The sequence below is a fragment of the Barbus barbus genome (genome assembly GCF_936440315.1).
Source record: "Barbus barbus genome assembly, chromosome: 8".
Classification (NCBI taxonomy): domain Eukaryota; kingdom Metazoa; phylum Chordata; class Actinopteri; order Cypriniformes; family Cyprinidae; genus Barbus; species Barbus barbus.
Genome location: NC_136736.1, coordinates 602,780 through 746,958, shown reverse-complemented (window position 1 = coordinate 746,958; position 144,179 = coordinate 602,780). Strand labels below are relative to the sequence as shown.

Here is a 144,179-nt window from a genome sequence, read left to right as displayed (position 1 = left end):
CTGCATTGTTGGGTCTGGTGTCTCTCATCTTCCTCTTGACAAGAGATTCTCTATGGGGTTCAGGTCAGGCGAGTTTGCTGACCAATCAAGCACACTAACACCATGGTCACTGATCCAGCTTTTGGTAGCTTTGGCAGTGTGGGCAGGTGCCAAGTCCTGCTGGAAAATGAAATCAGCTTCTCCATAAAGCTTGTCAGCAGAAGGAAGCATGAAGTGCTCTAAAATCTCCTGGTAGATGGCTGTGTTGACTGTGGACTTCAGAAAACACAATGGACCAACACCAGCAGATGACATGCAGCCCAAATCATCTCTGACTGTGGAAACTTCACACTGGACTTCAAGCAACATGGATTCTGTGCCTCTCCACTCTTCCTCCAGACTCCAGACCTTGATTTCCAGTTCTTTTTCTCCACAGCCCAGGTAAGACGCTTCTGACGTTGTCTCTGGTTCAGATGTGGCTTGGTAGCTCTTTTCCTGAAGACGTCTGAGCGTGGAGACTCTTGATGCACTGACTCCAGCTTCAGTCCACTCCTTCTGAAGCTCTCCCAAGTGTTTGAATCAGCTTTGCTTGACAGTATTCTCAAGCTTGCGGTCATCCCTGTTGCTTGTGCACCTTTTCCTACCCAAATTCTTCCTTCCAGTCAACTTTGCATTTAATATGCTTTGATACAGCACTCTGTAAACAGCCACAGCTTTCAGTAATGACCCTCTGTGACTTACCCTCTTTGTGGAGGACGTCAATGTTCATCTTCTGGATCATTGCCAAGTCAGCAGTCTTCTCCATTATTGTGGTTTCAAAGAACAAGAGATACCCAGAATTTATACTGTAGAGATGGTCATTAATTGAAACTCAAATGTAAATATTCTAATATTTTGAGATACTGATTTTTGACTTTCGTGAGCTGTAAGCTCTAATCATCAAAATTAAAACAACTTTTGAAATGTTTTACTTTACATGTAATGAATCTAAAATATGAAAGTTTCACTTTTTGAAATAAGTTACAAGAAAAAAATTGAACTTTTTCCCGACATTCAAAATTATTGAGATGTACCTGTATATGAGCCGTGAAAGTCTGATGGATCAAATATGATACTCAAGAAAAAAACAACTTTAAAGAAAAAGACTTGAGCTCAGCCTGGACAGATCATGTGTGGAACAACCATGACAGCTTATTGGCTACTCAAGAGTCAGGTGGTATCAGAGGGCGGGGCTTTCACACTTAAAGGACATTTGATTGGACAAGAATGTATAATAAGTATGTTTATGTTACTGTAAGAGAAAGTGCATAGATTCAAACGTGTGCCACTGCTAGACATGAACCAAACACCACAAACTACAATAGCATAGGGTGGACTATATTAGGTGTCCTTAACTATAAACTCTGTATACTGAGCTGAAAGTAAACAGCTGTAGTGTAATGTGTCTCCAGCTCAGAGGAGATTAATCGAACAATAGAGCAGCAGAATGGACACGGCAGCCATTTTACAACAAAACGACTCCATTTTACTCCATTTATTCCAACATTAAACGCTCATTGAAGGCAAACGTGGAAATAAACTAACGTAATTCTTCCTTTCGACTCACTGACACGTTTTAGACGCCGAATGATCGTAATAAATTCACAGCACACGCTATCATTCACACGCGCTCGCTGGAGAATAAAGATTATTAGTTTGATATGTGGTAAAATAACCGATATGAGACTGCTTAATAGTTTGCGTTGTTCGGTAAGCGCGTTCATGTGCGCGCGTCCGCCGGCAGACAATAACAATGGGTTTTACATCGAGTTCACCAGCAATCGATGAACCATCGCTTTAAATTAAAATATACGTCTACTAAAGGAACCTAACTAACCGATGAACTCTGTTTTAGTGGATTGAGCCGTGCTTAATAGATCTACGCCTGGTTTCGACCTGCGCCATTTTAAGCGCTTCACTAACGAGAACCGCGGAAGAATCACAGTCAGGTTCATTTACAGGGCTTAAATACAGAGCACCACACGCTCCCAGCAAACAAACAGACTCTTAATGACATAAATCCAGAGTAAAACACTAACCTGAAGAATATCCTCGATCCATGCTGCAGCGGGTTTCAGTGTCGCTGTGAGTGTGTGCGAGGCGCTCAGGCCACTATCAGCCCGCTCTGACTCCGCCCACAGAGAGACTGACGCTTGAGCGAACCAATCATCGACGGCCGGAAGAACGCTGTTTCCGTAAACTATTTCAAAATAAAAGTGTGTCAACAAACTAAAAAATATACTCATAAACCAGTTTAGGTCCATTAGGAAATTGGCTAGTTAAAATGTAACTTCCTTTGTGTAAATCTGCAAATACATTCAGTCAAGATCTGATCATTTTTATTAAAATTCCACAAAAAGACAGATTTTAACAAAGCGAGTACAAAAGACTAGCTCACAGAGCACTGCAGTATGACATTATACAATAGATTTAAGAATATTTAAACAAGCAATTCAGAGAATACAAGAAAAAGATTGTTTTTTGGTCCCCACATTTATGAAACTTACATTTGTCATATGATAAATAAAGAACATTAGTGTAACCACACTTTTTAAATACTAAACTGCAGCTCAAAATCCCAAAACAGATACATCAAATATTGTGGCCTTATAAAATGACATGTACATATCTCTGTGGAGAAGGCCCTTTGATTCGCCTGTTAGTGTTTCGTAGAAACACGCGAAACTGTAACATCTAGAAACATACGCACATGTTGGGATGCAGAAAATCCTTCATGTTCAACCAACCCAGAGAAGAAAAGAGAGAATGAGACCAAGCAGAACCAGCCCTGCAGACCAGTAGTGTGAGCTCGGGTCGAACTTTACCATTCATGATCATAAACCAGAAATAAGTGTGTGATTTCACGGACCAGAGCCAGGAATCTGATTCTGATCCGAGGAGAGGAATGGTTTCAGCCGCTCACTGACGGACAGATCCTCCTCGCTGCCAGTTCCTCCACCGCAAACGTGTAGTTATACTGCAGAGAAACAATCTGTCATTAAAACCTGCTCAACTACACAGAAATCAACAAATAATCACCACAAACAAAGCCAGATTCAAAATAAAAGTCCTCCAGAACAATAAGAAAAACTTTGACGTCTCTAAATGACAATGATTTCTTATAATGGTAATTATGAAAGCAATAAAGCTTGGTACAGATGCAGATCTCCTCACCTCATTCTCAATGTCCCGCACTGATTTGATACGGATGTCACTCAGCGTGCTCACAGGCCCCTGACAGACACAACAACACCTCTGTTATGGGTCACTGTGATTGTGATTGCTTAATGACAGCATTCTGTGGTCGAAGACTTTCGTACAATAATCATTTTTTAAGATCCCTCCAATTCTCACATCTTACTTCAGAATCTTCACTCTAGTCAATAAATCAACAAAAGCCCTGTTTGTCTTTATTGAGCCATAATGACCAGATGAATGTATGTGATTTCCTACATATATCCACATGTTAATGAGTGATGAAGTGACCTCTGACCTTTGAGTTTGACTGAGACTCAAACTTCGGGTGTAGAGAGAAAGGAACTCCATCCATCGCTGAGAACACGTGAGAAATTCACACAATTTTACTCGTATCACATGTGAAGACTGTTAAATGCATGATGCATATGATGATACGTATATAGGACACAGCTTGTGTGTGCTCCTGTTATATGAAGGGGTGATGTGATTGGTTTGTCTGTAGCTGTACCTGTGATACCGTAGATGCTGCTGTGGTTACCGCTGTCATACACAGCCTCCATCGGGTTGTTTGTGTCCAGCTTACTACGCCGACGGCTGACTTTCGCTGGGGCTTCGGGAGGGTTGCTATGGAAACAGACAGTCAGAACACCCTAGCAATACCCCTGAACACCCATGCAGCCACATAGTAATACCCTAGCAACCACTCTTAACACTCTAGCAACCACCCTGAACACCTACACTCTAGGGTTTTGTGTCAGCACTAGGCTACATCACTGTGGTTTAAAGCCAACACCGAATCACTAAAGATGCTTTAAAGCTGTGAATCCAGTAATGGAGAGGTATATAATGTGACACTGGTCGAACACTTTGCTCTGAATAGATATTTCTACCTGTGTGGATACTGCACAGCCAAACAGCTCATTTGCTTCGGTCTAATTTAACAGTCAAATCATCCAAACACTGGAGTCTGTTTGTGAATCTTGTGTCACTGTGAACACCATAACGCTAACATTCTCCCTAGTGACGGCTGTGAAAGGATGTACCTGGGCTTGAGAGGCTGCGGGGGTCCGGTTCCTTCCAGTGAGAGACTGCGCATGTCCAGACTGACACTGCGAGGCTTGGCTTGAGGAGTTGGAGTGGAGAACTGGCCCTTTAAACACCACACCACGAAGCCATTCATGTCCCTGAAACACAAACACACACAATAATACATTTATTGTATTATTATTTTTCACTTACATGTCACTGCTGGTTATACTCTGAAAAATCTTGAATCTTGAATAAACAACAAGAATGGCAGCCCAGAGCATCTGAATCCAGAACCGGAGTACAGAGCGTCTGATTCTAGAACCAGAGTAGAGAGCGTCTGATTCCAGAACCGGAGTACAGAGCGTCTGATTCTAGAACCGGAGTACAGAGCGTCTGATTCTAGAACCAGAGTACAGAGCGTCTGATTCTAGAACCAGAGTACAGAGCGTCTGATTCTAGAACCAGAGTACAGAGCGTCTGATTCCAGAACCGGAGTACAGAGCGTCTGATTCTAGAACCAGAGTACAGAGCGTCTGATTCTAGAACCAGAGTACAGAGCGTCTGAATCCAGAACCGGAGTACAGAGCGTCTGATTCCAGAACCGGAGTACAGAGCGTCTGATTCTAGAACCGGAGTACAGAGCGTCTGATTCTAGAACCAGAGTACAGAGCGTCTGATTCTAGAACCAGAGTACAGAGCGTCTGATTCCAGAACCGGAGTACAGAGCGTCTGATTCTAGAACCGGAGTACAGAGCGTCTGATTCTAGAACCAGAGTACAGAGCGTCTGATTCTAGAACCAGAGTACAGAGCGTCTGAATCCAGAACCGGAGTACAGAGCGTCTGATTCTAGAACCGGAGTACAGAGCGTCTGATTCTAGAACCGGAGTACAGAGCGTCTGATTCCAGAACCGGAGTACAGAGCGTCTGATTCTAGAACCGGAGTACAGAGCGTCTGATTTCCAGAACCGGAGTACAGTGTCAAATAGGAGAACCGTTGAACAGACATGCATAGTGCCTGATATGAGAACCGTTGAATAGAGCATGTGATTCTAGAGCAGGTGCGTGGCGTGGCGTCTCTCACCCCAGGCAGGTGTACTGCTGCACCATGGTCTTATTCTTGGCTGTCAGTTTGAGATCTAGAACAGCCGTCGTAACGTAGCTCTCAGGAACAAACCGCACACAAATGCGCTTCTTCTTCCCGACGGACGCCTCTGTACAAACACACGCACACAGTGATTACACTTCCACAGCTCGTCAGGAGAGACAGACAAGCAGATCTGTGGAGGCTCTAAGGCCCACATCTGTCAATGAAACATCTTACTGGGCTCCAGGTATTCTGGGATGTAGCAGTAACCGTGAGGAATCGTCTCTTTATCCGTAATCACCTGCACATCCGCCACAACCATCCCGCTGGACAGATCCTACAAGAGAGAGACAGGAATGAGTCTTAAGAGCATGTTAGTATATGGAGACATCACATGTGTGGTGAGATGGAAGTTAAAACAACACTTTGTCAGAGTTTGTGTGTGTTATTCTTGTCTAACAACTGCACGTTCTTTTGTGTTTCACTGAAGAAAGAATGTCATACAGGTTTAGAATGATATGAGGGTGAGTAAATGATGACAGAACGATCATTCACCAGTGAATCAACCCTTTACTGCATCTTACCTTACTGTAGCACAGGTAGTATCCTGACTTGATTGCAAACCCTCGGATGAAGTTAGCGGAGGCTCCATCTTCAGTCTGAGTGATCTAAACACACACGGAGTTAATGACACCGTCTGAACTCCAGAGGCAGATGACCATGTGACCGCAGGTGTGTGTGTGTGTATTGTTTACCAGGATGAATTGACCGGGGCAGGTGGTGGCGTTTGACGCCCAGGCCACTGCAGTGATGGGCCTGCTGAAGGCGCCAGACGACTCGAACACAGACATCTACAGACAGATCATGAGGATTCAATACTGATGACACAAGGCTCACTGTCACAGGAGCATCAGCAGATATAACATGATTAGACAGACACGCACAGACTGATATAGACAGTTATTATTCTTCCTACTGTAAATATATCAAAACTTCATTTTTGATTAGTAATATGCATTGCTAAGAACTTCATTTGAACAACTTTAAAGGAGATTTTCTCAATATTTAGATTTTTTTGCACCCTCAGATTCCAGATTTCCAAATAGTTGTGTCTCTGCCAAATATTGTCCTATCATAACAAACCATACATCAATGGAAAGATTATTTATTCAGATGATGATGTATAAATCTCAATTTCGAAAAAAAAATACACTTATGACTGGTTTTGTGGTCCAGGGTCACATATAGACAGACAGAAAGAAAAACAGTCAGATAAGCTGGTAGATAGATAATGATTTCTCTAGTGAACTTCTCTCAGTTAATCACACTCTTAATAATCATTAAATTATGTTTATCAGCTGTTATCATCTCGAAGCAGCACTTATTAGTTTCAAACACACGCTATAATCAGCATTTACACTTTAACTGATTATAATCAGCTTTAATGAAGACGTGAGACTGAATTCAGGACTTACAGGCTGTTGGTTATGAAGTTTTTTCTCGTTTCCAAACACGAAACTGACCTGAACTCAATGCCGCAGTCAGAGAACAGGAAGAAGCGGGAGACTACAACTCCCGTCATGCACCGCGGTGGCGTCACCGCGGAACGCGCATGCTCAGTGCGATTTTTCCGTTTAACCAGATTGGACAGGTGGTAAGCCAATTCTTTTTTTAAATCAACGAATTTAAACAATACTGTAATATGGTATATAGATGTAAAACAAAAAAAGCTCTCAGAAATTCTAACATTATCTGCAAATTTGAAATAGACAAGTAAACTGTACCATCTTCATTATTTTATTTGTTTTATTTATTTATTTTATGTTTTCTTTCTTCCTCTGGCTAATTTTTATTTTACTTGTAATCTTGTGTACTGATGACATTTATATGCAAAGTTGTATTTCTCTTGTTGTTATATATGTTCAAATGCAATTAAAAAAATAAAATAAATAAAATAACAGGCGGAAAAAACTTCTAAGATGACTTAAAATTACAAATCAAGCATTTAAATAAGCTCTAAGAACTAAACATCAATATATTCCTTAGTTTATTCAACCCTCAACACCCGTTTTCTTTGAAAAATTATAAAAGTGTGATATCTAGACATTTAATACATGTAATGCATCTATATTCATGCTGAAACGTTTTGAAATATTTAATATTTTGTGAATACAAATATATGTTTTAATCATCCTCTTTAATAGTTCAATCTTAAATGACAAACATAGGAAACAGTCATGCCACCATCAGATGTTGTTGAGAAGAGTATGATCCTGAAGAGTAATGTGTGCAACAGCAGGACTGCACTGAACGCATCACTGCCGCAGATACAGCCGCTTACATTCACAGGAACAACACTTCATGTGCTTTCATACGGATAGAGTCTTGCTTTACATGTTGGCAATTTATTTATTTACCTTAATTCTGTACAAATACTGTATTTAAAAAATCATGACAAGTGATATTTATTTATTTTTATTTGTGTGATTCTATTGACATGAACAAACAGAAGTACATTTCACAAAGCACCTTTTCAAAAACCGAACTAGCATTTACTTCCACTTCACTCTTTCTAGCAAAGAAAAATATGAAGAAAAGTGAAAAGTTGAGCAGGGCTGGGCATGCGTGGCTCATGCAGGTTCAGGGTGAAAGAGGGAGTCAGTCGGTGGAGTTTGCGTGGCGTGTCCGGATGAAGTGCAGGAGCGTGATGTCGTACAGCACCTGGTGTCCGTTGTTCCAGGTGTAGAGCGCCCTGACGCGCGGGTTGTAGTCCAGCATGGAGATGTGCGAGTACTGGTTGTGGAAGGCGATGTCGGTGTACTCGTACGAGGCCGAGGCCGTGTGGAAGGTGAAGTGCACTTTGGCTCCGGCCAGGTGTGAGTTGGTGACGTAGAGCGAGCCGCAGATGAGGAAGGCCTCTCCGGCGCTGCGCTTGGGGAAGCCCGTGTCCCAGGAGCGCAGCACCTCCAGCGAGTCGGGGTGCAGCCGGCTCAGCAGCATGTTCCCGCCGCGGCCGATGCTGGAGTACACGGCCCACAGCCCCGTCTCGTCAGCCATCAGGTCGATGTCGGACGAGCCGCCCCACGAGTACGGGAAGGTGTTGTTGAACCCGGCCTGGGCGAGCGGGCGCTGCTGCAGAACGCCGCCGGACGCCAGGTCGTAGCGCACCAGCACGTTACTGTGGTGTTTGTTATAGTACAGAGAGCCGTTATACACCACGTGACCCGTCCCTGAGAGACACAAGCACACTCACGTCACAAAGCACGGACAGTCACTTCTGACAGCTGTAAGGATATTAAAGTGCCCCTATATAACACAGCTCTAAGAATGAAAACATCCTGCTAATTTTTAACCTGAAAGTGCACTGTGTATAAAGTTATTGTCTCTCAAAAGAAAGAGTCGACTCTGAATCATTGAAACGAGTCGTTTTTAAAACAAATCCCAAGCCGTTTGACATCAACATGAAACATTAGCATATTGCCCATTTATTGGTCTTTTAATCGGACCAATCACCGCAGATTAGCGTCACGCAAAGGAGAGTTTTGGAAAAATAAATAGTTGAAGAATCGTTTGGGAGTCGCTGAGCAAATAAGGTAAAAATAAATGCATATTATAAGACGATGAAAGTGTTTTTGGCCTTGCTCTTCATTACCCATAGGGGCACTTTAAAAACATGCAACATTTCATCTCACAATTCTGACTTTTCTCCCTGAATTGAGTTTACGTCTCACTGACTTTTTTCGTAATTCTGACCTTAAAAGATGTTGTTGGTATATTATTATTCATAATAGTTTACATCTCAGTTTATAACTCAGAAGAGTTTATATCTCAGAATTCCAACTTTTTCGTAGTTCTGTTTTTCCATTTTGTATTTAAATCTTGCAATTATGACTTTATTATTATTTATTATTATTATGACTATATCTGGGAATTGTCAGAATTTCGAGTTTACATCTCACAGTTGTAATATTTTTTGTAGTTCTGAGTTAAATCCCCCAATTCTGATTTTTCATAAAGTTTACACATCACAATTTAGATTATTTTCTGGTAGTTCTGAGTTTACATCTCATAATTCTGACTTTATTCTTATAATTCTGAGTTTGCATCTAACAATTCAGAATTTTTATTCATAATTCTTAGTTCACAACTTGTAATTCAGTTTTTTTTTTTTGTATTTCTGAGATCACGTGTTGTAGTTCTGACTTCTTCCTCAGATTTCTGAGTTGACATGAAAAAAGTACAGAATTATGATACGTCACATTGACCTTTTTCATTTTTTTTTTTTTCGTAGCGGAAACAAAGTCCCTTAACAAGCAGACAGGAGTTTTTTGGGTTTAATGCTGAATCAGTAGTTGTACTGTTGGAGATGAAGACAGACAGTGTTTGTTGTTAGCGGATCATGTGATTCTCTGTATGAACATCACTGAAGGTGTTTGATAGACTAGCATTCACACCTGCCCACGGGTGAGGAAGATGATGGACGATGAAGTTCTGTCCAGTAGCGAAGTCACCGAGAGACTGATACTCCACCAGACGCCTGCCCTTAAAATAACCATCCATCACCCACACCTACACACACACACACACACACACACACACACAATAAAAATAAAAATTATGAACCACGTTACCCAGGCAACATTTATCATTATCATTTAGTTTAACCTTTTGTACTTAAACAACAAAAACAAATAAACTAAAACTATATATTCTCAATAAAACTAAATAAACTATAATTTATGATTATTATATACTTCTATTTTCATTGCTGTTCTGTTTTAAATTCTAAATTCAAAGGGTCTGTTGTGGAGTGACAAGAACTTAACTACATGTTTATAGTGTTTATAATGTTTGTAAATGTTTTGTTTTGTTCACAGATATTTCAGATTATTTCTGAATGTAATAAATTGTGACTTACACAACATCTTAACTCTCTTTCTCTCAGCAATGCAATTTTGACAACTTATTTTACAGAAAATACCATTTAAGAGCCACAGCAGCGGTTCTCAAACAGGGAAACTTCAAAATCAGCAAGAGATCTTAAATGACTAGCTAAAACAACTAAATATCAAAATCTGTCTTTTGTCTTTGAAGAATCAAGATTTTTGTGGTCTTGGAAAACCTGGATATATAAGGAAAGCTCGTTTTAAAGTGATGGAAATTAATAAAATTGGAAAATTCCTGAAAAATCTGAAAATAAATTAGCATTTTTATAATGATTATACATTTATTTTGGGTTGCCAGCCTCTGTTTTATAAGGTAGAAATTGTGAATAAAAATACTTCTAAAAATCCTTACAGTAAGTCATGTATAACTGAAACATCATGGGTTCTTCAAATATTGTTATGATGGGCCTTGGGAGTCAAAAAGGTCAAGAAGGGCAGCCGTGCGTGTGTGTGTGCGTGTGTGTGTGATGAGATCTCCTACATACACGGTTGTCTGAGCTGTCGATCACACTGTCCATCATCCATGATCCGAAGCGTGAGCCTGAAGATCTGACAGTGAGCGGAGCGCTGATGCCCGTCAGCCGGCCACAACCTGACAACACAAAGAGCAGCATGAGCATCTGTGCTGTGAGGATGATGATGATGATGATTCTGATGATGCAGCTGCTGCTGATGCTGATGATTTTAATGATGATGGAAATGATAGTGATGATGAGGATGATGATGATAATGCTGATGATGATGATGATGATGAGGAGGATGATGATTCTGATGATGGTAATGATGATGAGGATGACGATGATGCTGATGATGGTAATGATGATGAGGATGACGATGATGCTGATGATGGTAATGATGATGCTGATGGTAATGATGATGATGATTCTGATGATGATGATGCTGATGATGGTAATGGTGATGATGCTGACGGTAATGATGCTGATGATGGTAATGGTGATGATGCTGACGGTGATGATGATAATGATGATGATGCTGATGATGGTAATGATGATGCTGATGGTAATGATGATTCTGATGATGATGATGCTGATGATGGTAATGATGATGCTGATGGTAATGATGATTCTGATGATGGTGATGCTGATGATGGTAATGATGATGCTGATGGTAATGATGATGATGATTCTGATGATGATGATGCCGATGATGGTAATGGTGATGATGCTGACGGTAATGATGATGATGATGCTGATGATGGTAATGGTGATGATGCTGACGGTAATGATGCTGATGATGGTAATGATGATGACGATGATGCTGATGATGGTAATGATGATGAGGATGACGATGATGGTAATGATGATGCTGATGGTAATGATGATGATGATTCTGATGATGATGATGCTGATGATGGTAATGGTGATGATGCTGACGATGCTGATGATGGTGATGCTGATGGTAATGATAATGATGATGCTGATGATGCTGATGATGGTAATGATGATGATGATGATGGTAATGATGATGATTCTGATGATGCTGATGATGGTAATGATAATGATGATGGTAATGATGATGATGCCGATGAGGATGATGATTTTGATGATGCTGATGCTGATGATGAGGACCATGATGGTAATGATGATGATGATGAGGATGATTCTGATGCTGATGATGGTAATGATGATGAGGATGATTCTGATGCTGATGATGGTAATGATGATGATGATGAGGATGATTCTGATGCTGATGATGGTAATGATGATGATGATGATGATGCTGATGATGAGAGCAAGATTTAAAAGCTTGTTTTGACCTCACTGATTGGAGTGTTTTTGAAGCCGCTGCCACCGATCTGGATGAGCTCACAGAGACTGTAACATCTTATATCCGTTTCTGTGAGGATATATGCATCCCCACCAGGACATTCTTATCATTCAATAATGATAAACTGTGGTTTACTGGGAAACTCAAACAGCTTCGTCAGGCCAAAGAGGACGCTTACAGAAGTGGGGATAAAATCTTGCATAACCAGGCCAGGAACAGACTAACAAAGGAGATCAGAGTGGCTAAAAAGAACTACTCTGAGAAGTTGAAAAAAGAAATTTCAGCCAACGATCCGGCGTCGGTATGGACTGGTCTGAGGAACATCACCATGTACAAGTCACCACCCCCACAGTCTGTGGAGAATCAACAACTGGCTGACGATCTCAAAGTGTTTTACTGCAGATTTGAAAAGGCCAGACTGACACCCAGCACCCGCTCTGATCTGCACTTCACACATTTACTTTCCCCCCCTGCAACCCCCCTTACTCCCTCCCCCACCATTCTACCTGCGTTTAAAGTCTGTGTAGAGGATGTGAACCGGGTCTTCAGAAAACAGAAATCTAGGAAAGCTTCAGGACCAGACGGTATTTCACCTGCCTGTCTAAAAGTCTGTGCTGACCAATTGGCCCCCATCTTTACACAAATCTTCAACAGATCTCTGGAGCTGTGTGAAGTTCCCTGCTGCTTCAAACGCTCCACCATCATTCCTGTCCCCAAAAAGCCCAAAATCACTGGACTTAATGACTACAGACCTGTCGCACTCACGTCTGTGGTCATGAAGTCACTTGAGAGACTGGTCCTGGCCTACCTGAAGGACATCACTAGACCCTTGCTGAATCCTCTTCAGTTTGCCTGCAGAGCAAACAGGTCTGTGGATGACGCTGTCAATATGGGACTGCATTACATCCTGCAACACCTCGACAAACCTGGGAATTATGCAAGGATCTTATTTGTGGACTTCAGCTCGGCCTTCAATACCATCATACCTGACCTTCTCTCAGACAAACTGAGACAGCTCTCTGTGCCCTCCTCCATCTGTCAGTGGATCACCAGCTTCCTGACAGACAGGCAGCAGCTAGTGAGGCTGGGCAAACTCACATCCAGGACTCTCACCATCAGCACTGGTGCCCCTCAGGGTTGCGTTCTCTCCCCACTGCTCTTCTCCCTCTACACGAATGACTGCACATCAAAGGACCCCTCTGTCAAGCTCCTGAAGTTTGCGGACGACACTACAGTCATAGGCCTCATCAAGGACGGTGACGAGTCTGCTTACAGACAGGAAGTTAAGCAGCTGGCTGTCTGGTGCAGTCTTAACAACCTGGAGCTGAACACGCTCAAAACTGTGGAGATGATAGTGGACTTCAGGAGAAACCCCCCTGCTCTCCCCCCACTCACCATCATGAACAGCACTGTGACTGCAGTGGAGTCATTCAGATTCCTGGGCACCACCATCTCCCAGGACCTGAAGTGGGACAATCACATTGACTCTATTGCGAAAAAGGCCCAGCAGAGGCTGTATTTCCTCCACCAGCTAAGGAAGTTCAACCTGCCACAGGAGCTGCTGAAACAGTTCTACTCTGCCATCATCGAGTCTGTCCTATGTTCTTCTATAACTGTTTGGTTTGGTTCAGCTACCAAAACAGACATCAGAAGACTACAACTTGGTACCCAGCTGACTGGAGCAGGATTGCAGGTGCTGCTGCAGGATGAACTGGCGCTGCTGCAGCTGCTGATAGTGATGGAGAGTGAAGCGCTCCTGCAGGATGGACAGAGAGTCGTTCAGCCTCTGCAGCTCCTTCTTTAGAGCCTCCAGCTGCCCCACATCGGCCCGCAGATGCCCCACCAGCGCCCGCAGGGGGCGACACTGAGACACGCTCCCGCGCAGCTCCTGCAAACACACGAGCACTGACCACATGCCATATATATACTGTAAACATTTAAGTGAAAGTGAAAGTGACGTGACATACGGCCAAGTATGGTGATCCATACTCGGAATTCGTGCTCTGCATTTAACCCATCCAACGTGCACACACACAGCAGTGAACACACACACACACACAGCAGTGAACACACACACAGCAGTGAACACACACACACACACAGCAGTGAACACACACACAGCAGTGAACACACACACACACACAGCAGTGAACACACACACAGCAGTGAACACACACACACCGTGAACACACACACACAGCAGTGAACACACACACACACCGTGAACACACACACACACCGTGAACACACACCCGGAGCAGTGGGCAGCATTTATGCTGCGGCGCCCGGGGAGCAGTTGGGGGTTCGGCACCTCAGTCATGGTATTGAGGGTGCTATTAAAGGGGTCATGACATGGATATTTTATAATTATTTTAATATTTTACTTGAGGTTGACTTTAAACTAAGTCAACCTCAAGTAAAATATTAAAATAATAATAAAATATCCATGTCATGACCCCTTTAGGTTAAACTAATAATCTAGATATATAAATAAATTTAAAGTGTGAGTTGTAGTCCTTAATCAAAACTTTTCAAGTCAAGTTCTAAAATATGTTATTAGCTAGAAAGTATCATTAAAAAAATGTGTGTGTGTGTGTTCGTGTTCGTGTGTGTGAGTGTTGTGTGTGTAGTGTTACCTGCAGGCTCTTGCTGGTCAGGCTGTGAGCCTCCTCGTGGGCTGTGTTCAATCTTCTCTCCAGCGTCTCCAGCAGCGTCTCAGAGTCTTTCAGCTGCTGCAGATCTTGAGTGGTCCGCTGGCTCAGGATCTCCATGTGCTGAGAGATGTTCAGCAGCTGTCACACACACACAGATGATGATGATGGTGAGGTGTGTGAGTGCGTGAGGTGCTCTGAAGCTGCGTGATGCTCACCTGATCAGAGATCTGCTGCAGACGAGTGTGTCGAGGGTCTCCGCCGCAGACGCCGTGAGCCGGAGTCATGATGGAGCAGACGCACTTCCCCTGAACAGATCCGTACACCTGCCAGCCCTCATCCTCACCGGGGTACGACACCTGCTGATCACACACACCACACAAAACACATAAACAACACAACATCTTCACCCACCGTCAACAGGTTTAACCTTCAGGATAAAAGCTTACACTTCAATAAGAGTTATATGAGAGAGAGAGAGAGAAAAAAACACTTTCTAATAAAGAAAACACTGTAAACACTGTGTCACAGAACATCTTAAACTGGCCTTAAACTGTTTGTTTGGGGTTTTTTCCCCCAGCATTTGTTTTGGGGCACATTTCATATAATCAGACTAGGATAATATTTTAAACCATCAATAATCAGCCAACCAGTCAACACTTTTTTTTCAGCAGGCGAGATGGTTTTTTAATTTGTGACACTAACAGTGTTATTTTAGTATTATTGATATACTATTATCATTTTTGTTAAAGAAATTTAATTGAATTGAATTTTCTTTATATTTTCCCTTTTCATTTTAATTTGAGCATTCCTTTATTTTAAAGTATTTAAATTGATTTTTTTTGTGTGTTTTGTCATATTTTATTCATTTTTAAAAAATATTTCTATATCATTTTTTTGTAGTTAATTTAGTTTTAGTTATTTTAATAGTTCTAGTGAAACTAAAAAATAAGAAATGTTGCTGAAATTCCTTTTTTGTATTTTATTTTATACCAATTAATGTTTATTTTATTTATAAGTAGTGTTAGTTTAAGTTTTATTAATAACATCAAAATAAAAAATTTAAATTGTTCATTTAATTTAAACAATAATAAACATAGGCACTAGTCAGTGTAATAAAATAATTTGCTTTTAATTCAGAGGTTGTATGAGAACTAATAGTAAACTAGTAATAGTAACTAAAAATAAAACAACTCGTGTACAAAACACACCCATACACACACACACACACACTGAACCCATGTCTCTCTCTCTCACTGCTGGGCTCTTTAATTAGACGAGCCGTTTCCATCTGTTCTGATCCGGTTACTGTGAGTCTCCATGTGTGTGTCACAGCAGCGTATGAAACACAAACACACTCACACACAGAGATAGCCAACATCCCGTGGACACACACACACACACACACACACACACATGCTGTACAGTTAGTGAAGGAGAGCCAGAGTGTTTGAACTTCAGTATAAAAGCTGATCATTAGACTGACCCCCCTCTAATTCATTATTACATTCATTCAAAATAAAGAGTCAGTCAGTATTGTTGCTGATGTTTATTTTCTGGTGAAATCTGTGCTGCTGTTCAGACAGTGTGTGGTGTGTGTGTTTAATATTCAGACTCACAGTCACTGGTCGTTTAATTACTGAACAGTGATGCTTTCACTACGCCGATGTCTTTGTTTGAACGGCCCGACATGTGAACATCTGACTCAACCAATCATGTGAGTTTGAGGCGGGACTATCAGTCTGACTGACCATTGACAGACGGGGAAGTGTTCAGGGAAACCTGTCTGAAAGCACTCACTATTTATGTTCAGCAAATGGACTGGAGTCAATATATCTCACTGCTAACTTTTGAGGTCAATGTGTGTCTCTGATTGGCTGGCTGGTGCTGAGTGTGTTTTCTGATTGGTTGGCTGGTGCTGGGCGTATGTTTTCTGATTGGCTGGCTGGTGCTGAGTGTGTGTTTTCTGATTGGCTGGCTGGTGCTGAGTGTGTGTTTTCTGATTGGCTGGCTGGTGCTGAGTGTGTTTTCTGATTGGCTGGCTGGTGCTGAGTGTGTGTTTTCTGATTGGCTGGCTGGTGCTGAGTGTGTGTTTTCTGATTGGTTGGCTGGTGCTGGGCGTGTGTCTCTGATTGGCTGGCTGGTGCTGGGCGTGTGTCTCTGATTGGCTGGCTGGTGCTGAGCATGTGTTTCTGATTGGCTGGCTGGTGCTGAGCGTATGTGTCTGATTGGCTGGCTGGTGCTGTGAGGTTGCCGTGGCGATGCCAGGTCCTGGCCGGCCGTGAGTGGCAGATCTCCAGTTCTTGGAGGAAGTGCCACACTGTGTGTGTGGGAGTGTTTGTGTGTGTCAGTGAGTTTGTTTGTTCCCGGTTCAGAATTACACCTCATGTTAAGAGACGGACACAAACACACAAGCTAAAGCAAAAACACACATTTGTCTCACACATACAGAGTAATGTTTGTACTTACGCTGATGATCTTCTCAGAGGTTCCGGGCCGTGCGATGTGCGGATCGAGTCCCACCAGCCCCGGCAGTGTCTGGGACATCCAGTTAGTGACCATGATCATGGTGCTCAGAACCGCACCGACCTTCAGCAGAGGAGCGCTCATGTCCCGCCGGTACACCAGACCGACACTCAGTCCTGACGTCAAAGAGGAAAGTTTGTTAATTCAACTCAGAAACCACAGGTGGATCCCAGACAAACTCAAACCCAGATCATAAGTCAATCTGATGAAGATGAGTGGAGTCCAAACGTCTCGATTCACTGCTGACCGGAACAGAGAACAGCCGCAGATGAACGTCTCACGATACTAAACCTACAGAGAGAGAGAGAGCGAGAGAGAGAGAGAGAGAGAGAGAGAGAGAGAGAGAGCGAGAGAGAGAGAGAGAGAGAGCGAGAGAGGGAGAGAGAGAGAGAGAGAGACACAGAGAGAGAGACACAGAGAGAGAGACCGGCGGGGTGGGAGAGATGGGAAGGTGTGTCTCTCAGGGAAGACAGGAATTCCCATAAGCGTACCAGTAATGCAAAAAATTTAAATAAAAAAAATTAAATAAACAAAACACAAATAAATACTGAAAATTAAGGATTAAAGTGAAGTGACATACTGCCAAGTATGGTGACCCATACTCGGAATTCATGCTCTGCATTTAACCCATCCAACGTGCACACGCACACACACACACACACACACACACACACACACACACACACACACACACACACACACACACACACACACACACCCACACACAGCAGTGAGCAGCCATTTATGCTGCAGCGCCCGGGGAGCAGTTGGGGGTTCGGTGTCTTGCTCAAGGGCACCTCAGTCGTGGTATTGAGGGTGGAGAGAGCGCTGGACATTCACTCCCCCCACCTACAATCCCTGCCGGCCCGAGACTCGAACCCACAACCTTTGGATTTCAAGTCCGACTCTCTAACCATTAGGCCACGACTTCCCCACGGCGAAGTCGTGGCCTAATGGTTTGAGGATTAAATTAGATAAAACTGGCATGAAAATAATGTGAAAATAAGACTTTAAATTATTTTTTGATAAAATAAGTGTTTTTTTTTTTTTACATAAAATTCGACCTGGATGTGTTTTCATGAGAAACTCACATAAAAAGCATATTTAATAAAAGTAAATATATTGAATTGCTCTTTCTATCAGATGAATCACACATGCTGATTCATTTGTTAAAATCTTGAGCTGGTCTGTGAATCAGTGTAAATCACGCCTTCTAAACCGGTTGGTCTTATTAAGTAAGAGTTTTATTTATAAATCTCTCCTCTCAAACAGTACTTATCAAAACCACAGTCAGAGAATCTCCATCCATATTAAACACTAAAACAATCATCCTGACGTCCGTTTGACTCCCGACCCACTGGATGGAGCTGCAGCCATGTCTTTTCCCAGAATGCACTGTCAGCTTGACATAGAGCTCATTACATCATGTAAACAAGTTAAAATACAGCCTCATGTAGCACCAAGATTACGAAACATTCATACAAACAAATACAAAAATACACTGACATCTTTCAAACAATAATACAAAATAACTGAATCTCTGTGAGGTCTGATCTCTGTAAACATCCAAACACAAGAGCGTCCAGATGTGTGTCATCATGTCACATGACCGCCCTTCAAGCACCACTTCCTGTTCTCAGACAAACGCAAGCAGCTGAAGGACTGATGTATAAATATATACAGTCAAAGTCTGTTCTTGACTAGCCGTTGAAGCAAACCTTCCCCACGCTGAAGCCAAACTTCTGTTTTGCGCTCCCGAAATCTGTCACGGCCACGTCCAGGAGCGGCAGAGCGTCCGACTGCGCAGAGTCCACCTCCAGAACGGTGCGGTCCTGCCCCGAGCGTGACTGCACACAGAGAAAACACAGGAGCCACTTATGTGATCTGATTCAGGATATGCGGAGTCATTTATTTTAACTGATTCAGCATGCAGTTGTCCATAGGAACTGATTCAGGATTCACTAAGTCATTTATTTGAACCAATTCAGGACTCACCAAATCATTTATGCGAACTGATTCAAAATTCACTGAGTCGTTTGTGTGAACTGGTCCAGGATTGTTTGTGTGAACTGGTCCAGGATTCACTGAGTCGTTCGAGTGAACTGAAGGTATGGAGTGAGGTGAGCGTTTACCTGACAGCCGTCGAGCGTGGGCTGGATGTAATGTGCGTTCTGCTGCGTCATCTCCTCTCCGTTGCTGCCTCTGAAGCGCAGCGCGTGTCTGTAGCTGAAGGAGGTGCTGTCGAACCAGCCGGCCGAGTTCTGACACACGTACGTGAAGCTCTGGCGAGCCGTGGCGCTCAAGAGCTTCAGGAAGCCCAGCTGCACGATGTGAACAGGGTTTCCATCCACATCCACATAAGAGAACTACACAACACATACAGACAGAGTGTGAATGAGAGCACAGAGTATAAAGACACACACACACACACACACACACACACACCTGTGAGCCCTTCTTAAACTGGCTGAACCAGGTTCCTGGTTTCTCTCTGCTCCATGAAGCCATTTTGACCTGTGCAGAGTAAACGTCAAAACACATTTCTTAACTCACAGGCATTTATAAAAGTTTGTCTAATTCAGTATTTCTCAACATTTTTGGTTCCCCCCCTCCATAAATTCAAATGTATAAAAGAGAATTCATGTCCGCAGTCAATGTGATTTGAATCTCTCACCGTCTGAACGCTGCTGTGCGGCTGGAGACATGTTTCACCTTCTGCTGTAAAGTTGCAGGACACTTTGAACGCATCTCTATGACATCCCTGGTTAGGGTCAATCCAGTAAACTCCTAAAAGGTCAAAGGTCACACAGACAGTGATGATTCCTCCAGTGCTGCAGGCTAAGAAAGCACTTGAACAAGTGGAAATGATTGTTTGAATGTGTGTCGTGTCTGTACCATCGGGATACTCGGGGTGGCACATCCACAGCTCTTTGCAGGTGCGGGCAGGACTGTGGTAGGTGCCCAGTGGAGTTCGGAGTCCCTCCACGTCCGTCCTCATGGAGGCCAGAGACGCAAACACCTCCTCCCCCGGTGCCTCCTCGTCCTGCATCTGTCCGTCGTCCATCGCCGCTCCATCCACATCCGAATGTCTCCTCCTCTTCCCTCGGCCATCCAACGCTGGAGGAGCCTCCATTCCCACCGCAGGAAGACCCTAGATAGAGAACCAGTTCCATCACTCCTTCAGTTAATCCTTCTGCCATTTGTTATCATCTAATAATGAGTTTATGGGTGACTGGAGACTCACCGGGGGACCAGGGAGTCCAGCAGGACCAGGATCTCCTCTGGGTCCAATAGGGCCCTTAAATAAACCACATCATTAACACAGATCATATGAGTTATTCAGCATCTGCTGGTGCTGATGCTGATGGGTACTGACTGATGGGAACACTTGGGCTGCAGATCTGATCTTTTGACCATATACAATTTTTTGGCCCGCCTTCTTCCATTCACTTTGACATGACTGGTATCTGATATCTGTGTTTAAATTAATTCCTGCCCATCAGTGATCTTTTTACTATGCACATGGTAGTAGGCCCTCAGGTTTTGAATGGCCATGATATTAAAATGGTTTATATAATTCACGTCGAATGGACATCATTATTTGCCTGCATGGACAACAGCTATCATGGATGTTTTGCAGCACCAAATCTGACTGAAATGATAAAGATATATCATAGCTCATTACCATAAAGTTGACATGACTTCAACTCTCCTCGACGCCCTCACCGTCCAACACGCGCCACTCTCGCCACCGGCTCACATTGAAAATGAATGACTTCCGGACACTTTGACGCTCTCGCCGGCGGCAGTGTGAACGCACGGTAATAGTGAAATTTGTTGGTTTAATTACAAAAACAGCTAAGTTATCACCTCATTGCTGAGAAATATGATTGTTGCCATTGTGGCGGCTCACAGTTCTGCAGGGAATCGGATATGCATGTTTAGACGTAGGTTGAATGTCCACATATCGGATATGTATCCAATTAAAATTCACATTTGGAAGTTTGGAAGCAAAAAAATCGGATCCCGTGCAGATTTTTGTGTTTACACACGTGTCTGATGTGAGCAAAAAAAAAACACCCTCTCTGCTCCTCTGATGTGAAATGAGCTGCCGATCTCCATGTGAAGCACTGACTGAGATCACTGCGACTTTCAAGAAGCAGCCGAAGACACCCTCAAGCACTTAACCTTTACAGTTCCCCTTTTCCCTAGCTTGTTTTCTTATCTAGCTCTCTATTAAAACTGGCATTGTGCACTGTCAATATTTGTCTCAGTGACAAATTGTTCATGTTCCTCTTTTCTAAGTCACTGTGAATAAAAGTATCTGCTAAATGCATGTATGGGAACACACTCAGCTAACACATCTCATCTCAAATGGTCTGCAGATCACTATGAATTCAAGTAAAAATCAGTGTGTGTTTCACCTGGTTTCCTTTAGATCCTTTCTGTCCCATGGATCCCTGAAACACAGTGTTACAGACAGAAGCTGTGAGACCAGAACAAGCCCAAACATACCCAGAAGACCATGATGGGTCTGATGTTTGTGAAGATTAAAGAGTCACGAGACTCACAGACAGTCCTGTTAATCCTGGTGGTCCACTGAGTCCTGGAGGTCCGTCTGGACCCTGTCAGCAGAAACACGATTAAATCAGCTTCCTAACGTGTGAATGTGTGTCTATATGAGTGTGTGTGTGTTCACCTCGTCTCCTTTGACTCCCTGCGGCCCCTGGTTTCCTGGCAGTCCTCGATCACCTTTCTCTCCGAACTCACCTGGCGGCCCAATCAAACCGATCAGACCGCCATGACCCTGACACACACACACACACACAGAAATATAATGAAATCATGAGCATTTACTCTGTGTGTGTGTGTGTGTGTGTGTGTGTGTGTGTGTGTGAGAGACGTACCTTCTCTCCTTTCTTGCCCGGATCTCCCTTCAGTCCTGCCAGTCCAGCCGGACCCTGCACACACATATAATGAGAACATCAGCCTGATGTCATAGTAAAGATCAGTGCATAAGGAGTGTTACTGAGCCTTACCATCGGCCCCGGGGGTCCCGTTTGACCTGGGGGTCCATTCAGCCCTTGTTCTCCCTACAGCAGAGAGAGAATGTGACATTCATCTTTATTAAATCAACATTCACAAGTATCTGACAGGAGACGCCAGCTCCAGGCCAGCAGGGGGCATCAGTCCGTGTTTAATTCAGCTGAGCACACTGTTCCTACAGTATCTCTGACTCGTCTGCTTTCGTGTTTTTACTCTTGTGTTCAGCAATTAGAACTTTATTGTGTGTTTTTAGATTTGTGTGACTGGATGTTGATGTGGGTGTAGCAATCAAACGTGTTTGCATACAGTCAAATCAAAAATGATTCAGACACCAGATATCATTTTTGATAATTTTTTACTACTGGGTGCATGATACTATAGTTCATTTATGTAAGTGAGGATAGCAAAATAAAGTGAACTGTGACATATTATACCCAAATATTCTTCATACAGTGAACTACCAGTAAAATTTGGGACCAAAAATGACCCAGACACTCTGAGCTGAGCATGTTTTGCTTCAGTGTTTTTTCTTTAATTGCTAATGTGATGTTTTTCCACCACAGACTGAACTAAATGAAGCATTGCTTGGTAATTGGTTTTATCTAATTGTGTTCTTAAATTTATCAGCTGACAGCTATTCAACCCAATTCATTACATACCTTTCTATCAAAGTTATCTGACATTATCAAGATCAGTTTGATCTGACAGTTTATCTCTGAGCTCTTCTCATATTTTATTACCATCTTCTAAACTATAGCCAATAAACTGTAATAATGGGAGAAATTTTGAAGGTGTCTGAATAAATGTTGGTTTGACTGTATGTTGGTAAGTTTGTAGGGACAGAGTTTAAAAGAACTTAATGACTGGAGAAGAAAGTGGAGCAGTTTCTATTTCACGCCAACTTTAAAGATTTTAATAGATAAGGCTGAATGTAAACTCACATGTCCAGGGCTCTTGTTCATTTGTTCAGATTCTACATTATATGGTCCTCATGTTACTGTTGAGCAGACTCACGTAGGTTTGAGCAGAGAAAAATGATCAACAGTAAGAGGAACAGAGCTCACCGCTGGTCCAGGGATTCCTGGAAGCCCCTGAAGTCCTGCTTTCCCTGGGTTCCCCTGACCGCCCACCGGCCCTGTCTTTCCTATGATGCCTTCATATCCTGGAGCTCCCTGAACACAGACCCAGTGGCAGCATAATGTATTAGAAGGACAACCGACAATTAGTAATCTAGGCCATCCTTTCAAATCTCATTCAGGAGTTTGCTGGAACTGAGCTTTCACTCCTATGATGCTGTCACAGCATAACTCATCCTGCGTGACAGAATGTGAATAAAGACTCATTGATTTATCGTCTACTGAAAGTCTCACCTTGTTGCCCTTCAGCCCCGGCCGCCCCTCTTTTCCAGGAGGACCTAAGTGACCCTAAACAAAAACCCGGAGAGACAAAAGCAGATAGGAGCTCAACACGTACACAAAGAAAGCTGAGTCATATAGTACTTAACCTGATTCCTCACAAACACACACTCACCCTGCGTCCTGGTCTTCCTGGTGGTCCTGGTTCTCCAGAGGGTCCTGGAGGGCCCTAATCACCAGAGTAACGAGAAGGAGAGGGTCGAAACATGAAGAAAGTTCATCATCTCAACAGTCAACACCACTGATATCTCAAATACACCTGCTTCTACACATGCCATAACACTCTCACTGCCCTACACAGATCCAGAGCCATCAGGAGCCTCACACAGAAGAAAATGAGCTTACATGAATAACATAAACATAAGAGAGACTCACCGATTTGCCTGGATCGCCATTATCTCCTTTAGATCCAGGACTCCCGTCGATCCCCTGAGAGAACAGACAAGATCTTTCAGCATCAGCACATCACTTAACAAAGCCTCTTTGACTGACATTAGTGAAGATACTCACGTTAACACCTGGCTCTCCAGGAGCGCCCATATCTCCAGGAAAACCAATAGGACCCTGTAGAGCGAGATAGACAGAGAATACATCAGCTAACACACTAGATTATCACACTGAGATCACACACACACACATACTGACCGCGTTCCCCTTCGCTCCGTCTTCTCCAGATGCTCCTCTGGCTCCCGGTGAACCTGCAGCTCCGGGTGGTCCTGTGTCTCCTTTCTCACCCTGCTCACCTTTCTCGCCCTGAAAACACACACACACACACACACACACACACACAGAAGTATCAAGTGTTGCTGTGGTAATACAGGAAGTGTTGCTGTGGAATAAAGATCAGAGAAGGAGAGATGGACTCACAGCACTGCCAGGAACACCAACAGGTCCAGGATCACCAGACTCTCCATCTTCACCCTGTCATTTAAAATCATATATAACATGATGTGTGTGTTTCACCAGATCATGTGATCACCAGCAGGAACATCTGGATGATTTACCTTCTCACCGACTCCACCAGGCTGACCACGTACTCCAGGACGGCCAGGAGGACCCTGAATGACAAATATGTTTTAGAAAATCAAATGAAAAACGAAATGGAAAAAAAAAATCACATTTTAGAACTAGTTTACAAAATTATGGGGGATGGTGTGTTTACCTGTCCACCAGAGGGTCCCTGAGCTCCTCTGGGCCCAAACTGACCAGGAGGACCCTGAAAACACACAAACAAACATTGAATTTACATAGAGCTCAATAAACATTATCATGAATGACAGATGAATTAATAAGCTCACCAGCAGACCAGAGTTCCCGCTCTCTCCTTTTTCTCCTGGAGTACCGGGCATCCCCTACACACACACACACACACACACACACACACACACACACACATCTGCATTATATGACAGGCCTCTGTCACACTGACATCTGCAGCTCATGATTTTTCATTGAAATAGAGGAGAGATGGTTGATGATCATCAGGTACCTGTAGCCCCCCGGGGCCCCTGGAGCCCTTGAATCCTCTGAGGCCCTCATCTCCCTTCTGTCCATACATGCCCTGCTGTCCTGGAGGACCGGGCTCACCGTCCACACCCTGACACACATACACACTCAATCACACACACACAATCTCAGAACACAGCGAGAACATGAAGATGCCGTTTCTCCTCAAACACTCACCGGTGCTCCCGGCTGCCCCTCTGGCCCCTGAGTGCCGGCTGGTCCTGGAGGCCCCTGAGAGCAGATTTAATCATTGGTAACACTGACACGTGAAAGTGATATGTGTTTTATTTCAGTCACTCACTGATTCTCCTTTGTCTCCTTTGCTGCCTTTCTGCCCTGGAGCCCCTGTTTCTCCCTAACGATCAGAAACACACAGAGGACTTTAACTATCAAGCAATAAACAGATTTTGTCATTTTCGCTATAAACTTTTGAGTGATGCTATTATTAGGCTGTTTCTAGGGAGTTAATATGCAGTTTCTGAGTGGTTATTAGCACTTCTGTTTGGTTACCAGAGTGTTCTGGGCTGTTTTTAGTTGTTGTTTAGGGGAAAAAGTCTATTATAGTTGACAAGCATCATCACTACTAATCACAGATAAACATATGTCCTTATTATGCCCTTATCACCTTGTCTCCATCCTCTCCTGGGGGTCCTGGAGGGCCAGCGGCTCCTGGTAATCCCACGGGCCCCTGGTCACCATCCTGTCCTGCAGGTCCGATCAGACCCTTATCTCCCTGAACACACAAACACACAGTTACACACACACTGGTCATTCACTGGTCATTCATTTATCTTCACATGTGGGGGCGTGTCTTACTGGCTCTCCCTTCTCTCCCATTGGTCCAGGGCCACCGATGGTTCCAGGTCGGCCAGGCTGACCAATGGCACCAGCCAGTCCAGGGGGGCCCCGTTCACCTGTGGGCCCCTGGGAAGAAACACATATATTTGTGACATAATATAATAATAATAATATGTCACATATAACAGAGCGTGAAAAATCTTGTCAAGAACTTTTCTAGTTCATAATTTCACCTCAATATAGAAAATAAAACAATATGAAATTATATATACTTAATGTGCTTTTGTGAGATTACTGGAAGAGATTACGTACAGAAGGTCCAGGGGGCCCAATCGGCCCCGCCCCTCCCTTTAATCCAACTGGCCCCTACACAAGAGAACATAGGTCACATGACAACACTAGCCAATCAGGAAGGACATTTAACAATCACTGGCAACAATCCTAAATCAGTTGGATACAGTTTTATATCAGTTACCATGGCACCCGGTGCTCCACGACTTCCTCCGAAACCTTTCAGACCTGCTGGACCGCTCTTTCCTGAAGTACCTGGACCTCCAGGGTCGCCCTGATGGCCAAACACACACATATTTTAAGTTAGGGTTAGGGTTATTATAAGGAAGGAAGTTAGAAGTGGAAAGAGCGTGATCATTGATGCCGATAGTCTTCCCACCTTTGCACCCTCCTTCCCAGCGGCTCCAGGTAAACCTTGCTCTCCAGCAGGTCCTGCGGTACCCGGGTGTCCTCTTTCCCCCATCGGTCCAGTCTCTCCTGAATTACCCTGCAACCAAGTCACCACCAGTCAGAACAACAGAGTGGCCTTTAGTTTGAACTTAAAAAAGTGCTAAAACTTCAACGATACTGGATCCACCCAGTCAATAAGACTGATTCCTGAAACGATGAGCTCACCTGCGGCCCAACGACACCAGCTGGTCCTGGAGGACCCGTCTTGCCTTGGAAACCCTTTCAGGAATCAAACCATCAAACACCAGGTGAACAACAGACCGTCAAAACACTACACAAACATAACATCACACAGGCTCAAACTCAGCGAATGAAAGCAAATTCAAAACCACATATTTGAATCAATATGTATTGTATGTTTTCATTAATGTTTTAGTGCATTGCTGATTTTTGTTTAGCATTTCAAGAGTTAAATCATTCAGCATCACAACCATGTTCTGTAGTTTCTGCAGACATCTTCTGTGTAGATGTTCCCAGACTCACCGGCTCCCCCCGCTGGCCTGGATGACCCGGCAGGCCGTCCTTCCCAGCAGGCCCCTGCATACAGGAATGTGTTGAGAACGACATCCGAATATGCTCATATGTGTTATCTTATTAAATCAGGTGAAGATTAGGGTCACTCACATTGGGTCCCTTGGGGCCCACCTCACCTACTCGTCCCTGAGGCCCTTGTGGTCCCTGCAGTACATGAACAAATACATTAATCACAATAGGGCTGTCAAATTGACTAAAAAACTAAATTAGAATTTTGTACTAAAATATTATCAAAATTCAAATTATATTCGAATTTAAAAGGCATAATTTCTGTTAGGGGCAATAAAAAGCTTTTGGCTTCTCTCCTGAGGCCCCAAGAGGGCGTATCGAGCAAAATATTACCTTCAAAGCAATAAAAAAAACAAGACTGTCTTTGAAAAAAGTGCATAATGACACTTATGAAAAACTCGAGATATGTTTTTTTAAAAGTTGAACTTACATTAATTTTACATGCTTTCTAAACATGCGGCTCTCTTGTGCGAGAAGCGAGTGCAACGCTGATAGATGTCCCTCTAGAAAATGTGATAAATATGCGTTCTGTGTGAACGGCTTGGTTCCAGTTTTGCACTAAACAACATCTCCGCATTGATGTTCTCTTTTCCCGCAATATTTTGAATGAGCAGCGCTGCATCCAGTGGGTTCAACTGGATAGGCATTAAAATGCAACGACACCTACATAGTCATCACATCTTGTGTGCCACATATAAGGCTGCCTGACGCACACCTAAAAATCGAATGCAGCTTTTTTGCATTTGAATGTGGATTTTTATTTTAAATTCAATGCATATTGGAAATTCTAATTTTATTTTGACAGCCCTGAATCACAATAACTAAATCACATGATCAAATGACTTGATTACCGTCCACCATTCTAAAAATCCTAACTGTGTTTATTTCCAGGTTTATTTCCAACCCCACTGTATGTGTGTGTGATAGTCTCTTACTCTCTCTCCTGTGGGCCCTGGAGGGCCGTCATGTCCTGAAGACCCCTAGAACAGAGACAGTTCGGCCCTTTACAATATTAACACTGGCCATAAGAATAAACTCATAATCATAATTAGTGATTTGTTGTTTGTTTCTGTGTGTTGAAGGGCTGATATGACCTCTGACCTTGTCTCCTGATTTCCCGGTGGGTCCTCTTGCACCCCTGCCTCCACGAGCACCCTGACAACACACATACACACATTAATGATGCTGGATGTGACTCATACAATCATTAGCGTGGACAGAGACACTCACATTGGGTCCCCTCTGACCGGCGGCCCCTGCAGGACCCGGTGGACCCTGAGAAACACATTATAATCACATGAGTGCACATGTATATACTTATATTTGTGCTTTTATGCATCTTTATGACAGTTTGTCTCTTTTGAGTTGTGGAATCATGTTTTCAGTGACCTTCTTCCCCTTTTCTCCTGGAACGCCGACAGGACCTGGAAAACCATCAGCACCCTGAGAGGAAACCAGCACAAGACCAGCAGTTACTCTCCCATACAATGAAACATTCATCCATTCATCATCTGCTCGTGTTCCTCTCACCTTCAGGCCCTGACGGCCTGGGTAACCCGGCAAACCTGGAACACCCAGCTTTCCCTAAGAGGAGGGATAAAATCAGGAGGAGACAGAAAAGTTTGATAAGAAAAAGAAAATGTGTGTGCAAAAAGGGTGTTTGATAAGATAAAATATTTTGTACTGATTATTACTGATGATGTTGTGGCAGACTATTTCACCTTTTCTCCAGCGATGCCTGCGGATCCAGGTTCACCCAAGGGACCACTCTGCCCTTTGGGGCCCTCAGGACCGTCCTCACCGCGCATCCCTAGAGCACCCAAGTCTCCCTGACAGATACAGATGGGGCAACAGCATGTGTTAGTGCATCTGTGGGTGAGATTGTGTGTTTCATAAGTGCGTTTTGTGTCTGCATGTGTTTACAGTATCTCCTTTAGCACCCATTTCTCCTTTGGCTCCTGGGAAACCATCTTCACCCTGAACACAACACACAAATAAAAATCAATCAGCGTTATGAAAAGCATGCGTTCCCTTGCAACAAAAGTGTGTGCTCACTTCACATGCTTCAGGAGCCTCTAAAAAACATCTGCACAACTGATCACATCTAGACATGTCTCAAAATGTCTGGAAATGTAATATATGAAGATGTGCTGAAGTCTGGAGATGTTATGATGTCTGGACCTGTGATGATTCTTGCAGATGTGATCTCACAATATTTGAGATATCAGAATATGTGCTGGCATCTAGGCATGTTATGTTATCTGGACATGCGGTGATATCTACAGATGCACTAATGGTAGGGTTCCATGATGCCTGGAACTGTGATATCTGAAGATCTAATGCTGTCTGAGGATGTTATGATAGCTGGACATGTCAATTATTGGTTCTCATTGAGTTCTCATACTGTTTGGAAATCTAATGTTATGATATCCGGACATGTGATGACAGTTGGAGATGTCATAGCCCACAATGTCTGGAAATGTGATATCTGAAGATGTGCATAAGTCTGGGTAGGTTTTGATATCTGTACATGTGTTGATCGTTGGAGATGTTTTGATGTTGGCGATGTCTGGAAATATGATAACTGAAGATGTTATGACATCTGAACATGTTATGATGTTGGAGATGTTATGATGTCTCACAGAGTCTGGAGATGTGAAGATGTTTTGAAGTCTGGTGATGTTATGATATTACGTGATGTTAGAACATGTGATTATCCTGATAATGTGATGATGTTGCAGAGGTGATGTCTCACAATATCTGGAGATGTGAGAATGCGCTAAGGTCTGAAGATTTTATGATATCTTGATATGTAATGATTCTTAGAGGTATGAAGATGTTGGAGATGTTATGATGTCTCACAATGTCTAGAAATGTGAGATATGGAGATGTGTTGAAGTCTGGGTAGGTTATGATATCTGTAACTGAAATTGGCTCACCTTCTCTCCTTTACTGCCCTTCAGTCCTCTGAGCCCATCAGCACCCTAAAACACATACACACACACATACAGTCAATACAAACACACGCGCACACTAAGGTGTGATAGAGAGAAATCAGTACTTTGACTCCTCTGGGTCCAGGATATCCCACGGGCCCCTGAACACCTGCTGCACCCTTCAGGAAGCACACACAATAACAATCAGTGATATTAACACAAGGACACTAATAAGATGGCACCACACACTTTTTTTGTGCATCTCACCGGCAGGCCTTTCTCGCCAGGCGACCCCTCTCGTCCTGGATGACCCTGTGTGCAGTGGCATCATGAGGAACAGCAGGGGGCAGCACAGATCAACAACAGCATTGTTCAACACTCACCGGTGGGCCGTCAACACCAGGTAAGCCCTTCATTCCCTTCTTCCCCTGAGGACCCTGAGCCAGAGAAAGACACCTGTTAAAATCAGCTCCACCTGGAGATCTTTCAGACCAGGAACTGTTTGGAGAGGTTTCATCTGGCATATTTTCTGTAAGTTTGTCCCTGTGATTTATAGTAACGGAGAGAGCAGCACCTTTTCTCCTGGTAATCCGACTAGTCCCTGAGGTCCAGGAAAACCCTGCAGAACAGAAGAAAGAGTGTCAGGAGTGTGTGTGTATGTGTATGTGTGAGAGAGAGGATATATTTGTGAGTGTGTGTACCTGGAAACCTGGGTTCCCCTGCTGTCCTGGAGCTCCAGGTTCTCCAGGTGGCCCCTGTGTGAAGACGAGAAGAGTGTGTGATGATGACCTGCAGCTCCAGGGTCTTTCAAGGGGTCATGAACTGCCTTTGTTTTTTTTTGTGAGCACGCAATGAAAACAGTTATTCACACTTGTGTTGCGACATTACTGTTGGATCCAATATAGTCTTTTAGTTTCAATCTTTCTGAAAATCCCGCGTCGAATTGTGGCTTCTTTGTAAACGAATCCGTGGTAAAATGAAGTGAACAAAGGACCGAGTTCTTACTGCCTGGAACGGGTTCTTACTGCCTGGAACGGGTTCTTACTGTCTGGAATGTCATTAAAAATAAAGTTAATTTACTCTTTCCTAATGTTGGGATCAGAAGGAAGGCAATGCAAAGACTGTTTTTCCACAGCTTGGCATTTCACAGCAACTTGTTGTCTTCAGAGCATCTTTGTGGGCGGGGCTAAACAGGCAGTGATGTAGAATCGGTGGGCGGGGCTAAACAGGCAGCCACTGTACAAGCGAACACCAAAATCCATTATGGTGATTGTCAAGTTCATCCACTTCGTCTCGCAGCACAAAGCACTGTAATGATCCTTGCACACTTCTTTTTAATGTATGGCTATAGTCTCGCTAGCAAAGCATCAATATGAGCCACTGACATCCTGAAGTAAACTTTGAATCGCCCGTGATAATCCCGCTGCTCCTTAATAAGGAGGGGGAACTATCCTTCCTCTCTATATCTCAGGATTGGATGGACCCAATATTTTCTTTCTTTTTCCTTTTTTTAAGAAGCGAGAGGACAACAAAATCATCCTCAATGCTTGTAGATTCCATTCAGTAGACTACTGTTTTGCAAATATGTTCGCAACGGATTAATTAATACGCATTGGACTCAGTGTGCAAGGTTTTTGTGCGTGACGAATTTGTAGGATTACGAACACAAAAAAACCCATATGAAAATTTCGGACTCAGTGTACAATGACCTTAACACTAACACTAAACATTCGGCTAAACAAGCAGTGCTGTAGAATGAGGCGTTGATCTTCTTCTGCGGAGGCGGGGCTTATCCACACTATTACATCATAGAGCAGAACATTCCTCAAGCTGTCATTTTGGCAGACTGGCTTTAATATAAGCTGTTTATAGACTAATGAGAAAGTTTTGAGTTCTGATGTTTTTATAATCCAATGACCTCTTATATGTCAAAAGGTCAAGGGAATTTTGTTTTCTCAGTTCATGGCCCCTTTAAGACATCTCAGATCAGCAGTACTCACCAAGTTTCCCTTTGAACCCTGAACTCCATCAATCCCACGAATACCCTGCCAAACACATACACAAACATACACATGGTCCATATAATGCTTTGATGTGACCTCCTGTATTCTGAGGAGGTCAGTCATATCATACAAACACAATAATGAGACCCAAACATGCAGAATGAGGAGTTTATCCACTCACCTGCTGTCCTGGAGGACCAGTAAGACCTCTCTGACCCGTCAACCCTGCTAGACCCTAACACACACACACACACACATCACTGAGGAATATATGTTAACACACAATCAGTCCCTGACACACACGTCAGTGGATCAATGAAGATGATGATCAATACTTCATACTACAGGTGGCAACAGGAGTGAACACATACAGGCTCTCCTGGCTGACCTCTGGGTCCCGGCTGACCATCTGAACCCTGGGAAACAAACAAACATTCTCTCTGAACCTGATCAAAGACAGACAGACAGAAGTTACAGAAGAATATGGAAGAAATGTTCACTGACCTTTTCTCCAGGGCCTCCTGGAGGACCGACTGGCCCCTTCTTCCCTGGATCTCCCTGCACACACACACACACACACACAGATGAATGTGTCTGCCCCTAATGAACATTTAGTCACACTGGGGTTAATGAGTGTTAATAGAGAGTGTGTTACCCGGTGACCCTTGTTTCCAGGCAGACCTGGTAGCCCGTCAAACCCTCTGTCACCCTGATAACAGCACACACAGAGACACAAATCACCTCAGGAGAGACCCAGTCAACACTCAACAGCTCTTCATTAGTGTTAGACTAGAACTTCATGTTCCAATAACATCATTTTACAAAACTTCAGCAGATAAACATTCTACTGCGTGCATGAAATATCAATGAATAAACACAGCAGACATGAGATCATACACTGTGCCTTCATCCCCTCATCTTCATCAACACACTGAACTCTTCTAACCTGTCCTGTTGAACTGATGGAGGTTCATTATGAGGGACAGCGTGTCTGATGGTCAGGTCCTCGTATGCATGATGTTTGATCTGTGAAATAATGTGTCACTAATGACAGAATAACTTACTTTAGTTCCAGTCTCTCCTGGCTCACCTCTGGCTCCGTCGATCCCACCACGACCCTTAACACACATACACACACACACACACACACACATACACACACACACACACACACACACACACACACACACACACACACACACACACACACACACACACACAGGTGTGTTTCAGGTGTTCAAGCAGGCGTCTGATGGTGTTTGTTGTGTTCAGATGAAACTCACCCTCTTGCCTGGTTTACCATTGAATCCTGGAGCCCCCGGCAGTCCACGAGGACCCTAAAGACAGATAATAATCATCAGAAATGTTTGTTGAGCAGTAAATCAGTATATTATTATGATTTCTGAAGATCATGTGACACTGAAGACTGGAGTAATGATGCTGAAAATACAGCTGCAGATCACAGAAATAAATTACAGTTTAACAGATATTCACACAGAAAACAGCTGTATTATAATGTAATAATATTTTTACTGTATTTTTGATCAAATAAATGCTGCTTTGGTGACTTCTTTTAAAACATTATAAATCTTAATTATTCCACACATGATTGGTATTGTGTGTGTATTTGAGATGATCAGATGAGCGTCTCCTCTCGTACCGGAGGTCCTGTGAAGCCATGATCGCCCTTCAGACCCCGCGGGCCCGGAGATCCCTGACAAACACAAACACAAACACACACTTCTTCACTCACAAAGTCATTCAGAACCAATAAAACTCATTAAACTGAGTCTGTTGGTTGGGACTCAATCTGCTGCTCCTCTGTTGATTTGGTCTTTAGTTTTGCTCATTTGTTTGTGTAACTATCCAGACGAATTTATCCTATAGCTATCCTATAGCCTGATGAAATGCAGCTCTTCTTCCAGAGCTTCAGTAGAGGGCGCCACACACACACACACACATACACACACACACACACACACACATGCTTACTCAGATAGATGAAGTCGGTACATAGACTTCTGCTGTTTTTATATCCAGCCAGTTATAAATAATATAACCCTAACCATAACACTAACCCTAACATTAAACCTTCTGCATTTTTACATTTTTATATCAGGCTTGTCACTTCTAGGTTCAAAATTGTCACTAAAATACATACACACACTGTATGAAATACTAGTATTTTTTTGGTCATTGTAATGTTGAAATAACAGGTTCTGCCGGTTGAAACACACTCACCAGCGGTCCGGGTCGTCCGGTCAGTCCTAACGGTCCCGGCGGGCCCTTCAGAGAGAGCTGAGACACAAACATCAGCACTGAGAGTGATGCAAACTTCATGAGTTCTCATAAATGGACTGTGTGTTAAAATCCTGATTTTATGCCCCTCAATTCATCTTCAGGACTGTGAGAGTAGAGTTAGAGTAGAGTCTGACCTTAGTGTGCTGTAAGATGGCTTGAGCTTGAGCTTCTTGAGCCGATATGACGGGACCGTGACGAGCGTCACCGCCAGACTGAAACTAACACACACACACACCGCTTCAGTCCTGGTTCATTTAATTACTGTAAACATCAGTTATTGACTGCCATGTGTTCATTGAAATGCAATCAATAAACATTCAGTAGCATTAAAAAGTTTGGGGTCAATTAGATTTTTTCATGTTTCTGAAGTCTCTTCTGCTCACCAAGGCTGCATTTATTTGACCCAAAAGTGCAGTAAAACCCTAAAATGCTCAAGAAACATTTCTGATTATTATCAATGTTAAATACAGTTGTGCTGCCTAATATTGTTGTGGAAACTGTGATACGTTTCATTTTTCAGGATTCATAGATGAATAGAAAGTTCAGAAGAACAGCATTTATTTGAAATAGAAATCTTTTGTAACATTATAAATGTCTTCACTGTCACTTTTGATCAATTTAATGCATCCTTGATGAATAAAAGTATTACATTCTTTCAAAAACAGTTCTTACTGACCCCAAACTTTTGAACGGTCAGCAAACATCAACACAAGCCTCTCTGTAAGTTTGTGTGTATTTTGATTGACACACACCGGCAGCATCAGCAGGTTCCCTGGAGGTCCAGGTATCCCATCGGCCCCTGCAAGTCCTTGTCGGCCCTCGGGACCCTAATGAGAGGAGACAGACGAGTGTGTAATATCCATTACGAGCCTGATGATCACGACGAGTGTGTGTGAGTGTGTGTGTGTGTCTCACTGGGTCTCCTGGATCTCCGATCGGCCCCGGGGGTCCCATAGGGCCGGGCTCACCCGGCGGCCCCTGCATGAAACAACAGAAACACACCGTCTGTCTCTGAGACACACACATAAACACAGAGAGTCACAGAGCTGTCATGAGAGGTTACCTCAGCACCTGGGAGGCCCGGGGGTCCCACGATCAGCGTCCCCTCCCCCAGCAGCGCCGGCTCGCCCTTCTGCCCCTTCTCTGGACCGAGAGCCTGCGAGAAGACCACAGACACGTGAGACACACCTGCAGGAAAACTCGGACAGAGACAGATGGCTGACACACACCTGCCCGCTGAAGAACTGCTCGTGTCTCTCCGCCGGACGGTACTCGTAATCCTCATACTCCTGATACTCTGTGTACTCCTTAAAATACTCCGTCTCGTTCTCAGCCTCCTCGTACTCCACTATCTGAGACACACACACACACACATTATTTACTTGAAATAATGTCAAATATTTCTCATTTTCATTTAATTACTAAAATAACTAAAGCGAAACCTGAAATAAAATTATTACAAAATCAAAAACAGATAACGCAGTTTTTTATTAATTTTCATAAATAATGTTTTTTTTTATTATTGTGTTATAATGTTTTTATTGTGTTTTATTGTCTGTTAGCTGTATTTTTTTTAGTTATTATTATGTAATAAAAACAACACATTTTTAAAAACGGAGTTATCTGTTTTTGCAAATTAACTCTTCATTTATATTTTAAAAAACTAAAATGTAAGCAAAATATAAAAATAAAAACTAATTCCAAATATTTATAAAACCTACAATAGAATCTCAAAGTCATTAAAATAACACAGTTTCTCATTAACAGCCTGAAAATGACTGTTTTACCCGTATTTACACTAAAATAAAGATTAACTGGCTATTTAACTAATATGAGCTTGACTGATTGGCTTGTTAATCACATTAGGATAAAGAAATAATACAATTTCCTTTTTAAATAATTAAGGGAAAGATTCAGGTCATGATGCATATTTTTAATTCTTCATGAGTTGTATTAGTGTAACCAGCATTATTTTTTACCTTGTAAATGATATTGAGTAAAAGTACAAATATTTAGTTTTACAAGATTTACAAGATTTACAAATCTCAAGTACAAATTCCCACAAGTAATACTGAAGTATAGCAGTGAAGTATTATTACTCAGACTGACCTCGTACTCGGTGACGTTGTCTCCTGCCGTCGACACAGACAGGTCACTGTAAAGGTCATTGTAAAAGTCATCGTCAAACTCCTCTTCGACTGGTTTCCTTGGCGGCTTCTTGACCTGCAACAGACACCGGACACCATACAGATGTCTTTTCCATTCATTTTCCCCATAGCGATTTTAAAAAGTCTTCATTAACGAGTTTAATCCATGAACCCAACCAACCAGCTCCGAGGAGAATCACAACATTACAAACTCTGAGTGGAAGCAAAAAAAGTGAGACTGTGAACTGAATGCCTTTACGGAGGGAAAGAACTACAATCCCATGCAGCTTTGTGAAGAACATGTATATATGTTTGGTGAAGATTTCTGAATCACTGGAAATAATGCAGGCTTCTGGCTTCAACAAAAGCATAAATCATTGTTTAACAACCTCGTCGCTCACAGCAGCTCTGTCTTTGAAGGTTTATGAGTTATCATTAAAAATCAATTCCTATGGAGAACATAAGAGAGTCGGTGTTTGGGCTGTAAATCACACACACAGCAGCTGAAGGGTGTGATATAAACACTGGCAGGAGTCCTCAACAGCATGTTTAACACTGTACTCAAGACCGAGCCAAAGAACAGACATCAGTGTTAATGAGAGACAGACAGGTGCTTTATATTCATCATCAATGCAGAAATACGAATATGAATGAGCTGTGCATGTTAATGAGCTCCTCCCGTGGGCGGAGTTACCTCCACGGGGTCCAGTGATAGGCTGTTGTAGGTGAGGGTGGAGTCACAGTCAGGAATGTGGGTGTGGCAGTAATCAGCAGCAGCTCTGGGGTCCGGAGCGATTAACAGCTGCTGGATCTCACCCTGAAACACACACACACACACACACACACACACACACACACACATACACATCAACACACATCAACACACACATACACATCAACACACATCAACACACACACACACACACACACACACACACACACACACACACACACACACACACACACACACACACACACATCAACACACATACACACACACACACACACACACACACACATCAACACACACACACACACACACACACACACACACACACACACACACATCAACACACATACACACACACACACACACACACACACACACACATCAACACACACACACACACACACACACACACACATAAACACACTCACCTCAAACACTTCTTCATCCAGGAGTCTCGTCCCGAACACCGTCACTCCGTCTGTGCTGACCTTAGGCTCGGGGCCTCTGGGGAGGTCAAGGGTCGCCACTTTCTGACAGTCTAGATACAGCGTGACTTTCTGACCTTCCACGCTGTAGGCCACTCTGTGCCACCTGTAGGGTCAGAGGTCACAGTGAGTCTGAGCGTAATCAGCACACGTCCAGAGCGGGAGATGAACGAATCCAGCAAACACCTGCAGGCTGACTGATGAGCTTCAAAGGGTTAAATCAGCCAAAAATGTGACTCCATATTTCAACTCTTCTGAAGTCACACCATAATTTATGTGAGGAACAGACTTAAACTGATTCAGTCACGATCTTCTGCTCCAATGAACTGAACTCAACTACTGTAGAGCTGCTGCACAGCTGAAACTGAATTGTTTCATAATTGATTAACTTTACATCATTAACACTGATATCTTCCTGTGAAGCTGCTTCTGTAGTGATATAACATAATCGCCTTGAGAGGTTTTACTGTCTGAGTTTGGGTTTGTTCCTCACACAAAGCATCGTTTGACTTCAGAAGAGTTCTGCTGACCACCTTTATGAAGCTTTTCTATCATTAACAGCTTCAGTCCTCATTCACTTTCATTACGAGTCTTCAGAAACTCTCCTTGTGTGTTTTACAGAAGAAAAGAAAGTTGTTAACACTGTATTTGAAGGTGTTCTTGTCACACGTTACATGTACTTATTATTATAATAACAATAAATTATGCATAATTACATGCAAGTAACCTAACCATATAGCAAATACATAGTTAATTAATATTACTCATTACTTAAATATATAATTACACTTTAACAAGGACACCTTAAAATAAAGTGTAACCAGAAAGTTAAATGATGAATGGATGAATTATTCACTTCATATAAGTTAAGAATATAAATACATCTGCAGCGTGTCCTGTTTTAACTGACTGTAGCTTCAGAAATTCACTGAATCCCATGTAGAACTGAAGTGATTCAGTTTCTGTCAGGAAAACACAAGACCGGAGTGACTTCATGGCGGATTCAAGTCTTCCTGGGATGCTCATATGTAGAGTTACGTAGAGTTGGGAAGTCTTAATCATAATGACGTGTGTTCAAATCAGGACGGTGATGTAGTTTTACTGCAAGCGATGCAGCAAGGTGCTTCTACAGATGAATGCTGAATGTGTGTTCGGTCGTGTCACTCACTTGCCGTCGGCGAGGTTGATCTTCTTGAAGATGGGGTAGAGGTCAGGGGTCGGCTGGCCGGTGTGGTCCTCGTAGAGGAAGACGGGCGAGCGTCCGAGCTCCAGGCCCAGCTGCTGCACTCCCTCGCTGTCATACACCGACAGCAGAAAACACTGAGCGCCGCGCCGCGCTCGGACCGTCACCAGCACCGAGAAATCCTCCGGGAACACAGCGTCTGAAACACACCAAACACAGTACAAATATGAAATATCATTACAGTCTAATACAGCTGTTTTCTGTGTGAATGTGTGTTAAACTGTAATGTATTTCTGTGATCTGCAGCTGTATTTTCAGCATCATTACTCCAGTCTTCAGTGTCACATGATCTTCAGAAATCATTATAATATACTGATTTACTGCTCAACAAACATTTCTGATTATTATCAATGATGAATTGCTGCCCAATATTTTTGTGGAAACTGTGAAACATTTTGTTTTTCAGGATTCACGGAATAATAGAAAGTTCAAAAGAACAGCATTTATTTGAAATAAAAATCTTTTGCTACATTATAAATGTCTTCACTGGCACTTTTGATCAATTGAATGTGCCCTTGCTGAATAAAAGCATTCATTTATTTGAAAAAAAAAAGGAATAATTAATTAAAAACTTTCTTTCTTAATGACCCCAAACTGTATGATTATCTGTATATAAAAATGGAAGCGGTCTATGGGATGTGTCTGTTAACAGTACGTGTGCGCGTGTTTTTGTGACATATGAGGACACACATTTGTATAATGACATGGGTATATTAATAGAAAATACGGGATTAGTTTTCATTGTTATGCTGATGATACTCAACTATATATCTCAACAAGACCAGATGAAACTTCTCAACTATCTAAACTAAAGGATTGTGTAAAAAATGTAAAAGATTGGATGACCAATAATTTCCTCCTATTAAATTCAGATAAGACAGAGATATTACTTATTGGCCAAAAACAGTACACAGAATCTCTTGGATTACAATTGGCAACTAGACAGATGCACTATTACGTCCTCTAAAGTCAAAAATCTGGGTGTTATATTAGACAGCAACTTGTCCTTTGAAAATCATGTTTCCCATGTTACAAAAACAGCATTCTTCCATCTTAGAAACATTGCCAAGCTTCGAAACATGCTACCTGTTTCTGATGCAGAAAAGCTAGTTGATGCATTCATGACCTCTAGACTGGAATATTGTAATGCACTGCTAGCTGGTTGTCCTGCATCTTCAATAAACAAGCTACAGATAGTCCAAAATGCAGCGGCTAGAGTTCTTACCAGGTCAAGAAAATATGATCATATTACCCCAATTTTACAGTCTCTGCACTGGCTACCTATTCTGTTCTGTATCATTTACAAAATATTATTACTTGCCTATAAGGCCCTAAATGGTTTAGCTCCTGCGTACCCAACTCGTCTTCTACCACGCTATAATCCAACCCGCTCTCTAAGGTCACAAAACTCTGGACTTTTGGTAGTACCTAGGATAGCAAAGTCCACTAAAGGAGGTAGAGCTTTTTCACATTTGGCTCCCAAACTCTGGAATAGCCTTCCTGATAACGTTCGGGGTTCAGACACACTCTCTCTGTTTAAATCTAGATTAAAGACACATCTCTTTAGCCAAGCATTCACATAATGCATCTTATAATCTTGTACTGCAGTTATATCTGATCAAATGTACATTATTATTATTCTTTAGCTTGGGTTGAACAAATCATTTATGCTTAGATGGAACAGCAGCTACGCTAATCATGTCTCTATTTGTTTCTCTGTTGATTAACATCCCGTGGTAACTAGGAATGACAGAAGCTTCAGTCTGGATCCAACCCTTAAATGATCTGAGATGACCGAACACCTGAGAAAAGATGATGCCAACCCCTCAGAGGACCTCAGAGGATGCCAACGCTCAGACAACATACACAATTACCAAATTGTGCCATAAGTTAAATATATTAAGGTTCTGCAATACATAAATATATTGTGGAAACATAATTTCCTGTAGAGCTGCTTTGCAACGATTTATATCGTAAAAAGCACTATACAAATACACTTGAAACTTGAACTTGGTATGACTCAGGTATTACAAGGAGAAGGTGATTTATGTGTGTGTGTGTGTGTGTGTGTGTGTGTGTGTGTGCGGGCACATACCTGGGAAGAGCTGATTGGTCGGAACACTAACTTGGATTTTCTTCTCAATCTTATAAGCGAGATCCGCCTCCTCTGAGCCCCGCCTACTTGTGCACAGCCCCGCCTCCAAAGACACACCCTCCATGGAATCTGATAGGTCCAGAATCTTCAGCACATCGATGTGATTGGCTGCTGGAGACGACACAGTCAGTCATGTTAACATCTCATGGAGAGACCTCACATCTGTCTGTCTGTCTGGCTGTTAGAACACACTGACTGACAGCAGGTGAAAGATGATCGTGACTGTGTAAGTGTGTGTGTGTGTGTGTGTGTGTGTGAAGCTATCTTCATGCAGGTCTGGACTGGTCATGTGTCTCTTCACATCATCCTACTTGTGTAATACCTGCATCTGGAGCACACATACACACACACACACACACACACACACACACACACACACACACACACACATACTTACACATACACACACATCTCTCATCTCTAAGCTGAAAAACTTAACTCATTTGGAAAGACTTTCACAACAAGCTACAGATCAAAGACACAACAGCAGCTGCAGGGGAGTGTGTGTGTGTGTGTGTGTGTGTGTGTGTGTGTGTGTGTGTGTGTGTGTGTGCGTGTGCGTGTCTGGGAGCCAGATGTGAATGACGACACCAGGATGAATTAAAGAAACACAGTCCAGACTTCCAGACATTTTATATTTGTATATATATTTTATATTCATATTTTTATTGTGCTTCTTTCGCATGCGCGCGCACACACACACACACACACACATAACCCAGTAAACTGCAGAGAAACATCACAGCATCACAAACGGATGTGAGACAGGTTATTAAAAGTGTGTGCCTGCTGACCCCACCTGACCTTCACCTCTGACCTTTGGCTTTCATTCCTGATTCCCTTTCAGACTTTCTCTGTTCAAGCTGTTTCAGAACGACGGTATTTCACACTTCTCTCAACAGAACAAAGACAGAAGATTTTATAAAAGAGTTCAATCTTTTCTGGAGCCCGACAGTTGAAGAAGATTCGAAGAAGATTGTCCACAAATATTGCACAGAAAACAACCATACATCATTTCTAATGACACAAGGGTGAGTAAATGATAAAACACTTGCAGCTATGGCATTATAACATCAGGAACTACATTACAGTCAAAAGACCACATGAGTACTATGGTATTTTAAAATATGAATGAGTTTGGAGTCGCACACCCTAGCGATTTCTTCCATATAAATAGATCAGAGAAATAGTAAATATATGAGATGCCAAACTGAGCCTGCATGTGGAAACTATATGAAGATACCACTGCTATGAACAAAGAAGCAGCTTTACATCTGCAGATGAGTTCAGAACGAACACGAGCACAGAAACTAGAGTTAGTTCACGTTGCATTGCAGCTGTTGTTCAACAGGACTGAGTTTAACTCATGCTGCGCTGAAACACAGCACACTGAGCCTGACTTGCACTGCAGTGACCAACAGTTTTATTATGAGAAGATCGTTACACTAAACTGAACTGCACAGTCTGAAAGAAGTTATGCATTACAATATTGCGTTACTCCCTTATATGTTAGTTACTTTTTATGGAAATGCGTTATGTTACTTTTGACTTACTTTTTTAAATTTGAGCAGGGCTTGCTTGTTTGTTTTAATATAAAAAAGTTCTATATTTGGCAAATGTGAAGGTCCTTTCTCACCAAAAGTGAAATGAATAAGCCGAGGCTGAAGAACAGGCTAATTCACCTCTGTACAGTAGCTGCACAGCAATAAAGAAAGTTGTTAGGTAAGAAATGTTTATCTAAAGTCCTTTTTGCTTCTTAGTATGGTTGAATTGGATCAGGCCAGCAGCAAAACAAACGGTTAATAAAACAGGATTAAATACATGAAGGATATTTTGGTTATTTAACTATTGCAGGTTTGCATCATATTCTGAGTATGCATTGCTCTGTTTTTATTCAGTCAGTCAACACAACTGGAGTTACTTATTTGAAAACGTAACACAGGTATCTTCTTTTAAATTATAAAGTAATGCATTTTTTTTAGAAGTTACTTGGAAAAGTAATCTGATTATGTAACGTGTTACTTGTAATGCATTACCGCCAACACTGATTAAATGTAGCTGAACTTCAGACTACAGTTTGCAAGCATTTTAACTGCAGCACAGTTGTTCATTGTGCAGTGCAGAATCACATGCAACCAACGGCAAGTTTAACAATTACATAGATTACAGTACAACTGCAGTCACACTGGAGTTTCACTGCGCTTCATTTCTCTAAGTGTATTTTCATCTCTAGCTGAACTCTCCAAAAGAGGTCATGGCTTTAATCTACACTGATCTTTTCCATCTGACCTTCAAAGATCAGCATGAGGTCAAGAGCTCAGGAAACTGTAAATGGTTCAGGGTGAAAGGTCAAGGCAGGGACTTACGGATCTAGCCCAGATGAGAGTTCAGACCATCTGGAGTATTTCTCTATCATTCAGCCAAACCTCTCCTCGCTCATACACTCAACCTCCACCTCAGCTGAGAAGACGTCCAGAAGCACATCCTGAGGAACTACTGACAAACGTGTTAAAGCTTGTGCATCAAACCAACAGCCGTCTGAAGAACCACATACTCATCAATGACAATGTGCATCTGGGTCAGAGATGAAATATCAGCAGTGAGCTGTACTTCAGAGAGAGATTAGTCCAGTTTCACTCTTCAGAAGAACGTCTACTGTGTGAACTTCTACTTTAAAGAACTTACAAGAACCCAGAAACCAAAACACTGATCTGAAGAACCTAATGAAACCATCAATTTCTATTCTCCAAAATAACAGCAGTTGTTCACAGCCAAAAATCATTCTTGATATGAAAGGGCTCCAATATTACATGACCATCAGCACAAAACAGTCATGCAATGCTCATAAAACCCTCTATCTGAACAGCGGGTGAGTTAACAGGTTAACCCTACAGATCAACAGATCAAACTAAGTCATGACTGATGGCCTCTCCACGACCAAACGCTCCTTCAGCTCCGTAAGCACACAGCAAACTGTGCTAACAAGATCAAGATGGTGCCGCGCATGGCAGCCATTGTGCTTGGCTCTCCAGTTGTTTTAGTGTTTTTGTTAGTTTTTCCTGTCTTTTGTTTGTCTAACACGATCAGTTTCACCAAGAAAGAACTGCTGAACATTCGGCAGAACACTCTACAAAATCTCCAACCGGTTTTCGATTATTCGGATGTTTTGCTGAACATAGTAGTTGGCGGAGCTCCAGCGCTGTTTAGACGCTTTAGGACGCGCAGACGGGGGAAGCGAGCCGGCGGTGGGACGTGCTTTTACATCAGTGAGAGGTGGTGTACAGATGTAACAAGCGTATAGAGGAACCATGTTGGTTGTGATTGTGCTTGTAATATGGCCTGTGACATCCTCACACGGATAAATCTGCTGGCACAGTCTCAGTGCTCAGAACTCTTCATCTGCGCTCAGAAGCCAGGTTTAACACGGTCACTGCTCCTCTCAAACATGCAGATCTCCTCAGATTCCTGCTGCATTGGCGCAGCACACGGAGCAGCAGAAAGCGTTTATCTGCAGCGCGCTGGAACGCTGGACAGCTTCAGACGTGTCGGGAATGTGTGGAAAAAGCCCTGCTCTCATTTCTCTTCTGAACGCCTTTCAGTAGATTAATACCCACCTGATGCCCCTGAGTAACTTCAGCTGAGATCTGAACCTACAGCATGTGCTTCTGACGATCTAAACATCACAGTCCTGCTCCCAGGCCCTCAGGGAATCAGAGAAAACGCCTTCACAGAAATAACACGCGCTCACAGCACCGTAACGCTCAATAAAGCAAGCTATATTAGCATTTCTCTAAAGATCCTTTACTTCACAAAGATAGAAAGCAGGCCTGAAAGGAGCCAGACAGAGACAGTGAATGAGAAACAGCTGCTGGAACGAGATCAGATCCAGAAAACCACCAGAGAACAAGAGCCGCTCTCTCTAGACCCTACAGGCTTAAAAACCACCGGCGTCAGACCAGCCTACTGAAGAACCATGTTATATGAATGAAGTAATCTTGCAGGATTGATGAATTGAATGCATTCAGATTTATCTCTCAATCGTGTCTTAATAATTATACTAAGTAACACTACTTTGTTTTGTAAGTCATAATTTATTCATGCTGCAATGCATGCTGGGAACACTCAAAATGTTTCAGCATTATGAATTTCTTCATACAGACAAATGTGTTTGACCAGTTGGGACAATGTGTGAGTGAATACAGTTGGTTTGACATGGGTTTTAATATAGTTTCAAGAAAATTGGGTAACTCTTTACTTAAAGCCTTTATGTATAACACATTGTAAAGGGTTATTAAAGAGTATAATGCATTATAATTATTCAGAATTGGCATTGTAATACGTTATATCTTGTTGTAAATAATTATAACTGAATTTAAAATGCAGTCTTATAATGTATTAACTGTGATTACCATTATCCATGAGATTGCACAATGCCAGGCCTCGCAAAATGTCTAAATCCCCGGTATCCTTCGGGCAGGTACTCTTCAGATTTTGGTAGCCCGAAAATAATTTAACTAGCCCAAATAAAATAGAGACCATAAATGTCAATCAAAAACATTGTCAATACACAAATATCAACGAACATCAAGGAAAGAGTTTTATTTTACTATTTACAAGGTATCTGCAGAATTCTTAATTTAAGGCAATTTGAAAAATTATTTCCTATACCATTTAATGTATTTAAAACTGTCTAAGGCCTTAAAAACTCTTCAGTTTAGTTGCATCAAATTGAAGGACCCGTGGGAGCAATGATCCTCTAATGTTATTTCTTTCTGAGCAAAACTTCTCTCTATCGGGGGACACTTCGGTCTCCTGAGCAAAAGCATTCTTTACACCAGACCTGTACAGCACGCACAAATAAAGTGTGTACCTTAACTTTAATGTGCTATTTATATTTGATTTGACCCTTGATGTAACTAAATTATGTATATTTTAGGTTACCTGAGAAAGCATGTTTACTGAACAATACACTGCAGTTCAAACGTTTGGATCAATAAAGTTTTTAAAGAAGTTTCTTATTCTCATCAAGGCTGTATCTATTTGATAAAAAATACTGAATATTATTTCACAAAATAATATTGTGAAATATTATTGCAATTTAAAATAACAGTTTTCTATTTTAATAAACTTTAAAATGTAATTAATTCCTGTGAAGCCAAGCAGTATTTTCAGAGTCACATGATCCTTCAGAAATCATTCTAATATACTGATTTATAATCAATGCTGGAAACACTTCTACTGCTTTTTTATTTTATTTTATTTTATATTTTTATGCTGTATATTTTTGGGACCTGTGATATCTTTTAAAAATAAAAAGTTAAAAAGAACAGTGTTTAGTTAAAATAGAGATGTTGTGTTACAATATAAACTATTCAAAAGTTTGGGGTCAGAATTGTTTTTCTTTCTTTTTTAAAGATACTTTTAAAAAGTTTAAAGAAAGTTCAATAAGTTTTATTCAGCAAGGATGTGTTAAATGGATCAAATTGATAGTAAAGACTTCTATTGTTAGAAAATATTTATATTTTGAATAAATGCTGTTCTTTTAAACTTTTTATTAATCAAAGAAAAAAGTAAAAGGTTCCAAAAAAATATTGATCAGCAGAACAGTTTCAACACTGATGATAAATCAGTATATTATTATGATTTCTGAAGATCATGTGACACTGAAGACTGGAGAAATGATGAAAATACAGCTTCAGATCACAGGAATAACTGCTAGTTTAAAGTATAGGTATTAAAATAGAAAACCAATATTAGATATTGCAATAATATTTCACTATATCACTGTTTTATCTGTATTTTTTAAATGAATACAGCCTTGATGAGCAAGAGACTCAAAGTCAAAGACTCAAAAACATGAGGATGTTTTATTTCAGATGTCATTGTGTTTGTGTTGGCTCTCGCACCGCAACCATTGAAGTATTGAGTTTCTACAGCCACTCATTTGGTGCATATCGTGCTCTTTCTATGAAACCGGCTCTAACTCTGTCGTGACATCAGCTCTATAGCAGTTTGCCTGAGCATTGCTATTCTTTCCCTTTTACTGCAGCATTCAATCAAATGGCTTCCCAACTCATTTGTGTGCGCGAGGCACATTATTTCTCCTGCGCGTGCGCGGTGGAAGAAGAGCGCTCAGTTTAGAGGGAACACTGCGTGGAGCCCTGTATTTAAGGCCTGTCGGGCAGGACAGTGATATATTCTGGTAGCCCGACTGGAAAACACAATAGTCCCGGGACGTCAGGCTAGCGAATTTGCGAGCCCTGAATGCATTATAAAGGTGCATTACAAGCCATAAGTAATGCATTAAAACTACTTTTATAATGCATTATAGGTAAAGGCTTTAAGTAAAGTGTTACCGAAAATTGCAATTTCGTAATATTTGAGACTATTTGAATATTTGAGAAGTTTTCATAAACTGGAAAGTAGTTGCTGCTTCTTATTTTTTCCCCCTCCATATTATCCTATAATATGGAGGGGGAAAATTATATCCTATCTTGTATCTATCTACAACACGAATTCCGGAAATGTTGGGACATTATTTAAATTTGAATAAAATGAAAAGTAAAAGAATTTCAATTAACATGAGCCAATATTTTATTCACAATAGTACATAACATAAATTGTTAGGATTATGGACTTTAGTTTTGTCTTTTTTCATTTCGTCTGCCTTTTTCTGTTTTGCCTTATTTGGTTTTGTTCCTGTTTGATTTAGCTCATTAGTTGTTCTGCTCGTTTAGTCATTATTAGTTAAACCCCTTCAACTGTGTAGGTAGTTTTGCCGAACTCACTACCTACTTAAAGTCTCCGTTCAGTTCTGTCTTTGTCGGTTATTGTTTGTGTTACATCTTAGTAAGTTCTTTGTCAATTAAAGCCTATTGTTTTTGGATATTCCTGCCTGCCCTGTCTTTGACTGCCTGCCTGGATTGAACTTAACACAAATGTTTAAACTGAGATTGTATTGTATACTTTTATGCACAAAATGAGCTCATTTCAATTTTGATGCCTGCTACAGGTCTCAAAATAGTTGGGACGGGGCATGTTTACCCTGGTGTAGCATCTCCTCTTCTTTTCAAAACAGTCTGAAGACGTCTGTCCATCGAGGTTATGAGTTTCTGGAGTTTTGGTGTTGGAATTTGGTCCCATTCTTGTCTGATATAGGTTTCCAGCTGCTGAAGAGGGTCATCTTTGACATATTTTTTCGTTTAATGATGCGGCAAATGTTCTCTACAGGTGAAAGATCTGGACTGCGGGCCAATTCAGCACCCAGACTCTTCTACTACGAAGCCATGCTGTTGTGATAGCTGCAGTATGTGGTTTTGCATTGTCCTGCTGAAATACACAAGGCCTTCCCTGAAATAGACATCGTCTGGAGGGGCGCATATGTTGCTCTAAAACCTTTATATGCCTTTCAGCATTCATAGTGCCTTCCAAAACATGCAAGCTGCCCATACCGTATGTACTTATGCACCCCCATACCATCAGAGATGCTGGCTTTTGAACTGAACGCTGATAACATGCTGAAAGGTCTCACTCCTCTTTAGCCCAGAAGACACGGCGTCTGTGATTTCCAAACAAGAATGTCAAATTTGGACTCGTCTGACCATAGAACACTTTTCCACTTTGAAACAGTCCATTTTAAATGAGCTTTGGCCCACAGGACACGACAGCACTTCTTGACCATGTTCACATATGGCTTCCTTTTTGCATGATAGAGCTTTAGTTGGCATCTGCAGATGGCACGGCGGATTGTGTTTACCGACAGTGGTTTCTGGAAGTATTCCTGGGCCTATTTAGTACTGTCAATGACAGAATAATGCCGATGAGTGATGCAGTGTTGTCTGAGGGCCCGAAGACCACGGGCATCCAACAAAGGTTTCCCACCTGGTCCCTTACGCACAGAGATTTCTCCAGTTTCTCTGAATCTTTTGATGATGTTATGCGCTGTAGATGGTGAGATTTGCCAAGTCTTTGCAATTTGACGTTGAGGAACGTTGTTTTTAAAGTATTCCACAATATGTTTACGCACTGTTTTACAGATTGGAGAGCCTCTGCCCGTCTTTACTTCTGAGAGACTCTGCCTCTCTAAGACATCCCTTTTATAGCTAAGAATGCTACAGACCTGATGTTAATTAACTTAATTAGTTGCTAGATGTTCTCCCAGCTGAATCTTTTCAAAATTTCTTGCTTTTTCAGCTCTTTGTTGCCCCCGTGCCAACTTTTTTGAGACCTGTAGCAGGCATCAAATTTGAAATGAGCTTATTTAGTGGATAAAAGTGTAAAATTTCTCAGTTTAAACATTTGCTATGTTCTATTGTGAATAAAATATTGGCTCATGTGATTTGAAAGTCTTTTAGTTTTCATTTTATTCAAATTTAAAAAGCGTCCCAACATTTCTGGAATTTGGGTTGTATATATCCAGTGTTGGGAAGGTTACTTTGTAAATGTAATAGTTTACATATTACACGTTACCCTATCTAAAATGTAATATGTAATGTAACTATTTCAATTACTTTATTAAAGTAATGTAACATAACATTTGATTACTTTTCTGAATTTAAATTTAAATTATTTTTTTCTACATTTTTCTAAACTGTTAATAATTTTCAAGCATTTAAAGCAGGCAGGGTTGACATTACAATAATTCTCAACCAAGATTACTGTCAGACTTCCAAAAGCCTTCATCACTTGAATTAAGATTATAATAATTTTATTTAATTAAATGGCAGCCACCACAAAATCAGACTTTTACTTTGAGATTGCTCTGAGGTATACAGATTTAAAATCATAAGAAATAGTTTGATAACTATGATTTAAAAAAATAGTTTTTGTCAAATTGTTGCATAGCTGTGACAGGAAAATGGCATCTGACCTTTTCCAATGCCTTTTCTGACAATGCCAATGAAAAAACAGTTATGTAATCTATTGTAAACAACAATAACAACAACAAAAAAACATATGCATAAAGCCAAATAGGAAATAAAACAGTTATTGAATAAGCATGTGTCTATTCTGTGTTCTAAACTCCTGAAAGATTACAGTCTCGTATTTTAGAGCAGTCAATGCAATTTGAGAAAGAAATCAATCAAATCTGCGTGTGTGTGAAAATATGCAAATGTAACCCCCTTCGTGATTGTTAACATTTTCATAAGTAACTTTAATTTAATTTAACAGGTTACAGTTACATTTATTTTGAAATTAAATTACTTAATTGCGTTACATGTAACCAGTTAGTCTTCAACACTGTATAATATCCTTTACAAGTTTATGACGAGCAAGTTTATTAACTTTCACCGCACTATACTATATTTTAACAAGTGCATCAGTGAATACTGAACACAGACCGAGCCTCTCAAATCAGTGACAGAATCTCCATCAGATTTCAGTGATTGAATAATCCGTCCACTGATCGATCAATCATCATTACTATATCACGCGTGGTTCTTCATCATAACGATATTAGCGATGTGAACTATCACATCTGAACTGAACCTCAACTAACCCGAAGATGAGGACTAACTGTGATCTCCCACATTAAAATAGCCCCAGAGCTGAAGACATGTACCTGCTCGTGTCGCGTGCAGCAGCAATAACACGATCAGCGGCGCGACTCCGGTGATCCGGTGAGTCTTCATCATCATCTTCATCATCCTCCGTTGCACCGGAGCAACCGGCGCTCGCGAGGCGTGTGTGTGTCGCACCTGGACCTGAAGATCCCGACAAAACCTGGAGGAGAAGAGAAATCCTGCAGACAGACAGACAGACTGCTGGAGTTGATCTGCTCTGTCTCGTATGAGTGTCTCTCTCTCCGTCTCTCTCTCTCAGATCTGCTCTCCAGGCTTTCAGCTGCTGTTGATACGAACTGATTTTCTAGCAGCATTTTAACTCAAGTTACACCTGAACTGTTGAGAACGCAGTTAAAACTGTTTGCTATAAATAAACATTGTCTCTTTCTTCAAGATTGGAATCATAGCTTCATTTGTTAACACAATATGACTTTTGCCTTATTTTTTTTAAACTTTTAATAAATATTTTGACCAACAAACAGAAGATTTCACACGACAATAAAACATAAGATTAATTACATTCACAAAACATCAACTGTTGTTTATGGGAGAAGCATACCCTGATCATACATTAAAACCAATCCAACTCATTAGAACAAATACTAGCAGACTGTAAACATAAATGAAAATAGCATCTAATAGTTTTCTGCACATCATTCATTTATAATTTTACAGTGAATTTTGGGGAAAATGTGCTTAATTGTCATGAAAATCACAATGCAAAAATAATCATAGCCCTAAAATAGCCATTTTCTTAATGTCATGTTTAATTGACCTTTCAGCATGTCTGTCTTATGATTGTAGTAAGAATCAGATCTTGACAGTTTGTGATCAGAAGGAAACTTCATCTGTACCGTTTGCTTTTCATGAAATCAGAGGTTTCTAGAAGTCATCAAAGTTCAAACAATTGCTCATAATTAATAAATGACCCATTTCACAGGATTTAGTGAAACATGAAAACTTTAACTCTCCAAAACCGCACCCCAGATCACCAGCCGCCTCACACACACACACACACACACACTTAAACATGCTCGAACAAGATGCTGAGCTGCCCAACTAATAAAGTAACATGTGCTCTGGCAGATTCCAAATTCCTGCTTGAAGTGAGCCTTAGGGTCCACACACACACACACACACACACACACACACACACACACACACACACACACAGGTACTGCTGCAACGCGCTGATGTCATTTTTATTCAACACAATATAACATCATTCATTTATATCTTTCTCCATTTTTTATCTTGCTGCTGATACAGGAGATGGCTTGATTTGGGTTATCAGAGGTCAAGGTCAGGTCAGCTGCAGGGGTTGACCTTTGACCTCACCTTCACAGAATCACAAACTTTTGGCATTTCTTGGAGAAAATAGTCAAAGGTTTGCAAAAGTGCGATTCATCACCAACATGAATGAGTGTGTGTGTGTGTGTGTGTGTGTGTGTGTGTCTTTCATTGGATTCCATGCGTAGTTTCAGACGTCCGTCCTAGTGCCTCTCATGATCACAATCGACCGAGTTTCTGTTTTTGTCTGTAACATCCTCAGGGGTCTTTAAGTTGAAATGATGATCTTAAAAATTCAGCCTTCAAATATAACTAGATAAACTAATATATAAACATAAGCTCATATGCCCAGATGCAATTTTTCATGTCGTTTAATAACCTGAAAATAAAGTGATGGAATTTTTAAGAAAATTATAAACGTGACATGAAATACAGCCCGAATTCCGGAAATGTTGGGACGTTTTTTAAAACTAAAACTAAAAGACTTTCAAATCACATGAGCCAATATTTTATTCACAATAGAACATAGAGAACATAACAAATGTTTAAACGGATATATTTTTACACTTTTATCCACTAAACGAGCTCATTTCAAATTTGATGCCTGCTACAGGTCTCAAAGAAAGTTGGCACGGGGGCAACAAAGAGCTGAAAAAGCAAGAATTTTTGAAAAGACTCAGCTGGGAGAACATCTAGCAACTAATTAAGTTAATTGACATCAGGTCTGTAACATGATTAGCTATAAAAGGGATGTCTTAGGGGCTGTTTACACCTGGTCACTTTATGCGTTTTGTCTGATTGGATAGCTATCCGATCATGAAAAGACCAGGTGTAAATGCCCTCCGAAACACATTCGAGAGGGATATAAATCCGATCGCTCAAACCACTTCAGGATCAAAGCAAAACTGGACAAGTGTAAAGTCATTCTTGAGACATGGGACAAAACATGTAAAGCAATTGTAACCGCTATCAGGTTTAAAAAATACAAATATTTTCAATTGTAAATGTTATGGGGATTAATAATAGAATGAATTTAACACAATTATCCCTTAGGCTACTACATAAACTCTATTTGTTTTGTGAAAGAAATGCTAAATATGTCAACACCGTCAGTTGTCACCGCCGTCAGATTTTGTGTTCCAATAATATATCAAAATACTTAAACGTGACTCTTGAATAAAAGCTTTATAAACAATACCATACTCATTGTTTGTTGTGTTTGTTTCAATACAGTAATTGATTGATTCAATGTATTTGATCGTTAAAATGACTACAAATTCAGGTTTTTGTCAACTCCGTCAGTTCTGTCACCTCCGTCAGATGAATATTTTGATAATATTTAATTATGATATTTTATATGTGTTATGGAATTGTTGGTCACATGTGAAAGTGTAATCTGTCTGCTAACATGCGAATGTGTTTTGAAATGTTAAAAACCTCTTGAATGCTGTTAAAGATAAAGTTAAAATTATATTACACAGTCCAAGGTGAAAAGCACATTTTGTTAAAAAAAGAGAAAAGTTGGGAGGTTGTACTACAGCATAGCTCAGTAGCTTAGGACATATAAGATACATACGTTTAGTTTAATTTCTCTGAGTACAAGGTTTTATTTTTTCAATTTTGCACCCTGTTTTGTCCCACTTCTCAAGAATGACCGAAAGGCATCTGGTTATTGAAAACACATATGCTAATTTTACTCCTCCCAAAGCGTAAAAAAGTAATAAATGTGTGAGAGCGTGTTATAGGTTTTATGACATTACAGTCAGATATGACTGCGCTAATGCAACACACATCGTCGCGGACGAGTAGCTAAACATCTCTTTAGCGAGCCGACGCACAAAGCAGACAGTCAACACACAATCATCTTCATTAAAAGTAGTATGACAAACATATTTTTCCAGTGCTGATGCCAACATCTCCTATTGCAGTCTTTGATCTTGAAATGAGCTGATTTTTAATAAAATGCAGTGCTTATCTTTTGATTTCATCAATGTGCACTCCGTTAAATTTAAATATAGCGCGGGAATTGAAGATTGGATTCATATCTGTTTTGCAAAACATTACTAAATAGGCCCAGGAATACTTCCAGAAACCACTGTCGGTAAACACAATCCGCCGTGCCATCTGCAGATCGTCGTCGTGTCCTGTGGGCCAAGGCTCATTTAAAATGGACTGTTTCAAAGTGGAAAAGTGTTCTATGGTCAGATGAGTCCAAATTTGACATTCTTGTTGGAAATCACAGACGCCGTGTCCTCTGGGCTAAAGAGGAGGGAGACCTTCCAGCGTGTTATCAGCGTTCAGTTCAAAAGCCAGCATCTCTGATGGTATGGGGGTGCATAAGTGCATACGGTATGGGCAGCTTGCATGTCTTGGAAGGCACTATGAATGCTGAAAGGTATATAAAGCTTTTAGAGCAACATATGCTCCCCTCCAGATGACGTGTATTTCAGCAGGACAATGCAAAACCACATACTGCAGCTATTACAACAGCATGATTTCGTAGTAGAAGAGTCCGGGTGCTGAATTGGCCTGCAGTCCAGATCTTTCACCTGTAGAGAACATTTGCCGCATCATTAAACAAAAAATACGTCAAAGACGACCATGAACTCTTCAGCAGCTGGAAACCTATATCAGGCAAGAATGGGACCAAATTCCAACACCAAAACTCCAGAAACTCATAAGCTTGATGCCCAGACGTCTTCAGACTGTTTTGAAAAGAAGAGGAGATGCTACACCATGGTAAACATGCCCCGTCCCAACTATTTTGAAACCTGTAGCAGGCATCAAATTTTAAATAAGCTCATTTTGTGCATAAAATTGTAAAATTTCTCAAGTTTAAACATTTGTTATGTTCTCTATGTTCTATTGTGAATAAAATATTTGCTCATGTGATTTGAAATTCTTTTAGTTTTCATTTTATTAGAAGTTAGAGGGTCAAGTAAAGATGTAAATATAAAAATAAAAGCTCATTAAACATTTGAATAAACACCATAATAATTTATAAATAATTCCAAAACAACAATGACAAGTTTTCTGATTACTATGATGTAGTTACTCTATGATTACCATGGTTATTGCTGGAAGATAAAATCGGATTAATTAGAGACACAAATCTCTTAGATATAAGAGGGATCATATAATGACTACAGACATGCATTCTTTAAGAGCATCTGTGTGCAGGGAAGCAGCTCATAATCAGTGTGTGTGTGTGTGTGTGTGTGTGTGTGTGTGCTGAGCTGAGCTGGCCTCTATCCCTGCTTACCATAACCCGCTGTAACACATGTCAGAGGAAAAACCCAGTGACCTATAAGCACTCCTAAAATTAAGTTCCACGAGGGACCTGTAACATCCATGGAATCCTTCCATTGTTCTTTACAGTGGAAAAATGTTCTTTAGATTATTAAAATGTTATTCACAGTAGGAATAAAGGATTCTTTTAAGAACTGATCACCAAAATGGCTCTTCTGTGGCATCATTGTAAAAAACCCATATCAGAAACTTTATTTTTAAGAGTGGGAATGCAAAAGGGAACCTACAGTTTTACAGACTTATGTTAATTTTATTATTAAGACTACAAACTATCATGAGCCCCATAAGATTCATTTAATCCATAACGAAACAAAACGTGTGTGATGTTCAGGATCAGGGTTCAGGGTTTAATGCTATGACAGTACTGATCCCTCAGGCAGCTTTATCTTCATCCTGTACAGCACACACACACACACACACACACACGCTTTACATGTCATCAGAGTGGTAATGAGCTTTATGATTCGTCAGTGACAGAGATTGATGCATATGGCCTGTGTCTTTCAGTCGTCATCAGATCTTAAACTCCTCTTGTATTGCGTCTTATATTGATGTCATTTTCTGCTTAGTATCTAGTCCTCTCTCTCTCTCTCTCGCTCTCTGATCAGATAGTACGCTATAGATCCCCTGGGGAATAATTCCACTCATTCTCTACTATAGGAGAGGAAGAATTGTATAAATTTGTTAAATCATCTAAACCAACAACATGTATGTTAGACCCTATTCCATCTAAACTACTAAAAGAGCTGCTTCCAGAAGTCATAGATCCTCTTCTGGCTATTATTAATTCATCACTGTCATTAGGATATGTCCCCAAAACCTTCAAATTGACTGTTATTAAGCTTCTCATTAAAAAAACACAACTTGACCCCAAAGATTTAGTTAATTACAGACCGATCTCAAATCTCCCTTTTCTGTCAAAGATACTAGAAAAGGTAGTATCCTCGCAATTATATTCCTTCTTAGAGAAAAATAGTATTTGTGAGGAATTCCAGTCAGGATTTAGACCGTATCATAGTACTGAGACTGCTCTCATTAGCGTTACAAATGACCTGCTTCTATCATCTGATCGTGGTTGTGTCTCTTTATTAGTGCTACTGGATCTTAGCGCTGCGTTCGACACTATCGACCACAACATTCTTTTAAATAGACTAGAACACTTTGTTGGCATTAGTGGAAGTGCCTTAGCATGGTTCAAATCGTACTTATCTGAACGCCATCAGTTCGTAGCAGTGAATGAAGAGGTATCATATCGATCACAAGTGCAGTACGGAGTACCTCAAGGCTCAGTACTAGGGCCGGTACTTTTCACGCTTTACATGTTACCCTTGGGAGATATTATCAGGAGACATGGTGTTAGCTTTCACTGTTATGCTGATGATACTCAGCTCTATATTTCTTCGCGGCCCTCAATCATTTTAAGGCAAGGGGTTTCCTCAATTTTTTTAAGTTAAGTCAACTTATCACTTTTTACAGTGTATATTTTGGTGAGCTTAATAGGTAGGGTACAGTAGGGTATGTGTACAGTTGAAACACCTTAAACAACTTGTGTACAAAAGATCCCAGAGCTGTGATTTTTGCTCCACCCATGTGTATTAGTGTTCTCTTTGATTGTGGGAAATTTGAAATGTGTGCGTCTTTCCACTCCGAAAATATTGGCAAAAGTTTTTTTTCTATAGAAATGTATTTAGTTCTGGAAATGCCGGTTAACCTGTGTTTTGTATGCATTTGGCCAGTCAGCGTATTACGTCACTAATGAGTTTTAAACAACTATATTCTCGTCTGAAAAACTCTTAAAACTAGGGTAAAAGTAGACTGAGTACAGTAGAGACACTTTCTGCTTTTTTCATCACTACACAAAAACTAGATGCTGAAATTAAGTGATTTTTCACATATTTATTTTGCTTGTGTACTAAAATATAAAAAATTGATAATAGCCATAATTAGTTCCTATTTTCCACAATTAGCTCATTAACATGAGGTGCATTGTGTCTCAACTGTACCCATCTGGTGTACAGTTGAAAATTACAGTTTTAAATAATTACAGTTTAAAAATAAATTCAGATTCAGTTAAACAAAATAGGAACAAATATTTAACACTATAAAAATATATGGCAAACAGTACAAATGTAAACATAACAGTAAAAATAACAATATACATACCTGTATATTCTATTACCCTACCATAAACCTATGCATCACTCAGATCTTTCTTCATTTTTACATTTTCAATCATTCTGTATGATTTATAAGCTTGTTTCATCGTGGGGACCTAAAAAAATAGTCCCATAAGGTGAATTTACTGGTATTGTGGGGACATTTGGTCCCCATAGTGTAGGTACAGTACACAAACACACACAGCCTCTGAATATGCATTTTATTTTCTATGATTGAACTGTTACTGTATACAGTACATAGCAACCTAAAGGATGTCTCAACTGTATCATTTAGCACCCTGTATATTTCTTAAAATGCTAAGTAATCCTTTTAACATTCATGTTCGAAAATATGTCCATTAATAATAGACAGTTGAAATATCACAAATATATAGAGTAACGTTTGCAATATGTTAAATGTCTATTTGACATCTAAAAGGAAACGTCCTATACTAGACATATTGCAGATGAGCAAGCACCCTAAATAATACGTCTTGCAGATGTAAATGCAGACATCAAATAGACGTCTCCGAGATGTACGAGGGAAATGACCTGTGCAGAGCCCTGAAATTCGTTTAATGCAGCATTTATTAGAATACAGAAATTATATCAATCAAAATAAGTTTTAATTAGTAACATTAAGCCAGGATTAAGCAAGGAGTGATGACAGAAATCATAACTTCGTGGGTTTGTTTCATCTTCATTTACTGCGTGCGTGCCTCTGATGTGCACGCGCTGCTCCAACACGCGCTTTCACCTGTTCCACAGAGAGTCGCGCGCTCGCGGAATTTAAAAATTAACGGTCATTTCAGTTTATTCGTGCTCGTACTGGCTCGTTTATCGATCTATTTACTGAATGATTACTTAAAATGAATATAGTTATGATATGATTTCGGAGGGATTTGACAAGCCTAACCGAAGAGAACATGATGTTAAGCGAGAAGTTTTTCTTTATGGATCAAAAGAGGAGTGTCCCGCTGTACAAACTCACTTCATTGGTAAGAAATTAATTTACTGATATTCTACTTTAAGTCAAGTAATGTTTTATTATTTTTTTAATATCTGTGAATAAACGTCACTTGGATATTTCCTCCTTGTTTCCTTGTTTCAAGAGAATTAAATGTGAACTAAGTTACGTGTCTTAGATTAAACCATTCTAGTATCTTCCATTAAATTAGTTTATAAGTAATCAGCAGCGTTTTAGTTGTATTTTATCCACCTACACCTAAATGTGATGAAATTAGACATATGTTTTATAACTTCTAATCAGTTATGGTGAAATAACAGACGGTAAACGCTCCTCAGAAAGTTCCAGTCAGTCTCAAAGCGGCGCGCGGCGTGATTGACGTTTAACGGTTTTTCCCTCGCGAGGGAGAATCTCGCGCCCTTTCAAAACATACTTTTCCATTCACAAAACATTACAATTCATAGAACTATATCTAAATGTTTGCCTTACTGTTTTTAAGCTATGCCTTTTTTTGGCTGTATTTTGATCATACCAATAATAATAAAAAACATCGATAATCGTTAATGGATCTTTATTTTCTAAATCACTATCAAACTGCGCATCTGCTGTGTGAGTAATCCAGGCGCGTTCCCGTGCGCTGATCCGCTGAGAGAGAACGCTATAAGACTCGCGCGCAGCTCGCGCTCCGTTACTCGGTGAAAGCATGGCAACGGAGGGACAGAGAGTGGTGCTGATCACCGGCTGCTCGTCCGGTATCGGGCTCGCGATCGCCGTGATGCTCGCGAGAGACAAGATGAAGCGCTACTACGGTAAGCCATGAAACAATGCTTCATCAATTACACACATATTACTGATCAATATACAATTAATCAAAGTTTCTGCTGAAGTACCACAGTACAGTTACTTCAGTTTGCCAAACAATCTTGAAGGAATCACAATGAATCATCAGTATATCTTATGAGATTCTGAGGGGAAACCTCGCTGGATTAACAATAGAAACCATCACAGAATTTGTAATGGTTTCACTGGTTTTAATGGGAACTGTAATGGACCCTGTGGGTCTCTGCTGGTAATTGGTCACCTATTGGTGGCTTGTTAAAAAAAAACGAATTAATGCTAATGGAATATGACCCAAAACACACTACAGGAAACTATTTTAATGGTTAAAAGTAGATGTTTTGTCATGTTTGTACCTAATGGTATTTGTAGTGGAAACCATTAGAATTTCTGTGATGGTTTCGATTGTTTTTCCCCCACGCAAATCCTCTGGATGATGGACATTCATTAAGGATTTTGTCAGACCTGCTATTATCTGGAATTAAACTAAATCTTCAAAGCAGCTTCACTGTATTAAACATGAAAGTAAACAGAACAGTGGATGCAAACTTAATCAAATATGAACAAACGCCAGATTCTGCTATGAAGTGTTATTATGCAGCTCAATGCAGTTCAGTGTTAATTCTGCTAAGTTCAATAACTAGTTCATTCATTTTGAAAACAAATGTGTTCAAATTGTAAAATATTGCATAAACAACAATTAAAAGGGGCTTGAGCCTGAGATTACTCTGCTATGATTAGCATGGTAAGACTAATGAACTCATTAACTCATTGCCAGAGGTTTAGACTGAGAGGATTGTTTCCGTCGGTCAGCTGCTCACTGGCTGTTTGGAGGCTGTTGGGTTTGTTTCAGATATTAATGTGAAGTTTGTGCCAGTAATACTGACAGAAACTCACTGCAGTCAATAGAAAGCAGATCTGGGGTGCGTTTCCCAAAAGCATCATTTGTTAACTATGGTCGTTAGTTCCATTGAAGTCTACTGGAAACGACGGAACTGGCAACCATAGATGATTTTTGGAAGCAGGCCACTGATTGATTAAAGGGTTAGTTCACCCAAAAATGTAAATTAGCCCATGTTTTACTCACCCTCAAAGCGCCATATGACCCCTTTAAATATGGATATTTTTTCTTGCAAAAAAGCATGGGTTCTCTACAGGAGGCCTTTATTCATAAAGCCGGAGCCGGATAACAATGAGGCAGGTTTTATTGTGGATGCGTGAGCTTTATTTGACTTGGACTGTTGAAAAGAAACACCCGCCTACTCCTTTCAAACGCTTGGAAGAGCAAGGAACGTTTTTTAATATAACTCCGATTGGATTCATCTGAAAGAAGAAAGTCATATACACCTCGGATGCTTTGAAGGTAAGTAAAATATGGGCTAATTTTCATTTTTGGGTGAACTAACTCTTTAAAGACTTCAATCACTCATACAGCTGTGGAAAAAAATAATTGACCACTCAAAAATTCTCAGTTTCTCTTTCTTAATATTTGTTTTATAAAGGTAACAGTTCTTCCAAATTGCAAACAAAAATATTGTCATTTAGAGCTTTTTTTTCAGAAAATGACAATTGGTCAAAATAATTTGTTGTAATTGAAAATCAGGGTTATTCCAAAAAATATTGATTTCTTAACTCTTGTGAGGTTAAAACATTGGTATTGTGATGTCTAAAAATTAATATAATGTTTGTAAACATGGAATATATTTTTTATTTTGATCAGCTGTCATTTCATGCTGTAAATGACGACATTTTTATTTAAAATTCAGAAGAAATGTCATTAGTGGTTTACAGAATAGTAAAAAAACGTTTTACTCAAACACATAACTATAAATTGTAAATCCAGAGAAAGTGAGAAATTTCAAGTGTTTTCTTCCATCAAAAGTTACATTAATTTTTGGCTGTGATTTTGTATTGACAATAGGAGAGTGGAAGCGCTCTGAAACAGCTCACTCATTTATTTGTGTGTGTGTGTGTTCAGTAACTAGTCCTCTCTCTCTGTGTGTGTGTTCAGTAACTAGTCCTCTCTCTCTGTGTGTGTGTTCAGTAACTAGTCCTCTCTCTCTGTGTGTGTGTTCAGTAACTAGTCCTCTCTCTCTGTGTGTGTGTTCAGTAACTAGTCCTCTCTCTCTGTGTGTGTTCAGTAACTAGTCCTCTCTCTGTGTGTGTGTTCAGTAACTAGTCCTCTCTCTCTGTGTGTGTGTTCAGTAACTAGTCCTCTCTCTCTGTGTGTGTGTTCAGTAACTAGTCCTCTCTCTCTGTGTGTGTGTTCAGTAACTAGTCCTCTCTCTCTGTGTGTGTTCAGTAACTAGTCCTCTCTCTGTGTGTGTGTTCAGTAACTAGTCCTCTCTCTCTGTGTGTGTTCAGTAACTAGTCCTCTCTCTGTGTGTGTGTTCAGTAACTAGTCCTCTCTCTGTGTGTGTTCAGTCATAGGTACAATGCGGGATCTGAAGCGGAAGGATAAGTTGGTTGAAGCAGCGGGAGACGCGTACGGTAAAACTCTGTCTCTGCTCACGCTGGACGTCTGCAGCGATGAATCTGTCAAACAATGTGTCGACAGCATCAAAGATCGACATATAGACATACTGAGTGAGCACACACACACACACACGCACGCACACACACACACACACACTCACACGCTCTCACACACATGTTGGTTTTTGTGGTTTATGGGGACTCTCCATAGGCGTAATGGTTTTTATACTGAACAAACTGTGTGTGCTATTGCCCTACACCTACCCTACACCTAAACTTAGCCCTCACAGGAGACTTTGTGCATTTTTAGATTTTCAAAATAACACCATTTAGTATGTTTTTTAAGCCTTTTGAATTACGGGGACATAGGCAGTGTCCTCATAAACCACCTTCATATTGTAATACCTCTGTCATACCCATGTCATTATACACATTTGTGTCCTCATAAACCACATAATCACTCACACACACACTCACACACACACACACACACACACACACCTCACTTACACACACACGCACAGATCTGTTCATCCAAACATTTGAATGGAAGTGTATGTAAATTAGCATAAGGAGATCTAACACAGTAACTAAATGAGTAATTAAGAATAAAGTAAATATGGAAGCTCCATCTAAGTCTGTTAGAGCAGTGAAGGTTGAGTCAAACTGTGTTCTGTGTGTTTGTAGTTAATAATGCTGGGGTCGGTCTGGTGGGGCCAATTGAGGCTCTCAGTCTGGACGAGATGAAGCAAGTGTTCGAGACCAATTTCTATGGTGTTGTGCGCATGATTAAAGAGGTGATGCCCGGCATGAAGAGCAGATGCTCTGGACACATCATCGTCATCAGCAGCGTGCTGGGTCTGCATGGTGAGACACACAGACACACAGAGACTTCTTCTTGAAGAACAGCAGAAGAGCTCTGAGCTTTCAGGAGGATCTGCTGAATCACACTCATGTGGAAACACCAAACAAATCAGACTCGTGTTGCTCTTCACAGGTGTGGCGTTTAATGACGTTTACTCCGCGTCAAAGTTCGCCACGGAGGGATTGTGTGAGGGTCTCGCCATCCAGCTGCTCAACTTTAACGTCAAGTGAGTCTCAGCACTCGCCATTTAACTGACACTCCTACATTTCCTCTTCCTGTCATGTGATTTTCAGTATGATTAGTCGTGTGAGTTCTGCGGGTTTCTGATGGTCTTGGACTCTTATTTCAGTGATCAAACAGAATGAACATTAGCAGAATGACAGTGATGTTGTGTGACGCCTCCCTCTGGTGGTGTGGAGGGGAAGTTACAGGTTCAAACCCATTAAAGATCACACATCAGGAAATAAACAAAGTTCTAGAGCAATGTTTCTCATCTGGGGGGCTTAAACTTAAAACCATTTAATATAGGACAAAAACAGCATTGTGGTTCTAGATCTGTGCTGATGTCTCTCTCTTCAGTCTGAGGTACTTTCACATCTCTGTGTGTCTGTCAGTGTGTCGATGATCGAGCCCGGGCCTGTAAACACTGAGTTTGAGATGAAGCTGATGGCAGAAGTCTCTAAGAAGGAGTTTGTCGGTGCTGATGCTGAGACGCTCAATCACTTCAGGACCTGCTACCTGCCCACACAAGTCAACCTCTTTCAAGGCCTGGGACAAACACCTGAAGACATTGCCAAGGTCAGAACGCACATGAATTCATACCCGTTCACAACAAGAACAATGACTACAAACTTGCAAAAAGCTTGGTCACCTCTCAACTCAAGTCTAGATCTCAGAACCATCAGCAATCTATGTTGAGATGACCTTAACGATCTAGCAGAGTTATTTAAATTCAAAAGATAAGAAAAATATTTTGGAGCTAATCCATTCAGAGCTTTAAAAACAAAAAGCTAAATTTTGAAATCAGTTCCTTAACAAATCTGTAGCCAGTGCAAAGAGTGTAATAGGGAAATATAATCAAATTTCCGAGTTCCAGACAAAAGTCAGATAATGAGTTTGAGGCTTTTTTTTTTTGTCATTTTTCTTTAAGAGCAGATGAATTTGTGTGTTATCAGTGTAAAAGTGAAATGTCATCCCATGTTTAGAAAGAATGATACCCAAAGGAAGCAGGGCTGTCCAAACTCGGTCCTGGAGAGCCGGTGTCCTGCAGAGTCCAACCCTAATTAAACACACCTGAAGCAGCTAATCAAGCTCTTACTAGGCATACTAGAAGCTTCCATGCAGGTGTGTTGAGGCAAGCTGGAGCTAAACTATGCAGGACACCGACCCTCCAGGACCGAGTTTAGACAGCCCTGGTTTATCATATTCTGGTGTGGAGATGAATATAGTTAATGGAATTAACTCACTCACTGTCTGTGTGTCTCTGAAGGTCACTAAGAAGGTGATCGAGTCGCCGCGGCCTCCGTTCCGTAACCTGACGAATCCTCTGTACACTCCGATCGTGGCGCTGAAGTACGCGGATGAGACTCGCAGCCTGTCTGTTCGCACCTTCTATCACATGCTGTATAACCTGGGAGGAATCATGCATGTTAGCGTGAGAATCATGAAGTTCCTGAGCTTAGGATGGTTACGGAGACGAGCCATAGCACCAACCTAACCTAACACACACACACACACACACACACACGCTCTCACACACACACACACGAGCCATAGCACCAACCTAACCTAACACACACACACACACACACACACGCTCTCACACACACACACACGAGCCATAGCACCAACCTAACACACACACACACACACACACACACACATGAGCCATAATACCAACCTAACACACACACACACGAGCAATAGCACCAACCTAACCTAACACACACACACACGCTCTCACACACACACACACACACGAGCCATAGCACCAACCTAACACACACACACACACACACACACACATGAGCCATAATACCAACCTAACACACACACACACACGAGCCATAACACCAACCTAACACACACACACACACACACACACACACACACACGAGCCATATCACCAACCTAACACACACACATACACACGAGCCATATCACCAATCTAACACACACACACACGAGCCATAACACCAACCTAACACACACACACGAGCCATAACACCAACCTAACACACACACACTCTTTCTCAAACTCAAGTACACTACAAATGTAAATGTATTTCAGACTTTGAACAGATTAAATTTTAGATGCACAAAAACTATTTTACAGAAATATCAATTCTCTTTGTAACTCAAACCTTTTAGAGTAAGAGCCTCATGTAAGATGTCAGAAGACTAGCTTCAGATTGTGTATAAAGCACTATTTTAATGCACATGTTTGCTGAGATGAAACTAATCAGACAGTGATGTCATATAAATCCTGTCATATAAAGCTGTTGTGCTCGTGGAGAACTAATAAAGCAGAAAAGACAATCATTTCAGAAGAAGAGATGCTGATGAAGATTGTCTAGTGATCAAGCAGCAGATTGAAGCTCTGAAGCTCCTGAAAGACTGGAATTACAGCCAGATCAACTGTGTTCAGCAGCGATACTGTGAGTGCTTGTACAGAATTAATTTAGTGAAGTGAGTGTTAAATCAGCGCAGACAGAAAAATAAAGCAGACGATCAGGAGACGGATTCATTCTGAGTCTATTCAGTCTCTGTGTTTCATTCTGCTGATCTCAATCACATTCATCATTATTCATACTGTCATCAGTTCACATCAGAGACTCAGAAACCACTTCATCATTAAACCAGTCACTAATACACTTTTATTACATCTGATCATCAGTTTACAATAGAGATATTAAAGCAAACTTATTCATCTGTTTAAGATTCAGAACAGTATGTGTCTGATCTAGATTTATAACTTCTAGCTGAAGAATGAAAAACTATTTAATGATGAAATAATACAACTGTAATGATGTGAGATCTGATGAGTTTGTGTGCATGTGAACATCAGAAAGAGGATTTACAGAGAGTCTCTCTATCCTTTAATATCCCACAGAGACACTGAGGAACACTGAATCCAGCACAGAGGGGTTCAGTGAATGTGGTGTTGAGTGTGTGTGTGTGTCAGAGACGCTATTAGAGGATGAACGGTCAGCAGGTATATCAGTATAACTACTAACTACACGATGCCTTTTAAACGAGCCTCAAGCAGTCACGTGGTTCTGTGCGGAGAGATTCAAGATTCTGACGTCACAGATCACGTGGTTACGACAAAACGAGTCAAACACGGGTACAGCGCTTCACTGCGAGATGTTTCGATTTTAATACTCGTTGCAGAACGTCTCATATTTATGTGAAAGGTATGTGTATACAGTACGTTTATGTTTTTTCTTCTGTGTAGCCTAATCGTTATTTCTAATGCGCCTCAAAGTTGTAGTAAACAATCTGGAAGAAAGAAGTACAAGTAAAACCGAAAGTAAAAACTCCCGACAGCAGTTTCAGCAGTAATAGGCTCAAATCGAGATTAGCAAACGAGATTAGCAAACCTATCGTACTTGCTTTGTTAAAGTTTTTTCTTAGAGAATTTCCTTAAGACAGATAGGAAGAATTGTGACTTCGTCTAACAAATGCGTTATTATTACCAGGACCGTTTCTAGCCATTTAGGCACCCTAGGCAAAACCCCTTCCCATCCCACTTACAAACATTATTCTGTTATTTAGATTATATACACAATTACATAAAACTCTTTCTCTCTCATATAAAGTATCTCACAGATGCAAGTACACCCCTCACATTTTTTGTAAATATTTTATTATATCGTTTCATGTGACAACACTGAAGAAAAGACACTTTGCTACAATGTAAAGTAGTGAGTGTACTGCTTGTATAACAGTGTAAATTTACTGTCCCCTCAAAATAACTCAACACATTAATGTCTAAACCGCTGGACACAAAAGTGAGTACACCCCTAAGTGAAAATGTCCAAATTGGACCCAATTAGCCAGTTTTTTTTGTTTTGTTTTTTTCAGTGGGGGCCAGCTACTGTTTGATAGCCTGCATCTTTTAAAATATCTTCTTCTGTGTTCAGCACAAGAAAGAAATGAATGTGAGAATACTCACAACATGAGAGCGAGTAAATAATGACAGACATTTTAATTTTGGAGTGAAATGACAAGCGTAAGCATGTTTAGTGCTGTTAGTCTGTCACTTTAAGACCTGAAGCATCTAATATATAGGCATGCATCCGTTTTTCTCTCAATTGTTTACTTTCACTTTAAACATAACCAGCTGTGTTTATAGATAAACACTGTGTGTTTTTGACAGTATTAATCAAATCAGATGCGAAAGATAGCTTAGTCTAGTAATCAGGCTCAATTTGACAGGCTTTTTAGTGTGTGTGCACTTCAGGTGTACACACGTTTAAGTGGAAACTTGCTAAAACAGATATTTTGACATATGTTTGTGTGTAGGCAATTTGTCCATTTAAGCACACACGCAAAACCCGAAGTAGCCTATACATGTCCATTTTATGCTGCGTCTTAGATCGTACGCACAGAAAGCCGTCTGACGAACAGTGTCTCTTTCACAGCTCAATGCACTTTTAACTCTTTTTTTAAATTTTTTTTAGTAACGTGCATGTCTGGCAGGAGACTTTACGTTACAACAGTCACGTTACATGATTGGACAGATTTGAACATTATGTGGGAAGGGCGACAATGCTCTGCTTTAAAGGAACGGAACTGAATGTGGCATAGCGTTGGAAGCTAAAATCAAAAACAAAACTAAATTCTATTAATAGCACAGCCCTAGACATTAAATAATTTTTTTAGAGCAAGGGGGCTCCGGTGGTTTGGCAGCCCTATGCAACTTGCATACTTTGTGTATAGGAAGGACCGACACTGTATGTAAAAAAAAAAAAAAATCTTGTTAGTTTTATTCTGCTCTCACAATGTGACGAAGAGTACAGACACTTTACTCTTATGTGGCCGGTTGCACCAGCTAGATGTAAAAAAGCTGGGTGTAAGCCCTACACTGGGCCTTGCAACGTACAGCTTTACGCTAAATATTTACACCTGTTGCACCAACTACGATCAGGCGCAACTACGCCCGGCATAGACGATGCGCATCCACGCTGACACATTCTCCCGCAGTGATGGCTGAGATGACAATGGCTACAACTACTAATATAAAACTGAACTGATCAAGACATCATAACAAGTGAAGCCACCATGCCATGATTTCATTCAATAAACATTTTCTAACAAGTCGGCATTTTTATATCTGAAGTCTCCTTGCACTTTCCCATGACAGATTTCTTCAAACAAACATTAAAAATGAAGGCAGCAGATTAAGTAAAATATAATGAATATAATACAATGCTTCTCTCTAGTTATTTTTTCTAGCTGAAACATTTTCAAAAAGAGAGCAAATTTCCTCTTCCAAATACCAAGTGCGTCGAGTTCCCGCGAGGCGACTCACCACCCGAGCTAAACCAACCCCTTTCCACACGGGCCAAGGCCTGGCGGGCCATCCCCGGAGTGTCACAGTAGGTTCTGGGGATTATAGAAAGAGGTTATACACTTCAATTCGCTCGAAGACCCCCGCGGTACAGCGGCAGGGTCCCCACCTTAGTGCGGAGCAGCAACGCTCACGTTCTGCGAGCCGAGGTGCAGAAAATGCTGGCAAAAGGAGCTATAGAAATAGTTCCCCCAGCTCAGAGCAAGTCAGGCTTCTACAGCCGTTATTTCCTCGTCCCCAAGAAGGATGGCGGCCTCCGGCCCATCCTCGATCTCAGACGTCTGAAATGCGCCCTCATGAGACGGCCATTCAGAATGACTACAGTGAAGCAGATCCTCTCGCAAATTCGCCCAGAGGACTGGTTCTTTTCGCTGGATCTGAAAGACGCTTATTTTCACATCCAGATAGCCCCCCATCACAGACGATTCTTGAGATTCGCCTTCGAGGGTGTGGCTTATCAATACGCGGTCCTGCCCTTCGGGCTGGCTCTAGCTCCCGCACTTTTACGAAGTGCATAGACACGGCTCTCTCCCCTCTGAGACATATGGGAATCCGTGTCCTGAATTACCTCGACGACTGGTTCATTCTGGCACAGTCAGAGGCAGAGCTGGTAGCACACAGGTCCCTCCTCCTCAGGCACTTGGAGAACTTGGGACTCAGGATCAATTTAGCCAAGAGCTCCCCTTCCCCCAGCCAACGAACGTCATTCCTGGGGACAGTTTTCGACTCCGCCTGCATGACGGAGAAAGTCGCGTCAGATCGCGTTCTGGCCATACGGCAGCTCGCGGCTTCCTTCAAGATTGGAGCCTCCTACCCACTCAAATCGTTTCAAAGAATGCTGGGCCTCATGGCCTCCGCATCGCCAGTTCTTCGGTTGGGCCTTCTCAAGATGAGACCCCTTCAGTACTGGCTGAAACCTCTAATTCCGCCTCATGCATGGCGTCATGGACGCATTCGTGTCAGGGTGAACCGGGCCTGCGTGTCAGCCCTGGCCCCCTGGAGGAACCTACGATGGTTCGAACAAGGCGTGACAATGGGTTTGGTTTACAGAAGGAAGGTTGTTACAACAGATGCTTCCAACACAGGTTGGGGAGCTCTGTGCAACGGCAAACCGACCTTCGGCTCCTGGACGAACGCAGAAGGACAAATGCACATCAACTGCCTCGAAATGGAAGCAGTATGTCGAGCTCTTCAGTTCTTCCTGCCAGTCCTGAAAGGTCACCACGTGCTAGTCCGCTCGGACAGCATGACGGTGGTGTCGTACATAAATCGCCAGGTGGGCTCACCTCGAAACGCCTTTTCGAGATGGCAGAGCGCCTCTTACTATGGCCACATCTCAACCTGCGTTCACTGAGAGCAGCTCATGTGCCCGGCATTCTGAACCAAGGAGCAGACATGCTCTCTCGGAACAATGTCCCCTCAGAGGAATGGATGCTCCACCCACAGACGGTTCAAGAAATCTGGGGAATCTTTGGCAGGGCAGAGGTCGACCTCTTCGCCTCCAAAGACAACTCTCACTGCCAGATTTATTTTTCGAAGAGCGAGGACGCGTTGGCCCACGAATGGCCCAACCTCCTTCTTTACGCTTTTCCCCCGATCGCTCTGATTCCTCAGGTAATCAGGCGGATCAGGGAATGCAAGCACAAAGTGCTTCTAGTGGCCCCACTCTGGAAGAACCAGCTTTGGATCCCGGAGTTATCACAGCTGCTAATAGCGGCTCCGTGGCCTATTCCAACAAAACAACAAAACGATCTGGCACCCCCAGCCCGAGCTGTGGGACCTGCATCTATGGGCACTCGATGGGACTCAGTAGATCTCCCCGAGAATGTCCTGAACACCATTGAACAGGCTACAGCCCCGTCCACGAGACGCCTCTACGCCTCTAAATGGTCGGTTTTCTCCGCCTGGTGTCAAGCCCGCGGTGAAGACCCGACAACATGTGACATATCAGGGATATTGTCATATCTACAGGAGCTGTTGGATAAGGGCCGCGCCCCTTCCACGCTCAAAGTCTACGTGGCAGCTATAGCAGCTTCTCACGCTCCTATAGCCGGAGAGTCGGTGGGCCGGAACAACCTGGTTGTCCGTTTTCTGAGGGGATCCCGGAGGCTCAATCCGCCCCGACCCCTCACAGTCCCTGCATGGGACCTGCCCACGGTCCTGAGAGCCCTTAAGGGCCCTCCTTTTGAGCCACTACAATCTGCAAGCTTAAAAACACTGTAGCTCAAAACCGCTCTGCTACTAGCGCTAGCATCGGTAAAGCGAGTAGGTGACTTGCAGGCTCTCTCTGTAAACCCTGCCTGTCTTGAGTTTGGGCCTAACGACTCTAAGGTCGTCCTAAAACCAAAACACGGCTATGTCCCTAAGGCGCTCTACACTCCGTTTAGAGCCCAGGTTATTACGCTCTCTGCGCTCCCCTCTTCTGAGGAGGACCAAGAGCTCAACCTTCTCTGCCCGGTCAGGGCATTGAGAATGTACATCGAGCGTTCCACGCCATTTAGGCAGACGGAACAACTCTTTGTCTGCTTTGGCGGCCGCACCAAGCGGTCTCCGGTCACAAAGCACAGAATATCTCGATGGTTAGTTGATGCTATCGCACTAGCATACTCCTCCCTGGGCCTCCAGAGCCCCATTGGAGTGAGAGCTCATTCCACGAGAGGCGTGGCCTCTTCTTGGGCGTGGTCTAGTGGTGTGTCTATGGCAGACATTTGTGCGGCGGCCGGCTGGGCCTCGCGTCCACATTTGCCAGGTTCTATAGCTTGGATGTTCCGGCCTTACAGGCTAGGATTCTCTCTGCTTAGAAGGCACACACCTGTCTTAAAGCGGTCCCCTCAGGCATTGCCTGATTCTCCAAGAACGCTCTTGGCCCCATTCCTGGTGCTAAGGCTGTACTTATGACCGTTGAAACGATTTCTAGGCTGGACAGACCTCTGAAGAGTTCGGTCCTCATGCCTCCTGCAGGATGCTTCCTGCTCATAATTGGTCCCTCTGAGCCTTACTGCTCAGGGCCAGTTTTATGGTTGTCGTTTCTGTTCATGGCATGGCGGGATTGTATTTGTTCCCCATAGCGTCTAGCGACGCAGTACGAGTGTAGTATCGACAGGGAACGTACTCGGTTACTAACGTAACCTCGGTTCCCTTAGATACGGGAACGAGTACTGCGTACTATGCCATGCCATGCAGCTGCACGACTCAGGTCGTCGCTTCAGTCGAATTGGCTTGTTTTCCTATGGCGAAGCGCCCGCTTATATAGCCAGATGACCCCGCCCCTTCTGGCGAGCTCTGGCGGGCTTTGCCGCCATAGGCTCGTGCAGTACCACTGACGAGCCATTGGTTCGTTTTTTATTACTGCACGAACCAATGGCCGTGCAGTCACACTGCGAGATTGAAAAAGTCTTCAGTCCTCGGAGAAAAAGGAGTTTTTCCCCATAGCGTCTAGCGACGCAGTACTCGTTCCCGTATCTAAGGGAACCGAGGTTACGTTAGTAACCGAGTACGATTTAGCCTCAGACATAGAACTACGCCGAGATGGTGCAACGGGTATAAATTCTACGCACGACTAGCGCATTTTACTCAATCAGCTCAACTAGCGTGACCATCAGGTTCTTGGTCACCACTTGGTCAACCAAAGCCCTTCTCCATCAATTGCTCAGTTTGGCTAGGAGGCCAGCTCTGGCGGGAGTCCTGGTTGTTTCAAGCTTCTTCCATTAAGGGTAACAGAGACTACATGCTTCTGTGAACCTTCAATGCAGCAGAATTTTTTCTGAACTCTTCCCCAAATGTGTGGCTTGATGCAATCCCGTTGCTGAGCTCTACAGGCAGTTTTTTTTTTTTTTTTCAACTCAGGGCTTGGTTTTTGCTCTAATATGCATTTTCAGCTGTTAGACCTTTTATTAAGACGTGCGTGCCTTTCCAAATCATACCCATTTTATTGAATTTGCTACAGGTTAACTTCACTCGAACTGTAGTAACATCTACAAGCATTAATACGTATGCAATGGAATCATTTAAGTTTTTTATTTTTTATAAATTTGCAAAGATGTTAAAAACCTGTTGTTGTTTTTTTGCTTTGCCAATTATAGTATATGGAGTGTAGATTGATGTTGAAAAAAAGTAATTTAAAGCAGTTTAATATAAGGCAGCAACATAATAAAAAAATATAAGGGGTATGAATACTTTCGCAAGGCACTCTATGAAAATCTATGAGAATCTATGAGACATCTGTGTCGAGTGTATCTGAGGGCTGTGTGTATATATTTAAACACAATCTGTCCAAAAGATGGAAAACATTTTGTGTCAAATCAACCAGATTTCAGAAACTTCCCCACCTCAAATTTTGGATTTTGTTAATAAATAAATAAACACGTATAGTGATGAAAGCAAAAATATTTAATGTCATGGATATATATTTACTAAGTTATCCACTATTTTGTCAAGTGGGAGGGGTGCAACTTTCACCTGAGATTTGGAAACAAACTACAGGGGGGGAAAAAATTACTTCAGAAAGAGGGCAGCATCATAGTTTTTTTCACAAAGATTGGAAGATCTATTAGTAATATATGTTGAATTTAGAAATCTTTGTTGCATTATTAACCAATTTTCAAATAATTTTGCTGTGTGTGTGCACTTAGGATGGGTTAAATGCAGAGCACAAATTCCGAGTATGGGTCACTACTTGGCCACATGTCACGTCACTTTCACTTTCAATGGTGACTACTCAAATATGGGAAAAAGCACTTTTCAAGTTTTTTTTTTCCTAAAGTCTCAATGTTTGTAACTCTGTCTTAAGATATCATAATGCCCTTTTAGATTTGGGTTCTAGACAAAATTTCCTTTTGGCATCTTCATTTTTAATGCCCTATATGGTTCAGTTCCAGAGGTATTGGGATGTAAACATAGATTAAAAGAGTAAAATTTTAAATTGTACACATTTTCAGTGTTCAAAAAACAAATGTGGGTCACTTTGTATACAGATGATACTTTTTCTTTTAAAGAGGAATGTCTGAAGAACAAATAATGTTCTTTCCTTCTGTCAAAACTTCTTTCCTTCTGTCAAAGGTCGACGATTCATCGGTTTTGGCAGTTAATCGGCACCAATAGGAACTATCAGTTATTGCCAACTGTTTTAGACTGGCGCTTGAATTTAATGCGATGTGTCCAGTGTGTGATAGCTGATACCTGCGTGTCTAGACATGGTGCTTCACTCTGCATGGTGTGTGACTAATATATTTTGTTATTTTGATTAGATAATCATGAAGTGTTACAATACAAGCAGTTAGTGTGAGAGCAGGCCTTTGTGGAGATGTTTAAAGATGGGCATCTGGTTAGTGTCTTAATTTCAACACCTACTAACACATTTTAAAATGTTGATGTTGCTTCTGTTAGCATTAGTTAGTTAATGGACTAACTGTAATGGTCAATATATAATGAATATTTTATTTTAATATTTTTATTAATTACTTATTAATTAATTAGTACAGTTTTTTTAATAGTAGAACACTATTTTACTTTTCATTCAGTATCCATTTTAAAAATTATCGGTTGATTAATCGGTATCAGCCAGTGTGGTCTAACCTACTTATCGGTAAAATCCTCTGTCATCCACCTCTAGTCGAAACCCAAATGTTGGTCACTTTGTATATGTCACGGGCTGATGAGGCACAACTGCAGGCAGACGACGGTGATACAAACAAAAGGTATTTTAATCAGAATATCAAAAGGTAGACAATAAATCAAGCTTACATAGACGAGAACGGACGAATACACAGGGAGAACTGAAGACTTATAAAGGATGGACCAAACATAGGAGACTAATGAGATAATTGCAAACACAGGTGAACTGAATAACTAATTAAACTGAATGGGGAAAACTAGGTCACAGGGGAAAACAGAAAACCAGACATGTTACAGTATACAGCTGATACTTATTTTATTTAAAGAACAATGTCTGAAGTATTAATAATTTTGAATTTAGAATTGTATCTTGTTTCCAAAACAATATGCACAGACATATCTGTCTGAGTCCTAAAATTGCACTGATATGGTCAAGTTGAGGCACATTATCTTGCTCTCAGTCATCTCAATAAAAAGAATTCACACTTGAAATAATTAATGTTAGATAATTATAAACCCTGAGTAAATGAGATCCTGGGTAATCTTATTTTATGTTTTACACTGTTCATACTTTACCTCGAGTTAACAGTCAATCTTGGATATTCGTAATCTGATGTGTCACACTGTACATTCCTAAACCCTGGCTTACTGTTATTATTTGCATATTTGCTGTGTGAACAGTCATGACTGGATAAACATTAAAATCACATTTTGTTTTTGACCATTGAAAACTGTTTTTTGAACATTGAAATTTAGACATGGATCTGGACTGAGATCCTGATATCTCTGGGACTGAACTATACAGGGCATTCAAAATTAAGATTCCAAAGGAAAGGTTTCTTTGAAACCAGAATCTAAAATCATATTAGGACATATTTAATTTATCTTTAAGTCTTTAACTTCTTGAGTTGAAGGCATGCAGAATTTTTTAAAATTAAATACATTTTTACTGCATATACAGTCAGGTCCATAAATATTGGGACATTGACACAATTCTAACATTTTTGGCTCTATACACCACCACAATGGATTTCAAATGAAACGAACAAGATGTGCTTTAAGAAAGTGAAGTGACATACTGCCAAGTATGGTGACCCATACTCGGAATTCGTGCTCTGCATTTATCCCATCCAAAGTGCACACACACAGCAGTGAACACACACACACCGTGAACACACACCCGGAGCAGTGGGCAGCCATTTATGGTGCAGCGCCCGGGGAGCAGTTGGGGGTTCGGTGTCTTGCTCAAGGGCACCTCAGTCGTGGTATTGAGGGTGGAGAGAGCGCTGGACATTCACTCCCCCCACCTACAATCCCTGCCGGCCTGGGACTCGAACCCACAACCTTTGGATTACGAGTCCGACTCTCTAACCATTAGGCCACGACTTTAACTGCAGACTGTCAGCTTTAATTTGAGGGTATTTACATCCAAATCAGGTGAACGGTGTAGGAATTACAACAGTTTGCATATGTGCCTCCCACTTGTTAAGGGACCAAAAGTAATGGGACAGAATAATAATCATAAATCAAACTTTCACTTTTTAATACTTTGTTGCAAATCCTTTGCAGTCAATTACAGCCTGAAGTCTGGAACACATAGACATCACCAGACGCTGGGTTTCATCCCTGGTGATGCTCTGCCAGGCCTCTACTGCAACCGTCTTCAGTTCCTGCTTGTTCTTGGGGCATTTTCCCTTCAGTTTTGTCTTCAGCAAGTGAAATGCATGCTCAATCGGATTCAAGTCAGGTGATTGACTTGGCCATTGCATAACAGTCCACTTCTTTCCCTTCAAAAACTCTTTGGTTGCTTTTGCGGTATGCTTTGGGTCATTGTCCATCTGCACTGTGAAGCGCCGTCCAGTGAGTTCTGAAGCATTTGGCTGAATATGAGCAGATAATATTGCCCGAAACACTTCAGAATTCATCCTGCTGCTTTTGTCAGCAGTCACATCATCAATAAATACAAGAGAACCAGTTCCACTGGCAGCCATACATGCCCACTCCATGACACTACCACCACCATGCTTCACTGATGAGGTGGTATGCTTAGGATCATGAGCAGTTCCTTTCCTTCTCCATACTCTTCTCTTCCATCACTCTGGTACAAGTTGATCTTGGTCTCATCTGTCCATAGGATGTTGTTCCAGAACTGTGAAGGCTTTTTTAGATGTCGTTTGGCAAACTCTAATCTGGCCTTCCTGTTTTTGAGGCTCACCAATGGTTTACATCTTGTGGTGAACCCTCTGTATTCACTCTGGTGAAGTCTTCTCTTGATTGTTGACTTTGACACACATACACCTACCTCCTGGAGAGTGTTCTTGATCTGGTCAACTGTTGTGAAGGGTGTTTTCTTCACCAGGGAAAGAATTCTTTGGTCATCCACCGCAGTTGTTTTCCGTGGTCTTCCGGGTCTTTTGGTGTTGCTGAGCTCACCGGTGCGTTCCTTCTTTTTAAGAATGTTCCAAACAGTTGTTTTGGCCACGCCTAATGTTTTTGCTATCTCTCTGATGGGCTTGTTTTGTTTTTTCAGCCTAATGATGGCTTGCTTCACTGATAGTGACAGCTCTTTGGATCTCATCTTGACAGTTGACAGCAACAGATTCCAAATGCAAATAGCACACTTGAAATGAACTCTGGACCTTTTATCTGCTCATTGTAATTGGGATAATGAGGGAATAACACACACCTGGCCATGGAACAGCTGAGAAGCCAATTGTCCCATTACTTTTAGTCCCTTAACAAGTGGGAGGCACATATGCAAACTGTTGTAATTCCTACACCGTTCACCTAATTTGGATGTAAATACCCTCAAATTAAAGCTGACAGTCTGCAGTTAAAGCACATCTTGTTCGTTTCATTTGAAATCCATTGTGGTGGTGTATAGAGCCAAAAATGTTAGAATTGTGTCGATGTCCCAATATTTATGGACCTGACTGTATATAAAACTGTATTTTTACCACCCAGGTATGATATTTCTGGTTTCAGCATAATTTATTCAAACATTTCCCCTAAGATATAATAAATATGTGCTGTATAAAAAAGTGACCAACATTTGATTTCAATCACTGAAAATGTGATATATTAACACTCTGGATATGGAGCTGGATTAAGATCTAGGACTGAACCACATAGGGCCTTGAAAATTAATAAATTAATTAATATATACAATTAATATTTAATATAAAGTTTATTAAGAACCAGAATTTTAAATCCTCTTGAGATTTTTTAAATACTTCTTGAGTCACAGGCATACAAACCTCTTGGAAAAAGAATATTTATGGCAGGCAGGTACGTTCAATGCAATCAGTCTTGAAAGAAGCAAGCAACGTGACCCACATTTTTAACCACAGAAACATTTGTTCATTTTAACAATTTACTCCTGAATCTATATTTGGAACTGAATAAGAGACTCAAAAATAAGGATGCCAAAAGGAAGGTTTGTTAAGACCCAAAATCTAAAAGGGTATTAAGATATTTTTAACACTTCCTGATTTACAGGCATGCAATCTTTGGAGAAAAAGACTTGGAAAATCAAGTGTAGTGTCAGTTCTGGCAGGTCACGTTAGTCAAGCTCGCATCAGCTGACTCTCAGCTGAGCCACGTCTACCTATGAATACGATACCTATCACAGCACCCATATATAAGGTCCTTCAGTTTTATCACCAGCTTCGCGTTGCTCAATAGGTAATTGCCCTTCTGATTACCTGATTACTACCCTTCGGTCTTCTGATTCTCCTTGAATCAGTCTAATTACTAAAACATTTAATTTAATTGTGGAACTTTAATGATATCTGCAATATATATGTTGGTTCTGTTCTGTTTACCCTGGGGGGGTTATTGCTGCTCTCCCTGCTCTTATCCATGCTAGACTGCATGGATGCGCAGGGAGTTCTTGCTCAGAACAGAACCGTACCACCAATACAAATTGTATGCTAATTGTCAGTCTTTGACGACAGTGGTCCTGACAGAAGTACTTTTTTCCCATTTTCGAACTGTCACCACAGGCATAAAATGCAGCAAAGCTCGCTTAAGTCAACAGATTTTACTAATAGAGCTGCCAATCTCTGTGTAAATATAACATGGTACTGCCATCTTTCAATAGTCACTTTTTCCCACCTGTAATTTGGCTCAGAATCTCAGGTGAAAAAATTTTGTTTGAAGCTGTCTAAAAATAGTGGATTACTCAGTAAATATACATCCATGACATACAATATTTTGGCTTTCTTTTTAAATTTTATATTTCTTTCATCATACAAAATATTATTAAAATCACAAATTTGAGCTGGAGACCTGATTTAGTTTTATAGAAATTGAATTACCCATTTTGCATATATGTAACATGATAACTTAAACAAAATTATGAGTTTTCATTCCATTTTGCAGGCTGTAAACAACCCCTTCTCATTGAAGAGGCAGTACAATATCTAAAATGAATCACGATAAGGGGAGAGAAGAGAAAGATGTCAAGAGAGCAGAATCTTCAGAACCAAACTGGGTGTCTAAGAAGAGTGACAGCTGTGCACAAATTATCATCAGCGATGAGCCAGCAAGGTTTGACCCAAGGTGAGACAAAGCAGTACTTGAGACCTGAAACTAAATTATCATATTGAGAAAAAAGATTATAGAAAAAAAGCTACCCAGGCTCATTGGAAATATGTGCCTTATTTATATATTATTATATATTATTATATGGTGTTCTATTCAGTGGCAAACATTATGTCAAATACCTGAGATCTAAAGATTAGAAGAGCAAAGATAAACCATACAGTATATATGCTTGGTGTGTGCCTAATATGACAAATATGTTTGTTTTCTATTCCATTCAAAGATTATATGAACTTGTAAACATTTGTATGGTGCAAAAGTTCTGACAACTTTTTGTTTCATCTTTACATCACAAAAACCTTTTTAAGTTTTAACATGTGTGTGTAGACTTTTTTTTACATCCACTCTATATCTGTGAAGAGGAACAAATTTAACTCTCTGAAGTTGTACGATGATGTCTGTGCTTTGTCTCTACAGTGGTGGAAAGGATAATCTACACCACAATCAGTCTCGATGTGGAGTTTGTGAGCAGGTTCTGAGAGACCCAGTCTCAATCTTCTGTGGACACATTTTCTGCAGACAGTGCATCAGTACATACTGGGATCAGTACGGACCATCAGAAAACTATAAATGTCCTCAGTGCAGAAAGAGATCTAGAACATATCCTGTTCTACAAACATACATAATTATGGGAAGATCCAGTTCTGCTGATTCTGTTCAATATTACACTCAAAAAGCCCAGCAGGATGAAACAAGAGACCTAAAGAAACCAGTTGATGATAAACTACAGAGGGTCAAAGAGCAGCTCAAAACCAGCATGAAGAACAAGTATGAGAGATTATTTGAGGGGCTGAAACTGCAGGAGAATGAAACCCTCCTGAACAGGATCTACACACAGCTCTACATCATAGAGGGAGAGAGTGAAGGAGTGAATGAAGAACATGAGGTTTCACAGATGGAGAAAACAGCCAGAACACAACACTCACAAGACTCTCCAATCTACTGCAATGACATCTTTAAAGCCTCACCTGAACCAGGATGTGAGGAGAAAGACCAGATCAAGACTGTTCTTACTAAAGGCATCGCTGGAATCGGAAAAACCGTCTCTGTGCAGAAGTTCATTCTGGACTGGGCCGAGGGAAAAGCCAATCAGGATGTAGATTTCATGTTTGTGCTTCCATTTCGAGAGCTGAACTTGATCCGAGATCATCAGTACAGTCTTCACAGACTTCTGCTGGACTTTCATCCTGAACTTCAAGATCTGGACTCAAAGATTTATGAGGAGTGTAAAGTTGTGTTCATCTTTGATGGTCTGGATGAAAGCAGAATCACACTGATGTTTTCAGATGCTCAGAAAGTTTGTGATGTGACTGAGACTTCATCAGTGGGTGTGTTGATGTCAAACCTCATGAAAGGAGAGCTGCTTCCCTCTGCTCTCATCTGGATCACCTCCAGACCAGCAGCAGCCAATCAGATCCCCTCCAAATACATCAACCGTCTGACAGAAATTCAGGGATTCAATGAGCCTCAGAAGGAGGAATATTTGAGGAAGAGAATCAGTGACCAGCATCAAGCCAGCAGAATCATCTCACACATCAGAAAAGCAAGAAGCCTCCACATCATGTGCCACATCCCCGTCTTCTGCTGGATCTCATCCACTGTGCTTCAGAAGCTCCTGGAAGAAGATCTGAATGCAGAAATCCCTCAAACTCTGACTGAAATGTACATCCATTTCCTGCTGATTCAGATCAACATGAGGAACCAGAAGTATGAAGAGACAGATCCAGAGAAACTCCAGCAGTCCAACAGAGAAGTGATTGTGAAACTTGCTGAAGTGGCTTTCAAACAGCTGATGAAGGGCAATGTGATGTTCTATGAGGAGGACCTGATTGAGAGCGGCATAGATGTCACTGAAGCCTCAGTGTATTCTGGAATTTGCACTGAGATCTTTAAGGAAGAATCTGTGATTCATCAGAGGAAAGTCTACAGCTTCATTCATCTAAGCATTCAAGAGTTTCTCGCTGCTTTCCATGTTATTCACTACCATCTTTGTACTACAATGGAAGCACTAAAGTTTATCACACTGCATAATATGTTTAAAGCAGCAATAGACACAGCTCTACAAAGTAAAAATGGAGAGCTGGATCTGTTCCTGCGGTTCCTGCTGGGCATCTCACTGGAGGCCAATCAGACACTCTTACAGGATCTACTGACACACACAGAGAACAGCTCAGAGAGCATCAGAGAAACCACACAGTACATTAAAGAGAAGATCAAAGATGGACATGGACTCTCCACTGAAAGATCCATCAATCTATTCCTCTGTCTGCTGGAAGTGAAAGATCAGACTCTGTTCAGAGAGATTCAGGAGTTTGTGAAATCAGACAAACACTCAGAGAAGAAACTCTCTGCTGCTCACTGCTCAACAATCTCCTACATGCTTCAGATGTCAGAGGAGCCGCTGGATGAGCTGGACCCCATGAAATACAACACATTAGACGAGGGAAGAAGAAGACTGATACCAGCTGTGATCAACTGCAGAAAAGCTCTGTGAGTGTTTTCTTCTTGTATACTCATTGAAGACACTTAAAGAGTTTACTTAACCTGACAATGAGATGCAAGTCTCTTTTAAAGGTGTTTAGAAATGTAATATCATAATTGTTATTTGGGTTGACAAGAGGTGATTGACCTTTTTTAAATATTCTATAAATTCTACACAGTTGTAATAATAATAAGTGCCTCTTATCTCTTTCAACCCTAGCGTTTTCTTTAAAAAGGTTTCCAGCCAGTGCCAGATTTTTGATCATGTGATCATATGCACAAAACTTTCATGGTCTCCAGTATATTTTCAATAATGCCATCTGCTGTTTTTGTTCAAACCAAAAATCTAAAAATGTAAGATGTGTAAGACTTGATATGATGTGTGTGGTTTAAATTAAAATAATTATTTATACGTTAGACTCATCCCTTTTCTTAGAATAAAAAAATAAATAAAGCTATAACATTTACATTTATTCATTTAGCTGACGCTTTTATCCAAAGCGACTTACAATTGCTATATATGTCAGAGGTCGCACGCCTCTGGAGCAACTAGGGGTTAAGTGTCTTGCTCAGGGACACATTGGTGTCTCACAGTGGATTCGAACCCGGGTCTCTCACACCAAAGGCATGTGTCTTATCCACTGCGCCATCACGACCCCTATAATAATGTAAGGTTTGTCACTTTATAAAACCTTTTCTGTTTGTGGAAACCTGTATTTGAAACACAGGTGTTTACAAATGTCTTTGCAGACATTTTATGGTTTAATATGCTATCCTAAACACACACACACACACACACACACATACACGTACGTATGTGTGTGTGTGTGTATATATTAATATATATATACAGGTGCATCTAAAAAATTAGAATATCATGAAAAACTTAATTTATTTGTAACTTATTTCAAAAAGTGAAACTTTCATATATATTTTACATTAATAACATGTCTAATTAATTACATTTCAAAAGTTTTTTTGTTTTAATTTTGATGATTAGCGCTTACAGCTCATGAAAGTCAAAATCCAGTATCTCAATATAGATACTTATATTTGAATATTTATATTTGAGTTTCATTAAACGACCATCTCAGTATAAATTCAGGGCATCTCTTGTTCTTTGAAACCACAATAATGGGGAAGACTGCTGACTTGGCAATGATCCAGAAGATGAACATTGACGTCCTCCACAAAGAGGGTAAGTCACAGAGGGTCATTACTGAAAGCTGTGGCTGTTTACAGAGTGCTGTATCAAAGCATATTAAATGTAAAGTTGACTGGAAGGACAAAATTGGGTAGGAAAAGGTGCACAAGCAACAGAGATGACCGCAAGCTTGAGAATACTGTCAAGCAAAGCTGATTCAAACACTTGTGAGAGCTTCACAAGGAGTGGACTGAAGCTGGAGTCAGTGCATCAAGAGTCTCCACGCTCAGACGTCTTCAGGAAAAGAGCTACCAAGCCACATCTGAAACAGAAACAATGTCAGAAGCATCTTACCTGGACTAAGGAGAAAAAGAACTGGACTGTTGCTCAGTGGTCCAAAGTCCTCTTTTCAGATGAAAGTTAATTTTGCATTTCATTTGGAAATCAAGGTCCCAGAGTCTGGAGGAAGAGAGGAGAGGCACAGAATCCATGTTGCTTGAAGTCCTGTGTGAAGTTTCCACAGTCAGTGATGATTTGGGGTGCCGTGACGTCTGCTGGTGTTGGTCCACTGTGTTTTATCAAGTCCAAAGTCAATGCAGCCGTCTACTAGGAGATTTTAGAGCACTTTATGCTTCCATCTGCTGACAAGCTTTATGGAGATGCTGATTTGCTTTTCAAGCAGGACTTTAGCACCTGCCCACACTGCCAAAACCACTTCCAAGTGGTTTGCTGACCATGATATTACTGTGCTTGACTGGCCAGCTAACATGCCTGACCTGAACCCCATATGGAATCTATGGTATATTTTCAAGAGAAAGATGAGAAACAGTCGATCCAACAATCCAGACGAGCTGAACGCTCAATAGAGCCTCAGAAGAACCACAGGCTGATCATTTCCTCACTGATGCTGGAGTTTGTGCTAAAGGAGCCCTGACAAAGTACTGAGTGCATAAATGACCATACTTTAAAGAACTTGAACTTTTCTGCAAATTCTTTTTTTGATTGATCTTAGCAAATATTCTAATATTTTGAGATACTAAATTTTGGCTTTCATGAGCTGTAAGCTCTAATCATCAAAATTAAAACAAAAAACTTTTGAAATGTCTTACTTTACATTTAATGAATCTAAAATATATATGAAAGTTTCACTTTTTGAAATAAATTACAAAACAAATTCAGTTTTTCACGATATTCTAATTTTTTGAGATGCACCTGTATATATATATATATATATATATGTGTATATATAGATGGCAATTTGTTGCCTATACTATGCAATGTTAATTCACTTTGAAAATGCTTGATTTGACCTTTGGAAAAGGTGTAAGAACCCTGGTACAAATGCTTTGATATTTTTAGCTACAGTAGGTACATTTAACAGTAGCATTCAAGTAATAATCTGAATAAACAAATGTAAAAATAAAACACGACATAGACTTCACTGCATTAATTAAATATATACTGATTCTTTTTGAAGCTACTGAAGTTATTTAGTCAACAGCAGTGTTATTTTGTCTGTATTTTGTTTAATTAATATAAATGAGACAAAGTAATTTTGACCTATGTTTAAGGTTATTAGGTGGCTATCACTTTGAGAGTGAATTCATGGATCTAATGTAATAACAGATCCGAACTGTTTACATTCATTCAATGATGATCTTTCTTCAAAGGCAGATCGTGGAGGCATTTTAATTGTTTATGACCTTAAATCGTGATATCGCACACCCCTAATTAAAATCATTTGTGGATATTATTGAAAATAAGTAAAATCATTATAAAAATGTAGGGTTATGGCTCTTTTAAGAATTTTGCCAAATCAACTTATGCTCAGCTGAAACGGATTGTGATTGCAATCTACCAGTTGTACAACACTGAGATAGACCATATCATTTTGAAATGTTGTATTCCGTGGCACCTCTTATTTGTTTTGCCTTTTAATTTTTTTCAACCAATTGTGTTAAATGTTGCGTTATATTTTATATACATAGCTATGCATTACACTCACTGAATCTTGTATTTGGCTCTCCTTCAGATTGTCCAGCTGTAATCTCACTAGTCAGTCATGTGAAATTGTGGCTTCAGCTCTACAATCCTCAAACTCTGTCCTGAGAGAGCTGGACCTGAGTAACAATGACCTGCAGGATTCAGGAGTGAAGCTGCTCTCTGAAGGACTGAAGAATCCAAACTGTCAGCTGGAGGTACTGAGGTGTGTAACAGTAACATGTATCCATGTCTATTTTCTAATAGAGTCCCGGAACTCTGGAAGCTGAGCCTACCTATAGCTCAAACAACAGAGCATGGTGCTTGCAAAGCCAAAGTCAAGTTGTCTGTTCCTGGGGAATTCATGAACTGATAAAATGAGTGACTTCTTTGCAATGAAAGTCACTCTGGAGTATCTTAAAAGGCACAAATATACAGAAGTTGTACAGATTGGTAATACTTTGGCATGAATTTCTATAATGCTCCCAAAAATGAAAGTTTACTCATCCTCATGTTGTTCTAGATGTGTATGACTTAGTTTCTTCTGTGCAATTCAAAAGGAGTAATTGTGTCCAAGTTGCTTGGTGCTAAATATGATTTTAAACCACTGGATATCGCACAGGAGCATAAGCATCTCAGACCAAAACAAACATGTGCTTCGGCCACACCTCTGCCCTTCCTTCATGCTATAATATAAGTAAGCTATATAATATAATATAATATAATATAAATATGCTATAATTATAATGTAAAAAACATGGCCAAGATGTTTTCATTCATAAAGTGTAGTATTTTATAGTTTTTTGATATCACTCAGAATCACAGTCAGATTTTGATCCTGCTGCTGAGGTTAATGTAAGTTTGAAAAGGAGGGGCTCACATGCATCCCCGGCTATGCCAGCTGCCAATACACTGGATAGAAAAGATTAGATCACAACACACATAGAGGGGTTGTGACTTCACTTTTTGCTAAGAATTTCATTACTTCACTATGTCTTTACATAGCAAATAGTTGTTTGCTGATTGTGTGTGTCGACCGATAGTGGATTTTACTGATACCGATAGTTAGGTTGTCTGATATAATCAACCTATATTTTTTAAAAGTGATATTGTATTAAAACTAAAATAGTGCTTTACTATAAAAAAACCAAAAAAAAAAAAAAACTGTACTGAACCATACATTGTAAATGAATAAAAATATTAATATTAATTATTTATCATAAAAGTTAGTCCAAAGTTTATTAACTAATGTTAACAGTAAAAACTTTAAGACAAAGGAAAATCCCACACACTAGTAATACTTGCAAAGGTATCAAAATTAATTGTATTAACATTTCGGTATCATGACCTTCTCTTTCTCTCTCTCTCTCTCTCTCTCTCTCTATATATATATATATATATATATATATATATATTATTTTTGGTAAAAAAAAAAAAAAGAAATGCAAATATTTAAAAATTAAAGGGTCACTAACTTTGTCAATTCTTTCACTGCTTTAATTTTAAAAATTTTTACTGAACTATAGCATAAATTTGTCCTATGGTGTGACACAGCAAAAATCAAGAAGAAAAAAAAACCTCTTAATAATACATAAATAGCAAGAGAGAGATTTATCTTCATTGTTAGACACTTATTTTCATATAGTGCTATTTATTTAATATCAAATTATAATTAACAATTTTTTCCCCATGACTTGTTGGACAATTTCAAGACAAATTTTGACAGCAAGACAAACTTTGCTGTCATTCATTCAAAACTGCTGAAAATTATACCATTTTAAGTTGAGTGATATTTGTATCTCCCCTATTGCAATACTCAACAGTTTTTTTTTTTTTTTTTTAAAGATATTTTGAGATAAAAACAAATCTGTTTTTATGTGTGTCACACCATAGGAGATTACGTCACACTAAAGGACAGAAATGGTTGTTATTCAATTATTTCTATTTAACTTTGAACATGTCAAAGGAGAAAGTTTAATTTTCATACAAGCAATATCAACATGTATTTTAAACAAAACAAAAAAATATTCATCAACACAATTCAGTCTCTTAGTTAATCAGTATGTTACTGAAAGTCTTCTAGCCCCCCCGCTACATGTGACTGAGGCAGGTAAGACAGTGTGAGGAGATTGAAATTTTTTTAAATTATTTGTATTTTATTTAAAACACAGTATAATCAAAACATACATAATGAAGGTCAAAGACACATTATTGTGCACACTGATCTAACCACAGAGATGTGAACAGACTTTGAGTCATTCCTGCAACAGATTCTGTTTAACAAGTAAATCATACCTGATATTTACTTGTCTTATTTAAGTGTTTCTGCTTATTTCCATGGATTCAAGAAAAAAAACAATCAGTAGTCAAGGAGCTTGTTTTACCATAGAATATGAGTGTAGTTGAACATCTGATGTTGGTACAGCGCTCTCAGAGAAAAACGGTTTGAAGAATGTCAACAGGATTCATCTGTGGTTCAGGTATCTGATATAAAATACAAACAACCAAAAAAACAAAAAAAAACATTTGTGAGCATGTTAATATCAGGAGCATCTATATATATATATATATATATATATATATATATATATATATATATATATATATAGGTTTTATAGACTCACGCATGCTTTGTATTATCATAAACAAAAAAGACATTTTAAATCTGAGAATTTATTTATTATTGTTTAGTACGCTATTATAATCTATTTTTGAACAGTGTAGGCTATTAATCATAAACATGTTCTAAACATACTTAGACTCGTAGCATTCATCATGTTACAGTGTACTCTCATATTACTTTTATTGTTTTATATAGAGCATGGAAACATCATCGTGCCTTAAGAAATTTAAATACAATGAATTGTCCATCATATTCAAACACTGTAGTCTGGAATTACAGTTTGGGAGAAAAACAACTATGATTGTGCAGTCATATAGTCTAGTATGCATGATTTTATAGAAGCTGTTATGATTCTGCAGCCATAGACTCACGTATGCTGTGAACTACAAAAGGATGTACTTTGCACCATAAAAAAAGGATATTTTGTATCTGAGAAACTAATTGTTATTGTTTAGCACGCTATTAAATATATTTGTGAACATTAAACATTCTTCTAAACATTCTTAGATGTATAGCATTCATCATGTTGTCGTTTGGGAAAAACCCAACTAAACGCGTTCAAGTTTATGTCACAATAACACATTAACTAATGCAAAAAAGGAACATTACTTAATCACCAGATCAATCTTCTCTTCTGGATGAACTCTTGCTCTTATTTTGAGAGAAATCCAGCCTTTAATCAGCGTGTCTTCTTCCAGAAACGAACAGTAGCCGTGATGGGCGACCTCCTGACTCTTTGTTTATGTTGAGCGTCTCCATGTGCACGCGGCTCACGTGGTTATTTACATATGGGATCGCATTAGAAATAATGAGTTAGACATTAAAGACTGAACATCGTGCTGGTTTCATACGGATTACTTCATCACAGAATGTTTGTTTTTGATACGTTTCTGAGTTACAGTTCATTTTAGTGACGTGCTTCAAAAAGCAGTTCGCAGAGATGGAGAAGACAAAGAGCGCACCCAGTTTGTTTTCTTTTTTTTTCCAAAACCACAAAGTTTTGTTGTAATCGTGAGTGCTAGTTTGGTATGTTTTGAAGCTGTGATGCTGGTTTATGTTGATCTTTTGCTGGTTTATGCTGGTCTTAAGCTGGTCAGACCATTTTAGGACCAGCTTAAACCAGCCCAAACCAGCATCCCATGCTTCAAAACATACCTATACCAGCATATGCTGGTTTTTTTCAACAGGGTTTTGCTGCTTTTTTTGGAACCTGTGACATTTTGTTCACAATTCTTTTATGAATAGAAAGCTGAAAAAAACAGCATTGATAATAAATCAAGATATTGGAATGATTTCTGAAGGATTATGTCACACTAAAGACTGGTTTAAAGGCTGATAAAAATTCATTTGCATCACTGAAATAAATTACATGTAAAAAAAAAAACATCTTTTGAACGGCAGTTGTGTGTGTGTGTGTGTATATATATATACATTTTATCTAAATATCTATATATCTAAATAAAAATAGACTATATTCAGTATATGATCCAAAGTAACTAGTAACTAACTACTTGAGTAGTTTTTTTATCCGATACTTTTTTACTCTTACTCAAGTAACTATTCAGACTATTACTTTTACTTTTACTTGAGTAAATATTTCTAGAAGTACTTTTACTTTTACTTGAGTACAGTTTTTGGGTACTCTACCCACCTCTGCCGTCGACCCCCAGAGGGTTAATACAATTCTTTTTGATACTTTTGCAAGTATTACTAGTGTGTGGGATTTTCCTTTGTCTTTTGCTTTTGACCTTTTTTGATCTTTGCCTCCTATGCACATCTATTGACTTCAGGTGTGCGAAGATTGATTGTTAATTGAACAGAAAAAACTTTATAAATGTATAAATTTATAAATGTATTAGTAATAATAAAAATAAAAAATAAAAATATTGCAGTCACACATTAGGCAAAAGTGCAGCATCTACAACTCACAGGTATCACATACACCGGAGCCACAGAAACACAAACATGTTGCTGAAAAATGCACAAAACACAATTTTACAGCCTAGGGTGAAGACATTATGCACATTAACAACAATTTGGGACAAATATAATGTAATTTAATGGAAAACAATGTGAATGGCGCTCTGTGGCGCAGCAGAATTTTCTCACATGTCAAAACAAACAACACGAGGTGTCAGTGATTTCTGCCTCTAGATGCAGCTCTCACACTGTATAATGACAGTGGACATTCTCAGCAACGGACGCAACCCGGAAAAACTATCAGCATGAATTTTTGCCTATAACCGATAGTTCTGGAAATCAACTATCGATGGCAATTAATTGCTAAAACTGATACATCGGTTGACCTCTAATACACACATCATATATAGCACCTTTAAATATATAAAACTACATTAATGGGCAGTGGCCGTCAAGCTCCAAAAAGGGAAAACCTGAATGACATTTCAAACCTATTCTCTCTGTAGGTTGTCTGGCTGTATGGTGACAGAGGAAGGCTGTGGTTATTTGTCTTCAGCTCTGAGTTCAAACCCCTCACACCTGAGAGAGCTGGATCTGAGCTACAATCACCCAGGAGATTCAGGAGTCCAGCTGCTCAAACACAAACTGGAGGATCCAAACTATAAACTGCAGATACTCAAGTATGTGGGCTAGTTAACTTGTGTATCTTTCTGCATGTGATCTTTTTTTAGAATTTCTTTAAAAGTCTGTTTCAGTGCTCCGGCTGTTTTTAGACTTAATCTGACTGTCGTTATTGAATATATATATATATATATATATATATATGTGTGTGTGTGTGTGTGTGTGTGTGTGTGTGTGTTTATCCATAGTTATTCGAATGCTAGAAATACATCCAGCTGCCTTCCCAAGTAAAAACTGCCAAATAATGTTTACAAGTATGATATGTAATTTTCAGAGGGTGGGGAGATGGGGGAATTCTCCCCCTCTATATGTCTCTGCATCAATTGAATGATTATCTTTATTTATTTATTTTTATTCCCAGTGAATAGGAGTTAAAACTCCCAACCAGGTGACACTACTCCAATAATAGACCATGCAAAAAAACAAAAAATTATATATTTAAAATGTTGCCAAGCAACATTTCAAACAACAGTAAATTCTAAAATCAGGAAAAAAAAAAAAGAAAAATTCCTGAAGTTTGTTATTATTTAAAATTTTGGTAACATTTTATTTTGATAGTCCACTTCACACATTCTACTATCAGTAAGTATCTTTGCAGCTACATGTCAACTAGCAGTCATTAGAGTATTAGTAGACGGTCTGCTTCATATCTTCTAACACTTTATTATAATGAGTCCACAACATACAACATACTGACTGTCAGAAACTATCAACTTATTCTACTAACCCTAAACCTACCCTACTGAGAATTAGTAGACATGTAGCTGCAAATTAATGAGAATTAGTTGACATGTAGTTATAAAGTTACTTATAGTTAGTAGAATGTCTAAAGTGGACTATCAAAATAAAGTGTTACCAAATGTAAGTATATGTACATTTTTATACTTTTAAAAAAATATATATTTTTTTAAATAATATTATTTAAATTACCACTTAGCCTGTTGACAATAACATAACTACCAATTCAACATATGGCCAGATACGTTTTCAGTGGACTTTCACAATTTGCTTTGCTTGAGAATGCAGGAAAATATACAGTTATGTGTTTTTATGTGAGTTAGTTTTTCATCAAATACAATGCAATTTTCAGCAATCGAAATCTGGCAGCAACAGCGCATTATTCCGCTTGGGCATGCGCTTCGCGGACAGCTTACCTCTTGCATGAAATCAGCTGCATACCAGCAAAACACTGAGAACGCGCTACAATCCTGACGAGTCATAGCGACAAAGTGGAGGTGCCAAAGCTGCAGAGAATCCGCTTACCCGGAAGCTTCTGTAACTGACGTAGATTTACAGAAAATTACCATTGTTTTTCAAATAAATAATTTTACATACTTATTCCCAACACTTTATTAATCTTTAAGTTGCATCTCAAATGACAAGGGATCAACTTATAATCATGTTTATATTAAATAGCCCGTGAAAAAAAAATTATATACATATATATTTTAACTCATTCTCATACAGTGAAGCACTTACAATTGAAGTTAATGGGGACAATCCGAAGGTTGTGGGTTCGAGTCTCGGGCCGGCAGGGATTGTAGGTGGGGGGAGTGAATGTCCAGTGCTCTCTCCACCCTCAATACCACGACTGAGGTGCCCTTGAGCAAGACACCGAACCCCCAACTGCTCCCCGGACGCTGCAGCATAAATGCTGCCCACTGCTCCGGGTGTGTGTTCACGGTGTGTGTGTGTTCACTGCTGTGTGTGTGTTCACTGCTGTGTGTGTGTGTGTGTGTGTTCACTGCTGTGTGTGTGTGTGTGTGTGTGTGTGTTCACTGCTGTGTGTGTGTGTGTGTGTGTGTGTTCACTGCTGTGTGTGTGTGTGTGTGTGTGTGTGTTCACTGCTGTGTGTGTGTGTGTGTGTGTGTTCACTGCTGTGTGTGTGTTCACTGCTGTGTGTGTGTGTGTGTGTGTGTTCACTGCTGTGTGTGTGTGTGTTCACTGCTGTGTGTGTGTGTGTGTGTGTGTGTGTGTGTGTTCACTGCTGTGTGTGTGTGTGTTCACTGCTGTGTGTGTGCACGATGGATGGGTTAAATGCAGAGCACGAATTCCGAGTACGGGTCACCATTGGCCGTATGTCACTTTCACTTCAATTAGTGGTCAACTATGCCAAATTAATGCCACATATACTTAAAGGGATAGGTCACCCAAAAATTAAAATTAGCTAAATATTAACTCCCCCTCAAGGCATCCTAGGTGTGTCTGACATTCCTCTTTCAGACGAACACATTTGGAGTTTTATTTGACATTGTCCTGTCTGTTCCAATCTGTATAATTGCAGTGAATGGTGCTCCTGTTTCTGAATCCGAAAAAAAAGTATCCATCCATCATAAAACTACTCCACACGGCTCCAGGGTGTTAATAAAGGCCTACTGAAGTGAAACGATGCATTCGTTTAAGAAAACTATAAACTATAATGTGCAGCTTCTGGTGGCTCAAGCAGGCACGTTCACGACAATGTGGTCGAGCATATGACGTTGGTGTGATGAAAACAACAAAAATATGGTTCTTGAAGGGCTTGCCAAACTGGTAATAGCACTGGCTCTGAACTAGCACCTGGTTCATGCTGGTGGAAAAGAGGTATCAGAGGACCTCAGGTGATGAACCAACCCTGAATCAACATGCAAAAGTTTGATAGCACCATATAATCATTGCTGTTAACAGTGTTCACTGTCTATTTGATGGCACCTTGGAAGTTACGTCACCAGCCTGAGACACAGATCACAACTGATCTACTCATTGTTGATTAATATTAATACTGATTCTTAATATTAATACTATTAATAAGTCCCCAGTTTCTTTAACAGTAAAAACAGTCAATATTTGAGGCACGAGATGAAAGTTGCGTTTGAATGAAACCAGAGTGTTTGCGGCAGTGTGATATGAGAGATGTGAAAGAAGTGCCGGTGTCAAATACCCGGACGAGCACTGTGTTTTTTTAATGTTGCTAATGACAGTGGATGTTATCAGGGAATTACACAACTCAGAATGTGGTGACTGACTAATAACACACCTCAGAATGTTATGAAAACACCGTTAGTCGCCTCACTTTTTCACCTAACGCTCAGCGTGAAACAGCCTTAAAGCTAGAGAAGTCTTAGTTTAAGGTCAAGCTGACTTAAAAAGCATTATTAAATTAGTAATCATTAAAACCAAACAAATACTACCTAATTTTATATTTTGATATTGGGTGTTATTTTACACCGAAAGACATGTAAGATCTGATACAGAGCTTAGTGCCCTAAAGGAATCACTAATCACAGTACACTTTTAACACCTTTATCGGATTCAAATGCAGATTTTTAATAATTTTTCCTCAAAACATGGTACTGCTGTATGTTTTACACAAGAGTGAAACTGTTTCAATAGACAGTAGTTTTCAGCCCGTTGAACATTATTTATTTGTGTGTACATTTCTGTCACTGTTCAGTTTGGACCATGGAGGATATTTCAGGAACGTTCCAGGACTGAAAAAATGTAAGTCCTCTCTGACGAACACACTGATGCATATTTAATGATGCCATAGATATTCTGACCTCTCTTCTTGTGTTCAGATGCCTTTGATCTCACACTGGATCCAAACACAGCACACACTCGTCTCATTGTCTCTGAAGAGAAGAAAAAAACAACATGTGTGAAAGAGCATCAGCCATATCCTGATCATCCAGAGAGATTCATTCACCATGAGCAGGTTCTGTGTGTTGAGAGACTGACTGGACGCTGTTACTGGGAGGTTCAATGGAGCGGCTGGAGTCATGTAGCGGTGTCATATAAAGGAATTAACAAGAAAGAAGGGAGTGACAGTCGATTTGGGCTCAATGAAAAGTCCTGGAATCTTTACTGTTGTGAAACGATTTATTGTGCTTGGCACAAAAATAATAACATAAATATTCCTTCCCCTTCAGTCCTGTCTAATAGAGTAGGAGTGTATGTGGACGTGTCGGCCTGCTCTCTGTCCTTCTACAGCGTCTCTGACACACACACACTCACACACTTACACACATTCAACACCACATTCACTGAACCCCTCTACGCTGGGTTTGGACTTTATAATGATTCCTCAGTGTCTCTGTGTCAGATTTAACATCATATTGTATAAAAGCAACAGAGAAATCACACACAGTGGAATATTCAAAAGGAAAAATGAATTATTTACATTTACATTTATTAATTTTTGTAATTATTAATAAATTTTTTCCACAATAATTGGAAGTTGCTTTTCCTAAAAGGCTCAAGAGACTAAATGGAGATCCTTACTTACTTTTCATCAGCAAAAAAGGTATTTTTCCTAAAATTCCTTAGGAGAAATTAAAGTAGACACAAATGGGACATAAGAAAGTTTTGAGAAAATAGTCAAAAATGAGAAAGTGGTGTGAGAGACATGGGAAATCTCTTTTGTCTTGCTATAATCTCTTTCATGACTCAGTGTATGATGTTGTAGAGGTCTTTTTTGTAACTTAATAGGAGACACGTGAGGGTGTTAAGGGTATGGTGAACAGAAAACTTAGGTAAAAGTCTCAATTTGATATTCATGTTAATTTATGTATAGGAGATGGTAAATATCTCATTTTTATTTTTATCTCCTCTGGGATGTATATTATAATCTGAGGTTGTGTAGTAAAATTTATGTTGTGATTATTCTGTCTCTCTCCTTAATTGCGTAATATTAAATCACAAAGTGAATATTAATCACATGCATTAAAGGGATAGTTCATCCAAAAATGAAAATTTGATATTTATCTGCTTACCCCCAGGGCATCCAAGATGTAGATGACTTGTTTCTTCAGTAGAACACAAACAAAGATTTTTTTGCAGTCTTTCAGTCATATAATGTCAGTCAATGGGACTCACAGCTTTGAGAAAAAAAACAAAAAAACATACACAGACAAAACCAAATTAAACCCTGCGGCTCGTGACGATACATTGAGGTCTAAAGACACGAAACGATCGGTCAGAGGTAAAAAACAATATAAATACTGTTCAGTTTCTTGCACAGAACGATTGTTTCATGACTTTAGGCCTCAATGTATCGTCACGAAGGACCAGCTTAACCCAGCTCAAACCAGCATCCATGCTTCAAAACCTACCTAACCAGATACACCCAATGAACTACCTGTACTCTGTTTGTGACATGTTTACATGTTTGAATATTGTAGATCCAGGTATGTATATTTTCAATGTGCTGTAAGCACCTAGTTTAATCAACGACACTTAAAATTAGTGCTCGCAAGAAGATTTAAAAATTCCGACCTTTTCAGAGACAGGATAAGAGATATCTGATCATTACAGCTTACAGATTTTATAAACTCAATGGGACATGAAGTTTTAATTCAGCCCAAATCAATCTGAAAAAGCAATTGCTGGTAAACATAGAGCATCATATCACCACAGATAAATCTGAAGTGCAGAAGGTTGAATGAGAAAAAGTAAAGTGTATTGTTTATTAACGCTCTAACAACTACAATTCAGATACATTTACATTTATTCATTTTACAGATGTTTTTATCCAAAGCGACTTGCGGTTGAGGAATACACTATCAGAGTTATTAAGTGTTCTTATACTACCTTGTCAGCAACTTAACACTAGGTAGAGCGTGCACTATGCAGTTATCAAACAGAAATACGTTGCAAGCTGATGAGATAAGAACCCCAGAATCCACCTAAACAAAAAACAAACAAACAACAAAAAAACACACACAAATTAAAATCATTTGACAACTATCATTGATATACTTTTATACTCTTATTGTATAGTAAAGTCATTAGGAGCAATAAAAGAGCATGGCTCTGACACTGAAATCAACCGCACACTCATCACAGCTAATGAAAACACAGAGCCAGGTGTTTTTTTTTTCTCCATTTTTGTCACAGATGGAGTTTTGGTTCCTTGCTAGTGTCGCCATTGGCTTGCTTAGTTAGGGATGCGAGCTGAACTAGATAATAACATCACTGAATCATCAATGAACTGACTTAGCTGGAAAACGACTCTTTGTTATTGTCCTCTTGCATTATTGACAAACTATTTTAAAGCTGGTTTGTTGTAAAGCTGCTTTGACACAATCTGTATTGTATAAAGCGCTATAGAAATAAAGGTGACAACTTGAATAAACGAACATGAACATTGAGATTACACAGCTAAGTATGTAAACCTCTTTGAAATGCAAACAAACACGAATGCTTATCTAATTTAAACCTGTTCTCATGTCCGCTACTTGTCGATCTGCATGCTCTAGACCAGAGGTCCCCAACCACCGGGTGGCGACCCACTACCGGGTCGCGAGAACGTTTGGGGGAAAATGTGAATAGATATGAGGCGCTGTTATTTATTGTGCGTAAATGATTTTTCTAATTATTCTGTATTTTCGTTGTATGCGATTGATATCGAGTAGCAATTTGACGATTTCATGTTAAATCAGTAAATAAAAGATTGCTCTGATCTGTCATATAGGCTATTAGGGCTTAAACGTGTCACAGTTGATCAAATCGGTATACTGCGCACTCTGAAACACGTCTCTATGCTTGTGGGGGTTTGGGGTTTGCAGTTACGTCGCAATACTGGAAATATTTCTGTTTTAAACCATGAAGGCGAGCCAATGGATATCACAACAGCAACGTGCAAACTTTGCGCAATAGTTGTGCCGGTGAACATCTTAACTTCAGTCACAGAAAGTGAAAGTAAAAAAAACTGATGGAGTTCTCTAACGCTGCATATTCTCAAGAGACGAATATACTTCAACATGTGCTGATAACAGTATAAATGAATCGACCTGTTTTAAAGACCATCCACAACAACAATACCCCCCCCCACCCCCGGTCCGCAAGATATTTTTCAAACCGTAACTGGTCCACGGTGTAAAAAAGGTTGGAGACCCCTGCTCTAAACTGTGTTCTGCTCCAGCTGTTAAACACAGATGCGTAAAAGCTACTGCTGATTTGCTTAACATTTCACTCCTCTATATGAATGCAAGACTGTTAAACATGACACTTTGTTTAAAACTTGTTTATTGTTGCTTATTTTGAAATTAATTGGGCATACTATGCAATTGCACAGTGATATGGGATAAAAGAACATTCACTTACCTTAGATGTTGATTTCAGATGCTATCTGACGCACGGTGCAACTGCTACAACAAGCACTAGCCAAATATTTGAATGTCAAGCAGCAAGCTCTTTGGCTGCTGATGTGAAGAGAACCAATCAACTGAATAATGATGTCCTTATGTCAGATTGAGTGAATCTACTGGACTGTACCATCTAGAGTTTCATGAAAGAACTTTGATAAGAACTAACTCACCTCTTTGATTATTTTTATTAAATGTATGTTGTAATCCCCATTTGTCATATTTAGTTGATAGTTATTTTAATACATGTAAATTAATCCGGAATTTACATATAGTGTAATTTACCTGCACAGCACCTGGACACTGCACAGCACTGTGACTGCAGTGGATTCATTCAGATTCCTGGGCACCACCATCTCTCAGGACCTGAAGTGGTACAATCACATTGACTCCATTGCTAAAAAAGGCCCAGCAGAGGTTGTACTTTCTTCGCCAGCTGAGGAACTTCAACCTGCCACAGGACTTACTGAAACAGTTCTACTCTGCCATCATTGAGCCTGTCCTGTGTTCATCCATAACTGTCTGGTTTGGTTCAGCTACCAAAACACACATCAGACGACTAAAGTGGACAGTCAGGACTGCTGAGAGGATTATCGGTGCCCCTCTGCCCTGCCTCCAAGATCTTTACATCTCCAGAGTGAGGAAAAGGACTGGTAAAATCACTTTGGATACCCTCACACTCAGCACACTTCCTCTTTGAACTGTTGCCTTCAGGTTGGAGCTAAGTATTTTAAGTATAATTTAAGTATAATTAAGTATAATAATTTAAGTATGTTACCCATCTCGGGCTGGAGAGACCCGAAAGAGTAAGTAGAACACACTTGTGTCTGCAGAAAAGTGAGAGAAACACATGGGATATGCTGCGAGCTCTGGTGATGTTTAATGAACTCTGCATTCTTTTGCATAAAATATTAACATGAATTGCACATTCACTTTTTAAGAAAAATAAGTTTTTTTTTTAATTGTAACAATATTGTAAACAATGCATTTCAAATAAACACAATGTAAACTCTATGTATTTGAATGTCAGGTCCTTATCACATCGCCATTTTGGCTCAACTCAAACTAATTTCAACTCCGTTAGAAAACATGCATTCAACTCACGTAAATTTCCTTATGTAATTAAAATAATTAAATTGTAATTACGCTAAATATTTACACCTGTTGCACCAACTACAACTACGATCAGGCGCAACTACGCCCGGCATAGACGATGCGCATCCACGCTGACACATTCTCCCGCAGTGATGGCTGAGATGACAATGGCTACAACTACTAATATAAAACTGAACTGATCAAGACATCATAACAAGTGAAGCCACCATGCCATGATTTCATTCAGTAAACATTTTCTAACAAGTCGGCATTTTTATATCTGAAGTCTCCTTGCACTTTCCCATGACAGATTTCTTCAAACAAACATTAAAAATGAAGGCAGCAGATTAAGTAAAATATAATGAATATAATACAATGCTTCTCTCTAGTTATTTTTTCTAGCTGGCTATTGAGTTTATGTACAATGAATGTCTTTCCTGAGGTAAAGGTGACTTACGTGACATTGTATGTTTTATTGACGTCTTTCTGTGGCTGAAAAAACACATTTAGCCTATAGTTTGTATTTTGTAATAAAAGTGACAGAATTTGAAAGCTGATACTTTATTTCTGATTAAAAGTAACAGCACAAAACTTACTGCGATTATTGAATGGCACGCATGCTACTAATAATGAATGGAATTAAAGACGTGAAATATTTCCAAGCATTTATACTGTCCTTCCAAGCAAGATGTCGAATGTTACAATTTCTTTTAATAATCCCAGATCATATGTAATAATTTACTGCATAGTTACAAGCTCTACAGAAATATTTTTTTATTATGTCAATTACTGTCAGCAGTGTGGTAGTAGTCAACACCGCTTATCCTGCCCGAAAAGACCATAAACATTACAGTTCACATCTGCAGTAATAATTGTCATGAGTCCGGGCTCGGCGGTTCTTCCCGTTTCCACCAGAGGTCGCCATCTCCCTTCCTCCCGGACTCATTTCCTGTAACCAGGTACACCTGTCACATTACACACACCTGCAAACACGTCACACTCCCAGCTGTTCCCCATTTGGCACAGACTATTTATGCACCACTCTCTCACCGCTCTGCCTGGGTTCATTATTTGATAATTGTTATTTGTGAATGTGTTTTTGGTTTCTAGTGTCTGCTCGGTTCTGGGATACATGCACTGTGTTGCCGTTTTGTATCCCAGTCCTTTCTGTTTTGTTTTTTTTGTGCCGTGTTGGCCTTTTTGTTTATTATTAAAAGCACCTTACCTGCATCTGGACCCTGACCTCGTCTTTTCGCAGCGCTTCCTTCGCCATTCCGTGACAATTAAATAACAGATGTGAATCCTAAACACTAATAATGTCTGAGCAAATCATGACTTTTCACTTTACACCTATCTCTGACTATGCGTAAGATTTAGTGTGAGACGTAGCATTACACCTAGATGGTGCAAAGGGTATAAATTCTACGCTCGACTAGCACATTTTACGTCCAGCCTAGTCTTACAACCGGGTATACATCCAGCTGGTGCAACCGGCCCCAAAAGCTCAGCTTTCCACCTGAGATAATTACAATTAACCTCAGGCCAGACCTAATACTGTGATACAACCTCACAAAAGTCCTTGTTCAACATGGAACTACTGTAAGTATTCAGACCTATTAGCTGAAGCAGTACAACGGTGCTGGCGAACACAGTTGCTCCCTGTAGAAGTTGGGTGCAGAGGTTTTGTAGCTATGGCAACAACCAGGCTACTGAAAGGGGTGGGAGTCAGAGGACAGGCCTTGCGACAAGCCATTAAGTCGCTGTCAGGGGCTGCTGAGCGAAGCAGCAACTGGCTGTGGCTAAAAATGAAGGATCCCAAATGGGCTGCAAAATGACCTATTGGGGTAAAAGGGGAGCGCAACTGGGACGCCAGGTGTTGCTTTTAAGCCCTTTGGAGGTTTCGTGGGCCTATCAACGAAACACAGAGGAAGGAGGGTACCCACCTGATGACCCCAATGAAGTGATGACCCCACTCAAGATGTCAACAAAACAAAGTGCCGGTTATTCTAAGGGATTGTACTATCAAGTCCTACACGCTAAACTTAGATAAACCATGAGTTAGATATACCAATCCATTAATCAACACCATTGCTGAGCATTTTCTCCTTAAAGGGTTACTCCACCCCAAAATTAAAATTTTGTCAATCATTACCCCCATGTTGTTCCAAACCCGTAAAAGCTTTGTTCGTCTTCGGAACACAATTTAAGATATTTTGGATGAAAACCAGGAGGCTTGTGACTGTCCATTGACTGCCAAGTAAATTACACCGTCAAGGCCCAGAAAAGTATGAAAGACATCACCAAAATAGTCCATCTGCCATTAGTGGTGCAATCTGAATTTTATGAAGCGACCAGAATACTTTTTGTGCACAAAAATAAAAAATAAACTTTGTTCAACTTTTCATTCTCTTCCGTGACACTTCCTGCAAGCGCATTCATGAGTTCACGAGCAGCGCCTTCCGGGTTCTCTGTCTGTATGCTGCATTAGCAGATCACGCCGCATGCATCATGAAGCGGCGTGACAGAGAAATATTATCAATAAGTGAAAAACACTGTTAGTGAGAAGTCTGCTGCAGGTTAGTGAAAATATCTTTTATTATTTAGGATCCATATTTCAAAAATAAAATATCCTTTACAGTAGTAATAATCTTCATCCTTACTAATATATTTTTGTATGTATGTAGGTGTGCTGAATGCCGTTATCGGAGAAGCAGGGGTGTACAATCTGTGCATTTCAGACAAACTGGGAATAGAGGAAGTGCAATAATGAACACATACTTTACGTTATTGCACATCCTCTATTCCCAGTCTGTTTTTTGAACATTAAAGCATGTTAACCTATTCTTATGCCAATAACCTATTCTATCACCCAGTAAACAATGAACTTACATAATAGCATAATATGACCCCATTTAACAAAGCTTTTATATTAAAGGGATTGTTCACCCAGAAATAAAAAAAAGGCTGTTCTTAGGACAGTGCAAGTGGTGCGGTCTTGCATAGATTGGCCAACCTGGAAGGCGATTGTGATCAGAGTGAGGGGGGCCCCAAGATGTCAAGTCAAGTCACCATTATTTATATAGCACTTTTTACAATGCAAATTGTGTAAAAGCAGCTTTGCAGTATTAAACGTGGTAATAGTGTGTCGAAATAACCTATTCCAGTGGCTCAGGATGCAGAGTGTTGCATTGGGATCATGGAGTCCTGACTTCAAGCCATTACATAATGGGGGACAGTCGTGGCCTAATGGTTAGAGTCTCGGACTTGTAACCCGAAGGCTGTGGGTCTCAGGTCCGGCAGGAATTGTCGGTGGGGGAGTGAATATCCAGAACTCTCTCCACCCTCAATACCATGATTGAGACCCTTGAGCAAGAACTGAACCCCCAACTGCTCCCCAGGCGTCACAGCAATATATGCCCACTGCTCCGGGTGTGTGTTCATGGTGTGTGTGTGTGTGTTCACAGATTTGTGTGTGCATTTGGATGGAATTTGTGCTCTGCATTTAACCCGAGTATGGGTCACCATACTTGGGCACACGTCACTTCACTTTCACATAGTGTGTCGAAACCAGAAGTTTAATTCTAGGCTGCAACAAATTCAGATTATGCAGAGGACTCATCTGGTTCCCGTGGTCTCTATGTGCCGATCCACCATCTGATTTGGATACGGACTGAACCTGGGTGACCATCTGATCTGAATAGGAACTCTGGAACAATCTACCTAACACTGTTTGGGAGGCAGACACACTCTTTCAGTTTAAATCTAGATTAAAGACCCATCTTTAACACTTCATCAACACTTCCCATAACATCCGATGTACTCATTGTTAGAAGAATGGCATCTATGCTAATATTAGTCTATCTCATTCTTTTTCCGAGGTCACTGTAGCCACCCAGATTCAGTCTGTATCCAGATCAGATGGTGGATCAGCACCTAGAGATGTCCTCTACAGCCCGGAATGTCAGCGGAGACCAGGACAACTAGATGAGCCCCAGAGACTGATCCCCAGTGAAGACCTCGTCTCCTAGACGGCCATCGGGACAAGACCACAGGAGCCAGATCAGTCCTCTAAACCAGCGTTTCCCAATCCTAGTCCTTGTGTCCCCCGCTTTGCATATTTCGTATGTATCTCTTATCACGTACGACGTTTGTTCTATTTGAACGTAAGTGCCCTGCGAAGTGGACATCACCGGATATTCCACCATGATTCCAGTTTGAAACGAGTGTATTTGTTCCATTCAAAGGGAATTAAAGTGTGCAAAACGTGAATTTAAATTGTATTTATTTACAGAGGTATATCCACTCCTCTGTGTCTGAAGACGCTGCAGGCAGTGGCGTAGCGCAAATCCATGAATGAATGCTCCGAAGTGAAGTAAACTTCAACGGATTTCCCCTTCTCAGGGAGTAGGGAACAATGAACACTGTGAAGGGATAATATTAATCGGAATACAGTTCATGCACGTAGCTCAACGAGCTGGTTACCTGAATCAGGTGTGTTAACTACAGAGACATGCAAAATATGCAGAGCGAGGACTGGGACTGGGAAACGCTGCTCTAAGAAATCTGACTCTGCTGGATTTAGGCTATGTCCACACGAAGACGGGTTTCTCCGTATCCAATCTTTTTTTTTGCCTCAAATTCCGTAAACACAGAGTCGTCTCAGGAAATATCTGCGTCCACACGGAATCACTGAAACCGACTGAAAACGATGTAGTACACGTGCCAGACCAATATGTGGCGCTGTAATTCTGCCACAGAGATACACAAAAAAACAGAGAAGAAGACTTGGACCATGTGCGTAAACCTTGCGCGCTGAAAACAAACTAACACACAAAGCAGAAGATTTTGCTTTAATAAAACTAATGAGCTCAGTGGGTTCTGCAGCACGAACACAGGCACGTAGTCTGACATTGTTGTTGTTGTAGTCGCTGTTATGTGACGCAGCGGTGTCTGATTAGGGGCGAGACGTGGGCTGATGACGTCATCGTTTCAGAAAATATACGGATTCGCCGTCCACACGAAAACATGAAAACGGCGTTTTCAAATTTATCCACCCTGGGACCCGGTTTCAAAAATGATCGGTTTCACTCTTCGAAAGCACTGGTTTTGTGTGGACGAAACGCCTATACGGTAAAAAAATTATGCGTATACAGAGAAACGCGTCTTCGTGTGGACGGGGCCTTAAACTGATGGTTTTGTCTGGGCCAGAAGAGAACAACACTAATACTGTAAAGCTGCTTTGACAAAATTTGCATTGTAAAAAGGGCTATATAAATAATGGTGACTTGACGTGATTTGACAAAAGGAAAATAACACAAACAATGTTTAATATAATCCAATGAAATCAAATATTTAATCAAATTAAAATATATATATAACACACAAAATAAAACTTAAATACACAAGAAACAGTGACTGGTCAAAACACAACAAAGTACACTGCAGTAAACCAGTTACCAAATCTTGGCGCTCAAATCCCAAACCAAACTCTGAAAGCAGAGGGGGTACTACAAACAGAAGACACAAATATTAACCACATCAACAAACAGAATTCAGTATACAGTCACTTAAATCTCATAACCAATCAACTTCAAGTTCAGTTACAGGTTTCCCAAAAAACAAAAAGTTTTATTAAATGATAAAGCTTTTAAACATTTTTTTTAAGAATGTATCAAATGAGTCAAATGTATCAATTACTATATTCATTTATATAATTATTTTTAATCAATTACTATATTAAAGAAATATATTTTAGTTTCTTAATTGTTCAGATTTTTATAATGCATTAGGATTAGCTTAATGTCGATCCACCAGTTTACAAATTTTACAGCTGCGAAAAAAACATGGCTCGATTTTCACATCGACCTAAACCAGAGCCATTGAGTAACAGAGTTGCGACACTCCCACAGGCTTCCATACAAAATGAGAAATATAATAAAGAATATAATAAAGAGTTTCACTGGTTGCCTTGCGTTTGCATTATTTCTTTCTTGGGTTAAATTCTGTATTTGCTTGCTTTTATTAATATTCATTTATGATGTATGCTTTTGTGAATATCATAAAATAACACTGGGATATGAGTAGTTAACCTTTTTAAATTTAACATTAAAAAACAAATCTAAACTTATCGAAATCGAGTGTTTGATAATGTCGAAAAATACATTCAAATGCAAAACCTACAATAATAAGTAAGCAATTATGACCAGAAATATTCTACACTAGAGCTATATATGTATATTCATTAAACAGCCAAATGGGAATCTAGTGGTTAAACCATGGCATTATTTTTTCCAGCCACCAAAATGCCTTTTTGGCTCTTTGCACAGGAATTTAAATTTGTTTTCTGTATTTTAACCCTAAGTATTACACTAATTGTAATATAAATGCATTACAAAATGTTACACTTAAAGCCTAGTTCACACTACTTGACTTTAAATGTCTGCAGATTGTTGAGACTACATGACTTTCTGTCTGTCTTAAAGTTGTTGTGGTGTTCAAGCTACGTGACACTATATAAATGAACCGCAACAGCGGGTCACACACTACATGAGCTGACAACAACTCTGTCACGACTCTATCCAGACCCCAAAATACGTTATCATAAAACACATGCGAGAAGTGGAATGGGAATGACGCAAAACAACATATTTCAAAATGGTCATGGGGAAATTAAACCATGCCACATTAAACCATATTGCAGACCCACAGAAACCCAGATAAAAGATAGATCAGAAGTTCAATGTAGAATAGAAAAGAGTTTTAATAAAATGGGATCTATAATACACACCTTTGGTTACAGTTATATGTTAGTAAAGTGTTCTACTGCACAGCACCGCTAATGTGAGCAGAATGGATGCTATAATAAGCTGTTAATATGGTTGCTAGAATAAATGGCATATGTACTGCTTAAGCATGCAATGCGAAACAAGCCTAATAACACACTTACGTTACACTGAAAATTCATGTCTGTATAATGTCTTAAATTTAACAGCAGGTCTCTCTAATAGTTAAGCTGCGAGTTGAATTACATCAGAAGAAGCGATGTTACCTCTCGTTGCTAATAAAATATAATATATCAACGCTATTTTATTAAGGTGAGTTGCAGAACAACGTTGACAACAAGTTTCTATGCTCCTGAATTTTGCTGTGTGTCTAAAGAATCTCTCTCTATCTCTCTCTCTGTGTGCACTGAAAGCTAATATGGAACGTGATTAAACTGACTGGAACGACAAACTGCTTTAAAGCACACCTTCCAGCCAAGTAGAGTTGAGTATTCAGACAGACCTTGGTAAAACATTTTTTTTTAAATCTGACACAGAGACACTGAGGAATCATTATAAAGTCCAAACCCAGCGTAGAGGGGTTCAGCGAATGTGGTGTTGAATGTGTGTAAGTGTGTGAGTGTGTGTGTGTCAGAGACGCTGTAGAAGGACAGAGAGCAGGCCGACACGTCCACATACACTCCTACTCTATTAGACAGGACTGAAGGGGAAGGAATATTTGTGCTCTTATTTTTATGCCAGACAGAGTAAATATTATCACAACAGTAAAGATTCCAGGAATTCTCATTGAGCCCAAATCGACTGTCACTCCCTTCTTTCTTGTTGATTCCTTTATATGACACCGCTACATGACTCCAGCCGCTCCATTGAACCTCCCAGTAACAGCGTCCAGTCAGTCTCTCAACACACAGAACCTGCTCAAAGCGCTTAAATCTCTCTGGATGATCAGGATATGGCTGATGCTCTTTCACACATGTTGTTTTTTTCTTCTCTTCAGAGACAATGAGACGAGTGTGTGCTGTGTTTGGATCCAGTGTGAGATCAAAGGCATCTGAACACAAGAAGAGAGGTCAGAATATCTATGGCATCATTAAATATGCATCAGTGTGTTCGTCAGAGAGGACTTACATTTTTTCAGTCCTGGAACGTTCCTGAAATATCCTCCATGGTCCAAACTGAACAGTGACAGAAATGTACACACAAATAAATAATGTTCAACGGGCTGAAAACTACTGTCTATTGAAACAGTTTCACTCTTGTGTAAAACAAAGCAGTATTTTGAGGAAAAATTATTAAAATCTGCATTCAAACCTGATAAAGGTCTTTAAAAGCGTACTGCGATTAGTGATTACTTTAGGGCACTAAGCTCTGTATCAGATCTTACATGCCTTACAGTGTAATATAACACCCAATATCAGAGGAAAATATAAAATTAGGTTGTATTTATTAGGTTTTAATGATTATTAATTTGTTGTAATTGTAATTTGTTGTAATATTTTTTTTAAGGAGCACCTATTATGCTCCTTTTTACAATATGCAATATTGGTCTTGGGTGTCCCCAGAATCCACTTCAATGGTAAGTGCTTCACTGCAACCCAGATAAATTTTTTTAAAGAGGAGAATGAGTTCATCTTTATGTGGTATTCAATAATGACAGTTAGATATAGTCCACTAAAAATAGTAGGAGCACAAAAAAAGATTTTTAAAGAAATTTTTAAACAAAGTTAACTAGCCCACATACTTGAGTATCTGCAGTTTATAGTTTGGATCCTCCAGTTTGTGTTTGAGCAGCTGGACTCCTGAATCTCCTGGGTGATTGTAGCTCAGATCCAGCTCTCTCAGGTGTGAGGGGTTTGAACTCAGAGCTGAAGACAAATAACCACAGCCTTCCTCTGTCACCATACAGCCAGACAACCTACAGAGAGAATAGGTTTGAAATGTCATTCAGGTTTTCACACTTTTTGGAGCTTGACAGCCACTGCCCATTAATGTAGTTTTAAATATTTAAAGGCGTTAAATATGATGTATATTAGAGGTCAACTGATAGTGAATTTTACAGATATAAATGTAAAAAAAAATTGAGAACAAGAACGAGTTGTGGCAGTGCGGACACGGGAGTGAGGTTTAGGGGGGTGAGTGCAACCGACGTAGGCCATTAAGAGCTGTTGTGTGTAAACCTCACTCTCCTGATCTCAAAATGAGGCGCTCTAGCAACTGATGCTAGAGGCCGTGGCCTTTAGCGAGTAACGAGGAACATGAAGACAAGAATGTAACTCAAAAATACAGTCTTTAATCAAAACATCAGGGCAAGACAAGGCAGGGCTGACACACAGGAACACCAGGGAGTAACGAGTAGACCAGACGAAACCTAACAGAACAGACAGGACTTAAATACAAAGGATAATCACAGATAATCAGACAAACACAGCTGGACAAGAATGAACTGATAATCACACTTAACAAGGGCAGGAAACAAACCAAATAAGGGTATACAAGAAGGAAACACATGACATAGTACTGACAAGAACATCAGTGTTTGAGGTCCATCATTGACTGAAGCACAGGCTCTACTCTCCAACACAATGATGAGCCACAAAACTTATGTTATGTTTTAGCACCATGTTGTGTTGATTTCATGTCACATTTTTATTGGCTGATCCGTAAACATGAATGGTAACAGCAAACACAATGTACCATGGTCATGCTGTATTGTAGGCTATCTTTGGTCGTAAGACCGTGACAATAGCTGTCTTTGAACCTCTCTCAATGTACGACACAAGACCACCGATTAGGAGGCACAATCACAGAAATCACCACAATTGTTTCACGATGCCAATCTTTTGTCTGGGACAGACGAAAATCGTGCAGTGTGTTTAGGGCTTAAGTGTGCACACTACAGAGTGTTTGAGTAACACTAAAGCAGTGCTGAAGTTAATGAGATAATTAAATGATGATTGTGCATTAGTGATGAACAGCTGCTATTAACAAGCAGAATCACTGAAGGAAAGAGAAACACAAGAACTACAACTGACTTCAGCCACAGCCTTTGATGAAATCAGATGAAGATGAAAAAAGACACTGAATCTGATTAAACAACTCCTAAAACAGCTTTACCAGCTTTACATTACCAACCAGACTGATGCTATTTCTGTCAGACGTCTACAGAAGTGCTTATTGAGAATTAACAGAGATTTAGATGTTGTTGTTTTTTTTGGCACTACCATGATGGAGATCAGTGTTTGCTTTAGTTGGGCTCTTGAACCTTGACTTTATAACATTAACGTTTCTTTGGCTGTTGAAGCTATGTGTATTTAAACACATTTGTTATTGCAAAAAGGGCTGAGGCAAGATATGTAATATTTTTCATTATGTTTTTCCCTGATTTTGTCCAGTGTCTCTTGTGTTACCAAAGACAATGTTCTAATAATACATTATAGCAAAATAATGAGCAGGCTGTTATGAAATATTGTTAAACACATCACTCAACAAAAAAGCTCTGACATGCTATAAAACACACACATCAAGAATCAGCGTATGAATCTCAACAACGGTGACAATCAACAAAATAAATAAACAGATCAACTCTGAACATCACAAAACACACTACTAAAACTCAACACAAAAACAAAAGCAAAAATAAAAGCAAATCGTGAGAATTAAAGAAATGTTTGGACAATTTAGCGGCATCATTTATTCATGCCACAATGCATGCTGGGAGTCAAGGGTGAGCTTTGTACTGTGCTGGTACCCAGCATGCATTGCAGCACGAAGGTTTTGACTGTCACCATTGTTGAGATTCATATGCTGATTCCTGATGTCTGTGTGTCTAATGATGCTGTAATTCTAAAGGTTTAGTGCACACAATGTTTTTTTTGTTTTTTAATCGTTCATAATAGTTTGTTATGTCATCTTGCAGAGTCATATAGCGATCGTAAATAACCTGAAACTAATTAAAAACACACCCTCTCATGAGAGATTAGCCACTGAATGAGATCAGTGAATCAGGCCACTAGATTCCACCATCACCAACAATTAACCAAAACCACTTAATCAGATTTTTTTCTTGGCTTTTCTTGCTATAACAAACATGCTTTACAAACACAGTTAGTAGGGTGTGATTTGAAACAGCCTCAGAGTGTCGACTCTGAGCGTTGTTGACTCACAGGACTACAGAAGGCTACTTTCTCGAAAACAACAAATATTAACCAGATTGCATTGTTTCGTATGGGATTTGGGCCATCTTTAAATATCTTGAAATATCAACTCAAAGGTCATAGCATTGAAATTACACACATATAGATATTGTAGGTCTACTCTCACACTTTAACTGCTTTTATTATGCAAAAGCACAGCACTGCCTCTAGGAGAACTCGCAGGTATCACACACTGGACGCCTCTTTTATATTGTACTGTTTTCTCAGGTCCACTTATAATATTATCAAGATTTTTACATCAAAAAACATTATAATTTAGAAGTAATAGGCTATTTTTCTGTCATGTTTTTAACCCCCCTCATCAGAATATTACATTTGAATAGGCGTGGAGGACTGTAGACTCTGAAGTAAACGCCCACTGCTATGATTGGCTAATAGTTGTGTATGTTTGACAGCATACATTCCTCATATATGGACGCTGCTGTAATTTAGGTCAAAAACGCATAAACAACTCGATACATATCAAATGATCTGTAAGAAGAGGCACAGCAATAGGTGACCATGTAATGAAAACAGTTACTCACACTCAGAGGTGGGTAGAGTACCCAAAAACTGTACTCAAGTAAAAGTAAAAGTACTTCTACAAATATTTACTCAAGTAAAAGTAAAAGTAATCGTCTGAATAGTTACTTGAGTAAGAGTAAAAAAGTATTGGATAAAAAAACTACTCAAGTAGTTAGTTACTAGTTACTTTGGATCATATAGGTACTGAATATAGTCTATTTTTATTTAGATATATAGATTACATTTATGTAATGTGTCTGTGTACACACACACACACACACAGCCGTTCAATATATATATACCTGCACTCACGCACATCGTTAGCACATCCCTTCACACTGGAATTTTTCCCTCAGCATTTAAACAGGCTCGTATAACTCCACTTCTTAAAAAACCCACTCTGAACCAAACTCTTTTTGGGAACTATAGACCGGTTTCCCTTCTTCCTTTCATTGCAAAAACACTTGAACGAGTTGTGTTCAACCAAGTCTCTGTCTTTCTCACACAGAACAACCTCCTGGACAGTAACCAATCTGGTTTCAGTAGTGGACATTCGACCGAAACTGCCTTGCTTTCTGTTGTTGAAGCCCTAAGACTTGCAAGAGCGGCTGACAAATCTTCATTACTCATCTTGCTAGATTTGTCTGCTGCTTTTGATACAGTCAACCATCAGATCCTCTTGTCAACCCTATTGAGAAAGGGCTTCTCAGGAACCGCACTCCAGTGGTTTGAGTCTTACCTCTCTGATAGGTCCTTCAAAGTATCTTGGAGAGGTGAGGTATCCAAGTCGCAGCATCTAGCTACTGGGGTGCCTCAGGGCTCAGTTCTTGGACCACTTCTCTTTTCTGTCTACATGGCATCACTAGGTTCTGTCATTCAGAAACATGGCTTTTCATATCACTGCTATGCTGATGACACTCAACTCTACCTCTCATTCCATCCTGATGATCCGACGATAGCTACTCGCATCTCTGCGTGTCTAACAGACATTTCTTGCTGGATGATGGACCATCACCTTCAACTTAAAGGTGCCATAGAATGAAAAACTGTCTTTACCCTGGCATATTTAAATAATAACAGTTATGTACATGGAAATGACATACAGTGAGCCTCAAACACCATAGTTTTCTCCTTCATATGTAAATCTCGTGATTAAAAAAGACCACTGAAAAACAGGCGAATCAGAACATAACACCGACTGTGACGCAACAGTCGGGATCACTACGCCCCCAACATTTGCATAAACCCGCCCTTGTTCTAAACCGGCCGAACCATCAGAAGCTCTGCAGGTATTGTAAATAAACAAGCGCGGACAACAGCGAAAATAACAAAATAAATTTTATGTTCCAGGCCGTGCAGGGGGTGTGAAGTGCAGGGATGGGTTGGTGTCTGTATTCAGAAAGGCACAGAAAGCAAATAACACGAGCCACTAAAGGGACATGGTTAGCTCCTTGCTAGCGGTAGCCTGTTACAGTACATAAGATTTCACTCTCAGTAAGGAGAGATGAGGATGATGGCGAATGACTTACAGATCCTGAGCACCACTGACAAGCATCTGATCTTGTGAAATGTGTGGTAAGTACTGTTGCTTCGATGGATCGTTCAAAAGCAGTTTCAATGCCTCGCATATTAATAACGGCTCCCTGATGCCCGCTTTTATATACAGTATAATTACCCGACGATATAACTGCGAGAGAAAGTATTTAAATATATATTTTCCTCCCTGTGCTTCCTTCTTGCTGATGAGCCGTACTGTGAAACAGCCAATCAGAGCAGAGCTCATTATTATTCATGACCCTGCTAAATAAGCCAATAACAGACCGTTTCATTCTAGGGAGAAATCCTAGGGTTGTAAATGGACATGTAAAATCGTTTCTGGATATTTTTTGCCCTTACTTAAGCCACATACCTTCTGTGTAGATATCAGAGAACAATTTAAAATACTGTATCAATGCATTCTATGGCACCTTTAACCTAGCTAAGACAGAACTGCTTGTAATTTCAGCTAACCCATCGCTTCATCACAATCTCAGCTTCCAGTTAGACTCATCTATCATAACTCCTTCAAAAACAGCCAGAAACCTTGGAGTTGTGATTGATGATAAGCTGAATTTCTCAGACCACACTGCTAAAACTGCCCGGTCCTGCAGATTTGCATTATATAGTATTAAGAAGATCAGGCCCTTTCTCTCGGAACATGCAACACAACTCCTTGTTCAGGCTCTTGTTCTGTCCAGACTTGATTATTGCAATGCTCTCTTGGCAGGTCTTCCAGCCAATTCTATTAAACCTCTACAATTAATCCAAAATGCCGCTGCAAGATTAATCTTTAATGAGCCGAAAAGAACGCACGTCACGCCTCTGTTCATCAATTTGCACTGGCTACAAATAGCTGCTCGCATTAAATTCAAGGCATTAATGTTTGCCTACAGAACCACCACTGGCTCTGCTCCCCTTTACCTTAATTCTTTACTTCAGACTTATGTGCCCTCTAGAAGATTGAGTTCTTCAAGTGAACAACGAATTATTGTACCATCCCAAAGACACAGAAAAACACTTTCAAGGACTTTTTCATGAACTGTTCCCATCTGGTGGAATGACCTGCCCAACTCGATCCGAGCAGCCGAATCCTTACCCATCTTCAAGAAACGGCTAAAAACTCATCTGTTCCATCTTTACTTGACCCTCTAACTCTAGCACTATCTATTCTAATTGTATTTTATCTATGTCTTTTTATTAAAAAATAACAATAATAATAATAATTATCTGTACTGCGTTAGGCTAACCAAGACTTGTAATAGCACTTGCACGTTGTTGCTCTTTTGTTGGTTTTGATTGCTTCTTATGTCCTCATTTGTAAGTCGCTTTGGATAAAAGCATCTGCTAAATGACTAAATAAATAAATAAATATATATACACATATATATATATATATATATATATATATATATATTGTTTTTTTTAAATGTGATTTATTTCAGTGATGCAAATCAGAATTTTCATCAGCCTTTACCCCAGTCTTCAGAGTCACATAATCCTTCAGAAATCATGTTGATTTATTATCAGTGCTGCTCTTTTTAGCTTTCTATTCATCAAAGAACACTGAACAAAATGTCACAGGTTCCAAAAAATATTAAGCAGCAAAACTGTTTCCAACACTGGTAATAAATCGATATATTATAATGATTTCTGAAGGATCATATGACTCCGAAAACTGGAGTAACAGCTGATGAAAATTCTGATTTGCATCACTGAATTAAATTCTATTTTAAAGTAAATTAATTATGTATTATCCTATAACCTCTGACACTGAAACCTCTGAAAACGCCTCACATGACTGCTCTGAACATAACGAAACAAATGCATATTGACGGATCTTCTGTTCTGCAAAATGTGAACAAATGTAGCCTATATTTTTGCAAGCGTAAATATTGTAAAAATATGAATATTAATTGTGTCTAGAACAGGCCGCGCGCCGCTGCGCAGAGCTAACGCGGGCTCCGCGGGTGTTCATTTCATACTCTGTGACAGCTTATTTAATGAATAAAGGATAAATTGTATTTAATGTAAGGTACATGTACAACAAACTGGTAATGTCATAGTGGTATTGTGGCCTATACCTGTGGAACAGTAGACAGCACACGCGGTGTTCATCTAATAAAAGATCTTCATATAGCTCTAGCAAACAAGCCTTTGCAGATTTGCTTTCAACTGACTGTAGATCCAAAGCCACGTCTTCATCGCTCTTGATGTTCTTAAACTCTCTGTTATCTGAGTGAGAACCGCTTCAGAGACTCAGCGCGTGCGGCAGGGAACTGAACGAATCATTCAAACTGATTCGCGAACCGATTCACTGGTTTGCCAACTGGTTTGATAAAGCCTTTAAACAGAATCGACTCAAAAGAATGAATTATTCGCGAATGGGCATCGTTCATTGCCCAGAGAAAAGTAGACGGCGCGTTTGGAATAAACCGAAGCATTTTTAACTTGTATTGCATTAAGATACAGTAACGAGAGGAGAGTCGCCCACAGTAACGAAGTAAAAGTACCGTTTTTTCTTTAAAAATATACTTGAGTAAGAGTAAAAGTACCCATTTTAAAATATACTCTAAAAGTATTAGTTACCCAAAAAATGTACTCAAGTAAATGTAACGAAGTAAATGTAACTCGTTACTACCCACCTCTGCTCACACTCCTGCAGAGTCCTGCAGAGTATCAGGACTCAACTGGAAAACAGACTTGAATATTGTTTACATACCTTAGTATCTGCAGCTGACAGTTTGGACTCTTCAGCCCATCAGAGAGCAGTTTCACTGCTGAATCCTGCAGGTCATTGTTACTGAGATCCAGCTCTCTCAGGACAGAGTTTGAGGATTGTAGAGCTGAAGCCACAATTTCACACGACTGACTAGTGAGATTACAGCTGGACAATCTGAATGAGACCCAAATACAAGTTTCAGTATATAAAATATAATGCAAAATGTACTATTAAAAAAAAAAAATTAAAAAAATTAAAAAGGAAAAACAAAGAAGTGCTACTGAATACAACATTTCAAAATTATATGGTCAGTGGTGTCCAACTGGTAGATCACAATCACAATCCATTTCAGTTGAGCACAAGTTGATTTGGCAAAAACGTTAAGTTGTTAAAATATAAATAATATTAATATTATAATATATTAAAAGGAGCCATAACCTATAATAATTTAGATTTGTTTTCCAGTAAGGTCCATTAATGATTCTAACCAACGTTTCTTGTAGGTATGCACCGCTCTGATGCTCAGTATAGGTATCGGCCGATTTGTGTTCAACACACAGAATAGTGATGATCAGAAAAACACACAGAAGTATAGAAATTCTACATTGATTTAAAAAAAAAAAAAACTGTTCCGGTATCGGATTGGTATCGGCCGATGCTCAGAAGTTTCAGTATCGGATCGGTTCTGATAAACAGCACTGTTTTAGAATAATATATACACTGACCAAAATTATAAATGCAACACTTTTGTTTTTGCCCCCATTTTTCATGAGCTGAACTCAAAGATTTAAAGCTATGGTCTACGATTTCAAAGATTGTTCATTATTAATAACCTCGTTTAGATGCTGGTTATGCTTCTACAGTACAATCCTAATAATATGAAGAGAAATCCATTCACTCTATTGGGTGTACACCCGCAGAGAAATTGACCAATGTAAGCTGTCCGGCCGGACAGCTTACATTGGTTAACTGCTCTCATCCAATCCCCTGCTCCACTCGCGTCTCCACCCACCGCACCCCACCCCGCCCCCTCCTGCGACATGAAATTTCGCGCGAAAGTAGGCAGCATCAACTCAGCAATGGAGAAAAACCAACAAACAGACAGCAGCAAGCGGCCCCTGCTCGCCCCAACAGTCAAGGTTGGAAGAAAGAGAAAGTCAATTGAGGAAAGAGCAGAGATTTAAAAAAAATGTGAAGAACGCCGGACTCAAAGCCGAATCAATATAGGGTCCACCATTGCCCGTTGGAGGAAGCTTCAGAGAAACCTTGGACTTAAAACCGACGCTGACATGGCTGACTTTTTGTTGAGCAGGTAAGCATTTATTTATACTTTTATGGTGTGGTGTATTACATAAATAGCTTTTTATCAGTCTGACAACATGATCATGCTACCGGTCGGCATTGGAATGTTAGCCGATCACGGGTCAAAGTAATTATATTTCTTGAAGTGCTTGACTATTTCAGTAGGCCTAACGTTAGCGGTTTTCTGTTCGAGCCGATAGAACATTGCATGTGTTGCTAATCTTGCGTGTGCGTGACCTCAAACGTGTGCCTCAGAGCTATTTTCCATGTTTACTCCTGCTTGACTGAGTGACGTTGTTCAGGTCGTTTCCCGGTGGGAGGGATCAGGTAGCACAGAGGGGAGGGGTGTGCGTGTGGAGGGGCGGGATGAGTTTTTTTTAAATTCTGGCTTTCTCGACTGATTTTCAGCATCGTAGACTACAGCTTTAAGACTTTTTCCATGTACACATAAGGCCTATTTCTCTCAAATATTGCTCACAAATCTGTCTAAATCTGTGTTAGTGAGCACTTCTCCTCTGCCGAGATAATCCACCCACCTCACAGGTGTGGCATATCAAGATGCTGATTAGACAGCATGATTATTGTACAGGTGTGCCTTAGGCTGGCCACAATAAAAGGCCACTCTAAAATGTGCAGTTTTATCACACAGCACAATGCCACAGATGTCGCAACTTTTGAGGGAGCGTGTAATTGGCATGCTGACTGCAGGAATGTCCACCAGAGATGTTGCCCGTGAATTGAATGTTAATTTCTCTACCATAAGCCGTCTCCCAAAGGTGTTTCAGAGAATTTGGCAGTACATCCAACCAGCCTCACAACCGCAGACCACGTGTAACCACACCAGCCCAGGACCTCCACATCCAGCATCTTCACCTCCAAGATCGTCTGAGACCAGCCACCCGGACAGCTGCTGCAACAATCGGATTGCATAACCAAAGAATTTCTGCACAAACTGTCAGAAACCGTCTCAGGGAAGCTCATCTGCATGTTCTTCATCCTCATCGGGGTCTTGACCTGACTGTAGTTCGTTGTCGTAGAGGTGTTCTCTTCACGGATAAATCCCGGTTTTCACTGTACAGGGCAGATGGCAGACAGCGTGTATGGCATTGTGTGGGTGAGCGGTTTGCTGATGTCAATGTTGTGGATCGAGTGGCCCATGGTGGCGGTGGGGTTATGGTATGGGCAGGCGTATGTTATGGACAACGAACACAGGTGCATTTTATTGATGGCATTTTGAATGCACAGAGATACCGTGACGAGATCCTGAGGCCCATTGCTGTGCCATTCATCCACGACCATCACCTCATGTTGCAGCATGATAATGCACGGCCCCATGTTGCAAGGATCTGTACACAATTCCTGGAAGCTGAAAACATCCCAGTTCTTGCATGGCCAGCATACTCACCGGACATGTCACCCATTGAGCATGTATGGGATGCTCTGGATCGGCATATACGACAGCGTTTTCCACTTCCTGCCAATATCCAGTAATTTCGCACAGCCATTGAAGAGGAGTGGACCAACAACCTGATCAACTCTATGCGAAGGAGATGTGTTGCACTGCGTGAGGCAAATGGTGGTCACACGAGATACTGACTGGTTTTCGGACCCCCCCCCCCCCAACACAGTAAAACTGCACATTTTAGAGTGGCCTTTTATTGTGGCCAGCCTAAGGCACACCTGTACAATAATCATGCTGTCTAATAAGCATCTTGATATGCCACACCTGTGAGGTGGGTGGATTATCTCGGCAAAGGAGAAGTGCTCACTAACACAGATTTAGACAGATTTGTGAACAATATTTGAGAGAAATATGCCTTTTGTGTACATAGAAAAAGTCTTAGATCTTTGAGTTCAGCTCGTGAAAAATGGGGGCAAAAACAAAAGTGTTGCATTTATAATTTTGGTCAGTGTATTTTTTTTTAAACAGAGGCTCTGATTTTTTGTTTGACATATTGACTTACGTATGTATATATAACAGAATATTCTGAGGGCCATGAAAGTTTTGTGAATATGATAAAAAATGCTGGTATTGGCTAAAAACTTTTCATTGCATGAAAAAAATGGTTGCTCACCTCTGGCCAACCTAATGAACAATTATATTGAATTTCTAAATACCTTTAAAAAAGACTTACATCTGATTGCTAAGTTATAAAAAATTTCAATAAGTATAAAAGTAACTTCAATGAGTATACAAGAAGAAAACACTCACAGAGCTTTTCTGCAGTTGATCACAGCTGGTATCAGTCTTCTTCTTCCCTCGTCTAATGTGTTGTATTTCATGGGGTCCAGCTCATCCAGCGGCTCCTCTGACATCTGAAGCATGTAGGAGATTGTTGAGCAGTGAGCAGCAGAGAGTTTCTTCTCTGAGTGTTTGTCTGATTTCACAAACTCCTGAATCTCTCTGAACAGAGTCTGATCTTTCACTTCCAGCAGACAGAGGAATAGATTGATGGATCTTTCAGTGGAGAGTCCATGTCCATCTTTGATCTTCTCTTTAATGTACTGTGTGGTTCTCCTGATGCTCTCTGAGCTGTTCTCTGTGTGTATCAGTAGATCCTGTAAGAGTCTCTGATTGGACTCCAGTGAGACGCCCAGAAGGAACCGCAGGAACAGATCCAGCTCTCCATTTTTACTTTGTAGAGCTGTGTCTATTGCTGCCTCAAACATATTATGCAGTGCAAAAAACTTTAGTGCTTCCATTGTAGTACAAAAATGGTAGTGAAAAGCATAGAAAGCAGCGAGAAACTCCTGGACACTCAGATGGATGAAGCTGTAGACTTTCCTCTGATGAATCACAGGTTCCTCCTTAAAGATCTCAGTGCAAATCCCAGAATACACTGAGGCGTCAGTGACGTCTATGCCGCTCTCAATCAGGTCCTCCTCATAGAACATCACATTGCCCTTCATCAGCTGTTTGAAAGCCACTTCAGCAAGTTTCATAATCACTTCTCTGTTGGACTGCAGGAGTTTCTCTGGATCTGTCTCTTCATACTTCTGGTTCCTCATGTTGATCTGAATCAGCAGGAAATGGATGTACATTTCAGTCAGAGTTTGAGGGATTTCTGAACTCAGATCTTCTTCCAGGAGCTTCTGAAGCACAGTGGATGAGATCCAGCAGAAGACGGGGATGTGGCACATGATGTGGAGGCTTCTTGCTCTTCTGATGTGTGAGATGATTCTGCTGGCTTGATGCTGGTCACTGATTCTCTTCCTGAAATATTCCTCCTTCTGAGGCTCATTGAATCCCTGAATTTCTGTCAGACGGTTGATGTATTTGGAGGGGATCTGATTGGCTGCTGCTGGCCTGGAGGTGATCCAGATGAGAGCAGAGGGAAGCAGCTCTCCTTTCATGAGCTTTGACATCAACACACCCACTGATGAAGTCTCAGTCACATCACAAACTTTCTGAGCGTCAGAAAACATCAGTGTGATTCTGCTTTCATCCAGACCATCAAAGATGAACACAACTTCACACTCCTCATAAATCTTTGAGTCCAGATCTTGAAGTTCAGGATGAAAGTCCAGCAGAAGTCTGTGAAGACTGTACTGATGATCTCGGATCAAGTTCAGCTCTCGAAATGGAAGAACAAACATGAAATCTACATCCTGATTGGCTTTTCCCTCGGCCCAGTCCAGAATGAACTTCTGCACAGAGACGGTTTTTCCGATTCCAGCGATGCCTTTAGTAAGAACAGTCTTGATCTGGTCTTTCTCCTCACATCCTGCTTCAGGTGAGGCTTTAAAGATGTCATTGCAGTAGATTGGAGAGTCTTGTGAGTGTTGTGTTCTGGCTGTTTTCTCCATCTGTGAAACCTCATGTTCTTCATTCACTCCTTCACTCTCTCCCTCTATGATGTAGAGCTGTGTGTAGATTCTGTTCAGGAGGGTTTCATTCTCCTGCAGTTTCAGCCCCTCAAATAATCTCTCATACTTGTTCTTCATGCTGGTTTTGAGCTGCTCTTTGAATCTCTGAAGTTCATCATTCACTGGTTGATCATGTTTATTCAGAGACGTTGTAACGCTCGTGTTGTTCAGACAGAAGACAGAGGCGGCTCCTCGAGAGATGCTTCGCTCTCCATCTGAAATAGGTGCTCTGCTGAAATATCAAAAGAAGAACAGATCAAAAATATTTAAAAAAAAAAGAAAGGATGTATTATTTAGAATCTAAATTGATAGAGATGTCAGTCTTGTATTTTCAGTATAATTTCAGTTGATCTGTTTAACACTCTTTGTAATGCACATTGTTCCATAGCAGAAAAATAGGAAAATGCAAAGAAAAGGAAAAGAGTGTCTTACAATCCTCCAGCGAGTACCTAAAGGCGACAGAGGAAAGGAACTCACTTAGAGCTTTAAGAAATGAGTAAGAAGAGAGATCAAAGTTAATTTTTCATCACTGACCTTTTTGTCCACAGATTGTTGTCCTCTGTCAGGACACAACTGACCTATCGGTAAGCCCCGCCCCCCTTAGTTACTGTTGCTCACTCGAACAAACACTGTCTTACAATGTACTACAGTGCGAAAACCTTGTCCCATGATGTTTTTGCACAATTTTGGACACAGAAGGCCACCAAATGGGAATTAAATATTCCATGGAGGGATTTATAAAATATTTAAAAATAAATACGGTGGGTAACTCGAAGAGAGGGTTTACAGATCACAATGCAAGCGGGAGAAGTCTCATATTACAGTCGGTCATCACGATTGCGGATGACAACATGCAGGATCAACACTGTTCATGTATCGCAGGGTACGATTAATTTAATGTACATTTAACCAGTTTAATATGGAGAGACATTAAAATGTAGACCTTCATTTATGTGTTTTTGACCTACACTGTACAAGACGTGAGAATAGTTTGCTATTAAGGTTTGTATGTTATCATGGACTCACTAACTTTAACGTTAGCTAGTGTTAGCCAGAGATACCTTGCTGAAACACAAGATAACATTAACGTTCTGCTTGAGCAGATGAAAATTGTAACTTAATTAGTGTATGAAAACCAGAAAATGAACGTTTTTGTCTTCATTTGTATTGGGGTTGAATACTTAGAGACATTTTGCTCTGTTTTGTTTGGATTCAGGAAATGTATTAAAATAAGTTATATTGCCCTTCCTCTCAGGATACCTGGAATCAGTGTTGCAAGTACCCCAGGCACATCCTTTTTCCATTTTTGAAGCATAAACCCCATCAAACCGATGCAAGCTTCAGATCTTCCAATGTTTCTCTATGGCACTGAAATCTAAAGATGTCTGAGTTCTGCTCCCCGTGCAACTGATACTCGACTGCCATTGGCTAGTCTGCGTTCGATGGGAGGGGCTTACCAATACGCCAATAGTACAAGCATCACAATCAGTGAACAGAGCACATTTATGCCAGATGATTGCTTGTGATTAGTGATGGAATGTTACCATTTTCATTAGCATCTGATTGGCCAATTCTAATCCGATACCAGTTTTTTTTTTTTAAATCAATATCAGAGTGAATCAGACAATTTAAAGGTGCCATAGAATGCATTGATACAATATTTTGAATTGTTCTCTGATATTTACATAGAAGGTATGTGGCTTAGTTAAGGGCAAAACATCTCCAGAAACTGTATCTCCATTTAAAACCGTAGGATTTGTCCCTAGAATGAAATGGTCTGTTATTACTTTATTTGGAAGGGTCATGAATAATAATGTGGAGCTCTACTCTGATTGGCTGTTTCACAGTGTGGCTCATTTCAGTAGCTCACACAGCAGGAAGGAAACACAGGGAAAATATATATTTCGATACTTTCTCACATAGTTATATCGTTGGGTAATTATACTGTAAATAAAATGCGGGCATCAGGAAGCTGCTATTAATATGCGGTGCACTGAAACTGCTTTCAAATGCTAGATCGCTTTCTAGTTTCACTTTCACTTTCGAGATTTACGATCGCACGTGCTCTGTTTATACTATACCTTTTAAAAATCATAATTAAGCATAATTGTGAATCCACAAAAGCTATGATTTAATTAAATCATTATATGCGATGCGGTTCTAATACAGTATATGCAGTTTAATTATTTCCATGCGTGTAGGTTAAGCTCGTGCGTCTCACACCGGCTCCGTTCACAGTAGCTCCACAGAACTGTTATCATTTACATGTGGAGCGTCTCAAACTCCATCTCTGCATGTTGTTGTGAGTTTGGGTTTATTATAACCTTCATCTGGGAATGCAATTTCATCAGATTTGTGAGGTAAATCATTTATAAATCTACACAAAAACAGGACATCGCGATTTCAAAATAAAAGCTCAAACCCTCACTCTGAGTTACACGGTTTGATGTCCACATATTCATGTAATTACAGCAGCTATAGCATTTCTGTCCTAAAGAAATGGCCAAATATTAAAGATTAAGTGGATATTTGAATTAAATGGTGCTTGGTCAATATTAAACAGTAATGTATAAAAACAATCGTCAGGCCGTTGGCGTCCCCTGCAGGCCTTTGTTGTGATGCGTAATCTACATAAGCTCTATTGTTTATAATACATTATGTATTTTAACAGTTTTGTTCAATAAAACCATATCTTGCTTTTGATACTTGTATTTGAACTAATTATTATTGCCTCACTGCTATATGTATTTTAAGTAAATGTAAAGGCTATTGCTCACATTTATTTGTATTCCCGAAAATAATATTAATAATAAAAACAATTCTCCTAAATAAATTCTGGTATATAATACTTCTGGTAAATTCTCCTTTCTTTGCTTTAAAAAATTATTTAATAGAAATTTGGATTTCGTTTGGTTTAATAAAATATTCTTAAGTAAAATTGTTGATTTTTTTTGTGGGAAATTAATAGTGTAGATTAGTCATTAGTGGCAACCCTTGTTCTAGTACACCCCTAAAACAAAATTAAGACTTTGTAAAAGAGTATAATAAGACCCCTTTAAGATTCGATCAGAACATTGTTGAAACATGAGGAGCCAAATTACACAAAGAGGCCTAAGACAACATGGATGACCGTAAATCAGATCCTAGCGCCAGCCAGCCTGAAGCAAAGCTAACCAACCAACTCTCTCGCAGCTTTGAACAGCTTGCAGCATTAACACAAAAGAACACTTATTGATCATCCCAAATCAGCAACTCAAAGTTAATGATCAAAGAGACAACATCATGATAATGACGAGTAAAACAATGAAGAAAATCATTGGTTGAGACTTCCTTGGGTTTTCCCCCACTCGGGACGAAGAGCAGGCTCCTTCTAGATCTTGTGACCTTTCGTTCCTCACAGAATACATCCTCAGATTTACAGAATGACACAGAGACTGACTTACATATGTAGATGCACCAAAATGATCTCAAAAGGATTTGTAAACGAATATCTATCATGTTCTAATCACTCATTGTGTATGTCCTTTTAATAACTACTGAATAGCTTAAGGGTTTATATTTCTGTTTGTATGCATGAGTTTGAAAATACTCTCTTAAACGTTTCTGTCAATCAATTCTTTTTAAAATGTTTCATATTCTTGTTATGGAAACCATTGTCCAAATTATACTCTGCAAGAGTAGGAAAATTCAGATCATGTGACTAATAAGAAAATGCATTGATTTATTTATTGGAAGGATAAATATGGCAACACCCTAAGCTAAGACACCCTTTGGGATGTGTCCAACAGCCGAGTTTAAAAAACTCCAACTAATTTAGCTTTTTGTACTTTTTGCCTTCAAGTATTTCTTTCAAGATATTTAAAAATGTTTGCTGCATAGCTAAAAAACACTAGTCAAATAAAATAGCATTTTGAGGGGAAAAACCTCTCATTCTGCACGAATCCGAATGTTTCCATATTTGCAATCTGGATGCTAAAACATTATTATGTAAACTAGGCTTTGTATTTCACCCACATTATCGACAAAAAGCATCATCTGTCACATCGGTCACGGTGAACGGCACAGATTGTACAGACTATTTAAATCAAGTAGTAACTTTTTATACGTTTCTTTAACTGTATTTTAGTTTGATAATGAACAGTCTGCAGGTGCATGATGTGACCTTGTTGAATCCGTGTTCAACACTATCCTGCAATTTTTACTGGTTTCAAAACACACAGTAAGCTGCATATTACCTGCTATTCATTTTTAATTAGGCTAAATGTAGGCTAAATGCTTGGCGGTTCGAGAATATCCTTGGATAAACTAATGCCGGGGCATTGCCATTGCTACTTACCTATGATGAATTTACAGCTGAGCGCGGGCATTTCACTCGTTGGTGCGTTCACGTCACATTTGTAAAAGCCGTACTACTTGAATTGTGATTGGTTGGCAGCAAAATTCAAATATTAAACACTAAAATAACGTTATTAACCCTTTAGGCGCCAGGGTTTTTTGGAAAAAATGCTGGATTTTGACATCAAGATTTCAAAAGCTTGTGTCTTGAAAGGGCTTAAAGATAGAGATCTACTGTAAATTAGAAAAATGTTGGGCATGACCGAAAGTTTATGTGGGGTGTAAATATACTCATTCTTGAGAGTATGGTACCTCTCATTGCATGGCACAGCGCACAGACCTACCCCCCACTGACTGCACCTGTCTGCCGGCGGCCCTTGGAGCTCAGAACAAACAGAACAGAACAAACAGCGCTCAGAACAAACGGCGCAATCTGGCCGATCATCAGAGAGCAACAGCTCTCCTATAGACACTAAGACCACGTCCACCCCTGCCACCCCCATCCCCGTTGGGCAAAGTGTTGAAATGATCACTTGTTTGTGCTTTGTGAACGATCGCGCCTTGAGCAGCGGCACCATTGCGCGGAAAAGATGTACCGGGAGAAGCGCGATCATTAGACGGCCGATCGTCATTTCCAAAAGGCAAATATTCCCCTTCAGAGTCAGAATCGGCGAATGACATTTGCAACACATCCTCACAGTACAACTTTTTATTAGCCATTTGTCGATTTTCTCTGACAAATCTCACAATTTACTATGAACTGAATTGCTTCCGCATCAGTGACACGATAGCTCACTTGCTCTGCTATTTCCTCAAACAATTTTGGTCTAGAATCGAAGTACTACATGTCTGCCATCTAGTGGAAGGGAATACAAATGAGATATTACACCATATTAGGAACTACAGCGTATTTCATGAAGTATGACGCCTTGTCGCAATTTTGTAAATTTGGCACTTAGAGGGTTAACCGGATAATGGCCATTTAAAATTTTCGATTCTGTTCGGAACTATTCAATTTGATTTCGTTTCAGTTTCTGGTTATGTTCCTGTCAAAACTTTGTTCGTTTCCATTCTATGGAAGCAGAAGGTTCTGAAACATAAAGCATGCTGAATTCCACAAATCGAAAAAAACGATGCATTGCAATTAACAGTGCTTGCATTTTAATGCCTTGTATTTACAGGGATTGCATTTTTAAGTCCTGAAATTTAACATAGTTGTTTATTTAAAGAGAATTCTGAGAATTGTTTCTAAACACATTACAAACGTTAGAAATGTGTTGCTGAAACACATTACAAAGACTCTGAACTATGTAGTACTGAATTGTGGAGTTAAACCGTTAAACAGTTTTTCATCAATTCTGTGTTCAGGTTTTTTGGGCGGGACTAAAACGGTGGCTCGATGACGCAATGGAGCCACCGAGTGTGGCCCCGCCCCTAAAACTATAATAAGTATGTTGAGAGGTCAAGTTCTTACTTTGTCTTTTTGAATGTCTGTGATGTTAGATATACAGATTCTAGGCAGGGATGGTTCTAGGGTGAATGGATACCCGGGTCTTAGCCCAGAGACATCAATATGTGGCAGAATACATACAATTTAAAAACATGGAGCGTTCACAATTCGCATCTAGAAACGCGAGCTGTACCGCTTTCTCTTCTTTCAAAGCGCACCGGAGCTCGCGCTCTCGTGGTGTTTGCCATTGCTAAGCAACCATGAGCCGCGCTCGCCTTGAGACGAGAAGGTTTCAGCTCACTGCAGCGCTGATGACCGTTGAGTGCATTTAAATAACGAACTTGCACGCTCAAACATGTATAGAGGTAGTATCAGAAGCATCCATTCAGGTTGTAGCGGTAGTGGGCGTGGTTTCAGCGCCGACAGCAGACACGCCCCCAGCGATTGAGAGCCCTGCTTATTTTTCAAAGATTTTGATAACTTATTTTAATTACTTGGCGTTTTTTTTATCATTCAAATTTGGCTGGGTGGTTAATAACACTTTTCTGTTGTGTGACAAACTCACATATTTTAATATCACTTTACACGGATTTCATGCTGTGAATATTTAAATTCAAAATATTTCACACACATTTTCATAATTAAAAATTCAATAATTCATATTCACCTTCCAGAATTCACTTCCAAAATATTCAATCTGTTTAAAAATACGATGATATTCGACAGACAAATTTCAGTCATTTTATTTCACTTTCCAAATTCGCTGCCATAAATTCAGGGGTTAAAATTCGGCAGAAAAAATCAGCGGTGCATATCCGGGACCCGCAGGAATAGCAGTAGAGCACCGATGCATGATCTCCAGCTGATGTCAGCCGCTCACCAGCAGGTGGCGCAAGCGGCTTTTAATGAAGGCCATATGTGGATCAAGTCATTCATTCACAAAAACTGATTTGCAGAAATGGAGCAAGTGCTAAGTAGAAGTTTTGATTATCGGGGCCTTTATTTCGGTTGCTTAGTTTCTGTAACTTTGTATTATGGCTTGTGTGATGCTGTGCTGTAATACTGGAGTTCCCCTCATATGAGACACTCCAGGTTTCCCCAACGACGCGTAACGCACCTCAGTGATATCACTAATACAGTGATATAAGACCTCAGATCTCAGAACACACTTTACTGATGATTATGCCAACTATATACAGGCAAGCAAATGAGGTCAGAAGAATGCAACGCGCTGCATTTGCGTTGCTTTCCCTTACCACTGATCTATAGAGTCGACAGTCCTACAAAGATATCAATACCACGATTAGTTTTAACAGTAAGCAACCACTTTATATCGACATAAAAAAGGAGTTCAAGCCTGCCTAGGTGTATTGTTGATGCAAATGTAAACCAGAGAAAGCATTGGCGTGTTATCACAAGGCCCTGTCTGACAATTCCACAGACTGGGTTAAAACGTCCAATGTATTTAAATTAAAATGAACATTTTAAATAACACACTGTCAAATTGTAAAGCTTGTATTGCTCATAATGATTTACAACAGATGAGATTGTGCCAATACCGCCCTTTTTATATATGTACAGTACACAATTATTTACATATAAATAATCCATGGAAAGATTTTTTTTTTTTTTTTTTTCATGTTCCAACGGTTGTAGTACGTTGCTAGGTACACAACTGACTTACTACAGGTTAGGTTTTGCCAATATCTCCCTTATGATATGTACAGTACACAAATATATCTATTTTTTAAACTACATGAGGGTTTTTCATGTTCCACAGGTTGTAGTACGTTGACATTTTGCCAATATCTCCCTTACAATTTACAATTATTTAAAACAAAAACAAAAAAAAATCTGTAAGACCCCAAAAAGGAATTGTTCATGGGTTGTAGCATAAAATATTGATGTACTTTATGTACATTAAGGGAGGTATTAGCACCTATAGTATTATAAATTTATAAATTTTAAACTATAAATTTCACCTATAGTAAGTCAGTCTAGTCACTAGGAATGTACTACTAACTTGAGCAAAAAAAAAAAACTTTGTAAATTACAGTAATTTCTTAAGAATAATTAAATACTGCATGTACAGTGAGGAAGATGTTGGCAAAATTTCAACTGTAGTAAGTCAGTCTGGTCCCTAGTAACATACAACATTTGGAGCCGGAAAATTACATTTTGGTGAATTACTGTAATTTCTTTCTTAAAAATATTTGTGTAGAGTACATACTTAGGGAAAGTATTGTCTAAGGTGAGATATTTTCAATATATTTTAGTCAGTTTGAGTAAATTATTAATTTACTGTAAACGTTTATTTGAATAAATTATTGAAATGTAATAATTAAATTTAAATAATTAAATAAATTATTACTTAGTTTTGTACTGTGAGATAAATGTGCAAACGGTCCCTAAAGCAGCCTAGGTGAATATGCAGCAAATATCAAACCGGTTTTCTATGGGAGAAAAAATGGTTTGGTGAAACTTGTTGGTTGTGGGCTCATATCTGCTAACAAATTTAATTTGAATGAATTTAATCATTTATTATCACTGAGGCAACAAACCACATTAAGTGTTTTCTTTATGGGAAATTAATGTGCAGTTTTGCGCGTTCAGTAACTTGCGTTCATATCCTCATTTGCATGATCAGTAAGATCTGAGTTTGGTCTTTTAATAGGCTTGATTGAGATGAGCAAAATCTGCATCACCGTTGATCACCGCGAGATGCATGCCGGTTAGAAAAGTGTCCGAGTTTTTTATTTTTATTTTTTATTATTAAACATATAACATTCACAGAGGAAATAGTCAAAGCATTAAAATACATACACAGCCAGACTACAAAACAGTAAATACCTAAATAATAGTAATAACAAAAAAGAAATATAAAGAGAAAAACAAATAAATAACAGTTACCATAAACATCTTTTAAAATAAATAAATAAAAAGTGTCCGAGTTACTCCGCCTTGTTCTGATGTCATGCTGACGTGTGCCAGAAAACTCTCGCGCCGGGAGGCGGCTGTCGGATTGCTCTCCACCGACTGTGCTGCAAGGTTATTTTAAACGAAAACTAAAATGAAGACGAAAACGATTGATGAAAAAACTATTTCGTAAACTGAAACAAAATAAAAATGTCAAAATATTTGAAAAACTAAAACGAAACAAAAACTAACTGAAATAAAATAATAATTAACAAAAATAAATAATCGTTTTCGTAATCATTACGTTCTCACACCTTGGCTGAAAAATATATGAGCTGTGTGGCGGTTTAGGGAAATACCTGTAAATGGCGCATCTCTGACGGAGAGACGCAAAGCGGTTTAAAGTCCTGCACGGGTCCTGTTTGGTAAACGTGCACCAGCAGTACTTAACAGAACACCCGACCCCTTATCCCACAGCAGCACTCATTTATTTCTGTACCAGACGAGACCATAAATAAATAAAGAAAATAACATATTCAAATGTGAGCCTTCAAATAGGCCTACGATTGCAGTTATTATTGAATTTCATTAGTCCCAGTTATGATTTATGCGCGGATGTTCACAGAAAAGTGCGCAAGACAAGACAGTTACAATATCATGATTATGGTTAAATAAGAAAAAAGACATATAACCAAATTGCGCTACGTTTATTTTCATATTAAAAATCTCAACACACCATTAGATATGACATTAATCTCAACTTGTGTAGATTTATGTAGTAAAAAGGCTTGCTTACTTTGGTGTATATTTGTATACTTTTACCATCTATCAATCTCAGCATGGGTTAATTTAGTCGCTAAACGTTTGCCTCACTCAAGGTTAAATTATGCTAAGTCTTTCGCTCTGGAAGTGATCTGTTGATTCTGCTAAACTTGAATTAAAACTGAAACTAAAACGGAAACTAAACTATATAAAAACGAAATAAAAATGTGTTCACAAAATACAAACTAAACTAAAACTAACAAAAATATTAATTAAACTAATAAAAACTAAACTGAATTTCTTAGCAAATTTGAAAACTATATTAAAATAAAACGAATTTAAAAATTCAAAACTATAATAACCTTGCTGTGCTGATCAAGAGCATGATGGGAAACGACTGACTGACGACAGCTCATTGGTTCAGACAACTGTGATGCTGCGTTCTCTGCTAAAATATTTTATTTGTTAATTTTTTTATCTGATTTCATGTGATTGTGTATTTAAATTATTCTTGAATATTCCCAAACACTATGACAGTGCGATCTCTGTCTGAGATATGTGATTGTTGTCATATTTCTATAAAAATTTGTATTAAAGTAGAAATGGATGATACATGACTACAAGCCCCCGCCACAGGCCTGTGATGAGGACACATCCCTCCCCGATGCACTCAACCACTTTTATTCACGGTTTGAAATGCAGAATGACACACCTGCACAAAAACTGCCCACACCTCCCAACGACCGGGCGCTCTGTCTGTCTCCAGCCGACGTAAGGAAGACCCTATCTAGGATTAACCCACGCAAGGCTGCGGGTCCTGACAACATACCTGGCCGTGTTTTGAGAGACTGTGCTGCACAGCTGACAGATGTGCTTACAGATATCTTCAACACCTCCCTGAGCCAGGCACGTCCCCACATGTCTCAAATCCACAACAATCCGGTACCAAAGAAATCACCTGTGTCCTGTCTCAATGACTACCGTCCCATAGCACTGACTCCAATCATTATGAAGTGCTTTGAGAGGCTAGTCTTGCACAACATCAAAACCCGACCCGACCCGCTCCAGTTTGCATACCGTCCAAACCGCTCTACGGACGATGCAATTTCCTCCACCCTCAACCTGGCTCTTACCCACCAAGAAAATAAAGACTCCTATGTTAGAATGCTGTTCATTGACTTCAGCTCGGCATTCAACACAATAATCCCAAAACAGCTAATAAATAAACTAAACCTGCTGGGCCTTAACAATTCCCTTTGTAATTGGATCCTGGACTTTCTAACCGGAAGACCTCAGTCAGTCCGTGTCGGCAACAACACCTCGAGCACTACCACACTGAGCACAGGTGCTCCACAAGGCTGTGTGCTCAGCCCGCTGCTCTTCACCCTGCTGACCCATGACTGCACTGCCAAGTTCAGCTCCAACCACATCATCAAGTTTGCTCATGACACAACAGTGGTAGGTCTCATCAGCAACAACGATGAAACGCACTACAGAGAGGAAGTGGCACACCTGGCTGAATGGTGTGGCACTAACAATCTGTCCCTCAATGTGGAGAAAATAAAGGAGGTTGTGATGGACTTCAGGAGAAACTCCGTTGACCACCCCACACTGACCATCGACAGCTCGACTGTGGAGAGAGTCAGCAGCACTAAATTCCTGGGGGTGCACATCACAGAGGATCTCACCTGGACCACCAACACCATGTCACTCTCCAAAAAGGCACAACAGCGCCTACACTTTCTCCGCCGGCTGAAAAGAGCAAGTCTCCCTCCACCCATCCTCACCACATTCTACAGAGGCACCATTGAGAGTGTGCTGACCAGCTGCAACACTGTCTGGTACGGGAACTGCAGTGCTGCTGACCGCAAGACCCTCCAGCGGACAGTGAACACAGCTGCAAAGATCATCGGTGCCCCTCTCCCCTCCATCCTGGACATTTTCCTTACACGATGCTCCAGCAAAACCAACAGCATCCTGAAGGACTCCACCCATCCCTCCCACAGTCTCTTCCAGCTCCTACCATCAGGAAGACGGTACCGGAGCATCAGAGCCCGCTCCGCCAGACTGCTCAACAGCTTTTTCCCCCAGGCTGTGAGAGACCTGAACTCAAACCACCCCGCCCCCCTCTGAAACCCCATGCAAACCCCTACCTCCTGAAACATGGATACACATACTTATACATAGTATACTTATAGTTAAATCTGTCAGTAGGTTAGTTGTGTATTGGTTTATAGTGTTTTTTACTTCATTGTTGTATGTCTGTATTTATGTAGCACCGTGGTCCTGCGAGGCACGACATTTCGTGCCACTGTATGTCCCCACATGTAGCAGAATAACAATAAAGCTCAACTTGACTTGACTTGACTAAATGCGCCTTTCTTTCGTATGGTATTAAATAGCAAGCACTTTGAGTGTCTTGTTCATCATATTTATATACATATAAAAGCAACAGAACTGAAATTATATTACGTTTATCAGCAGCACAGCACATGAGTGACAATAACGCGATTTCCGCCTTTGATCTCGTAGCTATCTGTTCTACTTCTAGAGATCAGGACTGTCTGTCTTGACTGTGCTTAGCTTATTTCAGGAGTACATGTGCTCATTTTGTCGAGTCTTGTCTGTGTGCATTGAGCGTGTTTTTGACTCCCATAAATCAGTTCAGTCATCACTACACGTTTATCCTTACCTGGGGTCAGAGGTTACTGGATCATCACTGAATTTAGGAGGATCATGCATGGATCTGTCACTCTTCAGAGACACACAGCTGTGATCAGGAGATGAAGATCTCTTCCTCCTCCTGGAGATCCTGATCAAAACACAGAAATCATTCTTCCTTTAGTTCCGTTTACTGTTCAGTCATTTTTTATAAGTACAGTTGTCAATGAATGAGCACGGTGCGCAAATTCATGTCAAACACGCAACGCACAGCAGAATAGCAGCATAATAATTCTGACTGAAAAATAAATTCTGCTAAAATATTTCTTGTCAGTATGAACCTGTTATGTTAAAAAGCTGCTAAGGGACTGAAAGTTGCTAAATCTAGTGCTGAATACACCCCCTCCTTGAACTGCCACCTTAACGTGGTGGAGGGGTTTGAGTACCCGAATGAACCTAGGAGCTATGTTGTCCGGGGCTATATGCCCCTGGTAGGGTCTCCCAAGGCAAACAGATCCTAGGCGACGGGTCAGACTAAGAGCAGTTCAAAAACCCCCTTATGAAGAAAAATAAACAGAGGACCGTGACGTCGCCTGTTATGGCGCAGCCGGGGCCCCACCCTGGAGCCAGGCCCGGGGTTGGGGCTCGTATGCGAGCGCCTGGTGGCCGGGCCTCCCCCCATGGGGTCCGGCCGGGCTCAGCCCGAAGGAGCGACGTGGGGCCGCCTTCCCGTGGGCTCACCACCTGCAGGAGGGACCGTAAGGGGTCGGTGCTAAGAGGATTGGGCGGCAGTCGAAGGCGGGGGCCTCGACAACCCGATCCGTGGACACAGAAGCTAGCTCTAGGGACGTGGAATGTCACCTCGCTGGCGGGGAAGGAGCCTGAGATTGTGCTTGAGGTTGAGAGGTTCCGACTAGAGATAGTCGGGATCACCTCTACGCACGGCTTGGGCTCTGGAACCACACTCCTCGAGAGGGGATGGACTCTTCACCACTCTGGAGTTGCCCATGGTGAGAGGCGGCAGGCTGGTGTGGGTTTGCTTATAGCCCCCCAGCTCAGCCGCCATGTGTTGGAGTTCACCCCGGTGAACGAGAGGGTCGTTTCCCTGCGCCTACGGGTAGGGGATAGGTCTCTCACTGTCGTGTGTGCCTACGGGCCAAACGGCAGTGCAGAGTACCCGGCCTTCTTGGGGTCTCTGGGAGGGGTGCTGGAAAGTGCTCCAACCAGGGACTCCGTCGTTCTACTGGGAGACTTCAATGCCCACGTGGGTAGCGACAGTGACACCTGGAGGGGCGTGATTTGGAGGAACGGCCCCCCTGATCTGAACCCGAGTGGTGTTCAGTTATTGGACTTCTGTGCAAGTTACAGTTTGTCCATAACGAACACCATGTTCAAGCATAAGGGTGTCCATCAGTGCACATGGCACCAGGACACCCTAGGCCGTAGGTCGATGATCGACTTTGTGGTCGTTTCATCTGACCTGCGGCCGTATGTCTTGGACACTCGGGTAAAGAGAGGGGAGGAGCTGTCAACTGATCACCACCTGGTGGTGAGTTGGATCCGATGGCGGGGGAGGAAGCTGGACAGACTCGGCAGACCCAAGCGTACTGTGAGGGTCTGCTGGGAACGTTTGGCCGAGTCTCCTGTCAGAGAGATCTTCAACTCCCACCTCCGGCGGAGCTTCGACCGGATCCCGAGGGAGGCTGGAGATATTGAGTCCGAGTGGACCATGTTCTCCACCTCCATTGTCGAAGCGGCCACTCGGAGCTGTGGCCATAAGGTCTACGGTGCCTGTCGAGGCGGCAATCCCCGAACCAGGTGGTGGACACCGGAAGTAAGGGATGACGTCAAGCTGAAGAAGGAGTCCTATCGGGCCTGGCTGGCTTGTAGGACTCCTGAGGCAGCTGACGGGTACCGACAGGCCAAGCGAACTGCAGCCCGGGTGGTTGTGGAGGCAAAAACTCGGGCCTGAGGAGTTCGGTGAGGCTATGGAGAAGGACTATCGGCTGGCCTCGAAGAGATTCTGGCAAACCGTCCGGCGCCTCAGGAGAGGGAAGCAGTGCCCTACCAACGCTGTTTACAGTAGAGGTGGGGAGCTGCTGACCTCGACTGGGGATATCGTTGGATGGTGGAAGGAATACTTCGAGGATCTCCTCAATCCCGCCGTCACGTCTTCCATTGAGGATTCAGAGGCTGAGGGCTCAGAGGTGGACTCGTCCATCACCCAAGCTGAAGTCACCGAGGTAGTCAAGAAACTCCTCAGTGGCAGGGCACCGGGGGTGGATGAGATCCGCCCTGAGTACCTCAAGTCTCTGGATGTTGTGGGGCTGTCTTGGCTGACACGCCTCTGCAGCATCGCGTGGCGGTCGGGGACAGTGCCTCTGGGGTGGCAGACCGGGGTGGTGGTCCCTCTTTTTAAGAAGGGGGACCGGAGGGTGTGTTCCAACTACAGGGGGATCACACTTCTCAGCCTCCCTGGGAAAGTCTATGCCAGGGTACTGGAGAGGAGAATACGGCCGATAGTAGAACCTCGGATTCAGGAGGAACAGTGTGGTTTTCGTCCGGGCCGTGGAACACTGGACCAGCTCTATACCCTCTACAGGGTGCTGGAGGGTTCATGGGAGTTTGCCCAACCAGTCCACGTGTTTTGTGGATTTGGAGAAGGCATTCGACTGTGTCCCTCGCGGTGGCCTGTGGAGGGTGCTCCGGGAGTATGGGGTCCGGGGTCCTTTACTAAGGGCTGTCCGGTCCCTGTATGACCGAAGCAGGAGCTTGGTTCGCATTGCCGGCAGTAAGTCAGACTTGTTCCCTGTGCATGTTGGACTCCGGCAGGGCTGCCCTTTGTCGCCGGTTCTGTTCATAATTGTTATGGACAGAATTTCTAGGCGCAGCCAGGGGCCGGAGGGTGTCAGGTTTGGTGACCACACGATTTCGTCTCTGCTTTTTGCAGATGACGTTGTCGTGTTGGCTTCATCAAGCCAGGACCTTCAGCATGCACTGGGACGGTTTGCAGCCGAGTGTGAAGCGGCTGGGATGAGAATCAGCACCTCCAAATCCGAGGCCATGGTCCTCAGTCGGAAAAGGGTGGTTTGCCCACTTCAGGTTGGTGGAGAGTTCCTGCCTCAAGTGGAGGAGTTTAAGTATCTTGGGGTCTTGTTCACGAGTGAGGGAAGGATGGAATGGGAGATTGACAGACGGATCGGTGCAGCTTCTGCAGTAATGCGGTCGATGTACCGGTCTGTCGTGGTGAAGAAACAGCTGAGCCGCAAGGCGAAGCTCTCGATTTACCGGTCAATCTACGTTCCTACTCTCACCTATGGTCATGAGCTTTGGGTCATGACCGAAAGGACAAGATCCCGGATACAGGCGGCTGAAATGAGCTTTCTCCGCAGGGTGGCTGGGCGATCCCTTAGAGATAGGGTGAGAAGCTCGGTCACTCGGGAGGAGCTCAGAGTAGAGCCGCTGCTCCTTCACATTGAGAGGGGTCAGCTGAGGTGGCTCGGGCATCTGTTCCGGGTGCCTCCTGGACGCCTTCCCGGGAAGGTGTTCCGGGCGCGTCCCACTGGGAGGAGACCCCGGGGAAGACCTAGGACACGCTGGAGAGACTATGTCTCCCGGCTGGCCTGGGAACGCCTCGGTGTCCCCCCGGAAGAGCTGGAGGAAGTGTCTAGGGAGAGGGAAGTCTGGGCATCTCTGCTTAGACTGCTGCCCCCGCGACCCGGCCCCGGATAAGCGGAAGAAGATGGATGGATCTCGTAGCTATCTGTTCTACTTCTAGAGGTCAGGACTGTCTGTCTTGACTGCGCTTATCTTATTTCAGGAGTACATGTGCTCATTTTGTCGAGTCTTGTCTGTGTGCATCGAGCATGTTTTTGACTCCCATAAATCAGTTCAGTCATCACTACACGTTTATCCTTACCTGGGGTCAGAGGTTACTGGATCATCACTGAATTTAGGAGGATCATGCATGGATCTGTCACTCTTCAGAGACACACAGCTGTGATCAGGAGATGAAGATCTCTTCCTCTTCCTTCTCCTGGAGATCCTGATCAAAACACAGAAATCATTCTTCCTTTAGTTCCGTCTACTGTTCAGTCATTTTTTATAAGTACAGGTGTCAATGAATGAGCACGGTGCGCAAATTCATGTCAAACACGCAACGCACAGCAGAATAGCAGCATAATAATTCTGACTGAAAAATAAATTCTGCTAAAATATTTCTTGTCAGTATGAACCTGTTATGTTAAAAAGCTGCTAAGGGACTGAAAGTTGCTAAATCTAATGCTGAATACACTAGTACACTAGTACAAGGCCCTCCCCCTCCTCCACCTCGGAGCCTCAGACCACATCATTGTCATGCTAATGCCTGCATACAGACCGCTCGTTAAAGCCATCAAACCAATACACAAACAGATACAAGTGTGGCCGGAAGGATCGTCAGAGGCACTTCAAGACTGTTTTGAGGTCCAACCGCTCGACCGATGATGCCATCACCACTGCCCTCCACCCAGCCCTCACACATCTGTACAAAAAAGACTCATATGTCAGGATGCTGTTCATAGACTTCAGTTCAGCATTCAACACAATCATCCCTCAACAGCTCACTCACAAACTGGTCCAGCTGGGGCTGAACACCTCTCTGTGCAACTGGCTGTTGGACTTCCTGACCGGGAGACCTCAGGCAGTACGGGTCGGCATTAACACATCCAGCACCATCACACTGAACACTGGGGCCCCCCAAGGATGTGTGCTGAGCCCCCTCCTCTTCACTTTGCTGACCCACGACTGCACACCGTCACACAACTCCAACCTCTTCATTAAGTTTGCGGATGACACGACTGTGGTGGGTCTCATCAGCAACAGAGATGAGACAAACTACAGGAGCGAGGTGAGCCGCCTGGCCGGGTGGTGCAGTGACAACAATCTCTCTCTGAATGTGGAGAAGACGAAGGAGATTGTTGTTGACTTCAGGAGAGTACACACTCAGCATGCCCCTCTGACCATCAACGGTGCAACTGTGGAGAGAGTGAGCAGCACCAAGTTCCTGGGTGTGCACATCACAGAGGACCTCTCCTGGACTAACAACACTGTAGCACTGGCCAAGAAAGCACAGCAGCGTCTCTACTTCCTACGCAAACTCAGAAGAGCCAGAGCCCCGACCCCAATCATGTGCACCTTCTACAGAGGCACCATCGAGAGCATCCTAACTAGCTGCATCACTGTGTGGTATGGCGCTTGCAACGCATCCTGCCGCAAGTCACTTCAACACATAGTGAGAGCAGCATAGAAGATCGACAGCTTCATACATCAGGCTGTCAGGAAGCTGAACTCCCTCCCGTCCAGACGAAACCAGCAGTTTAAATCTAGGCTGCAGCAGAGTCAGATTGTGCAGAGGACTCATCTAGTGCTAGTTCTACAGCTTCAGTTTTGGTAATTTCAATGTCTATCCTATCCATCTTCACCGTCACGCTGTAACACATACAGCTGTGGCCTCACCACAGTACAACAGTGAAAAGAGACCCCTCTCAAACAGTGTCGCATTCCGAACATTGTTTAAGCGGCATACACCGGTATTTTGTGTGAACCTGTATACCGCTCAGCACTAGCTGGTTGTGTTTATTGGTGCAGCAAGAATTGACCTGAATACTGAACTATATCTCACCTGGGGTCAGAGGTCCCTGGATCATCACTGAATTTAATAGAAAGACTCTGCAAAGATTCGTCACTCCTCAGAGACTCACAGCTGGGATCTGCAGATGAAGATCTCTCACTGATCTCTCTGTTCTGCATAATGACAAACTGACTTCACACCTGCATATGGAAACATAAGAGAACAAATGACACATAAACTTGGAATTCATCAATATGGACTTCGAGTGGTGGCTACGATCAAATCTCACATCTGGTCTCAGCTCGTGTACGGAAGTTTTTGAGTCAGCCTGAACTTGCGTGCAGCATAATAAATCTGGTGGAGAATTGTGCAGCATTTTGTTCATTTGGATTAAAAATTAAGGTTTTATATAAATGGCCAAAATTATTAGAATACTATTATTTTCAGCAGCTAAAAACTGGTTTTAAGTAAGTTATTTCTACCTTTTGCTGACAGGGTTGGCCCTGGCCAATTTGCTGCCCTAGGCAAGATTTTGCCCCTTGCATCACATTAACATTATGAATGAATTAACTAACTTCAACTAACAATGAACAATACATTTGTTGCAGTATTTATTATTTTTGTTAATGTTATTGAAAATTAACCTTATTTTAAATTGTTTTTAGTGGAACTATAAAAATATAGGTGCTGCCTAAGTCACATTTTAAATTATACACAAACAGTAAGAATAATTAGATCTGGTATTCCTGCACAAAACTGCATTCATTTGAACAGTTCTCTAGCATACAGTAGGCTGCTGTTTAATCTTCTCTTAACATCAATTTGAGAAGTGTTTGATTTCCAGTAGATGGCAGCAATGTCCTACTCAACTATAAATTTGAATTACCATTGTGTATGAAATGTGCTATATAAATAAACTTGCCTTGCCTATAACTTTCGAACGTTATCACAGTGAATTAAACTGAAAAACATACATCTTTAAAGTGATTTTTACATAAACTGTTGCTACTTTAATAATCCCAATTATATACAAACATTACTAAATTAGCCAATTCAAATTAAAAATAGGCTACCATAAATCCTCAAATAGGCTACTACACAACTATAGCGTAAATATATTATTAAAACGTGTTATCATGTGATTAATCTAAACTAAAAGCAGAACCTCATTATAAACTTTAGCGTCACAACTCAAATGGTGTTAATGTTTAAAGTTTGGATATAACACGACAGAGACGCGAAACAAATCTACAATAATATGAAATAATACCAAAAGCTGATAAATAAACTTACCTTAATGTGATGTTTATGGCCGTTTTTATATCTTCAAAACTTTCGCATTTTCCGTTCGAGTTTACTTTCGTTTTCGACTCGGAACAGTCGCCCCAGGGTGAAAATGCGCATGCGCAGAAATCCTCCTCTTCTTCTCGGGTTTATTGGTGGTTGGCAAACAACGGAATGCTGCTTTACCGCCACCAACTGGTACTAGTGTGTTTAATAAAATAAAGTTTTAAGCAAAAAATGTTTTTTTTTTCCATGTCATTTCATTGTTTAGAGCATTAAAAAAATTATTTAAAATGATATTTCATTCATAAGTTATGCTATGTCCTCAGTAGAGGACATCAAGACTCAATTAAAAAAATAAATAAAAAAATAAAAAGACATGAATGAACATGCATAGGCAAAAACAACTGATTTTTTAAATCACCAATACAATTTTAGTTTTCAGTATTTATTTAAAAAAAATTAACCAAACTTTATATAAAGATGATTCTCAACTATGTTATAACAGAATGATTTGATATACCATTTTTCTTTCTGCAAAATGGCCATAAACAGGTTTTCTCATTATATACAATGCATCTATAAACTAAATCTAATTTGCATGTGTTTTTGGGGCAACATACAGGTCCTTCTCAAAAAATTAGCATATTGTGATAAAGTTCATTATTTTCTGTAATGTACTGATAAACATTAGACTTTCATATATTTTAGATTCATTACAACACAACTGAAGTAGTTCAAGCCTTTTATTGTTTTAATATTGATGATTTTGGCATACAGCTCATAAAAACCCAAAATTCCTATCTCAAAAAATTAGCATATTTCATCAGACCAATAAAAGAAAAGTGTTTTAATATAAACCTTCAAATAATTATGTTGAGTTATGCACTCAATACTTGGTCGGGAATCCTTTTGCAGAAATGACTGCTTCAATGCGGCGTGGCATGGAGGCAATCAGCCTGTGGCACTGCTGAGGTGTTATGGAGGCCCAGGATGCTTCGATAGCGGCCTTAAGCTCATCCAGAGTGTTGGGTCTTGCGTCTCTCAACTTTCTCTTCACAATATCCCACAGATTCTCTATGGGGTTCAGGTCAGGAGAGTTGGCAGGCCAATTGAGCACAGTAATACCATGGTCAGTAAACCATTTACCAGTGGTTTTGGCACTGTGAGCAGGTGCCAGGTCGTGCTGAAAAATGAAATCTTCATCTCCATAAAGCTTTTCAGCAGATGGAAGCATGAAGTGCTCCAAAATCTCCTGATAGCTAGCTGCATTGACCCTGCCCTTGATAAAACACAGTGGACCAACACCAGCATCACTGACTGTGGGTACTTGACACTGGACTTCAGGCATTTTGGCATTTCCCTCTCCCCAGTCTTCCTCCAGACTCTGGCACCTTGATTTCCGAATGACATGCAAAATTTGCTTTCATCCGAAAAAAGTACTTTGGAGCACTGAGCAACAGTCCAGTGCTGCTTCTCTGTAGCCCAGGTCAGGCGCTTCTGCCGCTGTTTCTGGTTCAAAAGTGGCTTGACCTGGGGAATGCGGCACCTGTAGCCCATTTCCTGCACACACCTGTACACGGTGGCTCTGGATGTTTCTACTCCAGACTCAGTCCACTGCTTCCGCAGGTCCCCCAAGGTCTGGAATCGGTCCTTCTCCACAATCTTCCTCAGGGTCCGGTCACCTCTTCTCGTTGTGCTGCGTTTTCTGCCACACTTTTTCCTTCCCACAGACTTCCCACTGAGGTGCCTTGATACAGCACTCTGGGAACAGCCTATTCGTTCAGAAATGTCTTTCTGTGTCTTACCCTCTTGCTTGAGGGTGTCAATGATGGCCTTCTGGACAGCAGTCAGGTCGGCAGTCTTACCCATGATTGCGGTTTTGAGTAATGAACCAGGCTGGGAGTTTTTAAAAGCCTCAGGAATCTTTTGCAGGTGTTTAGAGTTAATTAGTTGATTCAGATGATTAGGTTAATAGCTCGTTTAGAGAACCTTTTCATGATATGCTAATGTTTTGAGATAGGAATTTTGGGTTTTCATGAGCTGTATGCCAAAATCATCAATATTAAAACAATAAAAGGCTTGAACTACTTCAGTTGTGTTGTAATGAATCTAAAATATATGAAAGTCTAATGTTTATCAGTACATTACAGAAAATAATGAACTTTATCACAATATGCTAATTTTTTGAGAAGGACCTGTATAATGAAAAAAGAAGTGTAATAATGGGAGTAATAATTGCACCGATTTTCACAATAATATATGATATTTGTAGAATATTGAAATATAATTTCTTTCCCTATTCATTTGTTATGTCTCCCAAAACCCATAATAAACATGCTTTTAGTCCCGGTGTCCTCATATGAGGACATCTGAAATCAACATCCTGTTTCGTAACAGAAAGTCATATTTTGATTTGAAACCCCATAACATTCTCCTGAGATATTGATTTATGGCACACAGTTTAAAAATTAGACAGATTTAAATGATAATTACAAAATATTATCATATTTCCATAAGAGTGTCATTAAATTAATGTCAGACATTTTTGAAGACCAGGGAGAGGGAGTGGGCATGGTGAAACATCTGAAAAGCCCTGAATGTGCTCTGTACAGGACATCCAGACTTAAGGTCTCTGCACACCGAGTCCGAAATTTTCGCAATCTTAAACATTCGTCAGTCACGCACAGAGACCTTGCACACTGAGTCCGATGCGTTTTAATTAATCCGTTGCGAAAAAATTCGCAAAACTATACAAAATGTCTTCAAGCAGTGAGGATGATTTTGTTGTCCTCTCTTTTTAAAAAAAGAAAAAGAAAAAGGGAATATTGGGTCCATCGAATCCTTAGATTGCGCAGAGAGGAAGGAGAGTTCCACCTCCTCATCAAAGAGCTGCGGGATTATCCCGAGAGATTCAACGTTTATTTCAGGATGTCAGTGCCTCAGTTTGATACTTTGCTAGCGATACTGAATCCACATATTAAAAAGAAGACCACCAATTTCCGTGAACCAATTTATCCTGAACAGAGACTGTCTGAGGTATGGACACACACACACAGACACAGACACACACCCCGAACTGCGGCATCGGAAAGGTGCGCGCCAGGCATAAAAAATAGGCTACAGCAGTTCTTTATATTCTGTATCTTTGTATTCCGCAATTTGTTTGTCATAAAGTGCTCTGTGCTGCAAGACGAAGTGTATTAATTTGTCTGACACTATTTTGGATTTTGGCTTTCGCTTGTACGGTGGCTCTGAATGGTCAAAACACCTTCTCAAACATCTCAAAATGCTTTATACGGATGCGAAAAACGCAAAAAAATCGAACCCGATCCGAATTTTTTTTTGACGGACGAAAATTTCGGAGGCAGTGTGCAAACGTGATTGACAAAACGTGAGGTCGTATTTATTATTCAACGTGCGAAAATTTCGGACGAAAAATTCGGACTCAGTGTGCAATGGCCTTTACAACTGTGACATGTATAGTCTCAGAGAAATTCACTAAAATATAATGTCCTCATATGTTTTGCACATCATATATTTAAATTTATATGTTATAATTTGTATGTTTTTTATTATTATTTTTATTTGTTGCTATTGTTCTGTTTTGTATGCTTTGAGATGAATAAAAGAGAAACTAATTGAAGTTGTTCTTTTAACAATACCCCCCCACACACACACATAATATATATATATTTCCCCTTTATTCTTATGCAGATGAATCGTCTTCAATAATGAACGCTATATTGTGTAGCTTGTCAGTGAACTACAGCTCTGTGTAGTAAATGCTGCTCAATTTGAAAACAGGTGATGGAGATTTACTACTAATCACAGAACCTGCTTTACTGACGAGATATGCATGCATGACTATCGCATGCAATATATCGCCCAGCTCCCATCATGTGCACCTTCTACAGAGGCACCATCGAGAGCATCCTAACCAGCTGCATCACTGTGTGGTATGGCGCTTGCAACGCATCCTGCCGCAAGTCACTTCAGCGCATAGTGAGAGCAGCTGAGAAGATCGTTGGTGTCTCTCTCCCCTCCCTCCAGGACATCTACAGCACCCGTCTCACCCACAAAGCCCTCCGCATTGCAGGCGATCCCACCCACCCGACACACAGCTTCTTCAGTCTGCTGCCATCAGGGAGGAGACTGCGGAGTCTCCAGGCGAGGACCAGCAGACTGAAGGACAGCTTCATACATCAGGCTGTCAGGAAGCTGAACTCCCTCCCGTCCTTGCCCCCCTCCCCTCTTTTACCCCATACAGCACTGAACTCTGATACTACAACCCCCCCCACACCACACTTAAAAACTGTGACCAGCACCTGTCACTTGTGCAGCATTGGACTGATCACTACCTCATCCAGAATTGACTGCAAACTACCTCTTCTGATAGTCTGATAAAAAGACTGTTCTCCTGTCACTTTAACAGACTGATAATAACAGATAATAACAGACATTTGATAATACCTAGAATATCAAAATCAACTGCGGGCGGCAGATCCTTTTCCTATTTAGCACCCAAACTCTGGAACAATCTACCTAACACTGTTCAGGAAGCAGACACACTCTGTCAGTTTAAATCTAGATTAAAGACCCATCTCTTTAACCTGGCTAACATATAACACACTAATACACTTCTGTTATTCAGATCCGTTAAAGGATTGTTAGGCTGCATTAATTAGATCAACCGGAACCGGGAACACTTCCCATAACACATGATGTACTCGTTACATTGTTAGAAGAATGGCATCTACGCTAATATTAGTCTGTTTCTATTCTGTTTCTCAGTCCGTGTCCGGATCAGATGGTGGATCGGCGCCGGGAGATGATGTATGTGGCCCTGATCGTCGCGGGGGCCGGACACCTGGATGAGCCCCGGGGACATATCCCCAGTCACTGTAGCCACCCGATCCGGTCCGTATCCAGCCCAGATGGTGGATCAGCACCCAGAGACGACCTCTACAGCCCTGAACGTCAGCGGAGACCAGGACACCGAGATGAGTGCCAGAGACAGATCCCCAGTGAGGACCCCGCCACTTAGACAGCCATCGGGAAAGACCACTGGAACCAGTTCAGCCCTTACAATCTGACTTACTGCAGTTGGAATTGAACTGCTGGTTCGTTTGGCCAGAGGAGACTGAGTCTGGTTTCTCCCAAGGTTTTTCCTCCATTCTGTCACTGATGGAGTTTAGGTTCCTTGCCGCTGTCGCCTCTGGCTTGCTTAGTTGGGGACGCTTCATTTCCAGTGATATCGACCTGATTGCAGACACTATTTAAACTGAACTGAGCTGGATGATCACTGAATTCAATAATGAAATGCCTCTAACTGAAAATCTTTTTTTTAATCTTTTCATTTTACATTATTGACACACTATTTTCCTTTTTTGATATTGTGCAGTTGCTTTGACACCATTTACATTGGTAAAAGCGCTATATAAATAAAGGTGACTTGACTTGACTATTGGTAACACAATCATGTTAAATAAAAGTATTTTCAGTAGATTTGTTCAATTAATACACTTGCTAAAGCTTTTAACCTGAAACTAAACTTCTTAGCTTGGTTTATCAATACACTGACATTGCTCTTATCACCTGATCACAGTTGTAGTGCTACTGGAACGTAGCGCTCTGTTTGACACCATCGACCACAACATTCTGCTGAATAGACTAGAAAATCATCTTGCCTTTAGTGGAACTGCACTGGCACGGCTGAAATCATACTTATTTTACGATGTACACCTGACAAAGTGTGACCAAGAATTAATTTAAGTGGTACTCTAGTGCTGTGATTTGCACAAATGTAAAGTGTAACGAATGATACTAAAAACCCCAGAGTCAGAGATGATCACATTCACCACCATTAACTTTAATGTAACCCTTAAAATCTGAAATTCCCTGAATACTGAACCAGAATCCAGAATACCATAGTGATCATGAAAAATAGATCATTTCAACAAAATCAACAGAAATACTTCTTGCCTAAACAGCTTTTCAATATTATTATTAGTCTCGTTACATCAATACCTCGATGAACGTCTTCAATCACCCACGTCTGTAAATCATAATTAATCATCAGAACATGTCCAGATCACATTTTACTTCAAATCCCAAGAACAAGAAAATAAATTAAATTCAGCACAGAGAAATACAATCCTATTTTTAAGACCATTAAAGGTGTTTGCATTATGAAATTATGATAAACAAATAAAATGCTCATTATAGAAATGTAAATAATCTCTCTTCTCAGTTCTAATTTGTCCAGATGTTTGTTTTTCTTGTAATTCTCACTTCAAAAGCAATTCTCAGTAGATTCTTTGTATGCCATTTACAATATAACTGTAATACAATGATTTATTTTAATTAAATCTTCACAATAAATACCGCCATGATGTATAAACACTTTATAAGGTGCAGTAAGTAATATTTCTTCATTTCATAAACAGTAATGAGAGTGAGATCATTTGCATTCAGGGTCTAAATGTACTTAATTAAAAATAACAAAAAAAAAAAAATATTATATATATATATATATTTTTTTTATTATTTTTTTTTTTTTTCATAAAATATCATTCCTTATTTGCTTTTGTGGTGAAATATGAGCTGGACGTGTTCTTTTGTGGGATTCTGTAAGATT

At 40.6% G+C, this 144,179-nt stretch overlaps 8 protein-coding genes across 16 annotated transcripts in view; 2 read left to right on the top strand and 6 right to left on the bottom strand.

Annotated features, from left to right (window-relative positions):
- LOC306873376 (uncharacterized protein) overlaps positions 1–2,166 on the bottom strand; it is an 11,272-nt gene extending 9,106 nt beyond the window's left edge. Inside the window, exons 1-2 of one of the 3 annotated variants that reach the window (XM_079422627.1) lie at positions 2,058–2,166; positions 721–824 (exon numbers count right to left, since the gene is read on the bottom strand). In XM_079422627.1, coding sequence (XP_079278753.1) covers positions 721–784 — 64 coding nt within the window. In that variant the 5' untranslated portion in view covers positions 785–824; positions 2,058–2,166. The remainder of the gene's footprint in view (positions 1–720; positions 825–2,057) is intronic. The other 2 variants (XM_079422628.1, XM_079422629.1) reach the window with 2 other exon arrangements.
- A 175-nt stretch (positions 2,167–2,341) lies between these two features.
- Positions 2,342–6,940, bottom strand: LOC306873838 (multivesicular body subunit 12A-like). Of its 2 annotated transcripts, none has more exons than XM_079423338.1 (10): positions 6,854–6,940; positions 6,086–6,181; positions 5,915–5,998; positions 5,568–5,667; positions 5,328–5,457; positions 4,260–4,400; positions 3,725–3,840; positions 3,512–3,570; positions 3,193–3,252; positions 2,342–2,995 (listed from the first exon to the last, which is right to left on the bottom strand). In XM_079423338.1, the coding sequence occupies exons 2-10, from the start codon at positions 6,179–6,181 to the stop codon at positions 2,930–2,932; spliced, it is 852 nt and encodes a 283-aa protein (XP_079279464.1). In that variant the 5' UTR covers positions 6,854–6,940; the 3' UTR covers positions 2,342–2,929. The 2 variants fall into 2 exon arrangements, with proteins under 2 accessions (XP_079279464.1, XP_079279463.1); XM_079423337.1 differs by having other exon boundaries at positions 6,806–6,900.
- Positions 6,941–7,988: 1,048 nt separating this feature from the next.
- LOC306873738 (noelin-2-like) lies at positions 7,989–17,325 on the bottom strand (the record flags this gene model as incomplete). The annotated part of the gene is made up of 7 exons (XM_079423223.1): positions 7,989–8,560; positions 9,785–9,899; positions 10,762–10,868; positions 13,733–13,952; positions 14,701–14,856; positions 14,934–15,074; positions 17,185–17,325. 7 exons carry the CDS (start codon positions 17,323–17,325, stop codon positions 7,989–7,991), a joined length of 1,452 nt encoding a protein of 483 aa, XP_079279349.1.
- A 966-nt stretch (positions 17,326–18,291) lies between these two features.
- LOC306873576 (uncharacterized protein) lies at positions 18,292–51,116 on the bottom strand. Its single transcript, XM_079422976.1, has 65 exons — positions 50,853–51,116; positions 41,231–41,401; positions 39,061–39,274; positions 37,836–37,998; positions 37,372–37,494; positions 36,640–36,753; positions 35,760–35,882; positions 35,594–35,686; positions 35,446–35,508; positions 35,283–35,357; positions 34,665–34,748; positions 34,471–34,527; positions 33,890–33,943; positions 33,513–33,566; positions 33,294–33,347; positions 32,885–32,938; positions 32,734–32,787; positions 32,601–32,645; positions 32,411–32,464; positions 32,227–32,271; positions 30,928–30,981; positions 30,801–30,845; positions 30,610–30,663; positions 30,494–30,538; positions 30,352–30,405; positions 30,230–30,274; positions 29,214–29,267; positions 29,012–29,119; positions 28,821–28,874; positions 28,680–28,733; positions 28,521–28,565; positions 28,392–28,445; positions 28,226–28,270; positions 27,372–27,425; positions 27,231–27,284; positions 26,913–26,966; positions 26,677–26,784; positions 26,482–26,571; positions 26,319–26,372; positions 26,025–26,132; positions 25,834–25,941; positions 25,510–25,563; positions 25,386–25,439; positions 25,192–25,299; positions 25,001–25,054; positions 24,865–24,918; positions 24,707–24,760; positions 24,570–24,623; positions 24,348–24,455; positions 24,213–24,266; positions 24,078–24,131; positions 23,818–23,871; positions 23,658–23,711; positions 23,352–23,459; positions 22,281–22,334; positions 22,149–22,202; positions 21,941–22,048; positions 21,813–21,866; positions 21,666–21,701; positions 20,486–20,539; positions 20,137–20,392; positions 19,916–20,028; positions 19,687–19,755; positions 19,374–19,607; positions 18,292–19,088 (listed from the first exon to the last, which is right to left on the bottom strand). Exons 1-65 carry the CDS (start codon positions 50,935–50,937, stop codon positions 18,942–18,944), a joined length of 5,163 nt encoding a protein of 1,720 aa, XP_079279102.1. The 5' UTR covers positions 50,938–51,116; the 3' UTR covers positions 18,292–18,941.
- Positions 51,117–58,367: 7,251 nt separating this feature from the next.
- Positions 58,368–65,512, top strand: LOC306874154 (retinol dehydrogenase 8-like). Of its 2 annotated transcripts, none has more exons than XM_079423971.1 (6): positions 58,368–58,606; positions 61,837–61,998; positions 62,575–62,754; positions 62,885–62,978; positions 63,367–63,550; positions 64,242–65,512. In XM_079423971.1, the coding sequence occupies exons 1-6, from the start codon at positions 58,495–58,497 to the stop codon at positions 64,467–64,469; spliced, it is 960 nt and encodes a 319-aa protein (XP_079280097.1). In that variant the 5' UTR covers positions 58,368–58,494; the 3' UTR covers positions 64,470–65,512. The 2 variants fall into 2 exon arrangements, with proteins under 2 accessions (XP_079280097.1, XP_079280098.1); XM_079423972.1 differs by lacking the exon at positions 58,368–58,606 and adding an exon at positions 58,926–59,384 and having other exon boundaries at positions 64,242–65,508.
- Positions 65,513–66,057: 545 nt separating this feature from the next.
- LOC306874153 (NACHT, LRR and PYD domains-containing protein 3-like) lies at positions 66,058–94,237 on the top strand. The gene is made up of 7 exons (XM_079423970.1): positions 66,058–66,168; positions 78,324–78,503; positions 78,963–81,035; positions 84,203–84,376; positions 89,200–89,373; positions 92,808–92,854; positions 92,932–94,237. The coding sequence occupies exons 2-7, from the start codon at positions 78,370–78,372 to the stop codon at positions 93,459–93,461; spliced, it is 3,132 nt and encodes a 1,043-aa protein (XP_079280096.1). The 5' UTR covers positions 66,058–66,168; positions 78,324–78,369; the 3' UTR covers positions 93,462–94,237.
- Positions 94,238–104,331: 10,094 nt separating this feature from the next.
- LOC306874408 (protein NLRC3-like) lies at positions 104,332–137,643 on the bottom strand. 3 transcript variants are annotated; one of them, XM_079424437.1, is made up of 9 exons: positions 137,549–137,643; positions 136,307–136,455; positions 134,564–134,689; positions 130,676–130,795; positions 116,866–118,752; positions 113,352–113,525; positions 106,117–106,290; positions 105,504–105,550; positions 104,332–105,426 (listed from the first exon to the last, which is right to left on the bottom strand). In XM_079424437.1, the coding sequence occupies exons 2-9, from the start codon at positions 136,432–136,434 to the stop codon at positions 104,897–104,899; spliced, it is 3,186 nt and encodes a 1,061-aa protein (XP_079280563.1). In that variant the 5' UTR covers positions 136,435–136,455; positions 137,549–137,643; the 3' UTR covers positions 104,332–104,896. The 3 variants fall into 3 exon arrangements, with proteins under 3 accessions (XP_079280563.1, XP_079280565.1, XP_079280564.1); XM_079424439.1 differs by having other exon boundaries at positions 134,564–135,166; positions 137,549–137,637; XM_079424438.1 differs by lacking the exon at positions 134,564–134,689.
- A 6,421-nt stretch (positions 137,644–144,064) lies between these two features.
- The window catches only part of LOC306873360 (thioredoxin domain-containing protein 11-like), a 7,974-nt gene continuing 7,859 nt past the window's right edge, over positions 144,065–144,179 (bottom strand). For all 3 annotated transcript variants that reach the window (XM_079422597.1, XM_079422599.1, XM_079422598.1), the window contains exon 12: positions 144,065–144,179. This exon is cut by the window's right edge and continues 541 nt beyond it. The gene's annotated coding sequence lies outside the window, so the exon portion shown is untranslated.

Excerpts from the sequence above, each read along its gene's own strand:
- LOC306873838 (XM_079423338.1), bottom strand. The coding sequence starts at position 6,181 with ATGTCTGTGTTCGAGTCGTCTGGCGCCTTCAGCAGGCCCATCACTGCA. Across the intron at positions 3,841-4,259 it reads CCGCAGCCTCTCAAGCCCAG|CAACCCTCCCGAAGCCCCAG; the intron begins GTACATCCTTTC and ends CTGTTTCCATAG. Across the intron at positions 3,571-3,724 it reads CAGCATCTACGGTATCACAG|CGATGGATGGAGTTCCTTTC; the intron begins GTACAGCTACAG and ends ACGTGTTCTCAG.
- LOC306873576 (XM_079422976.1), bottom strand. The coding sequence starts at position 50,937 with ATGATGAAGATGATGATGAAGACTCACCGGATCACCGGAGTCGCGCCG. Across the intron at positions 32,465-32,600 it reads GAGGTCAGCCAGGAGAGCCT|GGTCTAGCAGGGTTGACGGG; the intron begins GTATGTGTTCAC and ends TGTGTGTGTTAG. Across the intron at positions 24,267-24,347 it reads ACGGAGCGAAGGGGAACGCG|GGTCCTATTGGTTTTCCTGG; the intron begins GTCAGTATGTGT and ends CTCGCTCTACAG.
- LOC306874154 (XM_079423971.1), top strand. The coding sequence starts at position 58,495 with ATGATTTCGGAGGGATTTGACAAGCCTAACCGAAGAGAACATGATGTT. Across the intron at positions 58,607-61,836 it reads TGTACAAACTCACTTCATTG|TCATAGGTACAATGCGGGAT; the intron begins GTAAGAAATTAA and ends GTGTGTGTTCAG. Across the intron at positions 62,979-63,366 it reads CTGCTCAACTTTAACGTCAA|TGTGTCGATGATCGAGCCCG; the intron begins GTGAGTCTCAGC and ends TGTGTCTGTCAG.
- LOC306874153 (XM_079423970.1), top strand. The coding sequence starts at position 78,370 with ATGAATCACGATAAGGGGAGAGAAGAGAAAGATGTCAAGAGAGCAGAA. Across the intron at positions 78,504-78,962 it reads CCAGCAAGGTTTGACCCAAG|TGGTGGAAAGGATAATCTAC; the intron begins GTGAGACAAAGC and ends TTGTCTCTACAG. Across the intron at positions 89,374-92,807 it reads TATAAACTGCAGATACTCAA|TTTGGACCATGGAGGATATT; the intron begins GTATGTGGGCTA and ends GTCACTGTTCAG.
- LOC306874408 (XM_079424437.1), bottom strand. The coding sequence starts at position 136,434 with ATGCAGAACAGAGAGATCAGTGAGAGATCTTCATCTGCAGATCCCAGC. Across the intron at positions 118,753-130,675 it reads CCAGTAACCTCTGACCCCAG|CAGAGCACCTATTTCAGATG; the intron begins GTAAGGATAAAC and ends TTGATATTTCAG. Across the intron at positions 105,551-106,116 it reads TATAAACTGCAGATACTCAA|TTTGGACCATGGAGGATATT; the intron begins GTATGTGGGCTA and ends GTCACTGTTCAG.